Source organism: Mya arenaria, chromosome 2 (genome assembly GCF_026914265.1).
Source record: "Mya arenaria isolate MELC-2E11 chromosome 2, ASM2691426v1".
NCBI classification, from domain to species: Eukaryota; Metazoa; Mollusca; class Bivalvia; order Myida; family Myidae; genus Mya; species Mya arenaria.
The window spans coordinates 70,333,618-70,455,513 of NC_069123.1; the positions used below are offsets into that span (position 1 = coordinate 70,333,618).

The 121,896-nt window shown below is 35.2% G+C and overlaps 5 protein-coding genes and 1 long non-coding RNA gene across 10 annotated transcripts in view; 2 read left to right on the forward strand and 4 right to left on the reverse strand.

Annotated features, from left to right (window-relative positions):
- The window catches only part of LOC128245229 (uncharacterized), a 7,415-nt gene extending 6,998 nt beyond the window's left edge, over positions 1–417 (reverse strand). The window contains exon 1 of the mRNA XM_052963422.1: positions 245–417. Coding sequence (XP_052819382.1) covers positions 245–335 — 91 coding nt within the window. The 5' untranslated portion in view covers positions 336–417. The remainder of the gene's footprint in view (positions 1–244) is intronic.
- Positions 418–5,875: 5,458 nt separating this feature from the next.
- LOC128216881 (uncharacterized) lies at positions 5,876–14,950 on the reverse strand. Its single transcript, XM_052923584.1, has 3 exons — positions 14,830–14,950; positions 8,752–8,875; positions 5,876–6,023 (listed from the first exon to the last, which is right to left on the reverse strand). Exons 1-3 carry the CDS (start codon positions 14,948–14,950, stop codon positions 5,876–5,878), a joined length of 393 nt encoding a protein of 130 aa, XP_052779544.1.
- Positions 14,951–41,144: 26,194 nt separating this feature from the next.
- Positions 41,145–42,431, reverse strand: LOC128204175 (uncharacterized). The gene is made up of 3 exons (XR_008256116.1): positions 42,325–42,431; positions 41,560–41,688; positions 41,145–41,253 (listed from the first exon to the last, which is right to left on the reverse strand). It is a non-coding gene; the product is annotated as an uncharacterized LOC128204175 (long non-coding RNA).
- Positions 42,432–51,221: 8,790 nt separating this feature from the next.
- On the forward strand, positions 51,222–75,304 carry LOC128221780 (uncharacterized). Of its 2 annotated transcripts, none has more exons than XM_052930385.1 (25): positions 51,222–51,345; positions 51,745–51,800; positions 53,514–53,651; positions 53,893–54,059; positions 54,367–54,543; positions 54,764–54,913; positions 55,187–55,402; positions 55,678–55,796; positions 56,047–56,194; positions 56,434–56,476; positions 56,689–56,762; positions 57,643–57,731; positions 58,581–58,737; positions 59,218–59,325; positions 59,885–60,041; positions 60,274–60,449; positions 61,603–61,750; positions 71,523–71,866; positions 72,053–72,298; positions 72,462–72,710; positions 72,856–73,171; positions 73,492–73,607; positions 74,099–74,263; positions 74,492–74,665; positions 75,014–75,304. In XM_052930385.1, the coding sequence occupies exons 1-25, from the start codon at positions 51,301–51,303 to the stop codon at positions 75,142–75,144; spliced, it is 3,909 nt and encodes a 1,302-aa protein (XP_052786345.1). In that variant the 5' UTR covers positions 51,222–51,300; the 3' UTR covers positions 75,145–75,304. The 2 variants fall into 2 exon arrangements, with proteins under 2 accessions (XP_052786345.1, XP_052786352.1); XM_052930392.1 differs by having other exon boundaries at positions 59,891–60,041.
- Positions 75,305–75,693: 389 nt separating this feature from the next.
- Positions 75,694–96,677, reverse strand: LOC128221798 (mitochondrial Rho GTPase 1-like). 2 transcript variants are annotated; one of them, XM_052930403.1, is made up of 21 exons: positions 96,366–96,677; positions 91,183–91,241; positions 90,947–91,028; positions 89,671–89,714; positions 89,387–89,440; positions 89,028–89,138; positions 88,626–88,676; positions 87,713–87,814; positions 86,915–86,956; positions 84,337–84,393; positions 83,456–83,576; positions 82,423–82,543; positions 81,568–81,652; positions 81,113–81,258; positions 80,509–80,603; positions 80,154–80,245; positions 79,800–79,922; positions 79,050–79,175; positions 78,520–78,716; positions 77,843–77,911; positions 75,694–76,671 (listed from the first exon to the last, which is right to left on the reverse strand). In XM_052930403.1, exons 1-21 carry the CDS (start codon positions 96,406–96,408, stop codon positions 76,551–76,553), a joined length of 1,941 nt encoding a protein of 646 aa, XP_052786363.1. In that variant the 5' UTR covers positions 96,409–96,677; the 3' UTR covers positions 75,694–76,550. The 2 variants fall into 2 exon arrangements, with proteins under 2 accessions (XP_052786363.1, XP_052786368.1); XM_052930408.1 differs by lacking the exon at positions 77,843–77,911.
- A 48-nt stretch (positions 96,678–96,725) lies between these two features.
- LOC128221815 (uncharacterized) lies at positions 96,726–119,990 on the forward strand. Of its 3 annotated transcripts, XM_052930429.1 has the most exons (10): positions 103,391–103,565; positions 104,092–104,194; positions 107,033–107,153; positions 111,615–111,757; positions 112,666–112,906; positions 113,612–113,730; positions 114,598–114,744; positions 115,667–115,747; positions 115,957–116,187; positions 118,449–119,990. In XM_052930429.1, exons 3-10 carry the CDS (start codon positions 107,099–107,101, stop codon positions 118,599–118,601), a joined length of 1,170 nt encoding a protein of 389 aa, XP_052786389.1. In that variant the 5' UTR covers positions 103,391–103,565; positions 104,092–104,194; positions 107,033–107,098; the 3' UTR covers positions 118,602–119,990. The 3 variants fall into 3 exon arrangements, with proteins under 3 accessions (XP_052786392.1, XP_052786389.1, XP_052786380.1); XM_052930432.1 differs by lacking the exons at positions 103,391–103,565; positions 104,092–104,194 and adding an exon at positions 96,726–96,759; XM_052930420.1 differs by lacking the exon at positions 104,092–104,194.
- Positions 119,991–121,896: the final 1,906 nt, after the last annotated feature.

A 121,896-nucleotide genomic window follows, 5' to 3' on the forward strand; every position in this document is an offset into this window, starting at 1 on the left:
TTTCATTTCAAAAACTGACTTTTATATTTCATGAGTGTCAATATCAGAGATTGATTTGTTTTAATGATATACGTAATATTTTTATAATTATATAATATTCCTCACCATCTCTGACTGACACTGCAACGTATAGTTTGATTTAAACATGTTGGAAATGCAAAGAATATGCTAACCTACTTTTAAAGTCGACATAATATATAAAGTTTGACTTGAAAATAAATCCCTTTGTTTCAGTTTTACTTACACATCTCAACAGTTATCGGGTTGAATAATGTTCCCCCATCACATCCCAGAACAAGATAACCGACACAGACAAGGAATACAGCCACATACATTGCAACGAGGTTTTAACGAATGATATCCGTACTATATTCACTAAATTCGTGGCACAACCCGTTCTGCTTTGACTACTTTTGATTTTCTTGCGTGTTATATATTCGTGTAATGAAGAGTCTAATTAATTGTTATGTTAATATCAGATTGATCATTTACACCAGCTGAACCATCTGGAAGCCATGGCATCTATCTCAAAACTAGGAGACATGTGCTAGCGTCAGTTTAATTGTTTAAGGGCAAAATGAATTCATCATGGCGACGTAGTTTTTAATATAGGTTTCTTTGTTTGTTCCCAGTTTTAGTACATTGATGCGTTTTAGTATGAAACGCTATGACCACACAGTTTTAAACCTTTTATTTACTAAGGCAGACTGTGTTATCCTCATAGTTTCAAACAATAACTGCATCGTATCTTTGAAAAGTTTTTGCTTTGGTACTCTGAATTGTTTTCCTTCGTCTGCAGATAAAGTTGGGATCCCTTATCATTGAAGCACTTCGGGTTCACCTATTAGTTTGTTATTATTTGTTTTATTATTAAGTTTCCTCAAGTTAATGCACACTTTGATAAGATTTACCTTTTAGGTTTTTAATTTATTCTGGATTGTTGGGATAAGAGTGGGGTTGTGCACGCAAACTGGTTTAACCCCCCAGTAAATTTACATTTTACTGACCGTTCCAAGACGGTACCTAAAAATCCTTGATAACACATATGTTTATATAGTATATATGCACTGTGTAGTTTGTGGAGTTTTGTGCTGTTGTTCCATGTTTCTTGTTTGTGATTATTTTTGTGTGTGTGTGTTCATTGTCTTTGGCGTTTACCCTGTGCGGGGTTTATGTTTAAACTTCTGGCTACTGGGTTTGTTTCTGTATTTGTTCATAAATATATTATATTTTATAACATTCTTTTTCTGTGGTCGCCGTGCCTATTGGTGTGGTTTAAGCATTTAGATAAAACATCGGGACTTATGGCTTTCCATACGCATCACACAAAGTGTACAAATAAACAAAATGCTGAGTTACAACTTACCAGTTATGCTGTAAAATTGAATGTTGTTCTTTGTTATTAGAGGGTTTATTTTTCATTCGGATAAATTATAATTAGCGTATTGGAAGACTTAGCTTATCACTTTTTTTAATTTACTGTATACTTTCAAACACATCTCAGACTGACACAATCGTAACAACTCGGCCATCTCCGGCAAGCTTTCGAGATAGACCTCGTAAATAGTAGTAGGATATACGATGCGGCTGCCGGCGATTTACACCGTTTTCAATCCGCGGAAATGGATTGTGTTAAATTAAATGTGCTTGTTTAAGAGAAAATATTTATTGTAACCTCAAAGAATGTTCATTTCATGAATATTTAGATGTTTCCTTATAGTTGAAGCACTTTATTTCCTTTAGAAAAATCGTGAGCACACAGAAAATGTACTTGACAGTCATTGAAATGATCATACGGCTCATGGCATGCATGAATCATTACATCGGATAAAATGCATGCATGGACTAAATGTCAACATTTTCTCAACAGTTATAGGAATACCCTATGAAATGTAAGTTTTAAGTCATACTTTGCCGTGTTATTTTTCACACCATGCCTTGCCATTAAAACAATATAACTATTCTGTAAAATCATTGATTGCATTGTGCAGAGTTTTGTGGGTTGTGGTAGGATGGGTGTGAGCTTGGCACCCAGTCAGCTTTACCAGCTGAAATCTATTCATGCCTTTACTTCAGGATTATTGGGTTTGGGCTGCAGATTTTTTTGTGTAAACAGTTCTGTGGGGTTGGGGTGGGGCGGTGACTATCCACGCAGTAAGCTCAATTGTTAGAGTACCAGTACAACGTTCATGTGGATTACACCAGACAATTGTAACCACGCCCCCACCCAGGTCTGGGGAATAGTGGGGACTTTGACTTTCAGTACAGCCTACCCCGGCTAAAATCCCCACCCTGCGCGGACGATCCAATGGCAAAATCCCTGCCATATGCCCCCACACCCCATACAGGGACTCTAGGTAAGGTCCTTTCCCCTCTATATATTTTAAGCGAAGATAAAACCACCGCATTCACCCAGCACTGCAGGGCCACCTGATAGGTAAAAACACGGCCCATTTTCCCGGGTTAACCCAAGTATTCCCCCGGACCTGGGGTGGGGGTGGGGGTTACAATTGACTGGTGCACTAAGTTGACAGAACTTGTCTTAAAATTGTATTTGTTCAAGGCAGATCATGCTTCACTTTACCTCCTAGGCTGTGGATAAAACCCACTCATTAGAAGTTTCCTTACACATTATATTTGTCTTACTCTATAATTATTAGTCTCAATATCTTTGAGTAAATTGTCATTTTTTATTAAAAACAACAACACCAAAAGGGTAACTGATAAGATACTCAACTGATTTATTTTTTTGTAAATAAAAGCCTTAAACAAATATTTAGCCAGGTTACTAAGCTTTTCAGCAATGTATACCATACTTTTTTCAATTATACTAAATCTATTTTGAATAATTAGCCTTTAGATCACTCTTCACCAAATGACTCTTTTATGTCCAACTCCATAAAATGCAAACACGAATAATAACAGTTTGGATCAACATGTCTCTTAATTTTATTTTTAATATTAGTCAAGTAATAGCAGAGCCATCTGTATGCAATCCAATGTAAAATTAATGATAAATTAGGTTTTGCTCCCATTTTTACTTTCATTTCTGTGCCAAGCCCTTTTAAGTGCATTGAGTCTTTTGGGAGAATTCACAATATTTCTGGCGTTTAATCCCCATATGTGGCTTTAAGTTGCCATACAAATTTAAGTCTTCATTACAAAAAATACTGTATGTCTCCACTTTAACCATAAACACACAATGAGAAGACTATTTAAAGCATTACCATGTGTCAGAATTATAGATCTTTCTTTGCATTTGTCTAAATATATTACCGGTCTCTTTAGCAATATCCTTGTGCCTCTTTGAGTACTTGGCTTGACAGTTTGGTTTTTAATACATTGCATTGAATGTTTTATTTGTACACAACAATGATGATGATGATGATGATGATGATGATGATGATGATGACACTATGCAATGCCAAAACCTCAACACATTTTCTTCAAACAAAAAAGGACAGTCATTCAGAATAATTTTTATTACATTATTTGAGAAAATAAACTCATACAATCAACGAAATAAACATGCATCTGTAAAATCACAAGTCATGTTATGTGTTCGTTAAATTTAACTTAATAAAGAAAATAAATATTGGTTGCAGTAAGCAATGCGCATCACTTCTAATAAACATTCCAACAGACTGAAAAATAAATCAACACAAATGGAAAAACTGTTTGCAAGTCAGCTAGCATCTTATTGTATGCCTTATCAGATTGCTATGCAAGCTGGAAGCTTACAAAATCACTCTTAAGTCTGTTGCCTAAGTAGAAACAAGTATGGACATCCTTTTCCTGAGGTCAACAGAAAGTATCTTGGAGGTCTTGAACTCACAACCTTGAATTTTAGGCTTATCCTCTAGACCACTTTCACCTTTTCACATTTTAAAGAGCCCAGTTTACAATATGGCATTTGCAAGGATGTGCCCTATTAACGGATTTTCTGAAGTCTTAAAAATTGAACTGAACAAAATAGTTCTCCTTTATTTGGTCTGCCGATGCCATCTGTTTCTGTTTTTTGTAGTTATCTTCCCTCCATAATATAGGAAAACCACTTTAAGCGTAGATAAATCCTTTACCATATTACCCTTTTAAAATATATGTTCGGATTCATTCAATAATCACGGACCAACAGATGACTTTTATCTTCAACTTCACATCAGTATGTAAGTCATCAAATATTTGAGATGACAAGATGTTCCACTGAACGCTTTGTTTCCATCTTGCACTCATTTTTCCAAGGTAGGCGTTGCAGTTGTGTTAGATGATTTCCATGCATTGCAGATCAATCCTCATACACTGGCATTTTTGATTACATTCGGATTCCAGTGCCTGAAATAGAAAACAGAAAATACAACAATAATAGGAATTATATTTTCAGATCAATTATTTTAAAAGCCTGTACAACAACAGAAAATTATTCACAAAACATTAAGTGCAACACCAATTTAAAGCCAATTTAAAGCTGCATCCTCACAGTTTTACTGTTCTGACACCTTTTTTATTTTTTATTTATCTTTAAACGGGCCAATTGGCAATTATAGTGCAAATGTATGGAAACCAGTGATAATAGACTGCTGACATAATATCAGATCACAGTCTATCATTCCTCTAACTAGTCATATAAGGTCACACATAATAGAACAGATTTCAATTGTTCGGAATTTTATTTTTTGCTATTGCTTTAAGCCATATAATTAATTATATGTGTTAATTTAATTTAATTACTCCTTTGGGCTTTTGAAGAATGACCAAGATGAACTGTCAATCTGTGAGAGAGCAGCTTTTAGCTCTGGACTACTGGTAAATTTAAAAATATGAAATGAAATGTTATCATGTTTAAATTCATCTACAATGTTGATATTTTAATACTGTCAATCCTTGTTGGTTACTTGTACAAACATGCAGGTACTTTTGGACTTAAACCAATAGGATACTTGACTGTTAAATTATTGTCCGAATTTCGAAAATAGCACAACCATTACCTCATCTGCCTTTTTTCATTAGAACAAGCCGGGAATCAGAGTCAGCTGCACCCCTGGTACCATACTCTTCTCTGAAAATGACAATAAGATTAAAATTTAAAAGTCTGCATTTCATTGGCACAGTAATAATGTCAGCATTTTTCAATGTTTCTGCATCACCACCACTAGTGGATATCATAGAATTTAGTCTTGAAAGAAATGTGTGCTGGTTTATGCGTTCAAACTCATTTTGTTAAACCAATAGAATGAAGATCTAATTTATTTAGAGAACTATATTAGTGAACAGAGCCGAGGCATTCAATTGTGCCATTACATTAAGTTGTTCGATACCAACACTCACGGACATATAAACCATACATCCTTGGTTAAAAGAATGTAAATTTTAATTATAAAAAAATAAAGTTAATGATATGAAATGTATGAGATAAATACACTGAGAAAGAAAGTCTAACCTATTATCGATCTAAGTAAAGTCAGATTCAGACTTATTTGTTATTTAAAAAAAATCAAATAGAGTATTTGTTTTCTTAATTTTTGCCACTGATCACTGGAGCTTCAAAATTGTTATTTACTATATTAGAATCTGTCAAATGAAAGAAGACTTTACCCCACCCACTAAGAATTAATGACATTTCCAATTAGTTTCTCATTAGGGCTCTTTTAAAACTATTTTTATATTTTATTAAAATACAAAAAGTATAAAAATAACACTTACACACAAATAAGTGGTAAAAGTTCGCTCCTCATTCTGTCTTTGGACTAACATATCTCTTGGTTGTTTGAACATCTTCTTGGTCGGCCATGATGGACTATTTTCTTACGACCCGTATTATATCCGAGGCCATATCTTGATACTAGTCGAGGAGTTCCGATTGAGACTGACAGTTCGATTATTTTCCAACGGCGGAGATGTTTTGCGGGATCTTTTTCTTTGGACATTTTTTAGTATTATCACGCTTGAGCACCCATCGGTTCTTGCGGCCAATCAGCACATTGTCACACTCAGAATCCTCCGGAACTGTGACCCGAAAGCCAATACTGAAAAAACAACACACGATTGAATTGAAAACCATCGCCATTTTTAAAGGATAAGCGCCTGACAGACAATCTCCGACATGTGAACATGCAAAGCGAGTCTCCCACTCGCGTCACAGTAAGAGATCTTTGAGAAATTATTGGGAGTGTTTCTTAAAGTCTGGACAATCACTGTTACAATTTGGGTCAAGACTGACCCCGATTGTAAAATAGAACAGAATGGAATGTAAATGATTTAGGAACGAACAATAAATATATTCATAGCCAAAACATATATAAACTTTCACAATGGCCATACACCAGTTTTGTAATGAGAAGAGCATGATAACAGAATAAGATATATAAAATTGCATAATATTAGCACGTATCGTATAATTTATCGTTTTGTAGTTGATGACCTTCCACTGATTTAGAATACACAACAGTAACATCAGCAACGAGAAGCATATTTGACATTCTTCACAATTTACAGAATCATATCTCTACAGTAACTTTCAAATAAATCACTTATTTTTCCTTTTACTCTAACACAATTTTAAACAGATTCTTACATTCAAAGGTATTTACAAATTAAGATTTTTTTGTTAAAATAATAGTTTGAACCATCACCATTTTTATACACGATATCAAAGGCTTATTTGATGTCAAGAAATGTCACATTTTATTATCTTATGAATTATACTTTATAAATACAAATTCACAATCTACAGTACAATGTTTTTTAATCGATCAAATTTCATGTGTATCTATAACTATCAATGAATGACCTAGCTCCCGTGCCTTAAAACAAAAAAAAAAACATATTTAGAAAATATCCTCGTCAAAATATTGCCTCTAGAGTAACAGTGTGTGTATACAACGTGATAAATGGCGTCATAAATGCTACGTCGATAAGCAATATTTTGATTTGAAAAAAGACTTTAAACAAAGATAACTTCAGTATTTCTTCACCATTTTAAATGAAACAAAGCACAGTCTACGCTTACGGAGCCCTGCCTTCGGTCTTTTGCCAGAGTTTGATTTAGAGTTTAGTTTCTTTAAACACTCCGACAAACCTTTTCACAGTACGGCCGTCTGACGAAGCACTGTCAAAACATGATTTTGGAAACAGGTTTGTTGAGGTGTTTGATGAAACTAATGACTTTATCAAATTTCAGTTATAAAACAAATGCCGGGCTCTTTACGCGGCATAGACTGCCCTTGTTTCATTTAAAATGGTGTTGTAAAAGAAAAGTTATCTTTGATATAAGTCTTCATTTCAGGCAAAAAAAAATTGCCTTCCGACGTAGCATATATGACGTAATTTATCACGAGGTATACACACACTGAGCAATCTACGTCGCCCGAATCTACCTTTTTAGGCTTAGGGGTACTCATTTATTCAGTGATGCGTTTAAACTCCTATAACATGTTTTATCAACCACAATAGCTAACAATAGTAGATCGTTGACACATATATGGTCGACTTGGCGAGAATCGGGAAGAATAAAGACGCATCGTGCATAGTCCTTATAGATCGGGAAAAAAATCTGCGCCCCATATCGGGTCACCTACTAACCCCATAACGTCGATAACCTGATAACATGTTTAAATGCTTCATTTAATCATCGGGATATTCATCGGAATCATTTTGGTAAGATATAAATTGGGTCGCCCAATATTCATAAATATTGGGTCACCGCGTGACCAGTTCTGGACCAAAGGCGTTTCATCATTTATGTTTGAGGCGTGATATACCTATTTACCAGGATTTTTCGTGACAGTTGGGGCCATCTTTGGTTATTCATCATTCTTGTTATTCGTATTCCCTTCGTGGGATAATCGCCACTATGCGTATTCCCGATGGAGTGTAAACATACAGGCCAATCACCCTCGAATAACCACATTAAACATATCTTTTCCCATGTTACATCGTGTTGACATTATCACGGCAACATCGTATATGTGCTTAGTTCTATTCGTACAAAAGTTGTTGTAAACCGTACATGCAGTGTCGCCGAAGGTAGAAATTGACTTCGGTTATCGTTAGACTCGTCAATACAGATCTCACTAGATTCAGAAGATAGAATTATATAAATCTTAGAACATGGTAATTATGAAACAGTGCTGCTATCAAAGCAAAACAAAGATCTAAGATAAAAATAGTACTTCTTTTTTGAAACGACATACAAACAGCAACGATTTCTACCGACGCTTACATATATGCGGTTGCTGAACAATTCGATTAAAGATAACACTTAGATTGTACTACGGTTTAAAAAAGTGTAGTTGCGCCACGACAGTTTTAAACAGATCTTAACATCTGTGATAATTCCGAATCCATCTTGAATGCTGCGTTTCACTTAGGTAATCGTACGCTGCAGTGGCGAAAATCGTTAAGCTTAGAACTAATATATACATTATAAGAATGCACTACGTTTGCTATGAATGGCATAAGGTTCTTTACAATGTTCTTTACGACGAAAGCGCGGTCTATTGGGGCTAGCTTGGACACTGCGATGAATTAGGTACGACTACTTGATACCATGTCATCGGGCTATCGTCGTTTTAGTAAGAGCAAAGATTATAACAGCAATAATAAAACAAAGTGGTTAACAGACATAGTGTCTAATGATAAACATCGTCAATACCAATCGAGAGAGAGCTACATTGAACTTTTTTCAAGCGGTTGTAAATGTCAGACCTGTGCTTATGTTTCACCAACAAAGCAAATCTTACGAATGAAACTCACGTGGCACATTGGAGTCCTTTCCCTTTACACGTGCACTTAACGCAATCATCGTAGTCCTGAAACACGGACCGGGGCAGGTAGCGCTGCTCCTTGTACGTGCAAAACCGAACCTTCTTACCGTGCACTGTAGGACAAGATTATAAAAAGTTATTGAATATCGAAATATCAACTAATAAATGAGTTTCGTTAGTAGTTATTAAGGCAATGGAACTTGTTGTGAACAGGACATGTTTATAGCACATTTAAACGCATGATATATTAAAAGATATAGCTTTTATAAGTATTTCCACGAAACCAAGACTGCCAAAGTCAAATTCAATGCATACAAGCAGTTATACGTATGAGTACATTATTTACAAACGTCATAGAAATACACAGTATATAAATTATAAAATGAAATAAATAAGAACCCTACCTATTTCCGTTTCTGATTCTGAAAAAAATACTGCGCCATGAATTTCTAAGGCAATAAATGACAAACAAACGAGCAAAACAAGTTGAACTTTCATCTTGTCTCCGAACATTCACCTACGGCAACAAACTAATAGTCACTCATGTTTTATACTTACTGAAGCTGTTGTGGGCACCGGCTGTTCTACAACATCGGAAATGATCAGGTACGTATGTGATTAGAACGCGAAATAATCAGATTAACTTATTTATGACCTATGTAACGTGCAGCAGGTGGTCAGGACATACAGCAGGGGGGTACACGTATTCCGAATCTGCAACGGTTTAAGTGAAGTTTTGGAGATGGATATGCAAAATGGCGGCAAAACCATGACAAAATGTGATTTTCGGACCTGTTTTCGCCTGGTAAGTAGTATAAAGTATATATTTCCAAAATATCATGACGCGCATTCGGCTCTACAATTACCATGCCTCACTCGGCTTTTTATTCATGCTTCTAGGTTACGGAATAAAAAAGTTATTGAAGGAAAAACTTCGGCCAGTCTGTTGTTTACAAATGTGGGAATAGAGAATTCACGTTATAAATTGATAAATATAATATTGATACCCATTTAGGAATAACTTATCACTATTGAACATTTGTGTAAAACTTTTTTGATATTTGGCCAGAGGAAGGTTTTCAAAATTTCCAGTATGTATCTCTATATCGTAAACCAGCACATACTCTGGCGGCAAAGGGTTTAAACTAATGTACATCCATAGAAAATCACCATCCGGAACATTTATCTATAATTGTTATGTAATCCGGCCAGAAGCAATTGGGGAGAACGAAGTTTTTTTTCTTTTCGGTTGCCAGTGCATCAGCAATTTAGCGCGCTTTCAGTTTTAAGGAATATTGGAAAGTATACCACCCTAGTAACATCATTTTATTCTAAAATGTCCGGTGGTTTCAACATAGTCATATCTAGAAGCCTTGGTCACTAGCGATATGTATTTTTTGCAAGTAATCAACGCTTGAAGGAAATATGTAGAGGGATAACAAAATGTTTCTGAGACCTTATTTAGACAGATGTGTTATTTTACTTTTAGGCCGTTAGAACTTAAGACTTGTATTACCGTCAATCTGAAACTACCATCGAACATCAAAATGGATTATATGAATGAACAATCATGTGAGAAGTATATGGAAAGAAGATTTTACAAAGGTGTTAACCTTAAACTCAGTAACAGGAAGAAAATGTAAATTATTTGAAATAAGAATACTGTATAATAAAAACCTCATTGGTGGAGGAGAGGAGGAGGAGGTAAACATAAATCTACGAAGTTTGGCGAGGCAATGGTCCACGCCGAAATATATCTGAGAATGGCTAAGAACAATGTCATCAGTTTAGCCATGTCACGTTATGAAGTCTATAAATTATTTTATGTTTTTCCAAAAATTTCATATATCTGCTGTCATAGCAGTCCTAGGATAATGCTGCATATGCACGAGTAGCCGGCAAATTAGCGCTGTAATGTGTCGTGCGGTTAAAAAAACAGTGCGAGGGTATTTGCGTGATTATGCTATTAAAGTAATAGAAGATGCATAAATTATATTTGAATATCGATGAGTTACAAAACACATTATGAAAAGCAGAATACGCAAATAATTTCAAATGAACGCATACTGAATCAAACTAAATTTCGGAGACTCAATTCCGCGTGCATGTATGTATCTTGGTCTACATTTTGGAATACACGCGGGGGTCTTGAAACTATCGGTTCAAATAAAATCTGGAGTCATCCTGGGTTGTAAGAAGCTGTTTATCATGAATATAAAAGTTCTTATGACACGTTTGCAATCTTAAATTTCTACTTATGCTTTATATTAACTAGTGCTGTCGCGTCGATCCGGTTGTTTTTGTGTTATTGTGTAATCATTATTACTCATTCTTGTTACCGGTCAAGGTAATCCGCCTTGATAGTAAGCCGAAACTCTGCACCGGTTTGATTGAGTTTAACGACTTTTTTTCTTTCGGTGAGGCTGATGGCAGTAGGATTTGTCGGTTGATTAAACCTACGTTGTATAAATCAAAGTGCCAAGATAAGTAGCTAGATTACATTAGTTCTTAACGTTACGTATAATTATTGGCAATTTTAGCATGCACCAGATGGTAAAATGATTTGACCTTTGTCTACTCTCGAAGGCGCGATGCACGGAATACTCCTTGGTTACGGAAACGCGACGTCAGATTGGGATAGGTCTTAATGTTGTATCGTTGAGGATCACGTGATCAAAATGGACCAGCCAACATTATTATTGTAAAATAAAACAATAAAATATGTTTGATAAAAACAACCTTTACAAACCATAAACTGATTTAAGTAAAAGGACATATCAAGATACAAAAAAACCTGTTTGTCTTATACATTTATTACAAACCTATCGGTACATTTAATGGGTATTTTATATCTCGTCCTCAAACTCGTAGGCTACGGGTTTTTTTTATGTCTTTGTTTACGAACCTTATGACCCTATTCATTAAATCTCAGGGAAAAAATCGGATGGTGTTTTTCTTATTTAAAATAACCTGATTTTTCATAATTGGGTAAACTTGAAAAGTCAATGAACATTCATTATATATTGCACTATCAATGATATCATGTAGGAACTGTACGTAACTCAACAATTACATGGGCTCACACGATAACCCGTCAGACAATCAAATCGCAGGAATTTCAGTTAAGCTATTTCCGGTTTGAGTTTATCCACAAGAAAAACTTGCAGGGAAAGGGGTCGGTGGAATTACCTGAAAACAGAAAAACCGGAAAACACTTTGATGTTCATAAGCATATACAATAGAATATGCAAAGGTGGTTGGTGTGGCTTATTCTATATTGTCTTGGAGGGGTGTATAACATATACCAACATATTAACTGTCAAACACAGTGGTAGATGCTGATATTGTCAGAACAGTGGCCGGGCAGAGATTTAAGTGGTAACCTGTTGGTAGGGATTGACCTGATCATGGGAGAAACCATGCTTTTGTATGCGACTGTTTCTGATAATATCAGCACAATCTAGTAATATTTAAATAACATGATGAATCAATAAATTCTCTTAGTAACATCGTGTAAAGCTTTCTCCTTTCAAGCTAGATTAACTCTAACATTGTTTTTCAACTACACATCAATGTACCATTCTGTAATTCCCATGAATATAAATGCTACTTACAATTTTGCAATTTACATATATACATTTTTTTCCTTTAATTTATACTGTTGAAAAAACTAACCGCTTTCAGTTGATGTTATCACTGTTTTGAGTGCTCAAATCCATCTTACTTTTAGTAATTGTATGCATTAATATAATAAGGAACAGCCTTTGCAAATACTTGTTCCAATATTTGTACTTCTTTTAAACTATATGTTTTTACTTCCCGGTCAAAAGCTCATTGTCATGTTTTGATATTTTATGTATGTTTGTTATTGTTGTCGGAAAATAGCTCATTGCGCCTAAGTCTTCTTGTAATCATATACCAGACTTTAAATAAAACTTATTGTATCTTGTATCGTGAATATTTTGAATACTTTTGAAGGTAAATCAAATTGATTTGAAGTGATATTTACTTTATTTAGTGAGATGTATAGATATGTATACATACATGTGTGTGAATCAAAGTTGGTATAAGTCCATTAAATTATCAATGATTTAATTCTTAGAATTTTTCTCAGGTCGGAGTAAAAATATCAACACGTATAGTTAACTTTTATTACAAATAAACATTATGATCCAGTGGCGGTTCGCTCCCCCTCCCCCTAAAACTGTCGAAGTGAACTTCTCATATTAAAATGGTCTGGTCCACTGCCGGATAAGCGATATAGTCGATATAATCAGGTTCAAATGTCGTAGTAACCGTTAGCTTTCATTCACCTGAAAATCGGTTTCCGAGCAATATATGAAAAATGCTAAGGCCTTGAGACCTTTAACTTGGTAGAGATCCCTAAAACATGACCAGTACTCTTACTCTTGTTATGTCAGTTGGTCGAAGGTGGTGGTGACCGTAAGCTGAAAATCTGATTTCGTTCAATAACTGAAGAATGCTTATACCCACGTACATCAAAGTTGGTATCCTAATTCAATGCATCTGCTTCTTTTCAGTCATGCTTCAAAAACATTCGCGACGTCTCTGATGCTTTCCATCAAAATTAAGCTTGTTGTAAGTCTGACCACAATTTGCGATCAATCAAATGGCACAATTGTCTTCACAATGTGACCCGACTATAAGATAAGATAGCTTACACGCATTGTGAAATGAAAATGATATTGCAAACACGATATTTGTTGGAATAAAAAAAAGAACACATTTGGTTATTTCAGGTCGATTTCTGTTGAATGGAAAAGAAAAATAACAAACTGAAAAAAAAACAAAACCCAATCTAAATAAACAATGTAAATACTATTCTTAATATCCTCATCGCAAATGTTTGCTGGACCATTATATAAATGAGGAAAAGGAATAAAGAACCGAATTATAACCCATGTTTTGATTCCATATATTAGCAACCATGACTGACCTAGCAAACTATGACTTACGAATGACAACTTTAGCAGCTATCTTCATTTATACTTCCTTGGCAACCATGGACTTCCTTTGCAATCATAGACCTCCTAAGCAGCCATGGACTTCCTTTGCAATCATGATTTCCTTACCATCTATCTTCACTCATAACAACCAATGCCCTCGTATAGAAAACCAAGGAATTCCTTAACAACAACTTACTATCTTCGTCACCAAAGACTTCCTTAATAACCTAATATTTTTTACCAATTTTATTTAGTAACCTTTCTTAGTAACCAATGAAGTCCTAAGAATAACTTTTTAAGGAAAAAATAACTTCCTAACCAACTACTTACTTCTACGCAACAGTTTACGTTCATAGTAAACAATGACTTTATTTGCATATAATTTTCTTTGCAACAACTTATATAATTAGAATTCCTTTACCCTTTTAGCAACCAATGATGACCTTAGCAACTACCTTTATCCAAAAAACCCATTGACATATTTTCTTTTTCTTAAGCAACAATTGTTTTCCTAAGTCATTACCCAAAACCATATCAACTGATGACTTCCTAAGCAACATTCCTGATGCAAACCTTATAATCAAGTTTAAGTTACTTTCAAACCACACTTCACATTTGTTTCAACGAAGAAGTCTCACATCTTCTACACGTTTGAGATCAAATATTTTTCATCTACGTTTGAATGTTGAAGAATGGATTTTCAACGTTCTTTTGCCAGCTATGATACTATATAAAATAATATTGCGACTCGATTGGCTAGTTTACTCGTCTGAGTGCCCTTCTCACTGAATGTTTACATGTTATTGCTAATTTCAAAATTGGATGTTACCATTTGAACCAACGCTTTTAGTAATTGCTGTGTATGTGTTGGTTTTTTTTGTTTACGTGTGGGTACTTGCTGGGTGAGTGTATGGGGGCATTGGGTATACTTGCTGGTTGTGTGTATGGGAGAATTTGTCTATGTGTGGGTACTTGTGTATGGGGGGCATTCGTCTACGTGTGGTTACTTGCTGGGTGTGTGTATGGGGGGGCATTTGTCTACGTGTGGGTACTTGCTGGTTGTGTGCATGGGGGGGGGGCATTTGTCTACGTATGGTTACTTGCTGGTTGTGTGTATGGGAGACACTTGTCTACGTGTGGGTACTTGCTGGGTATATGTGTGGGGAACATTTGTCTACGTGTGGATATTTGCTGGGTGTCTGTGTGTGATGGGGGAATCATTTGTCTATGTGTGGGTACTTGCTTTTTGTGTGTATGGGGGACATTTGTCTACTTGTTGGTACTTGTTGGGTGTATGTGGGGGGCATTTGTCTTCGTGTGGGTACTTGATGGCTGTGTGTTTTTGGGGTAATTTTCTACGTGTGGGTACTTGCTAGATTTGTGTGTGTGTGGGGGGGGGCATTTGTAATGGTGTGGGTACTTGCTGTGTGTATGTATGTGGGAGCATTTGTTTGCCTGTGTGTACTCGCTGTGTGTGTGTGGGGGGGGGGGGGGGGGCATTTGTAAACGTGATGGTACTTGATTTGAGTGTGTTGGGGGAATTCGTCTACCTGTGGATATTTGCTGGTTGCATGCATATAAGGCATTTGTCTACGTGTATTCACTTAAAGTTGATTGTTTTGGTGACACTTGTCTACGTGTGGGTACTTGCTGTGTATGTATATGGAAGCATTTGGTTGTGTGTATGGGGGCATTTGGGGTGCGTGCGTGCGTGCGTGTTAGTGTTGGAGTGTGCATTTGTCTACATGTTGGTAACTGCTGGGTGTGTGTATTCGGGGAAATTTTATGGGTGTCATTATTTTTTAGTAAGCCATTTGTCGGAAGATATTACCAAACCGGCTTGAGTAATCAATTATTAAATATATAAATATTTGAATGATTTTGTACACAATTACAATCCTCTGTTAAAGGGCTAACAGGAAAACAGAAGGAAACCAGTATTTGATATTCATTTTCATAAATACATGAGATATATGACTGGAACTAGCCACACAGTTGTGGCTTATCGAAGTTTGGAGAACATGTTACCTAACGATCAAGAACTCTTTATTTCAATAAATGAATGCTTATGTTATCGACATACACTATATCTTTTGGTCTATCAATAATTCTTTAGATTTAGTTAATGATTTTGAAAATAGACGGTATAAAGTCTCAGTACTTAATACTTATGACTTTTCAACGCTCTATACATCTATTCCACAATCTTTAGTTACAAACAAATTGACTACTCTTATCGAAAAAACTTTTGCGAGGGAGAAAACTACTTACATGGCAGTTAATGTTAAAAAGGCTTTTTTTACTAATGATCGCTCAGATAAATATATCTATTGGACATGCACAGATGTCATTGAAGTTTTAAATTTTGTACTCAATAATTCTTTTCTTAAATTTGGTAAATGTTTATATCAGCAAACTATTGGAATTCCAATGGGAGCCAATTAGGCACCTTTACTTGCAGACCTCTTTTTATATTGCTATTAAAGTGAATTAAAAGTTAAAATTATTTAAGTCTCGAGATCTAGCTCTTGTTGATAAATTCAATAGCACGTTTAGATATATTGATGATATTCTAAGTTTAGATAATCCTGTGTTTACAGATAACATTCATTCGATATACCCTTCACAATTGCAACTTAATAAATCAAATACATCCGTTTTAAAAGCATCCTATTTAGATTTTCAACTAGAAGTAAAGGAAGATATATTGAGCATCAATCTTTATGATAAACGTGATGATTTTAATTTTAAAATAATTAATTTCCCTTCTTTAGATGGTGATGTTCCTATTTCACCATCGTATGGTGTTTTTATTGCACAGTTAATACGATTTGCTAGAATATGTACAGATGTAAAAAAAAAATCAGCTCTCGCAGTAAACTTATGACGCAAAAATTCCTAAATCAGGGTTTCCGATATTTTAAATTAAGGAAAACTTTCTCAAAATTTGTTAATGGTCATTATAATCTCATATCAAAGTACAATAGTAGTCTTAAATCGCTCATTGCTGACAGTATTGTTCATCCCGATTTTATGGTGATGTTTTAAAGAAAAATCGTAAAATTAAAATGTTTCCAGCAGGTAGTTGGGCAGATAGACTCAATGAATTACTTGGATTTTATTTAAACCGTGGATATAAAGGCAATATTTTGAAGAGCACTTGCCTTCTTGTTTTTGAAGATGAATACCTGAAACAAAATATTGGGTTGAATATAGCATCATTTCATAACTAAACTTTCAGTGCTTTGATTTTTACGAAGAATTTGCTAATTCATGTTATCTTTAAAACCGTTTTTGGCGGACACGTGTTGACTGACTCCGAGTGTTTTGGCTGTGACTTAAATTTCTTCAAATATTTAGATTTTCAAATCATTTGGAAGTAGAGAATAGCATATACTAGTCGCTTTTATTTTTAATAATGTTTTTTCTTTATTTGTTTCCAGTTTTTTTTATGCTTTTTATTATGAAACTCTATGATCACACAGTTTTAAACCTTTTATTTTATAAGGCAGACTGTGTGTGATGTTTTTGGTTTCTAACGATGACTGCATCGTATCTTTGAAAAGTATTTGCATTAGGTGCTCTGAATTGTTTCCCTCCGTCTGCAGATAGAGTTGGGACCTCTAATCATTGAAGTACTTGGGGTTTACCTTTTCGTTTTTTATTATTATTTGTTTATTGATAAGTTTCTTCAAGTTAATGCATACTTTGATAAGATTTATCATTTGCGTTTTATCTTTATTAAGAATTGTTGGGAGTGAGGTTTATGCACATAAACTGGTTTAAACCCCCAGTAAATTTACATTTTACTGACCGTTCCAAGGCGGTACCTAACAATTCTTGATAAACATACCAATTATATATATATATATAGTATTATGCACTGTGCTGTTTGTAGAGTTGTGTGCTGTTCTATGTTTCTTGCTTGTGAATTTGTGTTCTATGTCTTTGGCGTTTGCCCATTGCCACTAAACCGGGTTTATGTTTAAACTTTTTGCTACTGAGCATGTTTCTGTAGCTTTTTGCATATATATTGCATGAAAAGCATCAAATGCAACAAATTTAGAAATGCCTAGAATGAGGCTTATATACTATATAGGCCGTTTGTCTTTAACTCATAAGATTTATAGTCGTTCATAATGAAGGGGTTGAGTCTCGTTGTATATTGTTATATTACTTTTTTTAAATTTGACCTTTATATTTCAAAAGTGTCAATGTCAGATGCTAAATTTTGGTTAAAATGCAATGTTAAAATCATATTGATCATTTACGCCAGCTGAACCATCTTGAAGCCATTGTATCTATCATAGAATTAATAGGCAAGTGCTAGAGTCAGTTCAATAGTTTATTGGCAAAATTAATTTATCATGGCGACGTAGTTTTATAACATTCGGTTTTTTTTGTGGTCGCAATACCTATTGTTGCGGTTGAATTATTTATATAAAAAGCACGCAAGGTATACAAATCAACATAATTCTGACCCACAATGTGTGATATCAAAATTACATGATACATATCATACCTCCTCTAAGCAATACTTGCAAAGTATTTGTCCTATCATGCTAGATTAATTATAAGTTTTTTTTGTTTTGTTTTACAAACTACACATCGATGTACAAAGCTACTATTCCCTTGTATATTTTGCTACTTACAATTTTGCTACTTCAATGTACAGGATTACCCTTTAAGTAATACTGTTGAAACAACTAACCATTTTACAGTGGTATTTCTACCAGTTGAACCGTGCGCGTTTGGACTGGCCGTACAGCCGGGAAAACTTGTTGATGTTATCACTGTTCAAGATGCTTTAATCCTATTTTCCTCTTTGTATTTGTATGCATGCTCCAATATGTGTTCATTTTAACATATATACTTTTATTTACATGTCACAAGCTCATTGTTATTGTTATTTGATATGTTATGTATGTTTGTTATTCATGTCGGAAAATAGCTCATTGAGCTAATGTTTCTTGTTAACACATACCCGACTTTAAATAAAGATTCTTGTATCTTGTATCTTGTATCTTATCTCAGACATGTGAACATGCAGAGCGAGGCTCCCACTCGCGTCACAGTAACAGCTCTTTTAGAAATCATTGGAAGCGTTTCTTAAAGTTTGGGTTATAACTGTTACGATTTGGGTCAAGACTGACCCCGATTGTAACATAGAACGGAAAAGAACATTAATGTCTTAGGAAAGAACAATAAACATGCTCATAGCAAAAATATACATATATTCACTTTCACGACGGCCATTCAACAGTTTTTAATGAGAAGAGCACGATAACATAATAAGATATATAAAATTGCATAATATTAACATGTATCGTATAATTTATCTTTAAGAAGTTGAAGTCCTTCCACTGATTTAGAAAACAAAACAGTAACATCAGCAACGAGGAGCCTTACATTCTTCAAAATTTACAGTTTCATCTCCACAGTAACTTTCAAATGAATCAATTAGTTTTCCATTCACTCTAACACAAGTTTTAAGGCTAATGTAATGTCAACAAATGTCACATTTTATTATCATATGAATTATACTTTGTTATACAAATTCGCAATCTACAGTACTATGTTAATTCCTAGATCCAAATTGACAAGTAACTATTACTATCAATGAATGACCTAGCTCCCGCGTCTTAAAACAAAGAACCTACTTAGAAAATATCCTCGTCAAAATATTGCCTATACAGTTATCTACGTCGCTCGAATCTCCCTTTTTCATTCATTCAGTGATAGGTTTAATCCTCCTATAACATTTTTTATCAATCACAATAGCTAACAATAGTATATCGTTGACACGTATATGGTCGAGAATCAGAAAGAATAAGGACGCATCGTGCATAATCCTTATACAATGGGGAGGACGTAATTTCGTTTCATGCAAACATAAAGTGAGAAAACTGTTTCATGGCAAACAAAATGGCGGATTTAGAATGAAAAGTACCGATTCTGGTACCAACTTTTGCCTAGTAAGTGGACTTTTTCTTTAAATTTTGAAAAATGTATGCATCCAGTGTGTGGCGAAAAACATATTCTTCGATCGACATCTTAGTTTGGTATCTGTGCATGTTGTAACTGTGCTTGCATGTATACATTCCTATTTTCCAAAATTCATGTTATTACTCCACTGTACACGTTTCCAGACTGATTTCTTGTATCTAAAACCCCATTTTGTTTATTGCAAGCACATAACCCACATTTTGGTGAAATGCCAACAAACTTCTGCACAATTGTTTAGCCTTGAGAGGATACGGTTTTAGTTATGAGAATCGCTAATGATCACGAGTCTTTCAGTTTGGTATGTGATGTGTATCATAATTTGAAGTCAACGACTTTTTCACTTCAGGAACGGACTTGAACTTCACCATGGCCCGATTTAGAAGGCGAACGAGCCTCACGTTATACAGAAAATCACACAAGTCCGCAGTGACAAAGGAATCCGTCAATAAAACAAAAGAAAATGCTAGCCTGTCGCCGATAAAAAAAAACGCGCTTGTGTGATGACAACAGTTACATTCTCAGTGTACAAAACAGGCTGCTGGATTTTTCATGCCAGTTGGAGCCATCTTTGGTTACACATCATTCTTGTTATTCGTATTCCCTTCGTATGATAATTGCCACTATCCTAATTCCCGGTGGAGCGTAATCATAGGGGCCATTCACCCTCGAAGAATCACAATTAACATCTCTTGTCCCATTTTACATCGTGTTGACATAGGACATTATCGCGGCAACAACGTATATGTACTTAGTTCTATTCGTACAAGTCATTGTTAACCGTATATACAGTGTCGCCGAACGTCGACACGTCGTACTCAATTAAACATTTGTATAAGAAATTGACTTCAATTATCGTTAGGACTCAGATCTCACTAGATTCAGAACCTACAAGTAAATAAATCTAAGAACATCGTAACTATAAAACAGTGCTGCATTCAAAGTAAAACAAAGATCTAAGATAAAAATAGTACTTTTTTTAAAGCGACATACAAACACCCACGATTTCTACCGACGATGACACATATGCGGTTGCTGAACAATTCGATTAAAGAAAACATTAGGATTGTACTAATGTTTAAAGAAGTGTAGTTGCGCCACGACAGTTTTAAACAGATCACAACATATGTGGCTCTTCTCGTACGATTCCAGAAGCCGTCTTAAATGCTGCGTTTCACAACAACTTTGTCAATCGTACGCTGCTGTGGCAAAAATCGTTGGGCTTACAACTAATATATACATAATGAGAATGCACTACGTTTGCTAGGAATGGCATAAGATTCTTTACAATGTTCTTTACGACGAAAGCGCGGTCTATTGCGGCTTACTTGGACACTATGCGATGAACTAGGTACGGTTACTTGATACCATGTCATCGAACTATCTTCGTAATAGTGACAGCAATGCTTTTATAAAGACTTTAAAAGTAACAAAAACAAAGTGCAAGTGGTTAACAGACATAGTGTCTAAGGATACACATCGTCAATATCATTCGATAGAGCTACATTGAACTTTCTTTAATCGGTTGTAAATGTCAGAGCTGTGCTAATTCTTCACCAACAAAGTAAATCTTGTGAATGAAACTCACGTGGCACATTGGAGCCCGTCCCGTTTACACCTACACTTAACGCAATCGTCGTAGTCCTTAAACACGGACCGGGGCAGGTAGCGCCGTTCCTTGTACGTACAAAACCGAACCTTCTTACCGTGCACTGCAATATTATTAAAAGTAATTGATTATCGAAATATCAATTAATAAAGAGTTTTTGTTAGTATTTAATAAGGTATTGGAACTTGTTGTGAACAGGACATGTGTATAGCACATTTAAACGTGATATATTAAAAGATATAGCTTTTATAATCTATTTCCAAGAAACCAAGACTGCCAAAGTCAAATTCAATGCATACAAGCAGTTATACGTATGAGTACATTATTTACAAACGTCATAAAAATACACAGTATATAATATGAAATAAATAAGAACCCTACCTATTTCCGTTTCTATTTCTGAAGAAAATACTGCGCCATGAATTTCTAAGGCAATATATGACAAACAAACGAGCAAAACAAATTGAGCTTTCATCTTGTCTCCGAACATTCACCTATGGCAACACACTTACAGTCACTTATGTTTTATACTTACTGAAGCTGTTGTGGGGGACCGGCTGTTCTACAACATCGGAAATGATCAGGTACTTATGTGATTATACCGGGAAATAACATATTAACTTGTTAATAACTTATGTAACGTGCAGCAGGTGGTCAGGACAAACAAGAGTTTAACAAGTTTAATGATGCAGATGTTGTGTTTAAATATACTCGTAATTTAGTTTAAACAATGATCATTTGATTGGGTACGTTCTTAAGGCAATAACTGTTATTTTTTAAATGTCACGATTTTGATTCAAAAGGCAATACTATGTGTCAACCTTTTGACGCTTTCGTCGGCTCCGTGTTGAATTACTTGGCAGAGGTCTGGAGATTTACTTAATAAATAGAGATAGTTCATTCAAAATTTCGTTAAAGATTTTGGAGTTTAAAACTCATACAGGGAATTAGGCAGATGCCTTTTATGTATACATAGATACATACAAATATTAAAACACTGGTTAAAGATTGTTACCACTGACAATGCTATTATGAAAACAGAATATATCCAAGCTGTGTATTATTGCACAAAAAGGTGGTCGCTAATATATAGTGTTTTAATTTACGTAATTGTGTGAATGAATTTATTCTTTGAGTAACGTTTTAAATTTGAGAGTTCTTGCGCCCGATGTGGGCATTCATCGTTACCACGTGTCATATCCTTATCCCTCGAATTGGATAAAAACTATTGTATTTTTTTCTGTTAGTTTATTGTTTTCAGTATGAAAAAAACGTGTTTATATTAACGAAGTTTGTATGCCCTATTTAGTGTTAGTCATTAACGAACTTCTACGAAAAGCGCCGGCGTAGGTCGTGATGCCTCTTCCTAGGAAATTATGTTTTCTGTTTCCTCTGGATGTTAGAGCAGTAATTTTATTACCACCCTTTCGGAAAGGGCCCTAACAACAGGTTATCGGAGAATATAATGGTCGTGCGTTGTATTTGCTTTGGATTTGTGTTCTGATTAGTGTTATAAACCAACTCAGACCACTATTTCTAACAAAACATCTTATTTTGCGCGGTATAAGAATTAATGTAGGTAATTGATTTCCGAAAAGTATGGCAAAACTGCTCACATAAAATACCTGTTAATGACTCGCATATAAAGTTTTAAGCAATTCTATTTTCAGTTTTAACTTGTTGTTTCTGTGTGATGGGCATTTAAAGAAAATGTGTATGAATGTTTCTTTGTAAACGCATTGTATACTGCAGTCACTATTTGTGTAGTTCTCAGTAGCTTGCATGCTTGTTCCTAAACGAAGTCGTGTGTTGACTTTATGTTTTAATGTATTTACACTGTTGTGTTTCTATTGTAGTGTTTTTTACCCCCCCCCCCCCCATACTTAAAGGTGTGCTCATGTTTATATACTTTAAAATATCTTACATAATTTTTCTAGGTTATTATCCAGATGTATGCTTCGGGAAATTCTTAATTTGATGTTTGTTCGTGAGCCTTGCCTTGATGCTTCTTTTGCAATTAATCAGCAATTTCCTGTGTTCCTGCTTGCTGCTATAGCCTTTCGAATGCAAAGTCTATTATAACAAGTTCCCAAAATAATAGATTGATAGCCTGAAGTCGACTTTAAAGCCACAGTAAAAAGGAGTATGTTATTAAAAAAATACAATCTCGGTCCCAGCCAAGTGAAGAATTGAGTTTTTACTTCAATCCGTGAAAACCTGCCATTAGTTGTAATATTTGCTATTTACATGTTCATTTATTATTTGACTGCTTATGGTTCGGTCTTTGTTCGTGTCTCTAACTTTTGATAAGAATAAGACTACAATGGGTTTTTGTTTATTGATTAGGTTATAGAAATGGGGCTGTGATAAATTATCTTTTGTGAGTGAACATGTATCCGCTAGTGGTAGTACTGTCTGCCTGTATGGTATTTCAAAGTACTTGCGTTTATTTACTTTGTATTCAACGAAATTGGGAAAAGTTCCCCTCGTCAAGGGAAAAATATACAAATAAATAACAAATTTAAGTTCGATCAATCTCATGTGTGTAGAAAAATACAAATAAAGAATTCATGTTATGAATAGATAAATGTTATCTTGAGCCCGATTTAGGAATGACTTTTACACTATGTTTATTTGTGTAAAACTTTTTTGATATTTGTCCAGAGGAAGATGTTCAAAATTTCCAGTATAAATCACTATCGTAAACAAGCACAGAGACTTGAATGTATGATGCAGATACCAACAGCTGACCCTGGCTTACTTTAAATAGTTGCCTATGGCCTCAGTTGGGTAAAATCAGTCTTGATCCTGAAAATGAAAATAAATACAACATTTTATGGGCTGCTTATCATGTCATATGACACAATACAACTATATATTTTATTAAATTATATAATTGACAAAAGAAGTCCAGTTAAGACATGAATTTTATAGCTATTATACAATCCTAAGCGGTATAGGCCGTCCGACCTGCAGACTTGTATTACCTTAAATCTGAATTTATCATCGATATAGCGTTTTTTAGCATTAAAGCATTTATGCGCCGACGGGCTGCTCTGTTAGAACTGCGGTGTTCAACAACCTCATTTACTTTATAAATCTATGTACGTGAAGAAAGCGGGCTAGCGGCCTAGCGGCGTGAAGTTAGCGGCCTAGCGGCCTATTTTTTCTCTATTTCAAAACAATTGTTCATACGTTTTTTCATACATTAACATAGCGGCCGTAAATTGTTTTCTATTCAGAGCATTTTTATTTGCGTTTTCTTCTAAAACAATGATACATAAACTGTTTTAATGCACAAATTATCAAACTGAAGCGATTATAAACATTAAGTCGATAGCGGCCTAAAATGGTATCCTAATTCAAAGCCTGTATACATGCCTTTTCTTCTTAAATAATGATATGTTAACTAATTTTATGCACACATTATCACTCTGAAGCGATTATCAACATTTTTTCCAAAAAAGTTGACCAAGCAGTTCAGTGGCCTAGCGGTCGGGCGGCCTAGCGGCCTAAAATGGAATCCTATTTTAAAGCATGTATACATGCCTTTTCTTCTAAAACAATGATATATATAAACTTATTGTATGCACAAATTATCCTTCTGAAGCGGTTTACAACATTATTTTCAAAAATGTCGACCAAACAGTCAACTATTTCGAAGCATGTAAACATGCCTGTTCTTCTATAACAATGATATATTTACTGTTGTTATGCACAACTTAGAACTCTGAAGCGTTTTTCAACTTCTTTCAAAAAAGTCGATCAAGCACTTCAGCGGCCTAGCGGCCTGGTGGGCAAAAATGGTAACCTCTTTCAAAGTATGCAACATGCCTGTTCTTCTAAAACAATGATATATTAACTGTTTTTATGCAAAAATTATCACACTGAAGCGATTATCAACATTTTTTTCTAAAGAGTCGATCAAGCAGTCAGCTATTTCAAAGCATGTTAACATGCCTGTTCCTCTAAAACAATGATATATTTACTGTTTCTATTCACAAATTATCAATCTGAAGCGTTTTTCAGCTTTTTTTCCAAAAAGGTCGATCAAGCAGTTAAGCGGCATATGCTGTTATAGTTACAATGCTGCCATATGCACGAGTAGTCGGCAAATTTGCGCTGTAATGTTTTATGTGGTTAAAAATAGAGCGATCAAACAGGGTATTTGCGTTAATAGGCTATTAGAGTGATAGAAAATGCATATATATATAATTATAAACAAGCTACAAAAAAGCATTATGAAAAGCAGAATACGCAAATAATTTCAATTGAACGCATACTGAATCAAACTAAATATCGGAGACTCAATTCCGCGTGCATGTATGAACCTTGATCTACGTTTTTGAATACTCGCGGGGATCTTGGAACTATCGGTTCAAATATAATCTGGAGTCATCCAGGGTTGTGAGAAGCTGTTTATCAATTATAAAAAAGTTCGTATGACACTTTGACAATCTTATATATATGTTTTTCTAAATTTACTTTTGCTTTATATTTACAATAGACGTCGCTGTATGTGATTATTACTCATTCTTGAAACCGGCCATGCTAATCCGCCTTGATATTCAGCCGACCCTCTGCACCGGTTGGATTGAGTTTAACGACCTTTTTTCTTTCGGTGAGCTTGATGGCAGTCGCATTGTTCGGTTGATTAAATCAACGTTGTATAAATCAAAGTGTCAACATAAGTAGCCCGATAACATTAGTTACTTAACGTTACGTATAATTATTTGCAATTTAAGCATGCACCGGATGGTGAAATGTTTTGAACTTTGTCTACTCTCGAAGGTGCAATGCTTGGAGTTCTCCTTGGTTATTGAAAGTTTGACATTGATTTCCTTTCCACCAAAGGGCACATTTGTCTTCACAATGTGACCCGACTAAAAGATATCATAGCCAACACGCATTGTGAAATGAAAATGCTATTGCAAACACGATATTTGTTGGAATAAAAACAATGACAATAAAGTTGGTTATTTCATGTCGATCGCTATTGACATAAAAAAAATGAGGAAAAGGAATAAAGAACAGAATTATAACCCATGTTTTGATTCCATATATAAGCAACCATGACTGACCTAGCAAACTGTGAGTTTATTAGTTACAAATAACAACCTGTTCACTTCCTAAGCAACAATGGAATTCCTTTGCACCCATGGCTCCCTAACCACATTCCTTCATTAATAGCAACAAATGTCTTCGTATAGAAACCAAAGAATTCCTTAACAACGGCTTACTAACTTCCTTAATAACCTAAGACTTTTTTTACCAACTAAAAACTTACTTAGCATCCAGTCACTACCTAAGCAACCAGATAATTCCCTATTATGCATGTTCTTTGTAAGTTACCAATGACGTTTTTAGCAAGCAATGACTTGTTAATAAAAAAGGAACCAATAACCTTCTAAGCAACTACTAACTTCTAAGCAACAGCCTACGTTCATAGCAAACAATGACTTCCGTATTTGCATATAATTGTCTTAGCAACCACCTCCTGAGAAACTATCGACTCCTTTAGCAACCAGTGATTTCTTAAAAAACTACTTTCATCTATATCGACTTACATTTCTTTCGAAAAGATGATTTTTTTCGCAATTCATGACATTTTCTGCAACCAATGATGACCTTAGCAACTGCCTTCATCCAAAGCAGCCAATTTAGCGCCAATTTGGTTAGCGCACTCGCTTCTCACAAAGACGACCCGGGTTCGATTCCCGGCCTAGGCGCATGTGAGTTTGGTTAGTTGTCACCAAGCCGCACAAGTGGGTTTTCTCCAGTTTCCCGTGGAACAACCGCCTGACAATGTCTTCACTAACCTAGAAATATATTGATTTACCTTTACAAGGACCAACCTTCTTATCAGCCATGGACTTACTTGGCAACCACTTACTTCCTCGACAAGCAGCAACATCCTTAATTACCACTGACTTCATGGTCTTTTCAATCAAATGAGCAATATAGGGCCAGAGTGTTAATATGAATGTTGCGCTGGCGTGACAAACATCACTTCCCAATCCTAATCGAACGTTGTCGCGACATCAAACGTTAAAACAACGTTGAAAATACAGCGTTCAAATACGGCCAATGAATCATAAAACAGCATCGTTTCAGCGTTGACACAGTGCCGTTGTGTATTTTGTATGTTGTCCTTTTAAATATGTGAACACTATTTAGCAATATTTCATTATCAAATACGTAAAAAATACTTAAATTTAAACTTTAAAATAGGTTGCAATGAAAAACGTGCTTATATAATAAATACAATTTTTGGGGAGTTGGTGATTGTAAATTGATTTAATATGAGATGGTTACAACACTGGGCTTAACTCCATTCGTGAGAGATTGTAAGTCTTATTTGTAAGTTCCTTGTTGTCCAGAATAAACCAGATACTTATTCACTGATGCATGCCTTATACTTAAGGTTAAGTTACTTTCAAAACTGACTTCACATTTGTTTCAACGAAGAAGTCTCACGTCTTCCACACGTTTGAAATCAAACATTTTTCATCTGTGATTGAATTCTAAATAATGGATTTTCAATTTTTTTTTCCAGCTATGATTATATATTAAATAATTAATTGCGATTCGATTGGCTAGTTTACTCTTCTCAGTGTCATACTCACTGAATGTTTAAATGCTATTGCAAACTTCAAAATCTGATGTTGCCATTCGAACCAAAGTTTTCGAGGATTTTCAGCACAATGTTATTTCCCTTTTAATACAATCGACCGTCTGTATGATGAAGGCAATGCCGCATTCAGCACTTTCAGTACTTTGATATATCAATGTGTTTTAGATTTGTAAAACTAATGAACTAGCAAAAACATTATTCATAAAGACGATTTTTGGACATATAATACACATACCCTGGGTACAAGTCTGTAATTACGGCGTTATGGAAATCCAAATCTATAAGAGAGTTTTTTCCCTATCCCCCACCATTTTTAACGAGCATTTACCATTTCCGATGCACATCGCACGCATTTTTGGTGCTTCTGCCTTTTACGGATCTCCTGTTCAAACCTGCACATTCAATAGTACTCCCTTGTGGTGTAAGTCATTTTATTTTCAACACTTATCACACTGTTGTCAACTTGCCCCAATGTAGTTTAGGTCTATTAGTGCTTTCAGCACTATAATTTTGTTTAGTGTAATGACTCACTGATAGTCAGATACACATAAAAACGCTTTATTCATTGGTACTTTTGAATATCGTCTAAAATGTGTGTTTTACAAGAATGGCAAGGCAATGTCAATAATAATGGTATTTTGACTATGCACAAAGCACTTAGATGTTATTTTACTGGCTCGCGGGTGCAGTTCATATATATATATATAAGAAATACAACACACCACTGAGGCTCATATGACATTATAAGGACCGATCAGTCAGTCACCGAAGGCGTATATGGACCGAGGCGTTAGCCGAGGTCCATTCACCTTCGGGGGCTGACTGACCGGTCCTTATAATGCCATATAACCCGAATTGGTGTGTTATATTTCTTATATTATACCGAACACTTTTCATTACAATTCAATATTTTTAAAGCGATTTAAATGTGTTTTATTAAACCAAGCTAATAATGTTCACTTGCGACAAGTTTTCGTCGTTGTGAAAAAAGCAAAGCGCACTTACCAATTGTATGACGTCAGCGGTCCATATTACATTTTTGGCGAGGTCCGGACCGGCCAAAAATATAATATGGACCGCTGACGTCATTAAACTTGATTTTCATAAAAATACAGTGATATACGGACCGATCGAGTTTATATTTACTAAGAAGGGACACATTTTTATATATATGAACTGCAACCGCCAGCCAATCAAAATAAAAAATGGCGATGATAAAAACGGTTCAATGGACAAAAAAGGGAAAATACGATTCCAGCAATCGTGGCAAGCCAGTAGACCGTGGCTAATGTATAAAAGTGATACTCATACCATGAATTGTTATTCGAGTGGAGATATTGGGTCGCAATCAAGTGGAAATGAGGTGGGACATCATCATTTCAGCAGTCACATCCACCTGGTTTCCAGCGATGTTTTCAGTACAATCGAGGATTTCTACAAGTGCAGGTTAGATTATTTGAACGGATTTTATTAAATATTTAAATACATATACATGTATATGAGTGTTGTAATAAGTTTAAACAGACTTAAAAGTTCCCTTTAGTGTCCTTTTAAATATAACTATTATTAAAATTGACTTTCATATTAGCGTGACTGCAACACCATTTATTATTATATCTTTAAACACATGTTACTTCATACAGTAACACATTGCGTTGTAAAAAAAATGCATTATCTGCATCAAACTTGATAATAGCCCTGCGATAAATCCCAAAAATGATGCAATCAGATGAATGATGGAGTAGACATGACTGAACGTATGCTGGCTAATTGAGCCATCTGGCTCCTTCTGCCTTTTCAAAAAGGATACTAAGGCACAAGCCTGGCAGGTAATTCAGGAAAAAAGCAACAACAGATCGTTGTTAACAATGACTTTATTAGGAAAAAATGCGAGACAACACATTTCCCAGTAAATTTTGCTCGTATAGTTACTAGCAAAACAATTCATCACCTTTCATATTTCGAACAAACAAAGCTGTGCAGAGTATGTAGATGTCCTCAGAGAGACATCACCTTGAGCAAAAACTGCTATTTTGCTATTTATATAAAAAAAACTACAGAACAAGCGCAGTAGTCAAAAGTTCAGGGTTTAGAATGTCTGCATATATCTGTTCTATGTTGGTCCGATGACTGGCCAAAACGAAAGTAGTATCATTATGTATGCATTCTGTTCAGATAGTAATGACTGGAATTTTTAATACTGTTAGAGTCTAGTTCCCGATATCCGAGCTCTTCAAATCTAGAACAAGTAAGCACTGACCTAGTTTGGTTAAAATGTTATTGATTTTACAACGATTGTGAAGAAAGATATATTTACTTGAAACTTCCGGAAGCACCAGTTTTATCTCGCTTTCCTTTGCCCACCTTTTGCGTCGCCCAGTGACACCTTGTTACCTGCGGCGGTTAAAACTAGCGGTGAAAACATACGCCTCGTATCTGCGAGATCATGTCATCAAACGCTATTGCATGAAATGGACTTAATCATATTAAGTTCACCTGCACCTCTTTTGCAACAGGGTTCAATAAAGCCACCGTAGCCTACGGCGCTAGCATCAAAAAAGATGTTAACGTCAACAATACAATCTTCTCTCCATGCTTTGCCAATGTCATTCATTTTTTCCTCCAGAAAGTTACCTCGGCCAAAGCCACATGTGCCACATACACATATGAATCCTAGTTGAATCTAGAGAATAAGCATTTGTGTAAATACCTCATTTTCCGACAAACTACATTCCCCAATACGCTTTGTAATAAATCAGTCTGACCTATTGTAGCTGCTACACAACACGCTGGAACCAATTTTGGGCTTTCAGTTTCTAACTGAAAAAACAAAGATGCCTCTAAGCGCGCAATACTCTCTGAAGAAATGCAAATAAGATTTTTTCTGGAAATCTTATGTATTCCAAGCCAGTTTGCAAACAATGATGGAATCCAGTTGCATTTCTCATTCGCAATCAAAAACCCTAAATCTAACAAACATTGTAAAACAAACTTACTGCTGACAAACGCCTGACGGAGATCAAAGTGACCACCGATTCCGTCAGCAAGAAACATGATAAATCTGTGCCCTAAAGCTCTTAAATACTTAACAACACTCTTTAGAGTCTTTGAAAATATATGCCCGGCAGAACATGGTAAGGAATTGTAGACATTAATCTTTGTTTCTGATCCAACCTGATCCAACCGGCCATGAGAAGCCTAAGTATGTCCTTTTGTGCTAACAAATAACTATATGGTGATATGCGCTTTTCAAATCGTACGTGAAAATAAAACTTGACCGGTCAAACATATGTAGAGCAATAGACATATCCTCAAACTTGATGTTAAATAAATGCAAATATGGATTTATGTGCCTACATTCGAGGACCAGTATAGGTTTACCAGACTTGCCGTAAGCCACGGTTAATGGGTTCACAACCCAAGGCTGTTCATGTACTTCTGATATAACACCTTTAGGCGCTTAGTTGCCTATACGCGAGTACGCGGCTGAATCCACGATTCTGACCAAAACAAATCAACCATAGTTGCAGTATGCGTATTGACCACATGATCATAACACTGCTTATTTTTTAAAACTAAATAAAGCACTTCAAAAGAAGTCCCAGAATGCAACAGATTTCGCCATTGTTATTAACATTTTCTGAGGGGGCATGCCCCCGACCCCCCCCCCCCCCCCCGACGAGCACAATTATGAATCCACAACGTGCGTATTTTTTTCAACAAACGCCGGGTTATCCCTTGCGAACCTATTGTTCTTTAAATGAACTTGTGGAGGAACACTCTTAAGTGGAGGCTTATATCCATTCTGTACAACATCTAAAATATATCTACCATCGGTAATTTCTTTCCACTTTTCGACTTCGACTGATTTCTTTAAAAGACCTACTGGCTATACGATTTGAGCCGTGTTACTTCAGCAATTTTCTTATATTTTACATCATCTGAATACACTGTACTAAACTGGTCTGTACATACCTGACGGACGCTCTCCGACACGCTTCACCCCCTTACATGAACCTTATTTGTATATGTACCAACCTATCCCGGTTCAGCAAGTACATGATTATCAGCATTCTCTTTGAAGCCAACACTGATTTCATTATAAACAAATTAATAGCACTTATCTGATTATTGTAATGCTTGCTCTGGCCTAAGGCTCCCATTTTTACACGTGTAAACGGCGTCGTGTCGTTTTTCGGCCGTAAACGTTTACAAAATCGCAGACGGTTTAACCGAAACGGTCATGTGATTAAAAAGCGGGGTCTGAAGTGTGACAGCAATCCACTTATGTTGATGGTCATACGAATATTAAGTGCAACTTCTGTGGAACGGAATTGCCATATTCAGGGGGAAATATAGGGACAACGACGAATCATTTGAAGCATGTACACAAATCTCTTAAAACAAGAAACCGTAGTATTTGTTAATATAAACAGTCAATTATAATTCCGTCTTATAAAATGCTGACTTACGATAATATGCTTTTACCCAGAAATTAAATAGTAAACAAAACTAAACACGAATTTCTAAATAAATATTGTTAATATTGTTTATCATTAATCTCCTTGAGAGAACCCGCTGATAAAATAGAAGATAATGACGTCACAACATGTGATATACAGGTAAAGAGAAAGTTCAATTTGGATGCTGACTATTAATACATGCAGACTAGAATACTAGCGGACGTTTTTTAATCTATACACGTTGTACAATAAATCAATGGAACATGTAGAGATCTTCTGTATACGTTTGCAAAGGCAGTATTTACTTATAACTTCGTTTAATAAACGGCATCGTTTCATTTTTTAGGTCCCATGTACACGTTTACAAAAATCTGTAAACGTGGGAGCCTGGCCACATCCCGACTTCCAATGCCCGGTCAGTCCTCATCAGAAACAAAGCCCCGGACGCGAACGCTGTCCGCTGACTGAACCGCCTGACGCTGAGCACCATGAGCCGCCGGGGATTCGGATGCTTGCGCTGATTTCCTGTAAGAATACGGCCATCTCTTAGACTTTGAACGCTTAGTGTTCTCTGACCGGGCTTTTCTGGATGCTCGGGCTTCCGCCTTGTATATCCTCTTTTATCAACACTGTCAGACGCAATAGGACTGACCTCGTTCTCGGCCACGACTTTCCACCCAATTTTGATGAATCGGCCAAATGAATAAGTTTCTGCCTTCTTTTCAAAAACACACATACGCAATTTTAAATATTTCTAAAATTGTACATGCAATCCGCTAATCCCTATACTGGCTATCCAGTGAATGACAGCGCTTATTGTGTTATGTATAACTGTTGACCTTGACCATGTCGGACGACTAATAAAAATCAATACAATTTTAATCTACTAATGTTTACCTTAAATGACAGATTCTTGAGCCTTTTCAATATTGTTTGTGCTTATATAGCAGATGGCCTCATCCAACTACGACATCACCTTAGCATTTTGTTTAAATTGTTCTTCGTTAATTTTACGTTTAAAAGTTGGTTTATCTGCCAAATTTGCAGCAGACTGAATAGAAGGCTTAGCACTTATATTGTCGATCATGCTGCCAATGCTCTTCAACAAAACGTTGTTCCCTTCCAAAGCCGGTTTCACTTTATCTTCGACCAACTGTTCCAAGCGTCTTTCGTCCATTATAGCGAGGAACCCCTTTCATAACAAAACTCCATTCATATCAGAACATATTAAAATTGATCCATTTAAACTAAACTACCTTTCTTTTCTAAGGAAAAGACAACCATAAAAAATATTTAAACCCAGATATGTTTATCCATGACTTTTATATTCCTATAATTAAGTTATTCAATGATGTCAAAGCCTTAATATCTGAAGGCATTATGGAAGAGTATATACCAAACTAGTCACTGTTACAAATTGCCTAACAAATAAAAGTGGTGTTTTGAGGCTGGGCGTGGAAGCATCCAAGACAACACAATATACGACTCGGCGAGTAGTTCTTGGACACAAGTAGTTCTCGGACACTCGCGATTTTCGCCTCATTTTGGAAGTTACATATCAAGCACCTGATTTAAATCAATCAGGTGTTTAAAAAGTTTCAGCCGGTACCAAATCTTTTCATTAGGTAAGGATTACTGGACGTTAAATTCCAATAGATTCCAGTTGGTTTCAAAATCACATTTTACTTCCGCTGGGAATCACAATTGTAGTGCGCATGCCCAAAAGGCACAGCTTAAAATACCGGCAACAGTTACGGGGGTACAATTTGTTCAGTATACTACCTTAGTTGAGCATTTACATTACACATGTGCTAAAAAAAGATACCACTTATTTCATTTGTATGAGTTTCATGCTATATGTAAATAAAAAATTATGTACAATTAGATAAGTTTTTAATGAAAAATCATAAGATATATATTACGCACTGTTCTGAATATTCCACTTTTAAATATATTAAATAAAACAAATCGCTACAGCGCATGTTTCCCGGTTTTGTTAATACCTTAAGAGTGTCCGAGAACTACTTCTGTAGATCTAAAATTTGACCCCTTTTGAGCACCTCATTCGGAGCCAACGAGAATGGACTTATGTTGTTTAATTTCACTTGATTTTGCATTATTTCAACAGAAGAAGAGCTGAAGTTTATTTTACACATTGATATATCATATATCTTTAAAATTAAATTAAATAAGTCCGAGAACTACTCGCCTACTGGTACACAATATAGGGACCTGAGTCTTTCCTCCAGCCAGACTGGGTTCTGGTGACTTAGCAGCATGTGAACCAGTCGCTTTATATTGCTGCAAGTGAAACGCACATACAAACCTTACAGGAGAACTAACATGATGGACGTACAGTGGTGTTGGTCTTAGTGTTATCAAAAAGATCATTGATTTGTGACAGTGAATTTCAATTAAGCTTAAATTCCCTTTTCATTTTTGTGGTCCAAAAAAGCTATAAGAGATGTGGATGCTACAATTAAGATTTACTATATATGCTTTAAATAATAAAACACACACCTTTTTTTAATATGAATCTAAGAAGATTGCCCTGTTACAATGGAAATTGCAGACATGTCCTTGTGGCAGGAGGGTGAAGATTGTATAACATTGCTTGTAATTATATAATAAAAACTGAATCTTAAGCATACAAATATGTTTTACAAATCTGGTTCTACAACATTCACAAGCAAGCAATAATATTGTATTTACTTCATCTTTGTTCTTAAAAAATAATTCATGAACCCAACACATTTTGTTCCTTCAAAAATTAAGGCAGAGAGGACGGACAAAAAACAACCAAACACTTGTTAACTTGATCCACAAAGAAAGTACTAAAGAACATTAATCATTGAAGTACTTGGGGTTTACCTATTAGTTTATTATATTTTGTTTTATTATCATTATTCCTCAAGTTAATGCATACTTTGATAAGATTTACCTTTTACGTTTTGTCTTTATTCAGGATTGTTGGGATAAGAATGAGGGGTGTGCACGTATCTGGTTTAAACCCCCAGTAAATTTACATTTTACTGACCGTTCCAAGGCGGTACCTATCAATCCTTGATTAACACGCCTAGTTTTTTATTTATAAATAAATAAAAAAGATGTCATATTTTAAACGAGATTATGGCAAAAACTAAGAAAGCAAATGTTAAAGAAACACCTTGAAATTGACGTTCAACCATTTACGTTATTACTTTATTCAGAATTGTAGGGATAGGAGTGAGGTTGTGCACAAAAACTGGTTTGAACCCCCAGTAAATTTAAATTTTACTGACCGTTCCAAGGCGGTACCTAATAATCGTTGATAATTATGCCTAGTTTTTTTTTATTTAGTATATATGCACTGTGTTGTTTGTGGGGTTTTGCGATGTTGTTCCATGTTTCTTGTTTGTGATTTTTTTGTTTTAGTGTTCTATGTCTCTGGCGTTTGCCCTGTGCCATTAAATGGGGTTTATGTTTAAACTTTTTGCTACTGAGCTTGTTTTTGTAGTTTTTCACATAAGTATTTATCAAAACAAACAAATAGAAACACAAGGAATAAGAAAAACCAAGTGTCAATACTAACGGGTGTGCAGCCATTGTGGCCACTTGTGTCCTGTCGAACCTCCGGGTGCTCTACCTTATGCGACCAGCGTTGACCAGTACATGCCTGTCCAGGTGTGCTTCTGTTATTGTGGGGGAACGGACACCGGATATAGCTCAAAAAGTGAAAAAACTATCAGTGTTAGATTTTGACACATGGTAAGTTTTCTATCTTTTTAGTATTTTATGGTGATTTATTTATCAAAATCGAAGAGTTTCGAATAGCTTGATCCTGTGCAATATACGATGGAAATGTGTCTCCTCTTTTTGATAATAGCACAATTCTCGCCGAAAGTTGCATGGTCGCTGACAATTGTTCAGTTATGTGGTACGACTTCAAACATAATAATTATATATGCAAAAAGCTACAGAAACATGCTCAGTAGCAAAAAGTTAAACATAAACCCAGTTTAGTGGCAATGGGCAAACGCCAAAGACATAGAACACAAATTCACAAACAAGAAACATAGAAGAACAGCACACAACTCTACAAACAGCACAGTGCATAAATACTATATATATATAATTGGTATGTTTATCAAGAATTGTTAGGTACCGCCTTGGAACGGTCAGTAAAATGTAAATTTACTGGGGGTTTAAACCAGTTTATGTGCACAAACCTCAATCTTATCCCAACAATTATTAATAAAGATAAAACGCAAATGGTAAATCTTATCAAAGTATGCATTAACTTGAGGAAACTTATCAATAAAACAAATAATAATAAAATCGAAAAGGTAAACCCCAAGTACTTCAATGATTAGAGATCCCAACTCTATCTGCAGACGGAGGGAAACAATTCAGACGCCTAATGCAAAAACGTTTCAAAGATACGATGCAGTCATCGTAAGAAACCAAAACCATCACACACAGTCTGCCTTATATATATATAATTATCTGATCATAGAGTTTCCTAATAAAAAACACCATTGTACTAAAACTGGGAACATATAAGGAAAACATTATTAAAAATAAAAGCGACATGTATAAGCTTATCATTCCTTCCGGATTGGATATCTTGCCAGAATATTTTATAAAATTCTGTAGTCAGACCATCTGAACCACGGCTTTTATTATTTTTCATTTCTTTTAAAGAATTCCCGCATTCATTTATTGAGAGTGAACCTTCGCATAAATTAATATCGAGGTCTGGAAGTCTATTGTTGTTTGTGTTTAGAAATACATCTCTTATATTGTCTTCCAGGTTTAGGTATTTACTATAGAGTTTTTTTTTTATAAAATTTTACTTCTTCAATGAATGTGTTTTTAACTCCTGATACAATCTTGTCATTTACTTTAAGTTTATATACCGTTTTCCTCTCAAATTGTTTCTTCTCTAAAATAGCAAAATATGTTGTGTTCTTTTCATTTTACAATATGCAATACCATATATATGTATAGCAAACACCATAAATTCTACGGCCATATGTTTTATGTTTCTCAATAAATCAGATTACCGGCATATTTCAAATATTTAAATATTTGCCACTCGAACGTTGATGGTTGTGAAAAACACATAATGGTTAACTAATTTATATGAAGAAAACAATAAAATAAAAATAAATACATACAGATACAAAAAACAACAATATTTTTTTGGTCTCATCCCTCGATATGGACAACATCGAACAATCTCCTACGAACTTGCGTATAGTTAAAAAGCCTTAATCATTATCACAGTCTCGTTATTCTAAATATATCGTTACCATCTTCAGTCCACTTAATAGCTATCCCCTGCGCAGTTATGTATTTGCTTCATCTATCCCCAGTACACCTTTATGTCATCAAAAAGTAAAAATATCGCCGTAACAACAAAATAAATCGTATTGATATCTTACACAATACTAGATGCTGTAATAACAATGAAACCGCTCGGATTCAGTTTTTATTCTTATTTTCTATTTGCTGTTTTATGATCACACAGTTTTAAACCTTTTATTTTATAAGGCAGACTGTGTGTGATGTTATTAGTTTCAAACAATAACTGCATTGTATCTTTGAAAAGTTTTTGCATAAGGTGCTCTGAATTGTATTCCTCTGTCTGCAGATAGAGTTGGGATCTCTAATCGTAGAAGTACTTGGGGTTTACCTATACGTTTATTTGTTTGTTTTATTGATAGGTTTCCTCATGTTAATGCATACTTTGATAAGATTTAACTTTTGCGTTTTATCTTTATTAAGGATTGTTGGGATCAGAGTGAGGTTTGTGCACATAAACTGGTTTAAACCCCCAGTAAATTTACATTTTACTGACCGTTCCAAGGCGGTATCTAACAATGCTTGATAAACATACCTATTTTTTATATATAATATGTATGCACTGTGCTGTTCTTCTATGTTTCTTGTTTGTGATTTTGTGTTCTATGTCTTTGGTATGTGCCCAGTGCCACTAAACCGGGTTTATGTTTAACATTTTTGCTACTGAACTTGTTTCTGTAGCTTTTTGCATAACAATTGACGCCAATGAATATAACACTTTACAAACACGAAGCCCTACTGGGTATAGTAAAAAAGCAAGTACAGTTATATTTGTATTTTTTTAATTATCTTACTGAAATTTTATATAAACTCAACAAAATGTAATGTCAGACAATTATCTTTCGATGCATTTTTGCATTATCTGAAATTAATAATCAAAATAGAAGAGCAAATAGCATTAAACAATGATAAGTATGATACCCACAGAAATAAATGTGTGTGTGTGTGTGTGCGTGTGTGTGTGTGTGTTTGTGTTTGTGTGTGTGTTTGTGTGCGTGTGCGTGCATGCGTGCGTGCGTGCGTGTTTGTGTGCGTGCGTGCGTGCGTGCGTGCGTTTATGTGTGTGTGAATATGATATATGTTGAAAATTAAATGAGAAAAAAATATATGGTTTGCTTTGCAAATCAAGTAGGTACGTTTTTGCACAGAGAAATCCATCAGTAAGGAATGAGATATTGTGATCAAATTTGGAACACGCGAAGCTTTTTTTTATATCTGTACTGCATAGTTATTCTGAAGGTAAAGTAATTTTGTAGGTAATTGAACAAGAGTCGAATAGTTGGTAAGGAAGATGATATTTATGGTTGTTGCCCTGGGCTTATCAGCCTCTGGTAAAATGTGATACGCCTTGTTACAACTTGCACACTACTTGGATCCTAAAATAGTATTAAACGTGCGAATGATAAATATTGTATATAAACCGTGTTACTATCGTTTTTTGTCCTATTTTACATGCTATTCCCAGTTCACATTCTCAACTTTGAAACTAGCCTCAGTATATAGTAAGGCTATCCCCAGCACAGTACTGTTAACATTTCTAGGGGCATATCTTTAACAGTTTAAAATATACATTGTCAGTTCGTACAACACAAGTAGTTAAGCTTATACTTGTAAAATCCTTCGTTTCAGATTTTTTTTTATTTATTCAATATATTTCCTAAATATAACAATACTTGTCGTAATTCTGTGAGTTTTGAGGTGATCATCTCAGATTTGAAGTAACTTTTTTATGGTCTGCTAAATCATAAGCATTATAAAGTATACCATATGCCAAATTTAGCATTCAGCTATTGGTTCAAACGCTTGTTTCATTTGTGGATACGGTAGAGAAGCGTTAACACAGCAAGGTCTCTAGTAAAGAAAAACAACTGCATGTTTGTCTGTTTACTTATCACTTATCACTTATTAATTTACATTATGTAATATAAAATTTTCAAATTTCATACTCAAACACCAATATTCTATGGCTAAGCACTGTCAACTGGCCAAATTTCAACCATATAGCTGTATAAATTAAGAATTTATAACAATTTAAAATAGGCCACCACTCCAAAATCTTCCTCTATATCAGGCGTGAGACCACAGTTATTTTTACTATATGTTTCATATAGACACTAACCTGGCTTTTGACTTTATACACATCCCAATTGAAAAACAAGGACATGGCATCTCTAGAACAATTCAAGACACAAACTATAATCACAAGAAAACACCATGTTGACCATTGACCCGACTGTCAAAATTGAGTTCAAATACAGAACCCTTCCGCCAAGGAGTCAATCGGCTATAAACAACTGATTTTCAGACTTCCACAAGCTATGATTTTTCCAATATTTACACTGAAAACTATCAATTTCTGCAATAGAGTGTCAAATTCAGTCAAGTTCTCTGCAAAAAGAACATTTTTTGCTTCTTTTTCATTCAATTTTAATAAAATATTGATACTTGAACACAAGCACTCTTTTTTTCTGTATTAACATCCGGTCAACGGGGGGCAGATAACTGTGGTCTTGAGCCTATTTAAGCAACATTTTTTCAGAAACAGACTTCAAAACTCCTAATGTTCAGCTGCAGGCTATATGCAACACATACTGAAAGTTTGGCAATGATATATCAAAAACTCAATGAATCAGACAAGTATTAGCACCTGTGGTATTTTCATAAAAAGCAGAAACAGCCATTTCCCTAAAATGTTAAGCCGCAAACCTTTGAAGAGCCATTATTTCCTTATGCATTGGAATAATTTGACCAAGTAAAGTTTTCCTTGTAGCCTTCAATAGTGTCTATAGAACAGCACCCCAAAAATGGCCTGCCTTCTCTTTTAAGATTTTTTTCTAAGCAAAATAAGGTTTTTTCCACTTCATCGGCTTAGTGTTTTATATAAAAAAAATGACAAAGAGCCAAACTGAAATGCCTCAACTTGTCAAAATTTTGCTTTTCTGGTCCAGTTATATACAAAGGTAACAGAACTGTTCAGTTTAACACAAGAAATTTAGTGATCATGTGTTAATAGACAGTCTAAACAACACTATATGCCAAATTGTTGGCTTCCGGGACTAATGGCACAACAAAGAAAATGGCAAAAAACACACCAAAACTTAAAGATTCATGACAACTGCTAGTGTTTTCATGTATGAGGTGGCAACATGATGTAGAAAATGCAGAGATAGCATTATTATGCCCATTTTTAAAAAATAAATACTTTAAGAATCTGTTTTGAAGGCTAGATTTGGCATTAAATTCAGAGTACAGCACTTCACCATTGTCTATAAGATGCTTATTTACACCTGCTTTGCTATAAATCTCACTCATTGGAATCATTTACACACAAACAAGTACTACAGAGTTGACTAACATCTTCATTCTTCTGAAATATTGGATTCAGAGCTGCATCTCCTGGATTCAGATTGCAGGACTACCGTCTGGGGAAAAGGCCACAGCTAACTGGAGCTTATTGGCACATCATGATCTGCAAGCAAGACACAAAAGCAATGTTTTACACAAATAAAACTATCTGCCACTACTGTTAAAGTTTGAAAAAGGCCTGTAAACACTCATTTGCGGCATACACAACCTTTAATATAGTCATATATGTGATAAATATGCAGAAAAGTTCATGAATTCAAAGATTTTCAGGACAGATTTAATAAAATATATAGTCTTTTGGACATTTTGCAATCAGTTTTTAACAACTCAAAGGTAAATCTCATCTTATTGAGTACCCAGATGCATTTTGAAACCATTCAAACCAGACATGCTTAGAATTTCTTCTTACTTGGAGATGATATTCCTTTCTTGAAAATCCTTGCCGAGAGCCGGTATGGAAAACCACACGAGACCACAGTTTTACCAGCACTGGTTCTTGTCCTTGAAAATTCCTCTGTGGCTACAGCAACCAGGCTGGCTATTAAAATAAGCACAAAATTAGGGTTTTTAAAACATTTATAATGTATTAAGGTTGTGGTTTTTAATGCATGAAGGGAAAAGGCTCTATTCTTTATGAAAGCTGCTCATTTCTTTTGCCTTGAGAAATGTCAAGTTTTTCAATGAATAAACTAAATTATCAGAATAAATGTATGAACTAATGAATGATTGATAGAATGAATTAATGATTTAATGAAACGTGGCATTATTTCTTTAAAATTGGCATCTCATTGTGTTGCTGTGATTGATGAAGTAGATGTTTTCTTTTCCATAAGCTGAAAATCATATGCACACTAAATAAAACATAATTCTGCATCCTATGTGCAGTAAGTTTTGTTTAATTGCTTATAGAATTTGTAATGAATGTAATGTTTGCTTAAAAGAACAAACAAAATGTGTGAATAGATGCACAATTCAGACCAAAGACTGATACAAGTCAGCAGTTTCATTAGAAAATAATATTATTATCAAAGCCACATCAGAAATGATTGACAACATGAAAGAAATTCATTTAGGAATGGAACAAACAGTCTCAATGGACTTATATGACCAAACTTACTCACTTTGTACTTCAGTTTGGATACAATTTTCCATTATATAATCTTGAAGTACTTACAAATTACAGCATGTTGGCAAACACCAAGTACAGCTCAGCCTGGTGGGCAGCTTGGGGGGGGGGGGCTGTCTGGCTTGTTCTTCAACAGTTCCTCCTGGGTCTGCTTCCTATGTTTAAAAATCCCTCCATTATACTTTGGAATTGAAAGTGGGGCTTTCATTCATTAGTTACCATCATTTGGAACTATTTTCAAACATTAAATTGAAAGTGACAGTAGTTTGTTTTTTTAAATGTCAAAATATATCAGAGAATTATATATTATTAATTTACATAATGTAATATAAAATTTTCAAATTTCATACTCAAACACCAATATTCTATGGCTAAGCACTGTCAACTGGCCAAATTTCAACCATATAGCTGTATAAATTAAGAATTTATAACAATTTAAAATAGGCCACCACTCCAAAATCTTCCTCTATATCAGGCGTGAGACCACAGTTATTTTTACTATATGTTTCATATAGACACTAACCTGGCTTTTGACTTTATACACATCCCAATTGAAAAACAAGGGACATGGCATCTCTAGAACAATTCAAGACACAAAATATAATCACAAGAAAACACCATGTTGACCATTGGCCCGACTGTCAAAATTGAGTTCAAATACAGAACCCTTTCGCCAAGGAGTCAATCGGCTATAAACAACTAATTTTCAGACTTCCACAAGCTATGATTTTTCCAATATTTACACTGAAAACTATCAATTTCTGCAATAGAGTGTCAAATTCAGTCAAGTTCTCTGCAAAAAGAACATTTTTTGCTTCTTTTTCATTCAATTTTAATAAAATATTGATACTTGAACACAAGCACACTTTTTTCTGTATTAACATCCGGTCAACGGGGGGCAGATAACTGTGGTCTTGAGCCATCTATCCGATGTCCGTTCCCTTACAGTGAGGCATAGGCATTCTGAAATGAGTTTAAGGATTAGGTTAATATAACCTCCTTTACAGTTGTTGTAAAATCAATTGTTGTAGAACTATAAATTGGTATGTACCACAGTATAACGCTTTAAAAGACCATCTTATTAAGATATGTGCACTTTATGAACAATTGTAACAGTAATTTCAATAGTATATGGTATTTTTAATCATTCTATTCCAGGCGTAACACAGACGGGAGACCCCAAAGAGAAAATGCCGAAAGAAGATGAAGGTGCAGCAAAGGTTGTCATAATTCATTCGTTATTTCGTGGCTACACTATATTCCCATACTCGTAAACTCATATATATAATAAATATATACATATAATAAACCGCTGGTCTCTCTTGGTGATCTCTATTTAAAGTCATGAACACAGACTATGTATTAATGTTGATATATATTTTTTTTAAATTAAATTAGCAAATAATGGATCACAGTTTAAAACGACATGTTCGTTGAAGGATTTTATGGCAAATGCATATCATTCTGATGTTATATCAAAGGTAAAATATATTAAGAGATGTTTAAAACAAATGGAATAAACGAGGGAGTTTTAAAGTAGTATTATTTGATGATATAGTAAAATATATATGAAATTTATATATTTGTAAAAATATGTTAAACATTAAGATAATTAAGGAAATATTCAGAAGATATTTATGATTTTATGATTTCTATACTTGACAGTTATAAAGCATTTGAGGACAATGTATTCGTTTTAGATGTATGGTGTTACAAACTAATGTTTAACACTATTACACACTAATTTTTAAAAAGTTTGTTTCTGTTGCACGAACATCTTTGCATATTAAAACAGAACGTGGACACTACAACAAGGAGGTTGTCCAATGATGTTTAGCAGAACCAAGGACCGGAAGATAATATTCACTTTTTATAATAGTACTTCTGGACAACAGTTGTGTGTATCATTACAACCATAGTACCATTATAATCATAAACTTAATTAATATTCAATTCAAACAACGAGCTAAGAACGTTTGTCCTAAGAATTTAATGTATTTTCATAATTTATAAGAAACCAATCATACAAAATGTAAATAAGTGTTGTTTTTTTGCATTGATTGAATGTTTTTAATTTCATAGATTTACTAAAATTATGTTTGAATTATGATAATTTCTCTATGTTGCGAGTTTGTTTTTGTTTTTCTTTTAACGTAACATTTAAACACATTTTCTATTGTTACATGTCTTTTATTTAGTTAAATGGAGTAGCAGAAAACCTTCATCAAAATTCAGGATTGGTATGGTACACTGCCAGACGCTCAAGTAAACAACGGATTTGCTCTTATGTCCTATTCATTTGGTAAAACACTTGAGCATTAAATATTATTTTGTACAGTTTTGCATAATATGTTTTATTTAGTTTCTTATCATTGTAATTGTCTCGTGATACAAATGAATTACAATGAGTCATTTCTTTTTATAACTTTCTGTATTTCTGAAGAAAAAAACAACTTTGTCAATAACTTTTCATTTGGAAAATGAAACTTTTTCACAGTTATTTAATAGAATAAAAGAAGTCGTAGAAGGGAATGAAATTTATCAGTATCAGAGAGTGGAGTTACTATAGCTTGATTATAACGTTCTGAAAAGAAATACACTTTTAAATAAGTTACTAGTGTATTGACATCTGAAACAAATCGAAAAAATGCATTTGATGAATAATACATCTGAGTTTGGTACTCTTAAACAGCAATCAGTATTTCTAAATTGCATGTCAGGTGCCATAAGAGGACTGAATCTTTTAGCGTTGTTTTAAGTTCAATCTAGTTTTGTTTCAAATTTGATAAATAAGACTTGTTTTGCACCCACTGTTCGAAATAAAACTACTTCACTTTATCTTGAAGGAAATACTGATGACTTGGTCTTAATTTATAGGGATAGTTTTCCCTATTATTTAGAAACCGTCTAGAAATCAATTAGATATTTGTTTTGGCGATGATGATGCCATACGATGTAAAACCATCCTTTTGACGTTTAAATTCAAATATGTCTGATTTGGAGAAGACAGCTTAAGCCTTTATACTAATGATGCCTGCTACAACAGCTTCAGTCATTAGTTTTTTGCCAGCAATACATTGCCACGACTTTGATCATGTGATTAATAATTGTAGTTACAGTAAATCTGCACAAACGCTTAGGTTTAACCCTGGCATGTCTGAGTGAGAACGTATGAACCTGAACTCCATTATTTAATTGGTGGGTCTATGTTAAGTAATGTTAATCTAATTCCAGATTATATTTAACTTTCTTTTCAATATCAAAGCAGTAGGTCAGTAGATGTTAGTTGCGATGATACAAAAAAAGACGTTCCACAGCCAGATACTTATAATCCCGAGAAATATGTCCGTGCATACTACTTTAATCAGTCTGGCCCAAAAGAAAAGAACATAAGTAAAATAACATTGATAAAGAACATGTGAACGGAAAGAATGTTAATGTTATGCCCAATTCGGATTCAGAAAAGGGCGCTCTACCACTGATGCTATATTTATATTGTTATCTCTTATTCAAAATTATTTGTTTGAAAACAAAAGGCTTTATGTTATATATGTTGATATGATGAAATGTTTTGATACTATTTATAGAAATGCCCTATGGCTGAAAATGTATAAATGTGGAATACAGGGAAAAATACTTAGAATAGTGCGTGACATGTATATGAAGGTTAAATCTTGTGTAAAATCGTTATCATCATATTCTGAATACTTTTGCTATGCTGTTGGGTTGCGTCAGGGTGAAGTTATGTCCCCTTTGTTATTTTCTTTATTTGTGGAAGATATTGAATTGTATTTACAAAATGATATTGATCAGGATTACAAATAGATGATATTGTCATAATTATGCTATTATTGGCTGATGACATGGCCATTGTAGGAAAATCTCCTGAAGAAATTCAAACCCATTTGGACAATTTGTCAAATTACTGTAATACCTGCGGATTAAAGGTGAATATTGATAAGACGAAAATCATGGTGTTTCGTAAAAGAGGCGGATTATTTCCCAATGAAAGATGGACTTACAATGGCCATGATATACAAGTTGTTGATGATTTTAATTATTTGGGTGTTGTTTTTAATTATACTGGAAATTTTAACCTGAACCAAGAGCATTTAAATGGCAAAGCACTTAAGGCAATGAACGTATTATTTTGTAAATGTCAAGATTATGACTTAAAACCCAAAATTATGTGTCAGTTATTTGACGCATTTGTTGGTTCTATTTTAAATTATTCGGCAGAGGTTTGGGGGTATACTAAATCAAAGGAATTAGAAAGAATTCATTTGAAATTTTGTAAAAGATTATTGAACGTTAAACCAAACACTTGCAATGCCACTGTTTACGGAGAGTTGGGTAGATATCCATTATATATTCATAGATATGTGCGTATATTGTCTTATTGGTTTAAGGTTGCTAACAGTGATAATATTATCATAAAATCTGTATACAAACAGGCTAAGAGTGATAGTGATAAAGGTTGCCGTGATTGGGTGTATAATGTTAAAAAGATATTAAATGATTATAGTTTTAGTTATGTGTTTGATGATATTTACAATATTGATGTTAAATCATTCATAAAAAAATTCAAATGTAGAATTATCGATACTTTTAAACAAGATTGGTATAGCACTATAGAAAATAGCACGGTGTTAGATGTTTATAGACATTTTAAAACCTGTCTGGAATATGAACCTTATTTAGATATTTTACCAAAGAGTTTACGTTTTTTTTTTCTTTTGTAGACTACGGCTGTCCGTGCACCCACTCCATATTCAAACTGGTAGATACAATAGAAATAACGTTATACGCAACCAAAGATATTGTTTGTGTTGTAACTCTAATGACATCGAAGATGAATATCATTTTATTTGTGTTTGTAAATCCTTTAGCAATTTAAGAAAGAAATATATCAACAATTGTTACTTTATAAGACCTTCTGTCTTTAAATACATGCAGCTGTTGAAATCTAACAATAGAGCTGAACTGATTAACTTATGTATGTTTGTTAAAAATGCTCCCAAAGAAAGATCCGTTTTGAATAATGTTAGAACATAATTCTATTTAATGTTCATCCTCTGATATATATATATATATATATATTTAATTTAATTACTTAGAAGTATTGAATACTTTTGTACATATATATTTGTATACATATACTAGTACTCATTTGTATGCATTATCCGTTACTTTACATACACGTTGACATTATATGTTATATCATTATGTGTTGTTGACGATGTACATTGTACAAGTCAAAATAAATTGTCTGTCTGTCTGTCTGTCTGTCTGTCTGTCTGTCTGTCTGTCTGTCTGTTAACCATGTTGATGATGCTTATGGTTTGAGCGCTGCAACAAGTTTTTCACCAAAGTTAATGTCTCAGACCCGGGAACAAGTACTTTTTGTGGTTTTGTGCAGACGGAGGTAACTGTTATGTCTTCAATATAACAAGGGCAAAAGGAAGAAAAGCTTAACTGTATTCACACCTGGTATAATCGCATTTTGATGTTTTATTTTTTTGTAGCTTTCAGGAGTATTTTTTTTAAATCGGGAGAGTGGTTACTTCAGAAATGTTATTTTTTTTAATGAAATCTCACACGGTTTTGCCCACAATTGTTCTGTTGCTTTCTGTTCATCGAGGCTTCAGGATTTTGCAACTATTAATTCTGCAATTTGTGAGCAATTTTATAGCTTTATTTAGTATATAGGAAGTCAGCGCACCAGAGTCAAGCTCATTTACAGTATTTCTTGCTTGAGTGGAACAAGAGGAAGCGACAAGTTTATCTGAAAAAGTTACAAGTAGCCTTAACAGGTCTTATGTAATGTTAATATGTGATGTGTTTTTTTCCACCCAGACACAGAGGAGAGCCATTGCGCGACATTACTTTAAGTAACCTTTGTAAGCATTTTATACGTCCTTTGCATAATTCTTAATAACTAGAAAAAAACATATTTCCAGAACTGCCTTTTTCCCGTCAAAACAGGAATTTGAAAGCGTTTGGATCTTACTCAGCATGATCCGGGAATAAAACAACTTTGTTTAATAAATCATTTTAAAGATCTTGTGAAACCCTACCTCTTGCAACAAATTTGCTGTTTTTATCTCTTAAGATGGTTTTTTAAGGTAAAATGGATTGAATGTGGACTTTAAAACAAGCTTTCCCTAATAGAACCGAACATATGAAACACGAACATTTATTTTTATAAACGCGGCTGACCCCGAGACTACCATAACTCAAGAGGGTCCTTCCGATGTGAACTTTTGAGACCAAGATCGTCTTATTTGGACAATGTTTTATATAAGAGTGTAAAGAAGTTTAAGTTTTATATTAGGCAGCTTATTTACACCCGGCACAGATCTTTTAAAAAGTTTGCATAGTGTGTCCTTGTGTCTCACTAGAACAGTGTTTAAATACTTCTGATATCTAGATGTGACTGGATTTGCGGTAACTTTGAACTCAGTCTTTGTAGTGTTGTGGGCATAGAAGCTCCGCCTCTATATGCAAATTAGTAACCGCCCTGCTAAGGCACCAAGGTGGAACCCCTAGAAGTATCATAGAGGCAGTATGATTCAGACTATTGATGTACTCCCATGTTATACACTTGTAGAATAAATGTAGTAAAACGTTAAGTGTCTTTATTACATACCTACATTAAAACACAACAGTCTTGACGGCGTCAAAGCTGGTCGAGCCAAACTGCAATCCTTGGTTGTTTGGATAGCTCCATTTGCTTTAAATAAACAAACAGTTTTGAATGCGAAATTACGATGTATGAACCATCAAAGTCACTGTCTTTGATTTGCCCGGGAGTGTGTGCAATATGAATAATATAACTATAAATTATGTTTCATTTTGTGCATATAAATCATGTATAATATGTGTTTCCACATACAATTACAAGAATATTTTCTTGAAATTGTTAAATATTACATTATTGCCATCTAATTTGTCTTATAATTTGATAATTTCTGAATCAATGAAATTTGATCTCTTAAATGTTACTGCTCCGGGTTTGACGTTAACTTGTTTGAGAGTTCGACAAATGGTCTAGTAACTTTGAAAACATATTTGTTCCGACCTAACTGAATTAGACCAAAGTGTAAAACACATAAATCCATACAAAAAATCGGTTAAATAACATACAATGGCATACGTACATTAACAGTGCCATTTATTCCCATTGTCAAATTCCAATAAACATGTGTTTAACATAAGTTTAACAAAATTTACAAACATTTTGCAATATCATAGCAATAAAATACGGATTCCTATATGTCTAGATAAGAACTTTCATCCTGTTCCTCGTATAATCAAGAATAATTCTATTCAAACAAGCAATATGTTCCAAAAAAAAACGGACAATGTTATGTTGTGGTAATATTGCATGTCTAAACATCCATCAATACACCAATATATCCATCAATTATTCCATCCACAACTCACCCTCCCACCTTTGACGGTGGCCAAACATTTTCGAACAAAGAGTATGTAGATTAAAAATATCAAAATTAAGGCACCTAACTACAGCCACATGTTGTGTACAATATTTAAGTCTTCTTCTACTTTATTGAACGACGGACCGTTTGTGTTGGTACAGCGAAGCCGAAAGCGACAGCAGTGGATTTTTTTTATCGCTTAACAGGTTTTCGAACATTGAATATTGAAAAATTATTAATTCATTATCGAAAAGTAATATACGAAGAACTTAATTGACAAAGTATTCCACGTCACATTTACGTACTTTAAGACACTTTAACAGTCCACACTCTCTTGTCGTCTGTACGATTTATAAAAGTGAAACATGACAGTAATATGAATAATTGATCATCTGTGTACAGAATGCAGAACCAATAACATCTACTACAAAGCGCTACAGCTTTGAAAACCCGTACATCATGTCATTGACAGTCATGTGTTATACAAAGCACAACAGTATGAAAAGAATCCTTTCCAACCGACAGCTTACACATTAAACATGTACTACTATAAGGAAGTTGCGATCATATTTTTATCTGATATAGCAGTAACAGGGATAAAACGATGATCGAGTATTGTCGAAAGTCGATTATTTGTGTCCGTGGTCGGCGATAATCGATTTCATTATTCCATAATCGATTATCGCTAATGTACGGCAAAGGGAAGTAACCGTGTTGTGTATGTACTGATTTTCTTTAAAACGCGAAGCTGTACGTACTTATACGGGGTTATACGGCAATTTATTCTCGATTATTTAAGAATAAAGTTATCTCCTAAAAACATTTAACTAAATTATCAATTGTAACCTGGAATGTATAACAAAACAGCATATAAAACATAACTGACTATAATAATTTTTATTCATTTAAAGACATGTATGTACAAACCAATACAGTTTTGGATGTATTTGTAATATATTCACTTGTTCCATTTCGATTATATAATCGATGATTGATCGAAATGGCTCGTCCGATTATTTTCAATGATCGATTATGACTTTGGTCCGATTTTCAATCCCTAACACTCTATTTATGATATGCATAATACAATGTACATAGATATAACAAACAAAGTATTGTTAAAACAAAGGTGAAATCTCGCAAAACCTTGTTTCTATCTGTATCATTAAAAAGCTGTTCCTGCAATGATTGTTCAACAAAATTCGCAATTGCTTTATTCATTTTGAGCTGCCAACTATGTATGTTTGTGAAATTTTCCGACTTCACAAAGTTTTCGGAAAAGACATACAACTTATATTTAACCAGAATACATACAATATCCGGAAAGAAGCCATTGTATATGGTGTTTATCTTGAGATGCAAATAGGCTTCGAACCAAAAAATGTTGCACTTTGTCTTAGTCACTATTTGGAATGCTGTGTTCATGGAGTACTAATTAAAATGGATGCGTTTTTTGTAAGTAGCAATCCGGAAACCCCCTCTTGAGGCCATTGTACGGGACTGGTTTGTAGTACGTACCTCTTACGATCTGACTGTTTGTCCTTTGGTCTTGTTATGCCTTAGGGATAACACAAATGGAACAAATATGAAGTTATTATCATTTATTTTAGTGGAATTCGTAGTTTTAAGGGTAAGTTTTTACATTCGCTGAAAATGTCATTGCCTTAAAATATATACCTACGCACACGATATACTAGTATATAACTTAGGTAAACTATGTGCTGACTGTGTAAGCATGGAGAATTAACACCACATGTAGCTTGCATTTCATTGTTTTCAAAACAAAAAAAGCGGAAGAGTAGCCTCTAAAACTTCAATGTAAGCCAGGTACCATACACTGTAAAATCGCGATGATAGGTTACAAAATTATATTGTACGGGAATGTGACATTCCTAAGTCCTCGTACGTTACTAGTAATGTATTTCTTAATCGCATAGTCGATAGGATGTGTTCTATATACTGGAATAGATCCACCGGGCAAAATATGATTCTACATGTATGTTTTTAACCAAGTATCTGTTTTTTGTAGACGAGATATATAACTGCAGAAACCGTACGGGCTCCCTTCTCAGGTCAAGTCCTAAGGTATGTATCTATATATCTGAGAATACGTATATCTGAATAAGTAAATTGTTTAATAAAAATATTTTGAAACACGCTTCGATGACGTCCTTATATTAATTTGAAACATGTTTGTGACGTCATCCATTGTTCTTTTTGTACTCTGTATGAGTTTTTGGACTGCGTTCTGTACTTAATTTCCATTAACTGTCCAATTTTTAAGAATGGACTGTCCAATATCTTAATAACGGGCAGTCATTGTGCAAATAATGGACAGTCATTGTGCAAATAATGGACAGTCATTGTGCAAATAATGGACAGTCATTGTTCTAATAACGGGCAGTCATTGAGCAAATAATGGACAGTCATTGTTCTAATGACGGGCAGTCATTGTGCAAATAATGGACAGTCATTGTTCTAATGACGGGCAGTTATTGTGCAAATAATGGACAGTCATTGTTCTAATGACGGGCAGTTAAATTGTGCAAATAATGGACTGTCATTGTTCTAATGACGAGCAGTTATTGTGCAAATAATGGACAGTCATTGTTCTAATGACGGGCAGTCATTGTGCAAATAATGGACAGTCATTGTTCTAATAACGGGCAGTCATTGTGCAAATAATGGACAGTCATTGTTCTAATGACGGGCAGTCATTGTACAAATAATGGACAGTCATTGTTCTAATGACGGGCAGTCATTGTGCAAATAATGGACTGTCATTGTTCTAATGACGGGCAGTTAAATTGTGCAAATAATGGACTGTCATTGTTCTAATGACGGGCAGTTATTGTGCAAATAATGGACAGTCATTGTTCTAATGACGGGCAGTTATTGTGCAAATAATGGACAGTCATTGTTCTAATGACGGGCAGTCATTGTGCAAATAATAGACAGTCATTGTTCTAATGACGGGCAGTCATTGTGCAAATAATGGACAGTCATTGTTCTAATAACGGGCAGTCATTGTGCAAATAATGGACAGTCTAATGATGGATAGTCAGTAGAAACTGTATTATGGTAGAATTAAGACCCGTGTTTCCGTATTACGTGAATAATGCACAATGAAAACACAGTTTGCACTTGTTATATATCCGTAGAAGTTGAATTTTAAGTAAAAGTTAGATGACATGAACTAAAATCTTAATGATTAAGAATGGCCGAAGCGAGCGCAGCGAACGAGCCCTTCTAAATCATAAAATATTTTACTTAGGTTATCTTACTGACTTGGAATTCAACCAACGCAAAATCTGATGCGGATTGTGTTTCGGATGAGTGGCAGCGAGCGGATCTTTAATCACCTACGAAAGTTGAAATTCTTAATGATTAAGCCTCATAAGCCTTGTACTTAATGATTGCCTATCTGCAAGTTCATGGGCTGTAAATATAAGTTGAATTCTAAAAATAACTATTTTAAATAAAAAGCAAAAACATATTTACAAATTATATGTTCACGTCGTCAATAAGCGCAATATCATGTTGCCTTGCCTAAATAATTTGCATGATAAGTATCTTTTCAAATGGTGTGACAGTGCCCAATAAGTTGACAATAGCGCTATGAAATTCATGATTTTTACGTTTTAAGGAAGTGAAACGCCTCCAACTGCCCATTATGTCAGCGATAAAACAACCACGGCACTGTTCGCGTGCCTCGGACTGTTCTTTCTCTGACATAATGGACAGTTATCGGCCTTTCACCTTTACATAAACATCCATCATGGATTTTTTGCTGTTTAGATTTTCTTCCGAGTTGTCTGGGAACGCAACATCCGGGATCTTAGAGGTTTGGTCACGTGACCAGTATGGCTTCCTCTGCAAACGGAACTTTGGTATTCCAGAGGCGGATATTGCCTGCAAGCAGCTGGGATTCAAAAGGTGAGGTGTCTGTTTGAGTATCACTGTTAAACTGATACCATCTACAACACAAGTGTGTGTAGGAAAACAATGAATACATAACAAGCTGCATGTCACTTCCAGGCGATTCTACTCAGTATACCAAGACATGTCAGTGACCAAATTTTCCAGTACGTTTCTTCCGTTGAATGCGCATGGATTGTTTTTATTTTTACAAGGAAATGCCCATTTAACTCTGACTGTGATTTATATATTCGGATAGAGGTGCAAAAGATGTTTGGGCCATAACAAATGGGGCTGGTGATGTTTTCAAATGGGACGACGTGAACTGTGACGCACGCACACGAACACTGCAAGACTGCGATTGGTCGTTATCTCGAACTTGTCCCAACAACGAAATTGTTGGTGTTTCTTGCTTAGAAAACGACGGTAAACGGCTGTACATGTATTTAGCTACTATAATTATTTAACAGTGTCTAAAATAAGTCATAAAAACAATATAGGAACATAACGCATATACTTTATATTACGAATTGCAAAAAGAAAGGACCTGACACTGAGTAATTCCTGGTAATTTGCATGAAATCTAACAAACAGTTACATGAACAGGAACACTGTCGTACTGCCACCGTCCGTGATTTATCAGAAAATTACAATATCATGAAAATCACGCAACAGTTGTTTAATGTAAATTATTTAATATTTATTAATTTCAACTATGTTAACTCCTCTGCAGGTTGTCCCACCGACTGGTTGGCTGGACCAACCGGATGTTACCAGCTGATTAACAACATTGTCTCTAAGCGGACGTTCGCTGTAAACAAATGCGCTAGACGAGGAGGACATCTTGTCACCATAGAAACAGAACTAGAGAACAACTTTATTTCGTCAATTTACAGATATGAAATCAATGGTATATATGTGTGTGTGTGTGTGTGTGTGTGTGTGTGTGTGTGTGTGTGTGTGCGTGTGTGTGTGCGTGTGCGTGTGCGTGTGTATTCGCTTTATTAGCATAAGTGTCACAGCAGAATTTATGAGAACTTGCGGTGATTCTGCAAATAAAGATTGAGATTTTTTTTGAAAATGATCCATTTCATAAGTAATTACTTTGATTTGAATCTGATATCTTCTAGAACGAGTTTTAACGGGTGGAATAAAGAAAGGCTCGGGTTGGTTCTGGGAAGAAGTGAGTTCAAACAACGACACCGAGAACTCTTCAGGTCAAATTGTCGAAGTGCACTCAACAACTACATTCCCTGTCGAATTCACGAAGTGGTTCCCTGGTATGTATCCAATATAGTATATCTTAAAAAAACCCACACAGATATATAAATTAAACTGAACTACATGTAAATAAAAAGCAGGAACTAACTGCTGAGTGATCGTGTTGAAAACTTGTATGACAGGAACCTATTATAAATTGTATATGTTAAGCATAATCACAGGCGCTTTCTAATAGACACTGTGCAAATATAGCATTTTGACGTTATGCAGATTCATTAGTAATAAAAATGTGTGTCTGCAATCAGCAAAAACTTGTTTGCGCCTAAATTCAGGCTGGGAGCCGGGTAATATATTTCCGGAGCCGACCGGAGAAAAAAAGGACCGCTGCTTGTTCCTGTCGCCGCTTGCGAATCACCCGAGTGGCGGAAGCACTCGCGTGGAGTATCTGTTCTGGGCAAACGATCTTTGTCAAAGCACGAAAAAGCGAATGACGCGCGGCTTCCGGTACATATGTGAGCAGCAGATACAGCCCATGGACACAGATGTGGGTAGGTTTATACATGGTTGTAGAATAAACGTTGATAATTTCATTAAGTAAGTGTCCAATACGACCCAGCTTTTAGTATAAATTCATAACTGTTTCGAGCATATCACTTAGTGTTATCCACGTATAACTGCATTAAACTAAGAAATGATGTGCATGTAGTTACAGGTTCATTATAATAAAAAGCTGTATATGGGCGAGAATTTAGGAACAGTCCAAAGCATGTATTAAGCTAGCATAACATAAATCTTATACGCGTTTTGTTGGCTGTGCTCTCAGGTTGTTATCGGGGCACGGGTATAGATTATCGAGGAAAGGCGGCCATCACGAATACGGGGCTCCCGTGCATGAAGTGGACAGATGCTGAAGACATCAACCCAGGCACATACCCACACATGGTCTGTCTTAGTCTTAAATATACTCTGCAGAATGGCCTTGATTCGAGGGTGTTTTGTTTATGTTTACGTCTTCTCTGTTATTTCATTGTTTGTCTTCTACCATTTTATAAGGATAAACTGACGTGACCTTCCTGTCTTTTGGAAAACTATGACTACTGCGACCTGGTTCAACGTTATATTGCTTAACTATCGCAATTTTAAACATGAAGGTAGCAAACAGTATTAATCCAAGTATATGTTCTGTCTGTAGGGACTTGGAGACCATAATTACTGTCGTAACCCTGACAACGACGACACCCCCTGGTGCTGGGTGTCCCGGGGAAACTTCGAGTCCTGTCAAGTGCCAGAGTGTCCCGATGACGATGTGTTCTACGACGCGTTAGAGGACATTCATACAGGTTTAAGATCTCTTTAGAGTTTAATTTATTTTGCTGGTTCTCAGTACATGAACATTAGAATATTTATTTCTGCTAGTCTTTCATTACCCATTATGTGACTTACATAACTATCTACGTTTCATGTACCGCGGTTATTATCCATTGCTAGTTTTCATTTTGAACACATACTGAAATATAATAAAGATCAATTGCATAATAATACTAGTCTATTATATATTCAATGCTGATCTTTTTTTCAGAAACGGTTTGCAAAGACAACGAGTTCAAGTGTAATAATGGACAGTATGTCAACATCTTATTGTACTCTTACAGATCTAGAAATATGTTCATTTTGAAGTTTAAAATAAACACACACAATCATGTTAAAACATAGACAGGTGTTTTTATGAGGCTATTGAAGAAAAGGAATCAAAATTGTATAAACAGTTCTGTCTTATAAAGTTTAGCAAAATAATGCCAAATTCAAGCGTTTTTGACTCTCTGACATTCTTCAGGTGTATCGCCGCTTACTGGGCATGCGATATGGAGCCTGACTGTAGCCAGGGAGAGGACGAGAACCAACACTGTGGTATGATGTTGACGTGGATTCTTTTAAACTTACATATATGTATATATCGACTAAATATAACGAAACCCTATCTTTTTGTCACCCCTTTTTTTCTCGATTTTGAAACCTGTACCAAACACACTGTGTAAATAAGTTTTCAATTTATCTACAATCCAACTTTTGTCAGCACTCTCCGTCTGTCACTTCTAGTGCTTTGATTATTGCAGTGTAAACGATAGAGAGTTTGAACAAACAAAGACCAAGTATAATTTCAATTCCAATGCATTCATACTTGTAAACAAGACCCGGTTGAATGGCGTTATGCACCAACGGAAGGTCGTCTGTACGAGAAGCCTCGTTCTGGGATTACATGGGATTCTGAGTTACATTTCTAAGCACGAACGTTATATCCAAACATGGATAACAGTGTAGATCAAATAACTAGCACATGTCATTCATATCATTACGGCGATTTGAGCAATATTGTACAACTTAATTGGTTGTCATGACACCACTTTGGTGGCCGATTCCGATTATCCGTTATTGGAATGGTCATTAAAACTTATCGAGCATGATTTAAACTTGTTCAATAGCCAGTATTCTTAAAATTACAGGAACTACTTATAGTCCCGACGATAGGTCCCTAATTTACATATGACACGTCTGGTGTAGGATTAAATATTGGTCCCAGGACGCGTGTATAGTGTCATCACGTTCACGCCTCTGACATTAGGGGCCGATCGTTGTAAAAACAAAAAAAACGAAAATATACAACAACAAAGTTATTTTATTTATCAAACAAAAAACATCGAATATTCGAATATCAAACGTTCGATCGAATATTCGAGTATTCGTTTGCATCCCTAGTCACTAAAAACAAACACTGTAATTTCTTCTGCAGATTACAAGCTCCAGCAGTTTAAGTTTACACCTTGGATCACCGTGCGGGACCACAGAGTGGAGACTTACGCCGGGGCCACGAACGAAACTGTACGTATACCGTACATGAACATCTCCATCTCGCCCATATATAGCTTATAAGTAATACGTAATATCGGTTTTCTGAAGAAAAACACATTAAAAATTAATAATTGAAAATGGACTTATAAATTAGCTAGAAAATACATAGATGCCAGTTTCAGAAGAAGAGCACGCTGAATAACACAGTTGGTATAAAACATGACGCTGATAGTCCTAGTCCTGGTATCACTTTCAATCCTTGCACTGTGCACTGAATAGCTACACGAAGGGTGGAAAAGAAAACAGAAAGTGATCTTATACAAATTAGTACAATCTAACTCAATAGTTGATTCAATGTTCCTTGAAACGGTAACAAAATATAAACTGCATACTCCATTTTTTTGTCCTGGCAAACAACTGTTTGTTTACAATGACAAACATGGCTGCGACTTGTACATGGTAAGTGGTAATTTTAGTGTGCTTTTATGTGTTGCGCTATGTCTAAGTGTGTCTATACTTCCGGATATTATTTTTTTGAAAAGTGCTTCCAAGACATGTAAAACCAATTTGAAAAAAAAAATCCAGACTCCCTCGTTAAAGTGCACGTTTTGGGACCGTCTGAATTTTCAATGAAACATTTTGTCTGGAAATCATAATCAAACCCGAATGTGTTGTCCTTAAAACAACGCAATATTTATAACATGAAATAGACTTAAAATAATATTTTATAAACATTTAAGTGAGCACAAATTGGGTGATGTTTATGGCCGAGTGATGATGATAGAAACAACAGCGACCAAGCCCCGTGGCCAGCCTTCTGCTGATACCAATGAACGTTTATTTCCACATTTTGCTATCTGTCAACTGTTGCTACTATAGTGCGCCCAATACTGCCTGAATGCGACAAGATTTGTGTGCCGGGCGTTCACATTCAAGCCGCGAACCCGCGAGTGCATCCTATCTGACGCCAACACGCGCACCGAGGAACTGCGCCAGTCACGGTCTGAGGACCTCTTCGAACTGACATCCATACTGAGTTAGTTTTAGTATGCAAATTTATACGAGAAAATACAATCTTTGTGCTATTGAGACCCTTTAATTTAATTTCTTTTTGTTTATTAATGCACCAGTCAATTGTTACCACGCACCCCTCCCCCAGGTCCGGGGAATAGCAGGGACTTTGACTTTCGGTCCAGCCAAGCCCGGGTAAAATCCCAGTAGTAATTTTATTTAGCAGTTAAACTTTGTGACTTAACCTTTGGGATTCTTAATTATGTTTGCAATAATACAATTTAATGACAATCAATTTAAACTTAGATCAATAAATACAACTCTAAAACACTACATTTAATTAATCATATAATTCAAAATTTTACGAATTACTCCAACTTATGTCCCTGCATACATCCGAGGTTGTTTTCGATAAAATGGCCGAGGAGCTCCGAATGACGCTAAGTCGGTCTGTTTTTTTATTTGACGACTTTGTCATTTATTTTGTTTTGTTTTAATCCTCCAGATAACTGTGAGGGTCAGTTCAAGTGCGGTAACGGGCGGTGTGTGAAGGAGACGCTTCTCTGTAATGGCATTGACCAGTGTGGAGACTTCTCCGACGAGTCGGGCTGTGGTCAGTATACTGAAGATGTTGGTTATGACCTCATTTGCCATGTTTATGGTATGAGTGAAGAAAAAGCGGTTTTTGACTTTGACTTTGACGTTGGTTTTGGAAGTAAAGCTGGTGTCATAAACCGTAACAGTTGGTTTGACGAGGAGTGTTAAAAAATAAGGGGAAATATGCTCCAACTTCTTCAAACATAAACAAAACGAACTGATTTGTTCACGATAAGTATATCAGAATAAATGAACCAACTTTTTGTCGTAATCATTTCAAGTCCCATTATGTTTAGTGATGTGAACTTTTGCAAACCAACGCCGGTATAGTCAAATAAAATAGAAAATCAACCACTGAACCGTTAGATAAATAAAATAAATAAAGTAGGAGTATCATTATGTATTACAACACAGTACTAATTCCTTCTTTTTTGGTCCGGCCTACGCCCTGTTTGATAATTTTCTAAAATGTTAAAACAAAATATTTACATTCGCTAATTCAAATCAATATATATATATACGATACAGAATTAAAAGTTAAAACCCAAGACTTGTTTTGCATCTTTGTAATTAAGGAACAGACGACAGCGTGGCAGTTCGTCTGTCCGGTGGAGAACGTAACGGAGAGGGTACGGTGGAGGTTTTGTACCGCGGGGAGTGGGGTGCGGTCTGCGATGACCAGTGGGATGATCTAGACGCCGCGGTCGTCTGCAACATGCTCGGATATCCTGGGTCTCTTGTTTATCTATATGCATGCATGTAGTTTTATGACATTTAGCTCGTCTGTTATTGTTTTAGTAATGTTTGAGCATTCCTGTTATCGGCATGTATTTACCGCTTGTTATAAAGCTCTTCTTTTATTCGTAATTTCAACATAACACAATGCTATCTATTTCGATACGATTTCATTTAAGTTCGTGTTCAATTTCTTTGGCTTTCTAGTATTTTTCTTTTTTCATTGTAGACCTGCGGAAGCTTCCTCGAACTCGCATTTCGGTGGCGGAAATGGGTCCTTCCTACTTGATGACGTTATGTGCACGGGGTCGGAAGTGAGCATTGATAAATGCGACCATGCGGGTTGGAAGAATCATGACTGCTTCTCTTGGGAGAAGGCGGGAGTCCGGTGTCACCAGCCAGACGGTACGGAAGTTTACGATGTAACTCTACATTGTGAAAGATTTAACGTCGTTTATTTAAGGAATGAATTGCGGGGTTGATGTCATTATCGGGGTATGAACGCAATTGGGTTGGTCAATGTGTGTGGAGTCCGAAGGACTCCACGCGTACTTTGACCAACCCAATTGCGTTCATATCCCCGATAATGACATCAACCCCGCAATTCATTCCTTATATTTACACCAATAGTTCATTATTTCATTCAAGAATTGTTAAAAAAATACTTCATTTCATTTAAGAAAACCTTTCAGTAATCCGTTTTTACCCATTCTGTAAATAGAACGACCCGACTATAACCGGAAACATTTTTTTTTTCAAATGACGTCACAATAACGTGGGAAAAGATCAACCACTTGAAATCACTTTAAAACGTAAAATTAAAACACTAAAACAATATATTTAAAATATAATAAACTAACACTTTTAAAAATGTTGATCTATATTTTACGGGACCTGCAGACACAATATAACCAATAACAAGATCAATAGCTTTCATGTATATTGTTATGCAATGAATTACGATCCGAACATATCCGAAGATGTTGCGTTCATCGATTGATGAACGCAATTGCCGAAAGGCAGTTCATTTAAGGAATGGAAGTTGAGGTGTATATATATTGAAAACAAAATAGAAAGCTGTTGTTAACAACCGTAGTTTTACCAGTACTAAAGAGTAAATAACGGTTAGCTGGTTCCAGGTCACGAAGGTTGCGGCCTCTTAACTGTTTACCATTTTCCTACAGATAGAACCGCATCAAGCCCAAAGGGGGTTATTGGATGTTATAGTAAAATATGCACTCTTTCTCCCAAATAAATGATCCACAAATAAAACGATTGCTTTATTTTAAGGTAAAAGGATGAATACATATCGAAAACAAAAGTTCTTATGAAAGATACCGTGTTGAATTTGAAAGAAAGGTGCAGAAAACACTGTAAATCTTTTCGGGCCCACCAGTCATTTAATATTTGTGCGTTTTTAGCTATGAAATACACGGTTACAATTATTAATATTTTCCAAAAATGCATTATTTCATAAGCAGTTAAAGGTTAATCACTTAAAATTGATGTGAGGACCAGTATTGATCATTAAAATATTGACTTGATAACATGCTTACAGCTGGTTTGCGTGTAAGACTGGAGACCGAGGGTTTTAACGCGTACGGAGGTCGCGTGCTTCTATCGCGTGGTAACGAGGAGGGCACAATATGTGACGACAAGTGGGGCTACCAAGACGCCAAGGTCATCTGCAAAATGCTCGGATACAGGTGAGCAAAAAAGCCACAGTCTTCATTAGCAGGAATGATACAGTAAATAATAAATCTTCCTTAGGCTGTTCAAGTACAGTAGTAGAGCAAACTTCATTGGCTGTTCTAGTCAACTAAAACTTAAACCTTCTTGGCTGTTCAAGTAAACTTAAACGCAAAAATCTTTGGCTGCTCTAGTAAAGTAAAGAAGCAAACTTTCTTGGCTGTTAAAGTAAACTAAAACGCAAACTTCCTTGACTGTTTTAGTAAACTGAAACGCAAACTCCCTTTGGCTGTTCTAGCAAAGTAAAGAAGCAAACTTCCTTGGCTGTTCTAGTAAACTAAAACGCAAACTTCCTTGGCTGTTCTAGTAAACTAAAACGCAATAATGGAGCAGACTTTCTTTGCTGTTCTAGTACAGTAAAGAAGCAAACTTCCTTGGCTGTTCTAGTAAACTAAAACGCTAACTTCCTTGGCTGTTAAAGTAAACTAAAACGCAATAATGGAGCAAACTTCCTTGGCTGTTCTAGTACAGTAAAGAAGCAAACTTCCTTGGCTGTTCTAGTACAGTAAAGAAGCAAACTTCCTTGGCTGTTCTAGTACAGTAAAGAAGCAGACTTCCTTGGCTGTTCTGGTACAGTAAAATGGCAAACTTCCTTGGCTGTTCTAGTCAGTAAAATAGCAAACTTTATTGGCTGTTCACGTACAGTAATGAAGCATACTTCTTTGGCTGTTTTAGTACAGTAATGAAGCAAATTTCCTTGGTTGTTCTGGTACAGTAAAGAAGCAATCTTCCTTGGTTGTTCTAGTAAAGTAAAGAAGCAAACTTTACTGGCTGTTCACGTACAATAATGAAGCAAAATTCTTTGGCTGCTTTAGTACATTAGAAATTAGCTAATTTAGAGCAGTAAAGTAGCAATCTTTATTAGCAGGAAGCAACCGGCATTTACAGTAATGTTACAGTAACGAAAAAGAAAAGTATTTGTAAGCAGTAATAATCCAGTAAGGAACGAATCTTCATTAGCAGTTATGAGACAGTTAAGAACCAATCTTCATTAGCAGTTATGAGACAGTTAAGAACCAATCTTCATTAGCAGTTATGAGACAGTTAAGAACCAATCTTCATTAGCAGTTATGAGACAGTTAAGAACCAATCTTCATTAGCAGTTATGAGACAGTTAAGAACCAATCTTCATTAGCAGTTATGAGACAGTTAAGACTCAATCTTCATTAGCAGTTATGAGACAGTTAAGAACCAATCTTCATTAGCAGTTATGAGACAGTTAAGAACCAATCTTCATTAGCAGTTATGAGACAGTTAAGAACCAATCTTCATTAGCAGTTATGAGACAGTTAAGAAGCAATCTTCATTAGCAGTTATGAGACAGTTAAGAACCAATCTTCATTAGCAGTTATGAGACAGTTAAGAACCAATCTTCATTAGCAGTTATGAGACAGTTAAGAACCAATCTTCATTAGCAGTTATGAGACAGTTAAGAACCAATCTTCATTAGCAGTTATGAGACAGTTAAGAACCAATCTTCATTAGCAGTTATGAGACAGTTAAGAACCAATCTTCATTAGCAGTTATGAGACAGTTAAGAACCAATCTTCATTAGCAGTTATGAGACAGTTAAGAACCAATCTTCATTAGCAGTTATGAGACAGTTAAGAACCAATCTTCATTAGCAGTTATGAGACAGTTAAGAACCAATCTTCATTAGCAGTTATGAGACAGTTAAGAACCAATCTTCATTAGCAGTTATGAGACAGTTAAGAACCAATCTTCATTAGCAGTTATGAGACAGTTAAGAACCAATCTTCATTAGCAGTTATGAGACAGTTAAGAACCAATCTTCATTAGCAGTTATGAGACAGTTAAGAACCAATCTTCATTAGCAGTTATGAGACAGTTAAGAACCAATCTTCATTAGCAGTTATGAGACAGTTAAGAACCAATCTTCATTAGCAGTTATGAGACAGTTAAGAACCAATCTTCATTAGCAGTTATGAGACAGTTAAGAACCAATCTTCATTAGCAGTTATGAGACAGTTAAGAACCAATCTTCATTAGCAGTTATGAGACAGTTAAGAACCAATCTTCATTGGCAGTTATGAGACAGTTAAGAAGCAATCTTCATTGGCAGTTATGAGACAGTTAAGAAGCAATCTTCATTAGCAGTTATGAGACAGTTAAGAAGCAATCTTCATTAGCAGTTATGAGACAGTTAAGAACCAATCTTCATTAGCAGTTATGAGACAGTTAAGAACCAATCTTCATTAGCAGTTATGAGACAGTTAAGAACCAATCTTCATTAGCAGTTATGAGACAGTTAAGAACCAATCTTCATTAGCAGTTATGAGACAGTTAAGAACCAATCTTCATTAGCAGTTATGAGACAGTTAAGAACCAATCTTCATTAGCAGTTATGAGACAGTTAAGAACCAATCTTCATTAGCAGTTATGAGACAGTTAAGAACCAATCTTCATAAGCAGTTATGAGACAGTTAAGAACCAATCTTCATTAGCAGTTATGAGACAGTTAAGAATTTAATTAAACAATTTTCATTAGCAGTTATGAGACAGTTAAGAACCAATCTTCATTAGCAGTTATGAGACAGTTAAGAAGCAATCTTCATTAGCAGTTATGAGACAGTTAAGAACCAATCTTCATTAGCAGTTATGAGACAGTTAAGAACCAATCTTCATTAGCAGTTATGAGACAGTTAAGAACCAATCTTCATTAGCAGTTATGAGACAGTTAAGAATTTAATTAAACAATTTTCATTAACAGTTATGAGACAGTTAAGAACCAATTTTCATTAACAGTTATGAGACAGTTAAGAACCAATCTTCATTAGCAGTTATGAGACAGTTAAGAACCAATCTTCATTAGCAGTTATGAGACAGTTAAGAACCAATCTTCATTAGCAGTTATGAGACAGTTAAGAACCAATCTTCATTAGCAGTTATGAGACAGTTAAGAACCAATCTTCATTGGCAGTTATGAGACAGTTAAGAAGCAATCTTCATTGGCAGTTATGAGACAGTTAAGAACCAATCTTCATTAGCAGTTATGAGACAGTTAAGAACCAATCTTCATTAGCAGTTATGAGACAGTTAAGAACCAATCTTCATTAGCAGTTATGAGACAGTTAAGAAGCAATCTTCATTAGCAGTTATGAGACAGTTAAGAAGCAATCTTCATTAGCAGTTATGAGACAGTTAAGAAGCAATCTTCATTAGCAGTTATGAGACAGTTAAGAACCAATCTTCATTAGCAGTTATGAGACAGTTAAGAACCAATCTTCATTAGCAGTTATGAGACAGTTAAGAACCAATCTTCATTAGCAGTTATGAGACAGTTAAGAACCAATATTCATTAGCAGTTATGAGACAGTTAAGAAGCAATCTTCATTAGCAGTTATGAGACAGTTAAGAAGCAATCTTCATTAGCAGTTATGAGACAGTTAAGAAGCAATCTTCATTAGCAGTTATGAGACAGTTAAGAAGCAATCTTCATTAGCAGTTATGAGACAGTTAAGAAGCAATCTTCATTAACAGTTATGAGACAGTTAAGAAGCAATCTTCATTAACAGTTATGAGACAGTTAAGAACCAATCTTCATTAGCAGTTATGAGACAGTTAAGAACCAATCTTCATTAACAGTTATGAGACAGTTAAGAACCAATCTTCATTAGCAGTTATGAGACAGTTAAGAACCAATCTTCATTAACAGTTATGAGACAGTTAAGAACCAATCTTCATTAGCAGTTATGAGACAGTTAAGAACCAATCTTCATTAACAGTTATGAGACAGTTAAGAACCAATCTTCATTAGCAGTTATGAGACAGTTAAGAACCAATCTTCATTAACAGTTATGAGACAGTTAAGAACCAATCTTCATTAGCAGTTATGAGACAGTTAAGAACCAATTTTCATTAGCAGTTATGAGACAGTTAAGAACCAATCTTCATTAGCAGTTATGAGACAGTTAAGAAGCAATCTTCATTAGCAGTTATGAGACAGTTAAGAAGCAATCTTCATTAGCAGTTATGAGACAGTTAAGAACCAATCTTCATTAGCAGTTATGAGACAGTTAAGAACCAATCTTCATTAGCAGTTATGAGACAGTTAAGAACCAATCTTCATTAGCAGTTATGAGACAGTTAAGAACCAATCTTCATTAGCAGTTATGAGACAGTTAAGAACCAATCTTCATTAGCAGTTATGAGACAGTTAAGAATTTAATTAAACAATTTTCATTAGCAGTTATGAGACAGTTAAGAACCAATCTTCATTAGCAGTTATGAGACAGTTAAAAACCTATCTTCATTAGCAGTTATGAGACAGTTAAGAACCAATATTCATTATCAGTATATATTTAAATACCTTATCTGCATTAGTAGAAATGTTACAGTAAAGAAGCAAAATCCATAAGCAGTAGTAACTCGGTAAAGAAGCTTTCATAAGCTGGAATGATACGGAACATATTAAAACTGTATAGGCATTACTTATATACATAAAGAAACAATCCTCATTAGCAGGAATGGTACAATAGAGAACCACTCTGCATCAGCAATAAGTATACAGTAAAGCAAATTTCCATTAGCAGGAATGATAGAGAATAAAGAGGCAATTTGCTTTAGCAGAAATGCTACAGTTTAGAAACAATCTTCATTAGCAGAAATGATTCAGTAAAGGCACAGTCTTTAGTAGGAAGTCTTCAGTAGAAAGAATGATTCAGTAAAGAAGCTATCGTCATTAGCAGAAATGATTTAGTAAAGGCATAGTATTCAGTAGGAAGTCTTCAGTAGAAAGAATGATTCAGTAAAGAAGCTATCTTCATTAGCAGAAATGATTCAGTAAAGGCACAGTCTTCAGTAGGAAGCCTTCAGTAGAAAGAATGATTCAGTAAAGAAGCTATCTTCATTAGCAGAAATGATTCAGTAAAGGCACAGTCTTCAGTAGGAAGTCTTCAGTAGAAAGAATGATTCGGTAAAGAAGCTATCTTCATTAGCAGAAATGATTCAGTAAAGGCATAGTATTCAGTAGGAAGTCTTTAGTAGAAAGAATGATTCAGTAAAGAAGCTATCTTCATTAGCAGAAATGATTCAGTAAAGGCACAGTCTTCAGTAGGAAGTCTTCAGTAGAAAGAATGATTCAGTAAAGAAGCAATCTTCATTAGCAGAAATGATTCAGTAAAGGCACAGTCTTCAGTAGAAAGAATGATTCAGTAAAGAAGCAATCTTCATTAGCAATATTGATACAGTAAAATAGTAATCATCATTGGCATTATTAATAAAGTAAAGAATCTATCTTCATTGAGAATGATACATTAAAGGCACAGTCTTCAATAGGAATTCTTCAGTAGGAAGAATGATTCAGTAAAGAAGCATTATTAATAAAGTAAAAAATCAATCTTTATTAGCAATTTTGATATAATAAAGAACCAATCTTCATTGGCAATATTCGTACAGTAAAGAAGCAATATACACTGGCAATATTGGTACAGTAAAGAAGCAATATTCATTGGCGATATTGGTACAGTAAAGAAGCAATATTCATTGGCAATATTGGTAAAATAAAGAAGCAATCTTCATTGGCGATTTTGATACAATAAAGAAGCAAACTTCATTGGCAATATTGTACAGTAAAGAAGCAATCTTTATTAGGAGTACTGATACAATAAAGAACCAATCTTCATTAGCAGTTATGAGACAGTTAAGAACCAATCTTCATTAGCAGTTATGAGACAGTTAAGAACCAATCTTCATTAGCAGTTATGAGACAGTTAAGAACCAATATTCATTAGCAGTTATGAGACAGTTAAGAAGCAATCTTCATTAGCAGTTATGAGACAGTTAAGAAGCAATCTTCATTAGCAGTTATGAGACAGTTAAGAACCAATCTTCATTAGCAGTTATGAGACAGTTAAGAAGCAATCTTCATTAGCAGTTATGAGACAGTTAAGAACCAATCTTCATTAGCAGTTATGAGACAGTTAAGAACCAATCTTCATTAGCAGTTATGAGACAGTTAAGAACCAATCTTCATTAGCAGTTATGAGACAGTTAAGAACCAATCTTCATTAGCAGTTATGAGACAGTTAAGAACCAATCTTCATTAGCAGTTATGAGACAGTTAAGAACCAATCTTCATTAGCAGTTATGAGACAGTTAAGAACCAATCTTCATTAACAGTTATGAGACAGTTAAGAACCAATCTTCATTAGCAGTTATGAGACAGTTAAGAACCAATCTTCATTAGCAGTTATGAGACAGTTAAGAACCAATCTTCATTAGCAGTTATGAGACAGTTAAGAACCAATCTTCATTAGCAGTTATGAGACAGTTAAGAACCAATCTTCATTAGCAGTATGAGACAGTTAAGAATTTAATTAAACAATTTTCATTAGCAGTTATGAGACAGTTAAGAACCAATCTTCATTAGCAGTTATGAGACAGTTAAAAACCAATCTTCATTAGCAGTTATGAGACAGTTAAGAACCAATATTCATTATCAGTATATATTTAAATACCTTATCTGCATTAGTAGAAATGTTACAGTAAAGAAGCAAAATCCATAAGCAGTAGTAACTCGGTAAAGAAGCTTTCATAAGCTGGAATGATACGGAACATATTAAAACTGTATAGGCATTACTTATATACATAAAGAAACAATCCTCATTAGCAGGAATGGTACAATAGAGAACCACTCTGCATCAGCAATAAGTATACAGTAAAGCAAATTTCCATTAGCAGGAATGATAGAGAATAAAGAGGCAATTTGCTTTAGCAGAAATGCTACAGTTTAGAAACAATCTTCATTAGCAGAAATGATTCAGTAAAGGCACAGTCTTTAGTAGGAAGTCTTCAGTAGAAAGAATGATTCAGTAAAGAAGCTATCGTCATTAGCAGAAATGATTTAGTAAAGGCATAGTATTCAGTAGGAAGTCTTCAGTAGAAAGAATGATTCAGTAAAGAAGCTATCTTCATTAGCAGAAATGATTCAGTAAAGGCACAGTCTTCAGTAGGAAGTCTTCAGTAGAAAGAATGATTCAGTAAAGAAGCTATCTTCATTAGCAGAAATGATTCAGTAAAGGCACAGTCTTCAGTAGGAAGTCTTCAGTAGAAAGAATGATTCGGTAAAGAAGCTATCTTCATTAGCAGAAATGATTCAGTAAAGGCATAGTATTCAGTAGGAAGTCTTCAGTAGAAAGAATGATTCAGTAAAGAAGCTATCTTCATTAGCAGAAATGATTCAGTAAAGGCACAGTCTTCAGTAGGAAGTCTTCAGTAGAAAGAATGATTCAGTAAAGAAGCAATCTTCATTAGCAGAAATGATTCAGTAAAGGCACAGTCTTCAGTAGAAAGAATGATTCAGTAAAGAAGCAATCTTCATTAGCAATATTGATACAGTAAAATAGTAATCATCATTGGCATTATTAATAAAGTAAAGAATCTATCTTCATTGAGAATGATACATTAAAGGCACAGTCTTCAATAGGAATTCTTCAGTAGGAAGAATGATTCAGTAAAGAAGCATTATTAATAAAGTAAAAAATCAATCTTTATTAGCAATTTTGATATAATAAAGAACCAATCTTCATTGGCAATATTCGTACAGTAAAGAAGCAATATACACTGGCAATATTGTACAGTAAAGAAGCAATATTCATTGGCGATATTGGTACAGTAAAGAAGCAATATTCATTGGCAATATTGTACAGTAAAGAAGCAATCTTTATTGTCAATTTTGATACAATAAAGAAGCAATCTTCATTGGCAATATTGGTACAGTAAAGAAGCAATCTTCATTAGGAATATTAGTTCAATGAAGACGCAATCTTCATTAGGAATATTGGTACAGTGAAGACGCAATCTTCATTGGCAATGTTGGTGCAGTGAAGACGCAATCTTCATTAGGAATATTGGTACAGTGAAGACGCAATCTTCATTGGCAATATTGGTACAGTAAAGAAGCAATAAACACTGGCAATATTGGTACAGTAAAGATTAAAGAAGCAATATTCATTGGAATATTGGTACAGTGAAGAAGCAATCTTCATTGGCAATATTGGTACAGTAAAGAAGTAATCTTCATTAGGAATATTGGTACAGTGAAGAAGCAATCTTCATTAGCAATATTGGTACAGTGAAGAAGCAATCTTCATTGGCAATATTGTACAGTAAAGAAGCAATCACTATTAGGAGTACTGATACAATAAATAAGCAATCTTCATTGTCAATTTTGATACAATAAAGAAGCAATCTTCATTGGCAATATTGGTACAGTAAAGAAGTAATCTTCATTAGGAATATTGGTACAGTGAAGACGCAATCTTCATTAGGAATGTTGGAACAGTGAAGACACAATCTACATTAGGAATATTGGTACAGTGAAGACGCAATCTTCATTAGCAGTATTGGTACAGTGAAGACTCAATCTTCATTAGGAATATTGGTACAGTTAAGACGCAATCTTCATTATGAATATTGGTACAGTTAAGACACAATCTTCATTAGGAATATTGGTACAGTGAGGATGCAATCTTCATTAGGAATATTGGTACAGTGAAGACGCAATCTTCATTGGCAATGTTGGCTTCATTAGGAATATTGGTACAGTGAAGACGCAATCTTCATTGGCAATGTTGGTGCAGTGAAGACGCAATCTTCATTAGGAATATTGGTACAGTGAAGAGGCAATCTTCATTGGCAATATTGGTACAGTTAAGACGCAATCTTCATTAGGAATATTGGTACAGTGAAGATGCAATCTTCATTAGGAATATTGGTACAGTGAAGAAGCAATCTTCATTAGGAATGCTGATGCAGTGAAGAAGCAATCTTCATTAGGAATATTGGTACAGTGAAGACGCAATCTTCATTAGCAGTATTGGTACAGTGAAGACGCAATCTTCATTGGCAATATTGGAATTAACACTAAAGAAGCAATCTTTATTGGCAATATTGGTACAGTAAAGAAGCAATCTTCATTGGCAATATTGGTACAGTAAAGAAGCAATCTTCATTGGCAATATTGGTACAGTAAAGAAGCAATCTTCATTAGTAGTAATTATACAATAAAAAAGCAATCTTCATTGGAAATATTGGTACAGTAAAGAAGCAATCTTCATTAGTAGTAATTATACAATAAAGAAGCAATCTTCATTGGCAATATTTGAACACTAAAGAAGCAATCATCATTGGCAATATTGGTACAGTAAAGAAGCAATCTTCATTGGCAATACTGGTACAGTAAAGAAGCAATATTCTTTGGCAATGTTGGTAAAATAAAGAAGCAATCTTCATTGGCAATATTGGTAGATTAAAGAAGCAATTTTCATTAGCAATATTGGTACAGTGAAGAAGCAATATTGATTTTTGATATATTTAAGAAACAATCCTCACTGGTAGTAGAGATAGAGTAAAGAAGCAACCTTCATAGCTAATAATTTTGATACAGTAAAACATCTTCATAAGCAGTTGTAATATAGTGAGTGAGGAACCGGTCTTTATTAGCAGTAATTATACAGTAAGGACGCAATTAACCTCATCTGTTTTAGGAAGATGAATTAAATTGTGTATGATAAAACGGCCGTAAATAATAACACATTTTTTTAGAGTTATTTCTAAATGACATGTTATACATACATATATTACCAAGACATCGTGAACATGTGTAGCAAGGCTTATAACTTTAATAGTTGTTGACCTTAACCTTTGATGTGTTAACCAAAAAAGGATACAACGGGTTGTTTTTTACAATTAATTTCAACTACACAGGGGAGGTAAAGCGCTAGAGGGCGACTGGTTTGAACCGTTAGCCGGCGACATTCCCATCCTCCTGGATGACGTGCAGTGCACGGGTACCGAGGACTCGCTCGAGCAGTGCGACCACGCGGGCTGGGGCATTCATAACTGCGACCACTCAGAGGACGCCGGTGTCCAATGTGAACCACCGGAAATGTGGACTGATGACGTCACCACTATCGTCTCTACTGACATGCCTTCTACGTCGACAACAAAACCTTCGACAACAAAACCTACGACCACAACAACAATACAAACTACTACAACAAAGATGACACAATCTCCAATAACATCTGCATCGATCATTGAACATAAAGGTGTGTGCAGTAGCTTACATCCATAAAATATCATATTAAGACTTTGCTTAAGACTCGTACATGACATCTTGGTATAAAGTCACGAGGTACATGATCTTCTAAGATATATGAACTAGCATTTCCCCGAAAATGTTGTTGCTGATAGATAAAATTTCAGCTCATTATCATTTGTGTTTACTGATACAGACTGTTTTGATGGCTCTGGCGTGTACACCGGGACGCTGGCTGAAACAGAAAATGGGTTCACGTGTCAGCTGTGGTCCCTAGACACACCCCATGCCCACAAGAACCATAATGACTCGGCGTTTCCGGACGGGAGCGTGCAGGCCGTTTTAAACTTTTGTCGCACCCCGGACGATGATTCGACGCCATGGTGCTACACTACAGATCCAGACGAACGCTGGGGATACTGTAACGTGCCGAAATGTAGAGGTGAGTTGTTGTTTTCTCTGCCAACACGTATGAAAGCATGTATGAGGATGTTTAAAGACAAAAGTTGATATTATCATAGAATATACAGTGTTGAAGGGGCCTTGTAGAATGTTGAGTTTACGCTTCGGAGAAACACTTAAGTGTCGTTATGTTTTTTCTTCAGATAACTGTGTGCGGGTAGCCAGTTCGTACACCGGCACGGCATCGGTGACGGCCTCCGGGCGGACATGTCAGTCCTGGTCTGCGAACGAACCCCATACCCACAAGTATCACGGGGACGACCAATTTCCGGACGGCAGTGTAAACAGGGCTGTAAACTACTGTCGTGCACCGGACGAGGACGACACCCTCTGGTGCTATACAACTGATGAAAACAAGAGATGGGACTTCTGTAACGTGACGCGATGTGAAGGTAATTATCATCTTATCGACAAAAGCAAATTATTTCGAATTATAAACTCAATTTCTATATACACATGTATAGTTGAATCAATACGAGTACAAACGAATGACTGGTTCCTTCGGTTGGTGTTCAGCATTATTGTGTTCATTTACAGGAGGGGAATTCAACTTTAACATCACATGCGGAACACGGCCGTTAGAGCACAGCCGACGTCGGCGGGAAACGGACTCTTCAAGCGATTCATCTGAACTATTCGGTAACGATGATGAACTGACGGAAATTGATTTAGATCGCTCTCTTTACCGGAAGCAAACCCGGATCTTCGGTGGTCAGAGTGCGATATACGGGATGTATCCGTGGCAGGCGGGGATCCGGCGACGTCTGGGGTCCACGCTTGGCTACCACATGCATCATTGTGGCGGAACCATCATTGGCGAGTACTGGATACTCAGTGCGGCACATTGCTTCAGGTAGTGCATCAAAATGAAATATTCAACAAGTTTGGCGGTTGCTGCTTCAGGTAGAAATGCATATTATACACATATAACTTCATAGTTTAAAGTTTCAGCTAATAGCTGTACACTATCACACACACAAACCACTACTTTAGTATAAGTATGCTAATTTCAGAGATTGTCCACGTGACAATGTTGTGATACGGACAGGCGACCACACAAACCACTTCTTTAGTATAAGAATGCTCATTTCAGAGACCATCCACGTGGCAATGTTGTGATACGGACAAGCGACCACACAAACCACTACTTTAGTATAAGTATGCTCATTTCAGAGATATTCCACGTGACAATGTTGTGATACGGACAGGCGACCACACAAACCACTACCGCGACAAGTACGAGCAAGAGTTTGACGTGGAGGTCGTCCTCGCGCACGAGGAATACAGTGGTGAGTGATCGGTCGAGCACGTGGCGCTAAGGAGACGTTGAGGTTGCTTTCCAGAACAGCGTTCAAACTTTGGCCTTTAAGAGTGTATTTTGTAATTAAATAGATTTTTCCTGCGCCCGAAAATATTAATTAATGTCCGTTGGTACATAATTGTGCATCATGCACACCTGCTCGACACTGACCGTCAGCAACGATGGCTGCTTCTGTTTAAGTGTGGTGTCCGTGCATGCTGACTTATCAAAAGTGGGTGTTATTTATTTCAAGGGCTCGAAAGTTCGGCAAAATATAGAAAAAGTGTGTAAAATGACCAAACCACATACCTTCCATTTGTGAAAATGTAAGCACAACTCCACATGGACACTTGTGGTTATAATCGAGTTATTTAAGCGCGGGATTTGTCTCTTATATTCGCTATTCATGTTACCCAGTTGCTTTCTTTATTACGGTAAGCGGAACAATATGAAAAACATTCAATGTATTTTTATTTCTAGATATCACTTTTGACAACGACATTGCGCTTGTAAAGCTGTTGCCAAAGAATGGGCGTGGCATCATATTCAACGATTACGTGCAGCCCGCGTGTCTTCCAAACGAAACCACACCGTATAGGTGGCGCCAAAAATGCCTCATATCCGGCTGGGGAGAAACTGCTGATGGTAAATTAAATGAAGATTCCAATGTGAAAATACTCCCATACTAACTTTTATACCACACTGAGATATATCGGAATGTTGTTTGTTTAGTTTTATATAATCACATGCGCAATATAGACAGATCGTCGTGTATGCAGGATGTTACTAATACTTTAATCTAACACTAATTGTGCATTTTACCAAGAGGACCATGTGAAAACATTACCAAAGATTGATGCATTTCATTTTAAGAAAAACTCAGCACCCACTTAACAGCTGCCCGCGTTCCGCTGGTTGATGATGTCACATGTTTGCGCTCGTACAAGCACACGACTACCCCGCGCATGGTGTGTGCGGGTTACATGGCGGGAGGGGTGGACTCGTGCGCTGGCGACTCGGGTGGGCCGCTCGTCTGCGACATTCAAGGTTAGTACGTATTCCTCATCAGAAAGATTTAGATTTTTTTTATCAAATTCTTCCAAAGGTTTGGTACGGCCTTTGTCCATGGCCATAACGCTGTTGTTGGCCAATGGCATACTATTTAATAACTATATCGCCAAGAAGCTTTAACACTACAATAAAAATACGATTTCAAAGGATCAGATTTACAATAATTCATATACATGTACTTTACCTTATGATTTGTAGGTCAACCAGTGTTACCCTTTTCATATGATTTAACTAAACTTTCAACATTAATAGAACAAAATGAGTACAATCCCCCTGAATTCGGAATAAGTATCTGATATCACTCGAATCTAGCTCTCCCTTCAGGTCATTACACGGTGATGGGTGTGACGTCGTTCGGAGAGGGGTGTGCGGTACCTAACGCCCCAGGGGTATACGCACGTGTGACCTCCTTCATGCCCTGGATACGCCAAAAACTCCTCAAATATGGCGGATAACTGCACGCGTTCGCATTCGTGCTTAAGAATTAATCGACGTAGAGATGCAAATGTCAATGACTTTGTTACGCCCAGAATGAATTGGGTAGTTCTTTTCAAATTGTTTGTTAATATTGTTATACATGTAAACTAAATTGTCTGCATTAAATTATAACAGCTTCTTGATGGTAAAAGTTAGTTTTTATTTATAAAACTAAAGAGTTTGTTCTTGATCTCCCTGCATACATGTTACATTGTATTTAGACAGATAATTCATATGGCTAAATTGTAAACAAAGACAAATAACTCTTGCTACTTATGAGAGGTCAGGGGCTGATTTCATAAAGCATCTTAGTGAACATGTTAAACTTCATAGTGAAAAATTGCATTTAAAGACAGCAATGTTAATACACCGAGAGTTTTAAAAAAGCAACAAAATGATCAAAATATTGAATTTATACGACTTTTTTCATGAAAATATGTGGGCATTCAAGACATTTTTGCCCCCCCCCCCCAAAAAAAAGAAGAAATAATATTCTACAAGTTGAAAATGTACACTTACAAACGTTTTCAATAAGGTCCTGGGTGATTTTAACTTAATCAAACTTCATTGGCTAACTTATAATTCTAAATTTGTTACCTTGGTAACCCTTGTGGAATTGATTCTGACAGGACAACAAAAATTTTGTTTAAAAATTTATTTCTTAGTTTGATGAGAAGCTAATGAAACAAATACAATATTTTATGAACACAATAAGATGAATTATGTAAAAACTCTATGTATACAGGTATGTATAAACCTCCTTGACAATATCCCCAACCATGTGAATATATTTGCATTAACAAACTCACACTTGACATGTGACATGGTATCGGTAAATAAAAACAAGGACTCCAGATGAAGGAGCAAGAGTAACATTATGTAAGTGTGTGTGTATTATTGCGAATAGTTGTTTATACCTTACTGAGACAACTCATTTGACTAAAACATGCCTACCATGGATCTAAACACCTATTCCAAAGCTAACCTGTTTAAAAATGAGGTCTACAGCGATGTCCAAAAGAATAAACATGCATATAACTTGTCCGAATCAGCTTGCTGAAATAATTTAATATAAACTAATTATGAACAAACAGACACATTGCTAAGTGTTTCCTTATGGTCATCAGCACCATATCATCATACAACTATGAACTTTAAAACACGAGAAAATCTGGTACAATCATGGGGCATGGTGAGAAAAGTCTTTCCCTGGTTGGCAACTTGCTTAGTGGCCACTGCTGTGTTGTGTCCCATACTGGCCTATCTGCTACTGATAAGCCTTCTGGCATCAAAAAGCACTTCAACCTGAAGCCATTCTGTCATCTGGACAAGCATAAGCAATTGTATCCAGTTATAATTAGTCACTCCTGTCATCCAGATAATGCTATTTGTTATACTTTTCTACAATTTTGTACACTAAAAATCCAATTCCAGCTAAAGTCACAACACCAATTCCATATTTTATCAGTCTTTTGTCATTTGATAAAGCAGCATCCTTCAGGTGACTGAAAATAGAGAGAAAAAAGCTACAAAACCTTTAACATTGGTATAATAGCATGTATATGTACAAGCTTATGTTAAAAACACAAACTAACCATATGCAGCATGTATTGTGGTAAACTATACACATTTCTAATGTTATACTAGCTTCTACAGCCAAAACAATACATAAGTAGTCTTTATTATGTGTATTAAATAATTATAATTGTTAAAAAAAAAATTATTTACAGGGCTACGTAATAAACATGGCCAAAAATCAAACAGCAACGTGTAAGAGCCAAATGCTAATGCTCACAGTTTTTTCAGTAACTCAACTATTACCAAAGCCAGAAATATGGGCCAAGCTTGTTTAATGCTTGAAAATCGAGTCTTTGAGTTTAAAGAAGCCTTAAGGTTTTGCTTCTTGATGCACCACCAAAATTACGACATCAAGGCAATCCCATTATCCCTTTACTTTGCAAATTATACTAGCTAATAAGACTGAGAAAAACAATTCTGCAAAGTAAAATCTACTTATTAGCTCACAAAAATCTAATTCAAGCACTGTTTGCATGTCAGATAATTCGTCTAATATAAACATATATGAACATAAACAATATCAAAGCAACTGAATGAAATACACTGATAAATACTCCGGAATTATATAGTAGAAGTGTCAACATAAATGCATGCAGTAAATATAAGAATACACATATCCTAAACCATTTCCCATAATATGTAACATCATATTCCAGCCAATACAAAAGTGATCCCTCTCTACAGTGAAGCGTTAGACAGGAGACATGCTATAATTTACCATGGATGAAGGTTTACTAGGGTAACTCTTATGGTTCAGAAATCAATACAAAAATCTTGACCTAGCCTCAAAACAGGAACTCCTTTCATAACAAAACTCTCTTCATATCAGAACATATTTAATTGATCCATTTAAACAAAATGATCATTTCTTTTCTAAGGAAAAGACAACCATAAAAAATATTTAAAACCCAGATACTTTAACCCATGACTTTTATATTCCTATAATCCAGTTATTCAGTGAAGTCGAAGCCTCAATATCTGTCAACAGGTATTATGGAAGAGTCAAACAAGTCGCTGTTAGCCTAACATGTGAGAAGTGATGTTTTGAGGCTGGGCGTGGAAGCATCCAAGACTACACAATATACACAATATAGGGACCTGAGTCTTTCCTCCAGCCAGACTGGGTTCTGGTGAACTAGCAGCATGTGAACCAGTCGCTTTAAGTTGCTGCAAGTGAAACGCACATACATACCTTACAAGAGAACTAACATGATGGACGTACAGTGGTGTTCGTCTAAGTCTTGTCAAAAAGATCATTAATTTGTGACAGTGAATTTCAATTTTGCTAATATTCCCTTTTCATTTTTGCTGGTCCTATACAGCTATAAGGGATCAGGATGCTCCAATTTAGATTTAATATATAGGCTTTAAATAATCTAACACCTCTTCATTTTAATTATGAGTCATTTTAAACAAATTGCCCTGTTACAATTGAAGGTGCAGATATCCTTGTGTCAGGAGGGTGACAATTTTACAACATTGCTTGTAATGAAATAATTAAAACCGAATTTAAAGCATACAAATATGTTGTACAAACCTGATTCTACAACATTAACAAGCAAGCAATAATAGATCTACTTTAATTTTTTTCTTACAGAAACCATTTAAAACCCAACACATTTTTGCTCCTTCCAAAATTAAGGCAGAGAGGACAGACAAAAAAAAACAACCAAACACTTGTTAACTTGAACCACAAAGAAATTAACAAAGAACATTATCAAAACAAACAAATAGAAACACTAGGAATGAGTAAAAAACCAAGTGTCAATACTAACGGGTATGCAGCCATTGTGGCCACCTTGACGTAGATGTCCCTGTTGACCTTGTCTATACATGTAAACCTCTGGGGTGGGGGCAGCTTGAACTTCTCACAGAAGGCCTTTGGTGTCAAGTTGTAGTCCTGTCGAACCTCCGGGTGCTCTACCTTACATGCCACGATCAGTGTTGGTACCCGACTGTCCAGGAAGTGCTTCTGTAAGGTGGAATTATTCCTATATTGTACATGCAACCCTCCTAATAGCAAGGGAAGACAAGAAATGTTCAGAGAAGAAACAGGTGGTCTCGAAGCAGGAGTTGAACATTACAAACATACTTAAGTTACTTCATTTATAAACAAAGCATTGCAGTTACAGTGCAATTTTCATGACTAAGTATTGATGGGTTGGGGTTGTTGCTGTGGGGTGGTTCTTTGTTTCAGACTAAACTGATACATTCCCATTCGATAAGAAATTAATTGTTTTCATCGTTGTTATTAACATGTTCAACAGATGAAGTGCACTAAATTTGTAAACTTGATCCTGCTCACCATGTACATCCTGGCACAGAACTCGAATGAGCGTGGGTTGGTGACATCGTAGAGCAGGCAGGCCACATCACAGTTGGTCTCCGTTGGCGACAACATGTCCGACCAGGCCACATCAACCTCATGTAACTGGGGAATGGTTGAGCAAAATTGACAACAAACTAATACTACACAGTTAATACAATAAGCTTCTACAATAACTATAAATGCTGTAAAGGTTAAACAAGTGTGGGGCAAAGTGAACGCCAGTGATCCTTTGTTGTTGTTTTTATTAAAAAAATAGAGCGTTATTTAACATACTGTCCCTGCCTTCATGCCTACTTAGTTTCATTTAATATTTTAGAACAGTTTTTGAGTTATGGACACAGAAGTTCTGCACGTATGCCATCAGTGGTGCCACAGCTATGATATTACCTCATGAATTTTCTTTAGAAAAAAGAACAAAGACAACCAAAAATAAAAAATAAATTTGGCAAACTATCAGTAATCACCAAGTAAAATGTGATGGCTTAAAACATAGAGGTAAAACTGGAATTGCTCTTGTTTTCATACAAATGTTTAAGCACCATCATAAGAAAAATTCCTTTTTAGAACAAGTATTTTATTTACCAGAATGTTTTCATGACATCGTAACCAAATACATGCCAGTATATTGGACTATGTAAAATTTTCTTCTGTAACACTCTTCTAGAATCATGCAATTGATAAAATCTTGTTTCCTGAACATATAAAATTCCAGAACTAGTATCTCACCATCAGGTATTTTTCCTGACCATACACTTGTACGGTGTTAATTGTGAACTTGGACAACTGTTCCCTGTTTAGAGTGGCCACATAGCGCAGGTTACGACCAATCAACCCTTGGAGAAAGGCAGTCTGAAATAGAGATTTTGAAATCACATATTCACATTTTGATGATTAGGCTTGAACTTTCTAAATATATATATATATATAGGGATAGGGATATAACAAAACTGTCCAAGTTGTTAACAGTAATAAACAGTACATGTATGTGTAATGAAACATTTCACGTATCTGAGCCATTTTAATTCATCTATTCTTATAAATCATCAATAACTGAAACAAGATTTTGAAATAAGACAATACCTTGCCCACTTGTTTTGGTCCAAGTACGTGACATCGGAACACATTCCTCGCTGTCTGGCGTTTCTGTAGATCTATCTTCTTATCTCTTGTGACTGTAAACGGAACATGGTAAAAAAGATATGATACATATACATGTAATAGAATAGGGTCCAACACATAATGACAAAATGAATTGGCAATAAGGCTAATGACACACTGCTTTACAATTAATAAACATGAACAAACATTTTAAATGTACAACAGACTTTCCAAACACTGTCACAGAAATATGACATTTTTTTCTGTAAGGTAGTCATTCATTTATGATGTCTACTATATACCTTCAATCTGTATAGCTCAGCACACAAGTTCTCACCTTGTAAAGCTGAGAGTGTGGAGTCCTGGTGGTACAAGTAGCCCAGGTATGCCAGGTGCTCCAGTGTGTCTTTGTACTCCAACAGGGTCGTCAACCTGCGTTTAGAAATACTGACTTCAGATCACGTTCAAACAAATATACCTCCTGCAGAGTGCTTGTCAAGGCACTCAAGAATTATTCAGTAAGCACAATTAAGTTAGCTTCATATAGACATTCTAGAGTAGTTGTTCACATAACAATCAAATTTAATGTGAGCTGAATTAACAGTTTTAGAGTCATGTGGCTTACAGATCACAAGATTTTGTCTGATGATCATACCCAATCAGAACCAATGCAAATCTGCATTGCTGAAATAGGGTTGGCTTCATATAAAATGGAGCTTCAAATTCAGATGCAGTGCACGTCTGTTTTTCTGTGTATCGAGTCACATAACTGGACATTAATAAATAAATAAGAGTCTTACTACACAGTGGTAATACTGTTCTATGTTTCATGGCAATATTTTGAACAGTGTATGAAGATTATGTTAATGTGTATGCACAATGACATTCTAAAATAAATAAATAGATATTTTGATCAAACAAGCAGGCCATCCACAACTAACGTCCACTGTGCAAGGTATCCCTGCAGTGAGATCCAGCCGCTGGTGTTGGTGACCACAGTGTTGTTCACGTCTGGGCCCCAGGGAAGCCGGGGACACGTGCTGAACAGGTTGGTCAACTCTGTGGGGGACAGCATACCATCACAGTCCTGAAGAAGGGTATACAACTTAGGAATCTATCTTTCCTTACAGTTTAAGAACTGAATCGCACTGAGACTTCATTAAGAAGAATTATTTTTTTTTATAGAACATAACAGCTTTTACCACGACACCATACACATACTGTGTTCAAACAGTCACTTATGTTAAGTAAATGAACATAAAATTGGTCATGAAATATATATAGCAATTTGACCATGACAAACATTGAAAATGATATGCAATGGTCTTAATATCATCAAAACTTCATAATTCTAATACCATTATCAAACCATGAAAGGGAACATGCTGTCACATACCTCATCATATTTCTCAAACAGACTAGTAAGGAATTGCACTCCTTCATGGGACAACTCAGTTGTACTTCCCACACCAACATTCAACCTGCAATACATTTAATCAGGGAATTCAATGAACAATTGTAATTTTGTGTGTAGTACTTTCATGCACTTAACTATTGTTTATAACGTTTAAATTGAAAACAAGAACTAAGCTAGCAACGCTGCTTGTCTAAAAATTGTAGAACAAACTGTCTTATATATTAATAGGACTCCATATAATTATCAGAGACCAACAAATGATCAATCAACAGGGTCACAGGACCCGCGGCAAAGACCCTCAACAAGAAACAAACTCAGTGGTAAAAGTAAAAGTAGATGCTTATATAAAACACCCTAAATGTAAATACTTTCTTTTTAAGGAAACAAAGAGACATAACGGACCATATTAAGGGACATTACGGAACATCATATATAACTTTTCTCACAGTTTGTTTTAACTTTATAACAAATCATATTTGCAGACAATGATATATAATTTAACTCACAGTTTGTTTTTACTTTATAATGTACCATATTAAGGGACATAACGAATCATGAACTATACATTACTTTAATAGTTTGTTTTAGAACAAAATTTATAAAATGCCATAGTTGATGTCATTACCGACAATGAATTCTAATTTTACATACAACTTATGTATATCTGTGTATGAATTCTAATTTTACATACAACTTATGTTTATCTGTGTATGTGAATATTTATATGCTGTTATAGGTGATCGATTGCTTTCTGAAATAAAGTTTGGATTGTCAAAAAAAAAAGAAAAAAAAGAAAAGGAAACAAAGAGAGCAATATAAGTAATTTACACTTACTTTGGTTCGAGTACATCTTTCCTGAGTAACAACTTGTCGTCATAACCAAAGGCTCTCAGAACAGTCCACACTGTCTCAATCTTTTTTCTCTCTATAAATAGCTCCATGAGAAACAGAAATCCTGAAATGGAAAATAATGAACAACTCATAGACACAAGAACATTTATTTTTTCCCAAAAGAAATGGTTGTTACATGCAACAACTGAATGATTCTTGCATACCGGATGTGCGATTCTGGTCATGTTGACAGTATTGAAAAAACGCGTCTTACTGTACAACCCCATGTAAGATGAGTCAAGTGCAACAACGTGCCACTTTTCATTTCTTTCATCGTATGATTTATGAAAAGTATATTATGCCATTTCAATAAAGCCTTTCATTGCAAGACTTTATTAAAATTAAAAATAAATAATCATAAAAATGCTATTGTTAGAGGAACTATTTGACGTCAATAGTGATTTAAAATTACAAAAGAAAGGACGAAGGCAATTTTTAAAAAGTGCATCCTATACACAGTTTAATACTGTGCTTGATGACATCAGTAAACAACTCCACACACGCTTTTTGGTGAAATGTACAAGTGTGTTTTCTACGTCAATTTTTCCACAAATTGATAATATTAGATATATGCAAGAGAAAGTATCAAACATGTTTTCCAGTCTGTATTGAAAATCTGACCCTCAGGCACGCTGTGTGGCCAGTAACTCGGACAGCCTCATTACAGGCTTATATGCGTGCCCTTAGGTCGGATTTTTGTACCTATATCGGAAACCGATGATTGATACTTATAGTCCGCTGGAAGCATATCTGATGAGTGAATGGTTTTCAAACACTCAGGAAAGCTTCATTGATTGTCTACATGTACATATTTTTCAAACATTTGACACAAACCACAAAGAAATTATTTTAATTAAGCCCACAAAAGACAAAATGATCGCAGTTTATGTTTTCACAATTGCTAAAAATGCGGTTCATTTAAGGATGTGAAGAGGAGGTGTAATTATTACACAATGACTTTGTTGTACAAACCCACCTTTGAGTGTAAAGCCGTAGTTAGGCCCCCGTATATCCACACCGTCTGCCAGGTGACTCTGTACTGTTTGTTTGACCTCCTCCAAGGCGTGAGGCTGGATTGGAACCTCAAAACACTTTCTCTGCAACCAAATATAATGATATAGGCAGGCATATGGGTTTGGAACTAAAAAACTATAATGCCTTTGTGCTTGTTTTAATTGTATGCATGGATGTTTTACATAACTGATTTCAAGGGGCCTTATGTGCATGTACTACAGAAGTCATGCAAAGAAACAATGAAGTCCACAAAGACATGCCTCATATTACATATTCCCCCACTATCTTACAATTCAAAGGGAAGAGATATAAAGCTAACCTTTTAAATCTATTTTAAGTTTTACACCATCAGCCAATGTTTAAGGAAATTATTGATCAAAAACAAGAGCTGTCACAGTATGTGACGAATGCCCCCGAATGTGACATTGACCTATGAACAAGGTCTGTACATGAAAAGTTAAATATTAAACAAATACATATGGCACGTTATTTTAAATTGCCTCTGAACACGTCGTCTTGGTATGCCAAACACATGTGGCAAGTTATTTTAAAATCTGTCCATACAAGGGAAAGTAACAGCCTGGACACGACAATCTATACTCTATGTCATTATATGCAGCATTCCATTGTGAATAAACACCTAAGTGTGACCTATACCTTAGAGGTAGGGACACGGTTCTTGCACCCGACACATTGTCTTGGTATGTCGAACACATGTGCCAAGTTATTTTATAATCTGTCCATACAAGGGAAAGTTACAGCCCTTCGGGGGCATAATAAATATTTTATACTAGGCTCCTTAGTTAATACTTTATTCCAATAATAATATAAACAAAAACCTACCTGGAAGACAATTACTTCATCATCACTGAGAATTTGGTCGTTGTCCATGTCACAGATCTGAAAAGATAATAGGCAAAAAAAATAATGATTTTTCACTATGTCTTAGAACGTATGAAAATGTCAAACTAAACTAGTATATGACATTGTGAACACACCAAGTGGTCCAAATAAGCACATGCCCTAAAGCCCTGCACTGGTGAAACTATTTATTTGGCTGGTTCAAATTCTAAACAAGAGCTGTCACAGTATGTGACGAATGCCCCCGAATGTGACATTGACCTACGAACAAGGTCAGTACATGAAAAGTTGATCTTGCCTTTACGTGTCAAATACATATGGCAAGTTATTTTAAATTGCCTCTGAACATAAAAAAATACCACCCATACTTGACAACCTACACTGTTATGTCCTTATATTCAGAATTCCCTTGTGAATAAACACTTAGTGTATCTTTCACCTAAGAGGTAGGGACATGGGTCTTGCACACGACACGTTGTCTTCGTATGTGGAACACATGTAGCAAGTGATTTTAAAATCTGTCCATACAAGGGAAAGTAACAGCCCTGACACGACAACCTATACTCTATGTCCTTATATGCAGCACTCCATTGTGAATAAACACTAAGTGTGACCTTGACATAAGAGGTAGGGAAACGGGTCTTGCACGCGACACGTCATCTTGGTATGTGAAACACATGTGTCAAGTTTTTTTAAAATCTGTCAATACAAGGGAAAGTTACAGCCGGGACACGACAACCTATAATCTGTGTCCTTATATGCAGCACTCCATTGTGAATAAACACTATGTGTGACCATGACCTTAGAGGTAGGGACACGGGTCTTGCACGCGACACGTCGTCTTGGTATGTGGAACACATGTGGCAAGTTATTTTAAAATCTGTCCATACAAGGGAAAGTTACAGCCCTGACAAAACAACCTTTACTCTATGTCCATATATGCAGCACTCCATTGTGAATAAACACCTAAGTGTGACATTGACCTTTGAGGTAGGGACACGGGTCTTGCACGCGACACGTCGTCTTGGTATGTGGAACACATGTGGCAAGTTATTTTAAAATCTGTCCATACAAGAGAAAATTACAGCCCGGACACGACAACCTATACTTTATGTCCTTATATGCAGCACTCCATTGTGAATAAACACTAAGTGTGACCTTGACCTTTGAGGTAGGGACACGGGTCTTGCACACGACACGTCGTCTTGGTATGTGGAACACATGTGGCAAGTTATTTTAAAATCTGTCCATACAAGGGAAAGCTACAGCCCGGACACGACAACCTGTACTCTATGTCCTTATATGCAGCACTCTATTGTGAATAAACACTATGTGTGACCTTGACCTTTGAGGTAGGGACACGGGTCTTGCACGCGACACGTCGTCTTGGTATGTGAAACACATGTGGCAAGTTATTTTAAAATCTGTCCATACAAGAGAAAGTTACAGCCCGGACACGACAACCTATACTCTATGTCCTTATATGCAGCACTCCATTGTGAATAAACACTAAGTGTGACTTGACCTTTGAGGTAGGGACACGGGTTTTGCACGCGACACGTCGTCTTGGTATGTGGAACACATTTGGGAAGTTATTTTAAAATCTGTCCATACAAGGGAAAGTTACAGCCCGGACAAGACAACCTATACTCTATGTCCTTATATGCAGCACTCCATTGTAAATAAACACTAAGTGTGACCTTGACCTTTGAGGTAGGGACACGGGTCTTGCACGCGACACGTCGTCTTGGTATGTGGAACACATGTGGCAAGTTATTTTAAACTCTGTCCATACAAGGGAAAGTGACAGCCCGGACACGACAACCTGTACTCTATGTCCTTATATGCAGCACTCCATTGTGAATAAACACTAAGTGTGACCTTGACCTTTGAGGTAGGGACACAGGTCTTGCACGCGACACGTCGTCTTGGTATGTGGTACACATGTGGCAAGTTATTTTAAAATCTGTCCATACAAGAGAAAGTTACAGCCCGGACACGACAACCTATACTCTATGTCCTTATATGCAGCACTCCATTGTGAATAAACACTAAGTGTGACCTTGACCTTTGAGGTAGGGACACGAGTCTTGCACGCCACACGTCGTCTTGGTATGTGGAACACATGTGGCAAGTTATTTTAAAATCTGTCCATACAAGGGAAAGTTACAGAGCCGGACGGACGGACGGACGGACGGACGGACGGTGCGATTTTAATATGCCCACCTTTGGGGGCATAAAAAAAAAATAGCAGTGCTTGTTGACAATTCCTTATGGCAAGCATTAGTGTAAGAATTCAGGCTTGTTCAATTAAAAGTCTAATTTTGTTGACCACACACCTTTACAGTCAATGATTGTAAAATTAATTTAATTAGGACATACATGTACCAGAAAGCTCAAAACAATAAGCAAGCCTTTGGCTGTTGATCATATTCATGTACATGTATCTATATTATGCATATATGTTTTCAGATTATTTTGTAATATCAGTTGTTTTCTCTGCAAACTTTCAATTCTGCTTATCATTGCATAATTTAATATTTGAATACACTTTCCTTACCTTGAATATTCTTTCTAAGGCAGCTTTACATGACCTTGTCAGCTGAAAAGATTCAGTGAGCGGATTACATTCAAGTATGTATGACCTTTAAACATGCCTTATCTTTTTCCACAGCATTATCAAGTTCAACTATAAGCTGCATCTAAACTAAAAAGGTTCTTTGATAAACATGGAACACTCACTCACTTGTATTTAAAACAGTCAAATCTTTATAATTGTCATATCCACAAAGAAAGAAATAATTAATCAGTACAATATTGTCAATATGACTGAACTGTCAGATTTTTTTTATTTTGCCGCTTCATAGCCTTAAATGTAAGTTGTTGCACTCCACAAAATTTGATATTTTTTTATATCTGTGGCAGCATTTCACAGAGTACGAGGGGTTCACATTTGTGAATTTCAGCCATTTGCAAAATAACATAAATCAATTTACACCTAGAAATCTAGTCTTATACAGAAGTGGCAATCTTATGTACGCTATTAAAACTTGCTTGCGCAGTCATCAATCAAATTCAATTTAAATAATAAATGTGTATGTCAGTGATTTATTTTGCTGTGAACTCCAGATGCATACATATACACTGTACATATATATATATATATATATTTTTTTTTTGCTGAAGCCCTATTATTTCTAACAGCTATATGCACCCTTTTTAAACTCATATGAGCACAAATCTACATGTACATGTATTGTCAATGTTTGGCTAATGACACATGGTTTTGAAAAACTTGAATCCAAAAGAAGGATTCAAACAGATTTTAAAATATGAATCCGTATGTGCCATATCATACCTCCTTTTCCTCAGGGTTGTATATAGGAGCCTGTGGGTGGAGCACGGCCTTCTGGGCATACCAGAACAACTCAGTGATGTTCTTCAAGCTCTTTGCTGAACTCTGTAATAGGAAAACCATCTACATTTGGAAACACAATCATATACATCACTAATGTTAACATTATTTATATGGGAACTTTTTCAGAGTAATATGTTACAGTTTTATCAATGTACCGTTATGTATCGGTATTGATGCCAAAAGCAGTCTTACTTGTGAAAAGTTCTCAAGCATTTATTCATTTACCTTTATGATATCTTCTATCATGTTTTCATACTTTATCATTAATCACATTGTTTAGATCAATTTTTTCTCAAAAGCTTAATTATTGAAGTAAATTCCTTTAAAAAATCAACCAAAATGTTGGACCTGTTCCAATCATACTTTTATTTGTTATAATAGACTGATTAAACACTTCTCTACCTGGCAAATAACAACACTGAGCAGATGGTACATGATTAGTTAACTGTTTTTGCATAGTGTTTGACATACCTGACAATAAATATTAACCAGTTAATCATTCTCAACAATATCTTAGTTTAAGTTAATACACTAAATCAGAAGCATTATCAAAACAGATGTTTTACTACCTGCTTTCTAAGAAAAGTAAACAGTACAACGCAATTGTCGATAAACAGGATGATATTACATGATGTATGTCCAATAAAAGAGGCATCAACTTCATAAAGCAGTGGTTTCAAACAGCAGAAGCTTGGTACAGCACTGCTCAAATGTTTGCAGAAATAGCTAAAATTCATTTAGCAGGGAACATTTTTAGCCAACTAGAGATGTAAACATTTCAGGCTTGTTGATCCAGATATGTCAAATCTCATTGACTATGATATGTAGAGCGGGGTTTATGAATCTTACTTACTGAGATACTGGCCTCCACTTCCGGAAAGTCATTGATAATAGGGGTCATCGCCTAGTCAAAATATACAAGGTAAATATCACTAGGGTTTTCTTAGGAGTTATACCTGTATGATGCTGCCATGTTTGTTATAACTTCTTTGTATATCATGTTGAACAATTTGTGCCTGCATTCAATAAATTTCTTAGATCGTATTTCTACCAGTCAGGAATTTGCCCAATAGATTTACAGTCCAATGAATAATACAGATTATATTTTTAAATAATGCAAAATCTATATAAAGCTGTTCTGTTGAATATTGACCGAGAGCTGACATATTTCTTACTTTTTTAAAAGTGCTAATAACTCACTTTATACTTGAACCTAGAAAGTTCACAGCACTTCAAAGAATGTTTAATGTCTCACCTCATCTACTGAGTACTCAATGAGGTCGGCCTTGTTAGCCACCAGAATCACTGGTGTACGCTGATCCTCCTCCGTGTTCCGTCGAATAAAGGGAAGCCACACTGATGTCACCTACATTCAGATAAAACTATGGTGCTCCAGTATATTTCTTAATGCTTCCTTACTAAAGAAAGCACAGAATATCATAAATTTTTCAACTATGACATTTCAAGTACCGGTAAATAGCTTTTGACATTATATAAACAGAAATGATATAAAATCTTATTTAATGTACATAAGGCATCTGTAGGAACATATGAGCTAACTTATGTTTACATAATAATGAATACAATCAAATCAAGGTGTAAAACATGTGTTACCCCTTCAAATGAGTCCTCGTCATTGGATGCCCAAATGATACAGACTACGTCAGCCTGAAAGGAAGGTTGTGTAAAAGCAGAATTAAACATAGACATTGTACAGAATTCTGTTATAGCTGCTGTTGTTTTATTTTTAACTTTAAGGCAAAGGGAGCTGGTTCTATATGTATCCTTTAGGCTTTACTCCTATTATATGAAATATGATCATTGACTACCGGTATGTATAATTGTTTTAAATCCTAAGTAATGGTTGAAATATATCAAAATTACTAAAATAGAATTACCCTTTTAATTTCTTCCACCAGGTCTTCTTCATTTTGGTCTTGATCTACAAACATCAATGTAATATATCAGATAAGCCTATTTTACTATTCTTCAGGCATAACACCCAGTGTTGGTACTAGAAAGCTACAGTCCTGTAGAATCTACTGGTGAGACCCACTTTCCTCGCTCACGCTGAGGGATAAAGCCAATGTTTTATCTGAGGGTAAAACTGTTTCCCCTGTTGAAATCTCCTCTGAGCTCCTTATTATTTACTGCTGAGTGAAATATTGCTTGTTTACGCGGAGTATAAAATAAACCTTGGTGTCAGAAAAACCTTCAATATTATTGATTTTATGCCCCGCTGTGGAACTCCACGTCAGATGAAGTGCTACTGTTAAGATAAGCAAGAATTAATTCTTTATTGTTCAGAAGTTATTTCTTGTAATCCTTTACTACAGTACAGAAGATGTATTTACCTTAACTGTAATTCTCAGCCAGCATTTTGACATGATTCTGAACCATGACCTATGACGTCATGCGCATGATCAAATAGCATATAATTATATATATTTATTATTGGTAGTTAATAATAGCTAGTGACATTTTTGTATTTTTTTCCACAGAAATTGGGGTAATAATCCTTAAATTTTGTGTTGTGAACCTTGAACGCGTGTTAAACCCCAGTCACTTGGTGGCTATAGAGAAACTTTGCGGGAAAGTGGGTCTTACTCAATGAGAGCACAATACATGTTTTCAAACATGAATACTGAGTAAAATAGACTAAAATTTCAAATGATAAAAAAATAAACATGACATATTTTTTTTTTTTAAACATCATTATTACATTCACTGTGACTTTGTCTCATGTCTTTGCTTGAAAGCATCATGGAAACCAACTTTAATGCCAACATCTTTCTTAATGATGTACCATCTAAAATGTAAGTATAATGCACCAGTCAATTGTAACCAGCCCCCCCCCCCCAGGTCCGGGGATATAACAATTACAGGGCTAGCCAGGGAAATGGGCCGTGTTTTTACCTTTTAGGTGGCCCCGCAGTGCCGGGTGAATGCGGTGGTTTTGTCTTCGTACAAAATATAGCGGGGAATGGGCCTTATCACGGGATACGGGGGCATTAGGCGGGGATTTTACCATCAGTTCGTCCCTGCAGGGCGGGAATTTTACCCGGGGTTGGCTGGACCGGATGTCAAAGTCCCCGCTTTACCCCGGACCTGGGGGGCCGTGGTTACAATTGACTGGTGCATAATTGAAACAGTATTTCTTCTACAAGTTCTTACATGAGAAGTCCACAATGTGTGTTGGCACATTGTCTGGTACAACTTCGGCCGGGATGATTATTTCTTCCGCCTTAGCTGGTACCTGAAACAACACAATGAAAAGACATGTTCAATGCATTCTTTCTTTCAATATTACCGTATGTTCTTTGAACTTGTTTTTATTTAAATGTACTTTAACTTAATATAAAAATAAAAATCGTCTTAATTTATAATAGTTGAATTGCAAGCAGACATACCTCTCTAACAAACTCTTCGCTGACAAGAGCCATAATAAGGGAAGTCTTCCCAACTCCAGCTGAAAAAAAATAAACAGCCACAATCAAGTAATACCACTTGTAAGCATTACTTAAAAACAACAACACTCTTTTTCTTTTATGTTAAATACAAACTTGCCAATAACAAATTTGAAAATTGAATTAATAAACACATCAGAATATCTTAAGCAAACAACATGTACAGCACAAATCACAGCTGAGACAGAGAAATCTAGTGAAAAGTAGCACCTACACAAACTTGCACCACTTCAAAGTCACACCTTATACAGGGAAGTAGCTCCAAATATAAGTTATACAGGCGATAGTTAAGGTTAGGTGTGATCACTTTACCATTAATTAGCATAACACATCTTCCAATTAATACCTTAAAAGGTGTTTAAGAAGTGTTCAAATATAACGCGTCCATCAGTGTTGCTATTTTGCAAATCATCAAGAGCGAGAAAAGCAACGTAGCAATGTAATTTTTCGCTATCCACTTTCCTTGGCGTTTTAACCCTCTCACCCCCCCCAGGCCAATCTGTGGACCGAAGTATTACCATTGCCATGCTACTTAGAGGTGTAAACACTGCAAAACTCTGAAGAAACCAATTAGAATCAACTACTGTATCTAATTGTGTTGAATTTATCTGGATCATTTTCTCTCATTGTGTTGTCTCAATATTTTTCAGACTCATTTGCTTATAATACAACTGGTAACCCTTTAACGGCACACAATATAGGTTGATGTCCATTTTTAATCCAGTGGAAATGCATTATTAAATTTAATTCTTTTGTCTTGAAGTCCCAGTATCTTAAAGTAATGTAAACTTCTGTTTTCTTCTTAATTAACTTCTTTTAACCTTTTTGATATTTTACAACCTTCAGTTTGATAAAAAATAATGCATTTCTCGCAATAACAAACATGCCACAAAACTGAAAGTAGTCTAAATTTAGTGTGCAATACGTCACTACAAAATTTGCATATCACATGACTTCCACACTGCCAAAAAAACTTAAATACTTATAATTTCCATTTATTAGCTAAGAACTAATGATATAAATATTTTTTTAATATATTCATATACGGTTACTTTCATAAAATATTTCATTTGAAAGCTTAATTATATTCATTTGAAAGGGAAGGTATTACGAATATATATCAACAGATTAAATCGGAGATTTTTAAACCCCTGAACACCAGTTACTTCTTTACTTTTATATTGTTATAATTAACAATGCAACAAAACTATTAATTGGAATGCAGAAAAAGCAAATGATATGTATCGCAACTTTAGAAATAATGACAGGAAAAATATTCACACTTCAGGGATAATTCTATGTAAGATTTTCAACGAGAAAATTGCTCCCATTTGTCCAAAATTGGTGAGAGAATTTTAATTTCAGTGAGATTTTTATAATACATGGATAACGCAGTGAAAAATTAATGCATAACAGTAACTTTATTCATAAATATCAATACGGTATATTAACAAATTTACAATATATAGATATATAGATATGATATATGCATTTGTTTGACTAGAAGAAAACACTTGTTAACAGTTCTGACATCATGAACATTCATACTCATCATACTTGAGCAAAAAATAGGATTTAGCCATTTTAGCTGATAGGTGCATTGACTTTTTTGGGGGGAGATGAAGGCTTTCCATTTTTGTTTTCATCTGAAGCTGGTATTTTATTTTGGTCCAGATACTTTTTTCAAGGAATGCAAACGTTTTCTGATTTGACATTTTGACGCTTCCAATATTGTAGACGCCTTTAAAATGCAGTGGTAACCCGTGTAAACAAAATTGTTACGGGTCGCAAAAACGCTTGAAAACAAGTGCATGGACGATATCGATTAAAACATTCGATAACACAAATGCGTTCAATGTAGGGGAGGCAATTCGTCCGTAATTCAATTAATATAAACAAAAAGCAATCAGCGATTACGATGCTTTATTTTGAAAAACAACAAAAGGGAAAAGACACGAACTGTGTTCAAGCGCGAGAATATCTCGCATTTATATGATTTGGATGCGATTTGAGCGATTTTTATGCGAGAAATCGCGGAAATCGCTTACTAGAATTATCCCTGCACTTAACATGATTTTTAATACCTTCATTACTCCAATCAGGCAGCCTCTGATATTTTGTGGGTTCAAAAGATAATTTGCTGGTCCGACAATTTTTGTCCGTAAAAATCAACACAGTCAGTTAATCGCATTTTTTTGTACTCATCATCATACACCAGCCACTCTGTTTATTTTGACATTAAAACAACACTCAGGGAAATTCATTTTGTAATTTTGTTTTTTCTTTCTGCTTTCATCTGCTTCGTTCTTTCTTTTTTTGCCAGGTTTTGCCCCGGAATAAAATTTTAAGGTAGCCATTTTTGACACTCGCACTTAATCCTGATGAAATTCTGACCGTACCAGTACCGATTTCGTAATCGAATAACATGTTCCAAAGGATAAGATTATTTTGGAACTATCATTTAAAACATTCCAATGTTCATGACAAAAGTTATCTTAGCATTTCAAAACATCGCTCGATACATACACAGTAGTAATTTAAACATTATTTGGTAATGTACCGGTCACGACCGTCGGACAGTTTTTGCAATGTCTGCTCCAATCCAATTAAGCTTCAGCAACTACACACAGTAAGAGTATGAGGTAACTTGGGGGTAACAATGATAAACCAACAAACACATGCTTTAATGTTATATTTTAATTGTGTGAATATCAATAGGCAATTTACGATGCAGCTGCGAATGTTAATGTTAAAAGTACAAATCTGAGATTAAATGTAAATTAATAGCTGAATGAAATATAGATGTACTTTTATGTTACATGCATATATTTTCTTTCTGTTCTTACAGGGAAAAAACAAATGAATGAGGATGACAGACTGATTTTAATGACTTCATATAACTTCAAATGTAATCATTTAATTTCAACAGTAGTAATGTAGTAGCAATGCAAACAACCCTGGTTTCCAATTTGAGGTCTATAAAACAACATGATCACCGGCGCTACCAGTAATAAAACCCTTAACAGAAAACAAGCTACCCCGGGAAACTTGGCGGATTTTAGCAAAGAAAGCGGGTTACATACTCGGCTGAGGTCCGTGATGTTTTGTAAAATCCTCAGAGTAACCAAGATTTATAAGTGGTAGTTCTGTTAAAAGTGTAAAAATGTATATTACCGTAATTCACCTAAGAGTTTGGACACCTTAAATTAATCATTTTTTTTCACTGTCTGAATACATAGAAAATTACCATTTTTACATTTTATTTACATGTTTGCTTTTTTCTTCATGTTTGCATTTTACCACTTATTAATTTATCCGTAGTAATCAATGGTCATAAACTTATTTATTACGCCTATAAGTGTAAATCCTTCGTCAAGTTAATTAAAACACCATTTTATACATGCATTGAACTGAATAAACACATTCTATCGGCTTCAGATCAAAGAGTCACACTGTGTGACGTCACATAACTTACAGTTATACCCACGAGGATCTCGTAGAGAGCATGGACATTGCTATGCAGGATTAATGTACAACTGTACGATTATTGCTTCATACAGTCTATAAGTGTGGAACAAGTTTGAAAGTTTATTGGCAGATCGTTTTACAAACATGTCATATCTATGTTTTCTTAATCTCTTGATTGCCCTTGTTGTTTCTTTAATCCTCTAATAAATATATCACACTTCCTTTTCAACAGGCAATAAATCGTTTAGGATGGGTAGTAACTAATTAACTTGTCACAGTGGTGTATACAGTTAGGTAATCTAGCCAGGCATTGTAAAGATAAAATTCAATACTCTTCGTCTGTGAAACTTGGTAACTGTGAAAGTTATGATTGATGTCCTTTGGGTGTCCAAAAATTAGGTACGCAAAATAAATTATTTTGGAAAATAATTATGGGTGTCCGAATATTTAGAGTGTCTGAACTCTTAAGGTGAATTACGGTAATGTAACCCGGTGCTATTTTGCCATTTTGACTGTTTCCTTGATATAATATTATGTTGTGAAATTAGCGTTTTCATGCACAGAGATTTTCATGAGATGTTCTCACTTCAAACATTACTTTTGGGAGACATCTTGAATTTTACCTTTTAAAGTTGGGAGTTTTAGCATTATGATATTTGCTTAACACTACACTGACACCACGGTTATGGGGTGAGATTGGGGACGATGTCATGTCATACGATTTTAGCATTATATCTATTGTTACCGCCGCTAGACGTATTACAACTTCAGTATTATTTTTGTACAAGATAATCTGAAGTAACATGTTTAATAGTAAAAGTATAAACATGCAAAGTCTAATTATAATTATGCATTTATTGTTATTCCATTGTCTATTTTCAGTATGTAATTATAGAAAAGATATTTTTAATGGATCATCTTCAAGGTTGTGATTGTTAAACCATTTAGCATGGAATACACATATGATGAAAAGATATTGTGTTTTATTAACTTCATCTTAAATCCACCTGGACATTTACCCCGAACACAACACGTCGACTGTAACTTTCTATTTACCAGAAATTTCGGCCTGTTACATTAATTCACCATGATTATTCTTAAACAATAAAATATTTAAAAACAATGTTGTATCCAATATATGTAAGATTGACAGAAGTAATGTTTACTATATAATCCATATGTGGGGTTGTCTGGTTAGCGCACTCACTTCTCACCAACAAGAGTGATTAATATAATGTTGTAATAACTTGTTTCACATTTTTTGTAAAATAAATAAGTTTAAACTAAATATTTGGGTCAACTCCTCCATATATGGGGCGACTTTGTAGTGGTGCCAGTTTGTGTTGGTACAACTTCTCTTGTAATCTAATCGAGGGCATCCTACAGAGCTATGTTCTTTCTACATGTTCCGGAATTTAATAAATATAAATAGTTGATACAAACACAACTAAACTACGGTCAAAATTTTACACAAAATCAGATCATGTACAATGAATTCACTCCTAAAACTGTTACTCATTGGTAACTCTTCAATTCAAAGTGAAGCTCTCATGAAACTCCAACTTCGGGAGCAAATTTCTCATCACACTTATCTGTGGTTTAAAATGAAAGCAGGTGAAAGTCAATTTAGTTCCACATAAGCAGGTATAAACCCTTACCATCTCCAACAAGAAGAATCCTTACTTCTTCCTTGGAACTCATCTTTAATTAAAATTCTTTACAATTGCATAAGAAAAAGCAAATCAACATGATAGAATATGACCTCATGACTTTGTTAATAAACATTCCGATTCTTGGTAAATTTTTATCACGCCTTCACTGACAGTCAAACTACATTTTGAAGAAAGACTTAGTGTAACTTTAAATGTGGAACAACAGTTTAAAGTATCCTGGTCATCTGATGTAAATTGTCCTTTAAATGTCAAAATGTGAACAAAATAGTGTTCTCTGATTTCCGCAGGAAATCGCCAAACGCGCATGCGCGGTTAAACCGGTGTTTACTTCCGATGAAAACAAGCGTCTGCAAAAAAATACTAGCATATAAACCATTTTGTAAGTACTTAATATCATCGCTTTAAATCATTTTGTTGTGATTAATATGGTTCATAACATTTAAGTGCAATGCCATTTCCTTTTTCATCAGTTGTCACCAAAATCAATTGAAGTCGTCATACCCATTTATTTGGAAGCGAGACAAATCGGCCCCTTACCAAATCGGCCCCTTAGACGTTTCGGCCCTGCCATTTCGTCCCCTTAATTAAATTGACTCGAGACGTTTCGACCCCTTACTGATTTTAAACAGAGACATTTTAATATGTGTGCTTTTAGATGATATATAATATAGAAATATCTAATACTTTTTCCTTTTATAGCTATTTTTACTCTTGTTGATCTCATATACATTTGTTAACGGTCGGTTAAAAAGCTCATCAGAGCTTATGTTACATATGTTTGTGTCTTGCCGACTTGAAATAAAACTTATTGTATTGTATTGTATTGTAATGCACAAATAGACAAATATTCATGAAATACATTGATAAGATTGATAAAAAAAATCATCAAAGTCTAAATTTAAACCCTTATTTTCGAACAATGCATTATTTGCGAGGCAGACTGGTGGTGTTGTGGGTGTGAAAAAGACATTCAAAGACGTGTGAATGACATTGTTCGAAATTCGCGGTAGCCCGATAGCCTGAGGCTACCAAGTTTCAGCTGGGGCTACCGATTTTCCACAGAAACTAGCCTGACCGTGCTACCGTTTTTTCCTTATGTGATTTTAAAAAAAACCTGCCAATTAAATGCGTTACGCATCGTGTTTTTTATGCGTAAAGCCTTATTATTCAAGAATGCGTCCTTCAAGGGGACTGAAGCGACTAAGTCGCCTTGACAACGGCGAAGTCGGATTCGCTGAAATTTACGATGATAAAAAGCTCATTGCTCAGCTATTAAGGGCTCAAGCCATGTGCTCAATGTTTATATTATGTGTATAAACACATGCAGTGGTCGAAATTAACAAGAAAGATATTTAAAGTAATTATCGATCAGTTTCTAACCAGTAACTGTGTTGCAGCTGTCAAACTCTATGACGTCATTAACTCCGCCCATTATGTAAATTAACGGATAAAGTCGGCAGTTTTCGACAACAACGATGGCTATGAAAATCAACAATGCTAAAATAGCAATATCAACATTAATATTTTATATATTTCATTTAAATATATCTTATTTATTAGCTAAAATAAAAAGAAAGATATTTAAGTTTTTAATGCGAACAGAACATAATCATTCTACATAAGTTGTCTTAAATGCGGAGGAAACAGGTGCCCGCTTACTTCCTGACAAATTTAATCAAAGTGAAAGGAGAACTGTCGGATATAGTTAACTCGTTGTCTGTTTACAGTACAGTAAGGTTCTATTTTATACCTTTGAATAGCTTTGCCATTAATTTTTAAAGAACAATTATAGGAATATTGGCAATATAAACATCAATATATTTTTGTTGTTACTTCTGAAACTTGAAAGTGAAACTGAAAGTTGAAAAGAGAAAAATGTCATTGCACAATTGCTGGTGCATAACGGATTTGACAAGGATGCATTGGATAACAGAACTTATAGTACATGCATAACTCTTTCCATTAAATAAAAAAAAATATTTTTCTCTTTTTTCTCGTATTACCTTTTTGAAAACTTCATTAGTTACTGAACTTTTGATGACTTTATTGAAACTGTTTGAGCGTGCTTGATTAGATGATCAGAATCGTTGCGGAATCGTATTCAAACTTCCAAAAATTATTATGAACGAGTGATACTATTAAGTGTTTAAGTTTGGGCTAGTGAAATTGGTTGCGGGCTAGTAAAATTTCCTATCTGGAAGCCCGAATGGGCTAGTGGATTCAAAGCCGAATTTCGTACACTGGAATGAATAAGTATTTTTAATGTGTTAATCTTCTTTACAGTTGATTAAAGAAGATTTGAGTAATATAAACAACGTCTCAATTCAAGTCAATAATATTAAATCGTTTCTAAGGACAGGTACCATTTCTTTTAACCGTTTTGCTGTGCTACTCTTAATTTATCATGAATTGAAAGAAATATATTAGCAGGGTTCTTTCGTAGGTTTTATTTCACCATTATAAATAGTGATAACTTACAGTTAATGATTAAATCTGATGTACAGCTTAGTTGATGTCAATTTAAATGTTTATGACTCACATTGGCACGTGCTGTTGTCATAGTTGCATTGGTACATTATAAAACACACGCGTGTCTGACATGGTATTATCAAAATTGAAAGATCTATATTAGCAGGGTTCTTTCGTGGTTTTAATTTAACTATTATAAATAATAATAACAACGTGATATAATCTGATGTACAGTTTAGTTGAAGTTTAATATTCAGGTTATTAAAGTATCAATATATCTAAGATAATACATGATTAAATTAGAAGCCACGTGGCCACAAATCAAAATTAAAATGATTAAATATGATAAACTGCTTTTCCATATCCCTTTACGTTTCAACCATCAATTTATTATGTACTTATTTGAGGTTATTACTATTGCTCTCAATATTTCATAAAAATATACCCTTATTTCAATATTTGTAGTGCATTCAATACATATTAAAGTTTTACACTGTGCCTAGAATTAAAAAAAATATATAGTTTAGTTATTAGAAGTAGGTACTCTTTTAATTTGAAATATAAAAATGCATACATAATAATGACGTTTAGTGTACTTTTTGTCAATTTTTGGTGACCTGAGTGTAGACGAATACACTTGTAAGCTTGTAAAGTGTCACAAATTCCAACGCCTGACACCTGTGAAGAATGTGACAATTTGCCATAAGACCGTCTGTCTCGCAAAAAATACATCTTATAACTATCAGAATTTTTTTTTTTTCATCAATTATTATCCATCTTAAAAGGCATCTCCATAGAAGATAACTTCAAAGCAAGGTAAGAGTTAATTAGGGAGTTTTTGAGAAATGTTGGTGCCATCTACGGAGGGCGATAGGTGCTTGATACAGTTTTAGACAGTGGACTTGATATTAAACACATATCATTATACATCTTGTAAATATTAGCGACATGCTTATGTATATTATTTAAAGATTATTTAAAGATTTTTTGAAGTTTAAAGATTTAATTTTTTAACTTGATTTATTTTTATGAAAAAAAAATCATGAATAAATGTCTTTGTTCTGATGTATATTTGTGTTCAAGTAGAAAGATATTTTTTTTTAAATCTATTTTTTTATCATCTTTTTTATGCATATATATAGCTTTATGTGAATTATTGAAAATTTATGTTTTTATCTTATATTTAGAAATAAAAAAGATAAAAAAAATAAGGGCCCATCATCTCTGTAATCAGGGGCCGAAACGTCTACAGGATGGGGCCGATTTTGTAAGGGGCCGAAAAGGTAACCGTTTTAACTAGGGGCCGATTTGTCTGGTAGCCATTTATTTCACCCGTCGCGTGTTTGCCCATTGATGCACTTCTTTTAATTTGATGAATTTAAACTATACAGTAGTGATTTTAGGAATTTTGTTTGATTTACCATTTTGAGAACTTACCTAACAAATATTAATTGCCCTCTCCTACTGGCTCTCGCATATTCTCATTCTGTACTAACTAGGCGTCCGAGCTGAGACTTGCCACAATATTTAGGGAACATTTTTTACATTCATTTTGTTCCCTTAACATAGAGTCACCAAAACAAAATCTGTCAAAGACTCTGAAGCGATCTTTATATGGACTAAGCTTAGGCAGTCGCCTGGTAGCATCCCCAATATTTTAGCTGATTTATTTGACCAACGGCGAACTTTTTTTTTTGTATTGAAAATTATATTTATATACAACCATGTCATTTATTGCCAATGTGTTGATGTTGCTTACGTCTGTGCCCATGGAAACGACTGTGCCAGGTTATTGGCCAATGAACAACACGTTCATTGATATGGAAACAATCAGATGTCATCAAAGAATATTTACACCTCAACTTTCGGCAATTGCGTTTATCAATCGATAAACGCAACATCTTCGGATATGTTCGGATCGCAATTCATCGCATAACAATATACATGCAATTGTTGATCTTACTATTGTTTGTATTGTGTCAGCAGGTCCCGTTAAATATTAAACAACATTTTAGAAAGTGTTAATTTATGATATCTTAATTGTATTGTTGTCATAAGTGTTTCAATCTTACGTTAAAAGGTGTTTTCAAGTGGTTTACATTTTCCCGCGTTATTGTGACATCATTTGATAAAATGTTTCCTGTTACTGTCGGGTCTTTCTATATACAGAATGGGTAAGAGATTACTAAAAGGTTTTCCTAACTGAAATGAAGCATTATTTGTTTTACAATTCTTGAATGAAATAATGAACTATTGGTGTAAATATAAGAAATAAATTGCGGGCTTGATGTAATTATCGGGGATATGAACGCAATTGGGCTGGTCAAAGTATGGACTCCACACGCTTTGACCAGCCCAATTGGGTTCATACCCCGATAATGACATCAAGCCCGCAATTCATTCCTTAGATAGTCCACTGTAGATGAACAAACTGCAGATGACTTATCAAAGTTTGATCACACTTGACTTAAAGAAAAGATCAAGAAGAACAATTTTGTTTACTTAAAAATAGGTTGCAGCAGAATCAGTAATGTATCATATCTTCTTGTTTCTCGTAATAGACATGCAACGGACAGCAAAGACTTGCTGTCAGTGGCTAATGGGTTTGTGTCTTGTAGAAAGGCACATCATATGTCTACCTTTGGAAAGTGTTGACAGTTAGAAAATAAATGCAATTCAGTATAAAAGGGACAAAATACTGAGAAAAAATTAAAAATGTGACAGCACGTATAAGTTATAGCAAATGTGTTTATGTACGATACTGATGTGAATATTTTTGATATGTGTGTTTGTCATGATTTCAACATTATTCTAGTGCTAATGTAATTATCGTTATATGTATCAACGGAATTAACAGTTGAACTTTTATATGTTTTTTTTTAAAAAGACTAGACCCTGGATGAAACAACTGCAAGATAAAAAGAAAATTGTGAAAAATTAACTTAAAATTTATATTGTTGTATACATCGCATTGAATCTTAATTACTGATGTATCACATCTCTTATGACACATGTAGGTTTTGAGGTTTTTGAGTATTTCTCCAATTCAAAAATTTACTTGGTGACTGTCTACAACGTAAATCCCAGTTTATTTAAATGTAGCGTCGGTATATGTATCTGTACTTACCACATGACTTTCACCTTCTAAATATACACACTATAAACTGGGAAGCCATTATATGCTATTTTTAAATGAGCTAAAAACAAACAAGCAATATCCAGGTGGGGGAAGAAATCCCCTGGATTTTCAACCAATCCCCTAGACCCCCGCTGGGGGATCCATATCCCGTGCAATTAAAAAAAAAATGCTAATGCTCAGTTGAAAGCATCAGTAATATTATGAGTGTGAAATTCCATGAAGGACCATAATGTTTAGTCCAAAAATTATTGGAATAACAGTGTGTTTCTGTATTTATTCTTATATCATAAATGTAGATATGACACTAAATTTCGCTGCGTAAAAATCCCCTGGTGTAATATCAAAATCCCTTGGAATTCAGACCAAAATCCCCTGGGAAACCTCTTGTAAATATGGCATGTATGTAACAGTGGCTCTTTTCTGTTTCTGAGGAACAAATTTGACATGTGTACCATAAGACTTTAGTCTGGAGGCTCGAATTGCAGTCCATTGTTGATAAATAACTTTAACATAAATAAAAATAATTCTAAATCAATATCTGCAAAAATATCCACGAAAGTTGAATATGACTTACAGGATCAAAACGAAGAACTAATAACCCTTTTATTATATATATACATAACTGGTTTGATCACGTAAACGATACATGTCTTTATAATAAATGTCATTTGAATAACTCTGACTCTTTTATATTATGATGTCATTTATACATCATGCAATGATACGCTTTTGATGAGACATCAACAGAGTAGAATAATGCCATATTGCCTTGGAGTGGAATAAAGACTTACTACTGTATTTTGAGATATGAATTGCGTGTGGATTTATGATGGTTATGTAATAAAACTTAGTATCTCAGTAAATGATATCGCAGTACTATTCCAGTAAAACATATAACCACGGGGGGAGGCAATTATGTTAAAAGTATATTAGTGGGTGTCTTTTTTCACTAATTTTGACCCCAGAAGCGTAAATTTGCTTCTCTAGGGTGGTGGCATAATTTAAAAGTGCCTTTCTCCTCGGGGGTTATGTGTTTAAATGGAATAGCCCTCAGTAAATATAGCAGGTAAAGTATGTGATTTATTTTATGTAAAATAAATTTTCAACCAAAACATTTTTTAAATTTGTTTACAAACTTAATTTTCAACCGAAACATTACCATATTTAAAATTGTTTACAAACTAATAATTATTGTAAGTAAAGGATGTATAACCTAAAGGGAGCAACATTTTTATTTATTAATCGGTATGTAAAATCAAGTTCAAGCACTTTAAATATGTTCAAAATATTTACTTGACTGAGGTGTATCATTGTTTTGAAAACCATTATTGCCATGTTCAATATATTTGCAATACTGAACCTGTATGAGCATGAACTGTTAAAGAAATATAAATAGGTAAAACTTGGCATGAGTTTAACAGTTGTGGGTCGACACTCTGCTTTATCGGTATTGGAAAGATATTATGATTATGAATAAGGACTGAACTGTGAAACATATCTGGTAGATGAGAGTAGATTTCCCATTGGAATTAATAATTGCATGTATATTGTTACACCAGTAAAAGGAACATATTAAGGTTTGTAAACTTAATAATCTTTGTTTTGTCTTTTGCTTTGCTGAAAAACACAACATAATAGTTATTAAACCTTGTTCACCTTCGCTTGGCATTTCTAAAAGGCTCTCTAATTTTGGGCTTTATGTTGTCTCAGTTGTAAGCTATTTTATGTGGTTTGATGTAGTATGCAGCAGTAGATTTTCTATGAAGTTTGATCCAACTGATCATTGAATACAATTTAATTGCATTATGTTATAGTTATATAGTTGTTCAAACATTGGTAATCTTTTTATTGCTATTTTGATTGTTGGCTTTAAAATCAATCAAAATGAAGAAAGATACTAGTATGCATGTAATAAACTATTGACCTATTTCAATATGCTATTAAATTTAAATGTAAAATAATTATGCACATAAAATAATTACGAATTATTTCAATATATAGTCCAAAGTTTCTATTAAAACTTTTATATTCCTCAATAAATAAAGAGCAAGCTTTGACATTTATAAATCATGATAAAAATGTCCTGATCCTTATCTTTTTAAGATTATACCATTCAGGAATACTACAGGAATTGCCTCAACATAACTGGTTGGCTGATAGATTTTCAGTAAATCTAACATGTTTTTTGCTGTTGCTTTTAACACAGGTAATTTTTCAATGCTACATATTTAAAGACCTTAGAAAGTCATCAAAACAATTTTCTACAAATAATTTGGTCCTTTTATATTTTCAAAATGTATACTGGTAATTTCAATGTTGTAAAATGTTTTTTTTTCTCCCCCCCCAAAAAAAAACAAAACAAAAAACAAAAAGCTATGAGATCAGGATGTGCATTTTGATTAAATGAATCTTTTGGGCGACTGAATAAGTATATAAATGGCTATTTGAATTTTGTGCATGCATCCACTCAACCTATTAATATATTTCAAATAGATATTGAATTAATGTGGGTTTTTTTAAGATAATCTGCAATTCCATTTCCAAGATTGAATTAAACACATTGAATGATGTTCCCGTGATTGGTTTTTTACTTCCATTATATTTGTTGGAGGGTATTCTTTCATATACTTCCTGCTTTACAGTTTTCTGTTGGTAATGTGTGAGTGTTTTGCTCAAATATTTTAGACAAGGTTATTTAGGTATCTTTTATGAAAAAGCATATTTTCTGTATCAAACCATTAATTCAGCGTATATATACTTAGCCTGCCACAGCCTAGCTGCAAAGTTATTTGTTTAATAATAAAGTAAAACTTAATAGCAAATAACTGGGTGTTTTGGTGTCAATGTCTCTTTACTTGCCAGTTTATAAGTAAACATGAACCATTCAATGACTCTGACGAAAAATCATGGCAACGACAGAGATTAATTTGGTGTTGTAATAATTTGTTTCACAATTTTTGTAAAATATATATGTTTAAACTAATCAACCCACTTAATAAAGCCAATCAAAGACTCCAGGCATCCGATGTACAATTTAGCTTGTCATTTTACCAAGCCATTGGCCATTAAGATATCATTTAAAAGGGTATTGCTGATTATTAATATGTAAATAAATGACTGAAAAAAATTAATAGATAAAGTTATCGCAGTTTGCATATTGCTCTTTACATCACCGAAAATTGTATTTAAACGACATATTTTGCAATCTTTGATTGCCAAAAAAGCTTTTACAATCATTTATTTTTCATAAATGATTAACTTTTTCTTTCTCTGCACACAAAACCCTTGAAATGATAACAAAATAATATGTTATGGGGCAGCCATTAAGCCAACATTATTGTAGAGCTGATGTCTTAATGGACAGAGACTTTCTACAGCAATCCTATTAGAGGAGGCATGAACATAAACACTAAGCTGCATTGTTAAAAAATGTCTGTAAAGTTGTTCAAAAATTAATTGATTGTTATGAGTTACAGAAGGTATGCCCCTTTAAAATCATTGAATAAACAAATTCGGCAAATTAAACTGTACCGTAATAAGCTGTGTCATGTGTTTAATATTTCTAAATAATGCAACTTTTAAAAAAAAATAACTATAAATCAAATAGAGGTTATAGAAGAGTCAATATTTTAGGTGGTAACATGATGCCATGTTTGTTGAAAAGCTCAGAATTCAAAAAGGCTTTTAAGCCCAAATGGCTGATCAGTGGAAAAAAGCAAACATGTATAGTTACAACATTTGCGTAATTCAAAACCTTCTCACTGAACTAAATATTTCCATCAGTAGATCAAAACAATACACATGTATAGCAAGAACCATCACTCTGGCAAACAATTATCGAGTTATTCCACCAAGTGAGAAAGACAGAGTATATTGGCAGCCACTTGTGGCCATTATCAGGCTCCTGTTTTGTGGAAGTATTAGAATAATTGCTAAGAATTTCAGTTGATTTTTCTCTCATCTTGTACAGTGATCGCTGTCAAGATTGTTGGATACTGTATTTGCTCTAAAACACTATTTACCAACAGGAAATTGGAAAAGAAACAAGCTAATTACATGATATTGGATGAAATATATGTGGAAATTACAGTTCCACCTGCTGGGACGATTAAAGAATCCCATTGATTTACCAATTATTAATCAAACAGGAACTGTTTGCAATCTAGTGAATGAGAGAACTCAGCATAAATCACAATTTGAACCATTCCTGATTGTTGTATAAGATGTACCCATTGGCTATAACTCACACTTTTCCTTATTTGCAGAGTGGGATGTTGATGTTGTAAAGGCTCCGGTATTTACCTCATGAACTTTAATTGCAAAATTGCAGAAAAAATTACCGTTAGCTTCTCGGGAGTGCCTCTTTTTGATACTTCTGTATTATATCCAGTGGTACAGTTGTCTGCCTCTCACCCAATAGTTCATGGGTTCCATCATCACCAGGGTGTGAGTGGTCTAGTGGTACAGTTGTCTGCCTCTCACCCAATAGTTAATGGGTACCATCATCACCAGGGTGTGAGTGGTCTAGGGTACAGTTGTCTGCCTCTCACCCAAGGGGTTGAGGTTACGATCTCAACACTAAGGAAATTCCTCATGGCAACCCAAAATGGACAAAAGTAACGAAAGGACTTATACATGATTCTATAAGCTGTCTGTTTTTGTCACAAAAAATAATATAAAATAATAAAATTTGTATCAGCTAAACAAAAGTCATTTTGAACAGACTTAAAAAGAAATAATTAAGAAATATGATTTATAAAGATTTTAACTGTTATTTGTAAGGGAAAAGCAGTGGTCAAAATGAGCCCTGGTAAAATGTTTGCTCGGCTTGCTCAAATTCTGAATTGTACATAGCTGGGCTTGTTGAATTTTCTTAGGCAAATTTGGGCTGGTTTATCTAAAAGACTTATTTCAATGACTGGAAATGTAAAATCAAATAATTTAAACACACTTGAATATTGTGGCAAGTGAATGATGCAGTGTTACATAATCTAGTCTGAACAACTAATAAACAAGTCAAAAATAACATTTCATTTATTTTCAGGCTCTGTTTTCTAGCTTGAATCTGTACTTGAGAATTGTATCTGAAGATTGAGTGCAGGAGAGTGATATGGCCAGACGTAGACTAGAATCAGCCCTGGAGGCAGGGCAAACCATAGATCAAGGTAATACATATATAATGTGGACTAGAGTCAGCCCTGGAGGCAGGGCAAACCATAGATAAGGTAATACATATACTATAGACTAGAGTCAGCCCTGGAGGCAGGGCAAACCATAGATCAAGGTAATACATATACCATAGACTAGAGTCAGCCCTGGAGGCAGGGCAAACCATAGATCAAGGTAATACATGTATACTGTACACTAGAGTCAGCCCTGGAGGGAGGGAAAACCATAGATCAAGGTAATACATATACCGTTGACTAGACTCAGCCCTGGAGGCAGGGCAAACCGTAGATCAAGGTAATACATATACCGTTGACTAGACTCAGCCCTGGAGGCAGGGCAAACCGTAGATCAACTGACAAGGTAATGCATATCCTGTAGACTAGAGTCAGCCCTGCAGGCAGGGCAAACCGTAGATCAAGTTAATACATATACCATAGACTTAAGTAAGCCCTGGAGGGAGGGCAGACCATAGATCAAGGTAATGCACATACCATGGACTAGAGTCAGCCCTTTAGGCAGGGCAACCATAGATAAGGTAATACATATACCATAGACTAGAGTCAGCCGTGGAGGCAGGGCAAACCATAGATCAAGGTAATACATATACCGTGGACTAGAGTCAGCTCTGGAGGCAAGGCAAATCATAGATCAAGGTAATACATATATAATATAGATCAGAGTCAGCCCTGGAGTCAGGGCAAACCATAGATCATGGTATAAATACATATATAATATAGACTAGAGTCAGCCGTGGAGGCAGGGCAAACCATAGATCATGGTAATACATATATACTGTACACTAGAGTCAGCCCTGGAGGCAGGGCAAACCTTAGATCATGGTAATACATATATACTATACACTAGACTCAGCCCTGGAGGGAGGGCAAACCATAGATCAAGGTAATACATAGAGTCAGCTCTGGAGGCAAGGCAAATCATAGATCAAGGTAATACATATATAATATAGATCAGAGTCAGCCCTGGAGTCAGGGCAAACCATAGGTGGAGGCAGGGCAAACCATAGATCATGGTAATACATATATACTGTACACTAGAGTCAGCCCTGGAGGGAGGGAAAACCATAGATCAAGGTAATACATAATAATACCGTAGACTAGAGTCAGCCGTGGAGGCAGGGCAAACCATAGATCAAGGTAATACATAGGAAATAGACTAAAGTAAGCCCTTGAGGCAGGGCAACCATAGATAAGGTAATACATATACCGTAGACTAGAGTCAGCCGTGGAGGCAGGGCAAACCTTAGATCAAGGTAATACATAGGAAATAGACTAAAGTAAGCCCTTGAGGCAGGGCAACCATAGATAAGGTAATACATATACCGTAGACTAGAGTCAGCCGTGGAGGCAGGGCAAACCATAGATCAAGGTAATACATAGGAAATAGACTAAAGTAAGCCCTGGAGGTGGGGCAAACTATAGATCAAGGTAATGTTATATAGATCTTCATCTCCTTGAGGAGGACAGTGAATCTTTTCAAAAGAGGGAACACTGTTGAAGGAAGCTTTAGCTGCAGCTTATAGAATCTTGTTTTATAGAAAATAAATGTATGGAGCGAGGTATTATTGAATTATAGTGATAAAGGAATTCAGGTATATATGTCCAGCCCCCAACCAAGAGGTTATGGGTTCGAGCTTCACAAGGTATCTTCAAGTCTCTCAAAAAAGCCGCCATAACTGGTTTCTTCATATATTGTATAAAATTGACTTGGGCGTGATTCATACCAGCGTATAGCTGTCATCACAATTGAGCTAGAGCTATCAAGATAACGTTTTGTAACCTTAAAGTCTTGAGGTCTATGGGTATACAAAAATCAATTTTTGTTTTCCTTGAAGCCCTGTATTTTTGGGGGGGTTTATTGCGTGAAATTCGCTATCATGATTATTTCATTTGGATATTGGGTATTCATTTTTAGCTTCAATATTACCTAAATCATTATATCTTACAACCATTAATCATATGAGCGTGTTCAAACTACTGCTCAAAATTGCTATTAATTTGTTGCTTATCATGGAAATTGTAAAAAAGCTGAAATGACATTTTGATTTTTCATGAGATAAATTTAATAGAAATGTGATGTTAGATCTTGTTGATGTGTTAGGGATTGTTAATCTTTTCAATTCACTCCTATCAGGCCAATATTGCAGTTTGTGTTTGATTGTTTTCCTTGCACAACAGCAAAAAAGGCTTGATAGAATTATGCAAATAGGAAAATCCACTTAAACTATGGTCTCTAGGAAATCTATCGGTGTAATGTTCAATCAATTGATTTTGTTTGAAAGCTGGTCAGTATGGATAGAATATTTATCCAAGATCAGAATGAAAACAATTGAAAGCTTTTTGAAATGACGATAAAGCAGAGGAATGGTCTCATATAACAACCTATTGAAATGATCCAAGGAAACAATCTGAACAGATCTATCATCTAGCTTTATAACACTGAGATCATATAGCTAAATTGGTTGAACTAACATTACCTAAACACTGCTTATAAATAAATAATTTATGCATAAACAGAACTTATTAAACAATTAAAACACATTATGCAACATTTCAATCTATATATCAATAAATGTATAAATAAATAAAAGGTTCCTTCAGCTTTGAAAGATCAAGAAAATACAAAGAAAATCATAAGGGGTGATATATTTTTGGAATGTTCACCTTTAACCTGCGTTATTGTATTTATTCAAGTTTTTTAAGGAGTATTTGGTTACCAACTGGGTTGTATTTCAACATGTTCGAAATATATTCAAACCATATAACATATCAGCTGCATGGGCAATTTTGGGCCTTTGGGCATAATTATTTTAAATGAAATAATCATAAAATGCCAAAAAGAATGATTTTTAATGTGTTTTAATTTCTTTCAAACTTCTTTCTTTAAAAAGATAGACCTTGGCACATCATTTTCTTGATGATGTATGACAATTACTGTACTCCTGTTTCCATAACAACCATGGATTTCATCCTGACTTGTCTTGACAACATTTATCTGTTTAAAACCGCCCAATTATGGAAGTATAAACATGAATCCTAAATATTTCTTTATATATATTCCATAAAGATTCCATTCCTAGTTTAACAACTAAAAATATAATTAGGTTGGAATATTGATATGTTAATCATGTGTGTCATGTCAATAATGAACTTACATAATGATGTCATGTATGCGATGGGAAATTTATAATTTCAAAATGTGCAATGCATGGTCTTACTCGTAAACTCTTTCATATATCTTATACAATTTTAGAGATATCATCAAGAAATTTTCAGCATTGTATTGAAATGCCATTTATTTGAATTACTGAATAAAAATTAAAGAGCAAATGTATGTCCAAAGGCCTAAAACCCCTCATTACTTTTCAGCTTCTGTTCTGGGAGTAAATCTATATATGTATATGTATGAAATCTTGCTGTGAAAGAAAGTGGGTATTAATGATAATTCATAATAAATACACATCAACTAGAAAATTGAACATAAGTAGTATACAAAACAATTTTATGTCAAACCATCCAGAGTTTTCAAATGTTGTTGCACCCTTACATTAGACCATTATTCATTTCAACTTTTAAATAAAAGGTACATTAATAATAAAGTGAACAATCAAAAGATAATAATAATGGTATTTTCCGATAAATATTTAAACAGACAAGATTAAATATTGTTATATTTGTCTGTATTAATGGCTTTTCACCCAAAGCTCTCTCTAAGCTCAGGAATTATAGATAAACTTAAGGTGAACCTTGTCTCTACATTTTCATCAGAACAAAAACATTGCATAAATTAACATGTTTTCTTGAAGATCTGTCAGTATACTCCAACATGAATTTAAGGTGACAAAAAATGAATGAGTCGATTCAAGGTCCCAGTTTTTCAGGCTGCCTTTGGGTATTGACAGCTTATACGTAATACTCCGATAAGATCAGGTTAAGCAATTATTCACTTGTTTATATCTATGACTTGTTTTCTCCATTCCTGGTTACAATTACATTTCTTTCTTTAAAGTTTTAGTACAATCACTTCAAAGTAAAGATTAGACAGAGCCACATTAGTGAATACTCAGTAGTTAAAATCAGAGATCAATTATTCTTAATTATCAGACCACAAACATGGCAGTACATGATTTGGGAAAAATGATAAAGTTAGGGCTCACACATTTTTGTGAAGTTTAAAGTCTTGAGATCTATATGACTTGAATCCTTTAAGGCCTTACATGTTAAATTGTTTTGATTTCAAATTCTGAAGTAGGGGTAACTGGTGCAGTATTTGTATAGGGAAATTTGTTTGCATCAGTCTCTTAATCTCACCAGATAGTCTTGTATAGCTTTAACTATACTAGTTTTCTTTATAAACCTTTTATACTGCGTTTATATGAGCCTTTATTTCGAATTTCTGTTCTCATTTCTTGTTCAATATTGGCAATACAACTCTTCCAGGGAAATCGTACCCTTCCCGGTTCACAAAGGTGAACGTTGACTTTGACATCAAACTTGAGCCCGAGGTGGATGGTGTCTTCTCACTACAGTATTCATTTGACGGCAGACTCCTAGCTGTTGGCTGTGGAAATGGAACCATTCGGGTAACTGTATTTGTGTTTATACTGTCTATGTTAAATTGCTGTTTTTGTTTAGCCCATTTCCTATGAATGCAACATAGGTGCTACAATTTTGCGGTTTGATATATGTGCATGCATGAGTGTGTGCGTGTGTCCAGATTTGTCTTGTTGGGTTGTAACTTTGCCATGAATAGTGGGAATTCAAAATAACTTGGCACAAATGTTCACCATGGGAAATGGCATGTCGTGTGCATGACCCATGTCTGTAGGTCAAAGTCAAAGTCACACTCAAGGATCAGTGGTCAGAACTGCTTGTTTAACAACACTTGTCATGCATAGCCATCAACTTTCCAACAATTACATTCAAGGTTAAAAAGCTATCTTTATCAGATCTGTTCCATAATTGTGACATTTGTGGGCTTGACATTGTTGGCCTTTCACCGACAAACATCTAGTTTTCTTTCACTGTTTAAGTAACAAATTGTAGTTGCATTCAGTTTTAATCAAAAGTTTGAAATTCTTAAGTGTTTAAAGGGACTCATTCATGTGAAATTGGGTCTGACCTTGATGTTTTTTTATTTCATGTGAATTAAGAAGGAAATACTTATTTCAAGGATAAAACATTATCAAAATTTCAAATAAGAGCTTTATTGTTGATAAATATTTGAAAATGCGACAGAAAGTGCTTTATTTTGTTGAATTAAGTATCTGCATGTTGCTGATTGGGTGTTTTTTTGGTAAAAATTTGTAAAATAGCTCAATTCTACTTAGATGTAGTTTGCCAACATAAAATTTATGGGTAAGCCCATTAAGCAGTTTTGATTTAGCTAGCTTTTCCATGCTGTGGATATCATATAAATGAAAGCATTTGATAACTGGCAAATAACAGTCTTGCAAGTTTAAGTAATAGGTACTGTTGATCTTTATTACAGTTATATAATACAGCCAAGGGAACAAAACTGCCAGATTTACGGAAAACTAGATATGGAGGCTACCCAATCATGTGCCTGAGGTTCCATCCAAAGAATCCCAAAATCTTGTTTGCCGGGACCAGTGAGGGTCAGATACTCAGCTGTGACATCTCAGACTTCATAACAGAGGATGGGAAAATCGTGGAGGATTTCACTAACATACAGGTTGAAAAAGATGAACGTTGGCATGAAGTACTACAAGGTACTGAAAACTTTATGGTATACTCTTATTTTCTTCAGGGATTTGTATTTACATGCCCACAAAGGATATCATAAAATAATCAATCTGTCCATTTGTCTGTTTTTATCAAATCTTAACTATAACTGCTTTTCAAGTAATGGAATTAATTATTTATAAACATTTTGAAAATAAAGCAATCAAAAAAGTAGAAAATCACCAGAAAAAAACATACCATTTTCTTTTTCCAACCCTGGGCTCTCTCTTAAGCCTTGAAGGCATTAGCTGAACTATTTGGTCTTGGATACTATCCAATTTAACAGACCAGCCTAAGCAGGGTGTTCCATGATGCCTGACTAAATGTTCAAGATATGGACTCGAATTTTGAACTAACTGTGCATACCTTTGACCCCCTGAATGAACTGTCATTGGGTAATGACCATTAGATTGAGACCCTTTGAGGACCCCCAGTTGTAAACACCAAGGGAAACCCTGATAGTTTTGTGAAAAGTAAATGGTGAGTATTGTTTGAAAGAACTATTAAGGTTAAAGAACATAGAAGTATTTAAGATACCATCCCCCAGCTTAGGAGAAAATTGAACTGTGCAACGCTTCTGTTAAAAAAGGTGAAAAATTGCTCATAGAAATCTTAATAAAATGGATCTCCAGTCATTAGAACATGTGTTCCTAATTTAAATAGTCTTTCTTACTATTTCATTATTGTTGCAGAGAAAAAAGATTCTATGAAAAACGAGATCAACTGTTTAGACTTTGACTACACCCTGCAGCGGTACGCCACAGCAGGGAGAGACCTCAGTATTAGAATATATGATGCAAACACAAATCAAGTAAGCCATGTTGTTTTTAAAAGTTAAATGTGGTGAGTTGGTCTTTCCATTTTATCAGAGAGGGTGCCATCCAAATTTAAAGATATTTCTACATGCTATAAAAGCAAGCTGGGTAAAATGGTTTATTGATGAAAATAATCATGATAAACAAAAAACAAGAACAAGTTCATCATATGGAACAACTCAGCAATTAAATGCAAAAAGAAAACAATATATTATTAGTGAAAAAAATGGCATGAAAAAGGAATATCGTACGTACATTGTTGTTATTGTACAACACATGTGTGATAAGAGAAAAGAAATTCTTCTCATTTGGTAATATGTAATTTCCTCTTAACCACACTTTTTTAACAAAAAACAAAGCATTACAGTTCTATGACAGACATAATTTTTTATGTTATAAACTGTTGGAAAAAAGTTTAAGAAATAGTATTTCCTAGGAGCAGTTTCATTATGTAACCTAAGAGAGATTTTTAATAGTGCAGTACTGCTGCTGAAAATCTCCCCAGAAATAAAATGGCTCCTTATGAAATGGACCCAGGTTTCTACCTGTATGAACATGTAGGAAGTGGATTAATTCAGCTATGTGTGTTTATCATGTTCTTTAATTAGGGTTGTATATGTTTAAAAGTAAGTTAGGTCCATGTTGAATAAACAATCAGAATACTTAACTTAATTTGTAATAATGAGACTAACAACTCATTTGTTGATTTATATATCTAATTGAAGTTTAGAACATGTTTCATTTACCTTGAAAATCAAGAATCGAACGAAGGTTCAGTCTCATTTTATTGACAATGGGCTGATTGTTTAGAAATTTGTTAAAGGTAACAATGTTTTTAATGACAGTGTTGTCATTGGTTACAGCTGGTATCAGAGTACACAGGATACGACAACACGAAGGACCCGACAAACCAGAGTACCGCCGGCGCTGGTATGCGAGTGTTCTCCCTCAAGTGGCATCCCGAGTATGATGACATTTTCCTCACTGGTGGCTGGGACAAACACATTAAGGTATATATTATACCTCACATAAATTTGTCCCTTCTTTGTATATATATAAATTGATCAGTCCGTATATCACTGTATTTTGAGGAAAATCCAGTTTAATGACGTCAGCGGTCCATATTATTTTTTTTGCCCGGTCCGGACCTCGCCAAAAATGTAATATGGACCGCTGACGTCATACAATTAGTAAGTGGGGCTTGCTATTTTCACAACGGCGAAAACTTGTCGCAAGTAAACATTATTAGCTTTGTTCAATAAAACACATTTAAATCGCTTTAAAAATATTGAATGGTAATGAAAACTGTTCAGTATAATATAAGAAATATAACACACCACTTCGGGCCATATGGCATTATAAGGACTGTCCAGTCAGCCTCCGAAGGTGAATGAACCTCGGCTAACGCCTCGGTCCATATACACTTTCGGTGGCTGACTGGCCGGTCCTGATAATGTCATATGACCCTCAGTGGTGTGTTATATTTCTTAAGTAGTGCTCTGAGTTTGGTGAGTATGAATATTTTTTATATGACTTCATTGAATTCCCAATTATGCATACCTGCTGGTATATACTTGTCCCTTCCCGTTCTGCTTTCTTTATGTTTGCATATCTTAATGTAGTTGAAGGTTTATTAAACTTAATACATGTTTAACAAAAGGTTGCTGACATGCAGTCGCTTCAATCTGACTGATCTTATTTTTCAAACCATACCATTACAACATTCCTGTGTCCAGGCAGCTCCTGTTATTAATGTTATACACAATAACTATCAAGTTATAGGCCTCCAACTCTAGCATCATTTCCAATGGCATGATGGAATGACAAGGTTATTTTTACACTGGATAGCTTCAGTTAAGGTCATTTTCAATATGTCCAGCTTAAAGAAGCTTAAACTTCAGCAATACTCACACCTTGTTGTATTTCTGACAGATCTGGGATGCCCGTAATAATGAAGGTATTCGAAGGACGATTCATGGACCACATCTAGCTGGGGATTCTCTTGATCTCAAGGTAAAATGTGACAACAGTTCTAGCAATAAAAAGTTTCGGTTTATTGGTATTCGAGAAAGATATATAGGACTGATAATAAAACTTAATTTTTCGCTGAGTACCCATGCATGTTTCCTGCAGTAATATTCTATCAACTGAGTTTGATTGGAAAAAAGTCTCAGGTTTATACTTGTTTCCAATAACATTATCTATAAGTGAATCTATATTAGGGCAACAAGATCCTGACAGGGTCCTGGGAAGGTCGAACAGACGCCCTGGAGATCTGGAACTACAGCACAGATTACACAACCGATCGCAAAAAGCGTCCTCAGGTGGTCAACTTTCCAGCTGGTGCTAAGGGACCTTTTTTGTACGCTGCTCAGTTCTGCGACAATGATGTGGTAGTGGCTGGTGGCTCTGGAACCAACAGTGCAATGGCCATCAATGCAGAGACAAATGAGGTTCTTATGGCATCACATTCATTTTCAACATGCAATCAGAGCATTTTAATTCTTTAATCAAATTGTAAAGAAATTCCTTGTTGTTTTTTTTACATCTTTTTGAAACAAAGGACACTACCATGGTTAGCAGTTGGCTAAGTTGTCCATTATCTACCTGTAGAATTCCTTATCCAATCTTTTCCATACTACTCAGTAACTCCTTGCACAATGTCTCTGACAATATCTACTGTATAACCAGCAGGATTACAGTTGTGAGCTATAGGGCTAAAATGGTCAAACTTTGATTTAATTGACTTGGTCCTATCTTTGATTTGAGAAATTTATTAACCAATTTTTACCACACTTGGTTGTATAGATGCAATAAATAAGGTGAGATCATTGTAAGATATCTTCAGTTACTCTTTGAGTTATGTCCTTCAATTATTTTTTTTAATTTAAACTAATTGACATTGTCCACCCTCTCTTACTTGAACAAGCATTAGCCTATTTTTATCAAACTTGGTAACACTAGTTGTGGGTTTACAATAGTTATGGGTATACTATTTTAGTTTTAGTTGTGCAGTTTTGATTTAGGGCATTGCTTAGGTGAATAGGGCTGTTATGTGGTACTCTTAAATAGGGTTTTTGCCTATAAACTCTGCACTCTAGTTTAGGGTATGATCACCAAACTTGGACACAATGTCTATCGACAAATTATTCAAAATTAGCTCAATAATAAGCTCAATTGCTTATGAAACAGACTTATGGTTCTAGAATTTAAAAATATAACCACATTGACCATTTGTGCTTTTTGACTTGAGCAACCTTTAATCTGCTTGATTTATATAACTTCAATAAATAGCCCAATATCATCACTGACACTTTAAAAATATGATTTAATACCTTTTTATGCCCCCGAAGGTGGGCATATTAAAATCGCACCGTCCGTTCATCCGTCCGTCCGTGTGTCCGGCTCAATAACTCGTGTCCGGGCTGTAACTTTCCCTTGTATGGACAGATTTTAAAATAACTTGCCACATGTGTTCCACATACCAAGACGACGTGTCGCATGCAAGACCCATGTCCCTACCTCTAAGGTCAAGGTCACACTTAGTGTTTATTCACAATGGAGTGCTGCATATAAGGACATAGAGTATAGGTTGTCGTGTCCGGGCTGTAACTTTCCCTTGTATGGACAGATTTTAAAATAACTTGCCACATGTGTTCCACATACCAAGACGACGTGTCGCGTGCAAGACCCAAGTCCCTACCTCTTAGGTCAAGGTCACGCTTAATTGTTTATTCACAATGGAGTGCTGCATATAAAGACATAGTGTATAGGTTGTCATGTCCGGGCTGTAACTTTCCCTTGTATGGACAGATTTTAAAATAACTTGCCACATGTGTTCAACATACCAAGACGCCGTGTCGCATGCAAGACCCTAGTCCCTACCTCTTAGGTCAAGGTCACACTTAATTGTTTATTTACAATGGAGTGCTGCATATAAAGACATAGTGTATAGGTTGTCATGTCCGGGCTGTAACTTTCCCTTGTATAGACAGATTTTAATATCACTTGCCACATGTGTTCCACATACCAAGACGCCGTGTCGCATGCAAGACCCTAGTCCCTACCTCTTAGGTCAAGGTCACACTTAGGTGTTTATTCACAATGGAGTGCTGCATATAAGGACATAGAGTATATGTTGTTGTGTCCTGCTGTAACTCTCCCTTGTATGGACAGATTTTAAAATAACTTGCCTCATGTGTTCCACATAACAAGACGACGTGTCGCCTGCAAGACCCATGTCCCTACCTCTAAGTTCAAGGTCACACTTAGTGTTTATTCACAATGGAATGCTTCTTATAAGGACATAACAGTGTAGGTTGTCAAGTATGGGTGGTATTTTTTTATGTTTAGAGGCATTTTAAAAAAAACTTGCCATATGTATTTGACACGTAAAGGCAAGATCTACTTTTCATGTACTGACCTTGTTCATAGGTCAATGTCACATTCGGGGGCATTCGTCACATACTGTGACAGCTCTTGTTTTTATTTAATAACAGTGAACAATTTTCTCTTAATTTAGAAATGAAACTCTATTTTTTTCCATTTATTTTACATGTTTAGGACTTAAAATTGAAAGGAACGCCTTATTCATTTTGTACTGGCTGCCCTCCATGTTTTGTAGTTCATTAGAAAACATAAATATGGTATCTGTTACATGCTCCGGATTCTTTCCTGATTGTTAGATAATATCATCTTGCCGTCGGCATTGCAGGTTATTGGAGAGGTGAAGTTCAACCACCCAGTCCAAGCCATAGACACAGTACATGGGGGTCGATTGTTCGCTGTGGGGGCTGGGGCAGAACATGGGAACAAAAGATTGAGTGGAGAGACGGGGTTGAAGTTGTGCCGACTTACAGATCATTAACTGCCATGTCTTGTCTTTTGCGTCATTTATTGGTCATTTCTATTGTATGAAATGCTTAGGGATATTCATCTGTTGACATGAAGTATTAAACTATGCATAAGTGTTTGCATGGGTTATGAACTGTGCCTAAAGTTTTCGATTTGAAAAAAAATGTAATATCGATATGAAAACTCTTGCAGTTTTTGTGTATCTTGTGTTCATTTTTATATGTTTGGTGTTTGAAGTCTCGTATTTCATTTTGATTTCTTTGTTTATAGCAAAGTCACATTACATGACCATTGTCCGTATACTGAATAATAAAGCTGTTCTCTATTAAGAATCTTTTAGCTAATATGTATTTCAGATAAAGTATTTCTTGAAGGGCCTCCTCAATGTTTTATAAAAATTATGAAATGTGAATAAATGCTTGTCAATAATTGAACATTATCAAATCATATTTGAGTTCTACTGACAAGTATTGTTATATATTGTTAATCTGATAGAAGATGCTGTATTTGCCATGAGGTTTAGTAATGCAATACGAAATATATTAGGCAAAATGATGTTCAAACCTGTCAGTTGCTGTTGGGCGTTTATTTATAAAAGAAGAAAAATTCTCAATGTGAATGATTGATAACTTGAATATTTACAAACTGGCAAAGAAAACAGAAATCCTATAAAAATGTTTACTTTGATTTTGCTATTTAAGTGTTTGTGTGTTCTATGCAACTCAGTCCATTTTTTGGAGCCTTATATTGAAGCTTTAAATCGTTTACTTCATAATGCTTCCTTGTGTGCAGTGGATATTAACTGATTGAATTTAACGATATCTGCAAGATTTCACCTGTTTAATAGCTGAGTTATAACCAACAGTTTACTACTCCTACAAGTATAGTGTAAACTACTTGTGTTTTGTATGGAAGCATGTTATAAATCATTCCATACTTCCAGGAGAACTGTGTACATTCCACTTTTTGCACTTGCATGTCATGCTCATATAGGAATTCATTTGCATATGTTTAACATCATGTGCCCATGACTGGTGTACATCCAATAAAAGGACCAGATGTTTTTCATCAATAAGGAGACATTGGACTGTTTATTAAGCACTTTGTTTACAAGAAGTGTATATTTCAGTCAATACTGCTAACAAGTAGTTTAAATTTAAGTCAATACTGTCCTCATTATTAGTCACCTGTTTCATGACTTCAGAGATCAATTGAAACATCGAAAGATATCAGCATAATTCATATAAATTGATATTCTTTCTCTTACTTAATGTACAATAGTCTATAACTGTGTTGTGATGTTTGACCATTCCGTCCAAGGACTTTTGTATTTTGATATGTTGATATTTATGATATATTCCCATGATTGCTTAGCACATGAATAAAATGAAGATGTTCACAATTCATTCTTGTTATGGTCTCTACCAGAGCTTCTAAAGTAAGTATTAATTCTAAAATCAGGATTGAGAGCTTTCAACTTCATACTACTATACAGTTGTAAAGATTGTTTTTGCTCGACCATGTGCATTAAAAACAGTGGGAAGTACCTTGAATTGAGTATAAATGACTGTGGAACCAACTTTAAATGGTGTCTAAGCTTCATTACCCTACATTGGCATGAACCCCTCACTCAAAAGACCCCTTGCAATTTTGCAGGATTTACAATTATCAGCTGTAAGGATCCTTGTTCTATATTGAACTTGTAAATACCATAACGAGACAATGCATTTCACCTCTCCATAATGAGACGGTGCATTTCACCTCTCCATAATCAGACCGTGAATTGGACCCCTCCACAATGAAACCGTGCATTCGATCTCTCCATAATGAGATGGTGCATTTCACCTCTCCATAATGAGACCGTGCATCGGATCTCTCCATGATAAGACAGTGCATTTCACCTCTCCATAATGAGACAGTGCATTTCACCTCTCCATAATGGGACAGTGTATTTCACCATTCCATAATGAGCCAGTGCATTTCACCTCTCCATAGTGAGACCGTGCATTCACCTCTCCATAATGAGACCGTGCATTTCACCTCTCCACAATGAGCCAGTGCATTTCACCTCTCCATAATGAGCCAGTGCATTTCACCTCTCCACAATGAGACTGTGCATTTCATCTCTCCATAATGAGCCAGTGCATTTCACCTCTCCACAATGAGGCAGTGCATTTCACCTCTCCATAATGAGACCGTGCATTTCATCTCTCCACAATGAGACCGTGCATTTCACCTCTCCACAATGAGCCAGTGTATTCCAACTCTCCATAATGAGCCAGTGTATTCCACCTCTCCATAATAGAACCGTGCATTTCACCTATCCATAATGAGACCGTGCATTTCACCTCTCTATAATGAGCCAGTGTATTCCACCTCTCCATAGTGGGACTGTGCATTAGACCTCTCCATAATGGGACCGTGCATTGGATCTTTCCAGAATGAGCCAGTGTATTTCATCTCTTCATAATGGGACAGTGCATTGGACCTTTCCATAATGGGGTCTTGCATTGGACCTCTCCATAACGGGACAGTGCATTGGACCTCTCCATAACGACCCAGTTCATTTGACCTCTCCATAGCGAGCCCGTGCATTGGACCTCTCCATAATGGGACTGTGCATTGGACCTCTCCATAATGAGACAGTGCATTGGACCTCTCCATAATGGGGCCTTGCATTGGACCTCTCCATAACGAGCCAGTGCATTGGACCTCTCCATAATGGGACCTTGCATTTGACCTCTCAAAAATGAGACATAGCATTAGACCTCTCCATAATGGGACAGTGCATTGGACCTCTCCATAATGGGACAGTGCATTTGATCTCTCCATAAAGGGACCTTGCATTGGACCTCTCAATAACGAGACAGTGCATTGGACCACTCCATAATGGGACAGTACTTTCGACCTCTCCATAATGACACCGTGTATTTGGACCACTCCATAATGAGACCGTGCAATGGATCTCCTCATAATGAGACAGTGCATTTCACATATCCATAATGGGACAGTGCATTTCACCTCTCCATAATGAGACCGTGTATTCCACTTCTCCAGAATGAGCCAGTGCATTTCACCTCTCCATAATGAGACCGTGCATTTCACCTCTCCATAATGAGCCAGTGTATTCCACCTCTCCATAATGAGACAGTGCATTTCACCTCTCCATAATGAGACAGTGCATTTCACCTCTCCATAATGGGACAGTGCATTTCACCTCTCCATAATGAGCCAGTGCATTTCACCTCTCAATAATGAGACCTTGCATTTCACCTCTCCATAATGAGACCGTGCATTTCACCTCTCTA

Excerpts from the sequence above, each read along its gene's own strand:
- LOC128216881 (XM_052923584.1), bottom strand. The coding sequence starts at position 14,950 with ATGATTCCCCCATCACACACAGACACCCAGCAAATATCCACACGTAGA. Across the intron at positions 8,876-14,829 it reads CCCATACACACAACCAGCAA|TGCACGGTAAGAAGGTTCGG; the intron begins GTAACCATACGT and ends CTTGTCCTACAG. Across the intron at positions 6,024-8,751 it reads AAAGGACTCCAATGTGCCAC|TATTGGCTTTCGGGTCACAG; the intron begins GTGAGTTTCATT and ends TTGTTTTTTCAG.
- LOC128221780 (XM_052930385.1), top strand. The coding sequence starts at position 51,301 with ATGAAGTTATTATCATTTATTTTAGTGGAATTCGTAGTTTTAAGG. Across the intron at positions 51,801-53,513 it reads TTCTCAGGTCAAGTCCTAAG|ATTTTCTTCCGAGTTGTCTG; the intron begins GTATGTATCTAT and ends TTTGCTGTTTAG. Across the intron at positions 72,299-72,461 it reads TAACGTGCCGAAATGTAGAG|ATAACTGTGTGCGGGTAGCC; the intron begins GTGAGTTGTTGT and ends TTTTTTCTTCAG.
- LOC128221798 (XM_052930403.1), bottom strand. The coding sequence starts at position 96,408 with ATGAGTTCCAAGGAAGAAGTAAGGATTCTTCTTGTTGGAGATG. Across the intron at positions 89,441-89,670 it reads TGGTGGAAGAAATTAAAAGG|GCTGACGTAGTCTGTATCAT; the intron begins GTAATTCTATTT and ends CCTTCCTTTCAG. Across the intron at positions 87,815-88,625 it reads AAGTGGAGGCCAGTATCTCA|AGTTCAGCAAAGAGCTTGAA; the intron begins GTAAGTAAGATT and ends TTCCTATTACAG.
- LOC128221815 (XM_052930432.1), top strand. The coding sequence starts at position 107,099 with ATGGCCAGACGTAGACTAGAATCAGCCCTGGAGGCAGGGCAAACCATA. Across the intron at positions 113,731-114,597 it reads ATGATGCAAACACAAATCAA|CTGGTATCAGAGTACACAGG; the intron begins GTAAGCCATGTT and ends CATTGGTTACAG. Across the intron at positions 116,188-118,448 it reads TCAATGCAGAGACAAATGAG|GTTATTGGAGAGGTGAAGTT; the intron begins GTTCTTATGGCA and ends TCGGCATTGCAG.